At 43.9% G+C, this 111,368-nt stretch overlaps 1 protein-coding gene across 3 annotated transcripts; it reads right to left on the bottom strand.

Moving 5' to 3' along the window:
* Window positions 1-17,605: 17,605 nt before the first annotated feature.
* Window positions 17,606-89,994, bottom strand: SERBP1 (SERPINE1 mRNA binding protein 1). Of its 3 annotated transcripts, none has more exons than XM_033915292.1 (8): window positions 89,612-89,993; window positions 82,914-83,136; window positions 52,935-53,075; window positions 52,715-52,786; window positions 38,064-38,138; window positions 26,597-26,774; window positions 20,498-20,671; window positions 17,606-18,076 (listed from the first exon to the last, which is right to left on the bottom strand). In XM_033915292.1, exons 1-8 carry the CDS (start codon window positions 89,868-89,870, stop codon window positions 18,020-18,022), a joined length of 1,179 nt encoding a protein of 392 aa, XP_033771183.1. In that variant the 5' UTR covers window positions 89,871-89,993; the 3' UTR covers window positions 17,606-18,019. The 3 variants fall into 3 exon arrangements, with proteins under 3 accessions (XP_033771183.1, XP_033771181.1, XP_033771184.1); XM_033915290.1 differs by having other exon boundaries at window positions 52,715-52,801; window positions 89,612-89,992; XM_033915293.1 differs by lacking the exon at window positions 52,715-52,786 and having other exon boundaries at window positions 89,612-89,994.
* Between the last annotated feature and the right edge of the window lie 21,374 nt (window positions 89,995-111,368).

Here is a 111,368-nt window from a genome sequence, read left to right as displayed (position 1 = left end):
AATTAAAACTCTCTCTCTCCTCACCCCCCCCCCCCCCCAAATGAACACAATATGACCATGGTGCCTGTCCCCTCACCTCCACCACAAGCACTGCCTTCTACCACTCAAAAGTCCTCCCCAGGCCTAACTTTAGAAGGCCCAATAGTCTAGTGGCCTCTTCAGGTCAGGATTGATCCCCAGTCTACCCATGCTTGTTGCAATCTCAAAATGGCTGCTACAATCTCTTTCAGAAGTCTTGTGGGCCTTCCACAGGACGTCATGGCAGTCATTTTGACTGTGAAAGCTTGCATGAACAGGAGCAACTTGGGATCACTCCTACCCAGCAGAGGCCACAGGCATCTATCTATAGATAGGCCTACAGAATACAGAGGAGGGCAATGTTTTTGGTTTCAGCCAAAAAAGCGAGTAGCAAATTTCAGCTGCTGATTTGGTTTCAGCTGAAATTAAGAACCCTGATTTCGATCGCTCTCTAAACCCCCATTACTAGTAAGCAGGGCTAGCTGCAAAAAAGGACCTGCACTAAAATAGCATGAGTTTAGTGGTACAATAACATATCTTCACAGTAACCTACATTTACACTTCATCTCTGTCAGCAAAACAAACACATTATTTTCTGTATCTTCCAGAAATAAGTTTTTCCCTAATATTTACCAGACTGTCTGAAGAACTGGTAATGAACTGCTGTAAGGTTTTGCTGCTTCCTCAAAAAAACAACAAAACTGTATGACACAATGCTCTTTTACAAAAGTGTAGCACAGCTCAAATTAGTTGGTAAACCTCATTTGGTTGAGTGGTAAAATTGAAACAGTTTTGACTAACGCCGTTAACGTAGAAAGCAAAAGAAATAGGACCTCCAAAACCTCAACACTCCTTTCCCATCAACCAGTGTACCTGGCTTTGGTACAAGGTGCTGTTTGGTCTTACAGCAAATTACTTAAGGTCCCAACGCTTTCTATCTTATTTCACGTTCCCCTCTGTAAAGGAATGTCGATACAAATTTTTTTTAAAAAATAGATTACTTTCATATCAGGCTGCGATCAGTCAAGGAATTTAGTTGGCTAATAGCTAACGCTATATCATACTTACATTTCAGGAAATTCTTGAAAACCTACTTATTTGATAAATTTCTGTACACATAATTATAACATATTAATTTGCTTTTTGTAGTTCCTGAGATTGTCTCAGAATCTTAATGTTGTGAACTGCATTGAACTATATTAGGTTATGCGGTATATAAATGATATTGTAAATGTCGCCACAATTCAGAGTAGACAGGGAATGAAATCTTTGACTATACTACAATTGTTATACTTTTGTTAGAAAGTTGAAGCATGAAAAAGTTATATTTATTTATAGTATCATCTGCATGATCAAGATAAGTTAATTAAAAAGTATGAGGTTTATGAGAGCTTTTATTAAAGCTGGGGGGGGGGTTTCTTCCAAATTTTGTATTTGTGCATTTAAATAATACATCATTTACAGACAATGTAGCCCTGGTTTTTGCATATTTGTTTGAGTGATATAAGGAAAAATTAAGATAAAAAGATAAATTCAAAATTATACTAAGAAAAATCAATTGAACACAAAAAAGGCAAAATAGAATATTGCATTTTAGACCACAATTATTTGAGGAGCCAGTGAAAACAAAAATGCCTAAGGAAATGATCCAATCTACTGGTGGACAAATTAAAGTGAACCTAGGCAATGGACCTTAACACTATTTCCTAACTCAGAGAAACTAAGTTCTGGGGTAAGACAGCCTTTTTTTTTAAATACTAAAGAAGTTAAATTCTGTTCAGAGTCAAAAAACCAAGTGCATGCTACCCTCTAAAATAATTGAACATACCCAAAGAAGCTTTATGAAAGGCTGCCACTGTGTGAATTGACTTCAGCCTTTAAGGATAAAAAGTCCTGGCGTCTCTTCTGTGCAGCACAAGATAGATCAAGGAACATACATATCATGGCTCCTAAAAACTGTTCATTCAAATGGCTGATAATAATTCCAGTCTTGCCTCTGTATTCAGATAGCCAGCACCAGAATTATCCAGGAGGGTGATATTTAAATACCACGGATGGACATTAAAAAAAAAAAAAGAATCATTAACCATAGTGTTTAAATGTTAACCTAATTATCTTTTCAAGACGTTAATATAAAACCTGCACTACCAAAAGTACACAAAATAGCATCAAATGTTAATTGCAAAAAAAGTAGTGAAGCATATCAGCCTCAAGTTCAACTGACTAAAATGGCTTATGTTTTAGTGTGACCATATGGCTCCAGAAAAAAGGGGACGGATTGAGACATCCGGGTTTTACTTCCATTGAAAGCAACCAAGATGTCTCAATCTGTTCTCCTTACTTCCATTGCTTTCAATGGAAGTAAAACCCGGATGTCTCAATCCGTCCCCTTTTTTCTGGAGCCATATGGTCACGCTGTTTATGGTACCAGTGGATATCCGAGTGTTTCGCTTAAACAAGAGTCTGTCTCCTCAAGACCCGGAGATTCAACTGTTTGTTTCGTTGGTGGCCATGTAGATGTGTCTATCCTCTTATTGGAAGGTTGCGGAAGTGCCCAGTAAAGAAAGTTTTCTATTGAAGCGGGACAATGTCTGCAGAATGGCTAAAATAACCGCTCTCTGGAAAAAGGCTAAGGGACTTTATCGAAGGACGTGGTGAGCGTCCTCGATGTGGAGAGGCTGCTCCTTATAAACATTTATGGGGAAGTGTGGGTTGTCTGTCACTCCCCTAGGAGGCTGGATATATGTTATGGCAGAAGGGGGCGGGGGTTTTCTACCTATTGATGTTCCATGACTGCAGTTTCCTCTCTTGGACTTAGTCATTGGGGATGTTGAAGAGCTTGTCTCATCCTTGTGGTTATTGTACAGGGTGCCCACAAAAACACTCCTTGATTTTAAATGGTTACAAAATCAAAACTTATTGGAATATGTTTATAAATAAGATGACAGCAAATAGAAGTCACAAAAAGCACAGTTAGCAAAATCTTACACAATTGCTTGCAATGTCACCCTTATAAGCTGCAATTGGTGCAGAAGTAACAACCTTCAGACAGTGCAACGTGACAAAATGATCAGGTGTTCCTCAAGTGGCCCCCGAGATCAGAAGACATTACTGTTTGTGACTTTTTCCTTTGGGGATACGTACCGCCACTGCCCGCAACTATGGATGATCTGCAGGAACGCATCACCGAAGCTATAAATGCGATCACGCCAGATATGCTTCGGAGAGTCTGGTCCGAGCTCGATTATCACATCGATGTTTGCCGAGTAACAAGTGGAGCCCACATCGAGTGTATGTAATCATCAGCTCATATGAAACTGTATGAGTTGATGAAACTAGCCTCACAGGTGAAAGAATATTCCAATAAATTTTGGTTTGGTAACCATTTAAAATCAAGGAGTGTTTTTGTGGGCACCCTGTATTATTGAACCTATCAATAAAGTTTAAAACAAAATGGCTTATGTTCACATAGCTTAGGACCACTTTAACATAAAACTGCTTAATGTAAGGCCATAAAACTTTGTGCCTGTTAATTTAAGGAGAGTCTTTTTACTAAGCTGCTGTATGCACTGCTGCAGTGGTCTCAAACTCGTGCCCTGGGGGCCACATGCAGCCCGCCAGGTACTATTTTGAGGCCCTCGGTATGTTACCATTGTTCTGGAATGTTGCCCGCCTCACTTCTGTAACCTCATGCAAGCGCTTTCCTGCAAGTTGCACTGCTTTCAGCTGTGTATAGCTGAAATTATCAGACTCAATTAAGGAAAGATTTATAAACTATAACGAGTATTCCCTCGTGCAAAATTGTCATTTCTTTAATAAGACATTAACTATTTTTTCTGCGGCCCTCCAAGTACCTACAATCCAAAATGTGGCCCCGCAAAGGGTTTGAGTTTGAGCCTGCTGCACTAGTGTGCAGTTAGCTCAGGTTAAAATGGCTCGACACAAGTCATGCTCAAGCATCCTATTGTAGGTTTTGGAGCTACGTGTGCAAACCACATGCTAAAAAATGTTTCTCTGTCAGGTGGTATGACTGGGAACAGGAGTGGACAGTTCTGTGCTAAATAGTGCATCTACATTATCACACACTAGCTGGTTAGTGCATGAACCTGTGGGGCCTACAAAATACAGGTCGGTAAGTGTTCAAGCACTAACATATTTTTTTTTTTAATGACACATAGCTATTAATTTATTTTTTTTTAAAAAGGGGAAAATTGGCCATTTTCTGGCTATGGTAAAAATTGTCTTAGTGCAGGGAACAGACCAGTATAAGCACATGCTAAGGCTACTTTTTTTTTTAACCACAGCTTAGTAAAAGAACCCTTAAGTCGCTTAAGATGTATTACGAAATAGGCTTTTTTTCATGCAGACAATTTTTCCATTAGTGTGCAAGATATGCAATAATATTAATGTGAGAGCACTTACTGCCTATTTAGGAAGCAGCAGGTGCTCCCGGTGTTAAGTCTGCATTATCCCATTAATGCACACCCCTCCCCCCAAAATAGCACACTATTAGCATATACACAGACAAGAAAATTAGCACAAAATGCACTAAAGCGTTTTGCAATAAATCTTTTCTCACACATTAAGCCCACATTAGAAGCTTAAGTGCACTTTAGTAAAAGGACCCCTTAAAGTTCTTCAATTTACCTTGACTAGGTATCTTAATATCACAGCTTAAGAAGTAACTTAGGGCTAGATTCACTAACCTGAGATCCATGTCCAATCTGTGCCCGATTGTAGGCAGGCTGACGAATTCACTGCGTGCAAATGGGGGCAATTGTTGACACGCCTACCGACTGCACAGATCGCTGGAGAGCGATCCTTGAGCATGCGCAGACCATCTTCGTGCCCGTCAAAGGTTTCTTTTTCTTTTTTGTACTTACTTTACTGTTTACTTTACTTTTTTTTTTTTACTTCGTGAGCCCATGGTTTTAACCCACTTTAAACCCATGGGTTAAAACCACTGGCTCGCACTGCGGGGAAGGGCAGGTGATTCAGGGCTGGAGAGTCGGTTCAGAGAGCTGAGCGGCCAGAGCAGGCGAATCGGGGCAGAGAGCAGGATTTTAGCACAAGCGACTGGTCCTCACCAGTCGCTAGTTTTTTGGTCAGCCAGCCAGTCAGTGTGCCAGAAGAAAGTTTAGTAAATCGTGTCCTTCCTGCTTTGCATGCAGATTCCTCTCATTTGCATGCACGGATTGGATTTGTACACAGGTTAGTGAATCGGGTTGGAGGGAAATCGAGTTGCAAAGGGCTCGCAAACCAATTGGTACACGATCGGTTTGCTTAGTGAATCTAGGCCTTAATGGTTAGCGCAGCCTGAGAATCTGGGGTTTATTCCCACTGCAGCTCCCTGTAATGCTAGGCAAGTCATTTAACCTTCCATTGCTCCAGCTACAAAATAAGTATCTGTATATACATTACACTGCTTTGCTTGCATCCACAGAGAGGCAGTATATCAAGTGCTGTCCCTAGTTCCTTATGACTTCTTAACTGAAATCCATGTCATTTAATGTCAGATCAGCAAATCTTTGCACATATTTTTGTGGGGTTTTAGATTGCCTCCCCCCCCTTTCCTGGTTTTGTTTGCTACATTGACTTTGGGGTCACCATGTCATTTGGTCCTTGGGACAATGTACTCAGTTATACAGAGGAACATCTACAGAGACTCCTACAAGATATTGACTGACAGCTTCTGCATACCCAGCTGCTTGTGGATTATACACCAACATGTTCCCTGGAAATCTGTAGTATCTCAGCAATTGTTGTAGCCGATATTCACCAATCTGCCAAAATCAGGTCATGGTCAACAATTTCAGGAGTTGACACCATGTTGAGGCCTCCCAGACCTTACTGCATCTTTGGTCTTAAAATTATTGAAACGTGATGGCAGATAAAGGCCAAATGGCCCATCTAGTCTGCCCATCCACAGTAACCATTATCTCTTTCTCTGAGAGATCCCATGCCTTCTTGAATTCAGACACAGTCTCTATCTCCACCACTTCTTCCAGGAGACTGGTATTTCCTTTGATTATTCCTGAGCCTATCACCTTTTCATTTTATGCCCTCTCATTCCAGATCTCACCCCCACAATAATAGTACTAATTGTAATGCAATGTCTTCCATCCATTTTCCATATACACACAATATAATCTTAGTAATACATAATAGAAACCACAAAATTAAGAACATAAGAATAGCCTTACTGGGTCAGACCAATGGTCCATCAAGCCCGGTAGCCCGTTCTTACAGTAGCCAATCCAGGTCACTAGTACCTGGCCAAAAACCCAAGTAGCAATATTCCATGCTACCAATATAGGGCAAGCAGTGGCTCCCCCATGTCTCTCTCAATAACAGACCATGGACTTTTCCTCCAGGATCTTGTCCAAACATTTCTTAAAACCAGCTACGCTATCCGCTCTTACCACATCCTCTGGCAACGCGTTCCAGAGCTTAACTATTCTCTGAGTGAAAAAAATTTTCCTCCTATTAGTTTTAAAAGTATTTTCGTGTAACTTCATTGTGTCCCCTAGTCTTTGCAATTTTTGACAGATTAAAAAATTGATTCATTTGTACCCGTTCTACTCCACTCAGAATTTTGTAGACTTCAATCATATCTCCCCTCAGCCGTCTCTTTTCCAAGCTGAAGAGCCATTTTAGTCTTTCCTCATATGAGAGGAGTTCCATTCCCTTTACCACCTTGGTCGCTCTTCTTCAAACCTTTTCTAGCGCCACTATATCTTTCTTGAGATAAGGAGACCAGAATTGAACGCAATACTCCAAATGAGGTCGCACCATGGAACAATACAGGGGCATTATGGCATTCTTAGTCTTGATCCCTTTTTTAATAATTCCCAGCATCGTGTTTGTTTTTTTGGCCGCCGCCACACATTGGGCGAAAGATTTCATCGCATTGTCTACAATGATACCCAGATCACAATGCACACGGTAGGCAGAGAATATCTTAATTATCATTTATATTTTTTTTTCAAAGAGGTCAAGGCAGATGACTTTAAAATATGTAATGTCACCTCAGTAACAACTATAGAAAAATAAACAAATATAGTGCAAAATATAGACAGCAGATATAAATTCTCAAAAAGAACACATTTCGATCACTAAATTGAAAATAAAATAATTTTTCCTACCTTTGTTGTCTAGTTACACTTTCTGCTGATTGTGCATCCAATATTTATTTATTTCTGCCTCCTGCATGCTTCATCTCCCCTGGACCTCATTCTCTTCCCCAACCAACATCTCTCTCTGTCCCTCCATGAGTAATTTTCTTCCTGTCTCCTCCACCCCTATTGGAAACATATCTCCCTCTCTCATTGTCCATCTGTCTTGAGAAATCCAGGCATCTCTCCCACATCCAACATGTCTCCCTCTCTCATCCCCTGGATCATGTGCATTTTCACCACTGCCCACCCATGCCCATTGTGCCTTCTATCACCCCTCTCCAGCACCATGCCACATCTCTCCCTCTATCACTTTGTCCAACATAAGAATAGCCTTACTGGGTAAGACCAATGGTCCATCAAGTCCAGGAGCCCGTTCTCACAGTGCCTAGGCAGAACGCTACAGAAAGAACACTTCCAAGGCAGGCAGATGGCGGGAGGCTGGCTTCGTTGTGCCCCCAGCTGCCCAAATATTTTAAAATACAGCAGTGGGGAGTTGGTAGGTGAGGGAATTGGAAACAAAGCCTGCCTCACGCTGTCTGGCTGGCTGTCCCGGAAGTGTTCTTTCTGCAGTGTTCTGCATAGGCTGCAGAAATAAGACTTCCAGGGCAGGCAGGCTTCATTGCATCACTAACTGCCCAAAGTTTTTAAAATATAGCAGCGGGGAGCTGGTAGGTATGGGGGAATCGGGGAACTATAATATTGCTTTCTTTAATTTATTTTAAATATTATTGTGAAGTGCTCAGACCAAGTAACCCAAAATATAGTGAAGTCACTACAATGAGGTTAACAAGGGGACCATCATCGCCTTCACCTGTCCCCTGCCCTCCCTACGTGACCACGAACTAATACAGATCAACTAGATGTACTTATCTGAATAGGAGGGTAGTTGGTTTCGTTAATTCTCATTGGTGACTGTATATCAATAAAATTTATGTGCTCCGTTAAAATCCTAGAACTGTTCGTTCATTCTTCCAATCCCGTCCCCCCGACTCGAGTTTCACCTCTTCATCAGGGAGGGACACTGCGGAAAAATCAAACCACGATCAAAAATCACAACTCAAACCTTTTAAAACATAGTGTGAAAAAATTAAATTAGATTATACTTATAAGTGCTGAGTACTATCAGGGAAATCCCAGTGTATTAACTTAATCTTGATTTTAAAGCTCTTAAAATTCCTATATTACCTGGTGAAGGCTCACTGAGATCAGGCTCACTCAAAGCAAACGGGCCAACTGAATCTATCTGCTCAGCTTGTGAATTTTATAAGGGGGAGTAACCGGAAGATCCAGCCCAACCAACGACCGGAAATAAACACCGAATTCAATTGAATTCACTAAACGAAAGTTAATACTTTTAAACGGCTAGCCAATCTATGTCTAAATTTAAACCCTTTGGCGCCAGGGTCTGCAAATTATATATGAAGCGTTGCTCTTTTTGTATTAGTGCTTTGGATATGTCGCCCTCGGTATTGTGTGTTTGGATCAATACCGTGTTCTTCAGATCTTCTAATGAGTGTGACTGCTCCAGCCAATGGGAAACCAGAGGGGCGGAGATTCGTTTTGTCCTGATGTTACTTAAGTGTTCTATGATCCGAGTTTTGATCATTCGGATCGTTTGCCCTATGTATATTTTTCTGCATGGGCACTGTATATAATAAATCACCCCTCTGGAATCGCAATTGGTCCCTGTATTCAAAATGAAATGACGTCCCCCAGTGCACGGTATTTCCACAAAAGTAGCCTCCAATATATAACGGCAGACCCTGCATTTGCCGCAGGGCTTATGGGAAGGCTTAGACACCGATCTTTGGTTATGCAAATTATGTTTTAACTGTTCGCCCAAATTCTTTGCTCTTGAAAAGGCAAATTTGGGAAACTTTTGTAATATTGGATAATACTGTAGTATTGCCCAGTGCTTCAAAATAATATGTTTTATGGCGTTACTATGATTGGTGTACGGCATAACGCAAACAATATCTTGGTCTCGTTGTTTGTTTTGATCTTTTAACATTAACCAGGGGCGGTGGCAGTTTTTAGCTCTTTTCCATGCCCTTCTAACGATTTTCCCAGGATACCCTCTTTGTGTGAATCTAGTATACATTTCATTAGCCTCTTTATCGAAATCCGATTCCTCCGAGCAAATTCTCCGAATACGGAGAAATTGCCCGGTAGGAATACTATTTCTCAATGTACGTGGATGGAAACTCTGGTATTGCAATAAAGTGTTTCGATCGGACATTTTTTTGTGGAGGGTGGTGGAGATGTGTTGATTTTGTTTGAATATTTTGATATCTAGAAAAGATATTTGATCTTTATGTGATTTATATGTGAATGCTATATTAGCATCCTTTTGATTGAGATCCTCCAGAAAACTTACCCACGAACAGAGGAGAATTATAAAAGTCTGACATTGGAGGGTGCTCAAGCTGAAGAACTATCAGACAAAAAGCAAGTCAGTTGGCTGGTGAGGTGGCTCTTGGGGCTATCTGGGAGCTTCTCACTAAGTTGGATCTTCCAATAATGCCAATTTAAAACAGTCTTATGGAATACTGGCTCAAAAGTTTTGAGACCTTTTAAATCATCGTATAAAGCTTGAAAATATGGAAAAATCTTTGAAAGGAAATACTAAAGTAATAAAATCATTGGTTAAGAATAAAATACCTTGAAAATTGGAGCAACTTGAGAATCAATTTAGACATTAAAATCTGTGATTATTTTAAGTAATCCTGCTTTTAAATTGGAGTGTAAAAATGTTTTGGGGAGGTTTGTTTTTAAAAAAAATTTTATGCATTGCTCCACAAGGACTGGAGAACTTATTTCTGAAACATTTAATGCAAGAGGAAGTACAATATGATTCTCTCTGAAATTTTATAGTACAAATAGCATTTTGTACTGTTTATTGTACACCACTATGACCCTGGGTTGAGAACAGTAGTAGTTCCCAGTGTTTTGGGTGGCACAACTTGATTAAAGGGAACATTCAAGCACAACTTGATGCATCTTATGGACTCCAGAAGGATATTCTCTTTGGGATAATGTAAAGCATTACAGTACATTTAAAACAAATTGCACTACTCAAAGCCTGCTTTTGTAGTAAGGTTTATTATGATCACAGTAAGCATAAAACGTTTGGAGACATTGCTCTCCAGACTGATCACTAAGTTTTTTTTTTCCCTGTTTATCTGCTAGCAGGGGGACAAAACTTGCTCACAAGGGACTAGTCTAGCATAGACAATAAGGAAGTGCAAGATATTTGCATACAACTGAAGAACATACAATTTTTACCTCATTCACAGCATTGTGAATGTCCTGAAAAAAAGATTTTTGCCGTTCTTGAGAATGGACTTTTCCATTCCTATTTAAAGAAAAAGGGCCAAGAAGCAAAATGGCAAATCTCAGAAATGAGGCAAAAAATAGAGAAATATGAAGGACAAAAACAATGGGAAGAGAACAGAACAAAAAATTTGAGAGTGAGAGACAGAAGACATTTTTTGGAAGAGGTTGAATGAAAAACAAGAGGCAGGAAGGATAGAATTTGTAAGGAGGTGGAGAGGTACAATCCTTTCTGAAAATACCGCAGGTTTTTAATAGTTGATAAAGGTATTAATGGAATTTAACTTAAAATCATTTGCATAAATTGGCAGACAATGATCAGTTGGCTCATCTGCCCTTCCCAGCTACATGTAAGCTATCACTCCTTTATTGAAGTCTGTTTTTGTGGTCTTCCTCTTTGGCACACCATTGCTCTGCATGTCTAAGTGTATACTGTACATTCTAAAGTTTATTTCAAAATATGATTAATAGGCGTTCAATAATGAATAGCATGTTTGGGGATGTCATTAATTTGCCACATAGACTTTACAGCCACATTTTATTTTAACTAAACAGTTTAAATAATTTACATACATAATTTTGTAAAAACATAATAAAATAGGCACACAATCATCAGAAATCATATCTACAAACTAATACCATAGCTTATATAATAAAAAGTCATGAATAATTCATCAACTGTGCAGAGAAGAAAATTATTGGCTAAAAAAGGCATCTACAAATAATTGCGTCTTGAGCAATTTTCAAAACATGCCCTTTTCGCTAGTTTCGTATTTGGCCTACAAGGGAGTTCCATATTTTAACTCCTGCACAGCATAAAGTCATTTTGTCAGTCTCAACAAATGCAAATAATTTTAAGAGCCACAGCCTACAAAGGAGCTGGGAAGGGCAGATGAGCCAACTGATCATTATCTGCCATTATCTATTACATACACACACTTGCTTGTGAATGTTAATACTTTCAGATAATGAACACTATTGAAACCACTTAATAGTCTGCAAGAAAACATCTCAGTATTAAACTTTCAACATCGTCAGCTTTTATCTGCTGCTTCTTGTGTGAACATCTGTGTCTCCAAGTCAGCTTATAGAATCTATTTTTTATGGCTGACTAGAACAGGCAAGAAACTCATTAAGCCTACTTAATTTAAAAAAAAAAACCCAAAACAAAAAACAAACCCAATCTTTTTTTACTGGTATAATAAAACAGCTTTCAGTATTTTCATAACTTCAATGTCAAATTCTTTTTATATATTTAGGAAGCATACAAGTTTTGTTTATAGTACTTACATAATTTTATATAAATGTGAAAACACAGGTTTATGAGACTCCTACAACCCTTCACATACAATTTTTTTAATTTTTAAATCATGATTATTTACACATCAAATCTTAAAGTCTGATGATCTAGATTGATACTAGAATACATAATATGCAATTATTTTATAGGTGACCATCACAAACATCTTTTTCTTACCACAGAAGCAGCATATATTAAACTCCATCCATGCAAAGTACATCGGGCACAATCCAGTTTATCTGCTCTAGCAAAGGCCGTACAAGTTGATCCAATCAGATGGTCCAATTTACCTATGACCTGGCTTTAAGTACCGACCGACAAGTCAAAATTAAGCTATGAGTAGGTTTTATGGGTGCCGCAGCAAAATGTCTGGACTTGGGGTTATTTTTTGCTTTTGTTGTTGCTTGCAAGGTCATTCTAACCCTCACCACTTCATTGCAGTGCTGATGCCTCTTTCCGATTCCTCCAGTTCACAGCAACAGGTCCCTTATCTGCAGTGCCAAGCAGGATGAGCTCTGCTGGGCTGCTCTGCTGGCAGTTAGCCGTTTTCAGTGCTTTCTTCACCAGTGATTTGTTTGACCACTGGAGCCTGGGAAATCCTGCCAGCATTGTTGCTGCTTCCACCTATGGTTCCTCTTTAGTTGGCTTAGGGACTTTACCCGTATAGATGCTCTGGCTGCTACCAGCTCATCAACAGCACATGCTTTAACTCTGGAGCAAGAACTAGATTCTTAGTACATTTATATACATTTGAATAATTTTGCATATTATACATAACTCTGCTGGTATAATAAAAATATAGTACTTTCAAACTGACCTATGCCATTGAAACTCTTATCCTGGGCAAGTAATTTAATCCCCCCTCCCCCCCACCCAATCACCTTATACAAAAGACTATGTCCCCTGGGGATAAGAAAATACTTACTGCACCAGAATGTATCTCATCTACAACTACTTCTGAAAAGGCATGAGCTAAACCCCAAACCCCTTGCTGTTTTGGGAGTGTTATTAATGGCAGATTTCAAGTGTCAATATGGGGGAGGAAAAGAAGAGATCAAATTGTGAAAGGGTGCATAAAGAGCAACAGGAAGACAAGGGGGAAGGGGGTATCACCCAAAAAAAAAAAAGGAAGAGATTCTGGGATCTTAAAAAGAGGGCTTGGGGGTTTTGACTCTCCTCCACCTCCAGCCTACTCCTTAAAGCACCCTTCAGTCCACTCTCATATCAAGTACTAACATAGCACTATTAATACTGAAGGACTCGGCCAGCAGTCTTTTCACCCCAATCCCTTTGTTATTCATAGGCTATTTAGCCCACCAAACCACCAACTCTCAAGCACTGATTGACCAAATTACTTGTGAGTGGCAGCACTTCAAGCCACATTCTCTACCATGTCGTCCTATTCCTCTGCTGGATTGCTGCTCTTCAGATCATGGCCAACAGAAAAGCATGTGAACTGAGGTTCTACTACTCACTGAAACATGAGAGGGTGCTGTGGCCCAGACTCCTGCGGTGACTAGCTAGCTCTGCATTATTTCCACTGGAACAGCAGATCAGAAAACCTGCTTCTATTAAATGCAAATTTTAACTTTTAGAAATAAGAGGGCAAGAAAGTAAAAAGTCTTAACCCTTGTTCAGCTTTCAGGCACATTATGACTGGGACAACCCAGCTTGCTCAGTTACCCATGTACTGAATAGCTGGGCTCTAAAATTGTGAGAGGTTATTTAGATCTGTTTAGTCACTGTAGAGAAAGAATGACTCTGTCCTGCCACCTCTTATTACTCTCTCCTATTTCAGCTTTGAAAGGCACAATTCGGAGTATGATCTTGTATACACAGTATGAACCTGTTGACAAAAAAATTACACAACAAAAATGCATTCACACACGTTAGAAAACTAAAGAGCTTGCAAATTTCCTCCACTAATGCCCATGAGTAGGCAGACAGATGCATTCTGAAAGAATTTTTGGCTCTCTTTAGTTTAAACCAAGAGTCACAATTATTGAGAACTAACCCCCCCTCCCCCACTTTATCAAACTGTGCTAGAAGTTTTTAACGCAGGCCAACAAGATAAGTGCTCCAACTCTCAGCGTTGGAGCATTAATGTGCTAAAAACCTCTAGCACAGCTTGATAAAAGGGGCCCTAAAGCCTTTAAAATGGCCCAGCATATTTTTTTCATCTTTCCCTTCCTTTCGCCTTGATCTCTCAACTGCTGGTCACATACAAGGCAGCTTGTGATCAGTAGAGATTCTGACCAAAAGCTGCCTTTTCTGAATTCACAAGTCTAAAGATTCTTCTGTGTAATTTCTTAATATTTTTTTCCTTCCTCAAAATAAAAACCTGTTTCAAGCAGTGGCCTCTCTTTCAGTCCAAGCAGCAGTTTCAGGTCAATAAAGTACCATAAGTTGTTCTCCCCCCAACCCCCAGCCTCCAACTGTCCTCCAGCAACTATTCTGGTTTCGTGAGGATCACCCACTTTCTTCCAGGGATCCCAAATGTCAAGACTACTCAGCAGAGATTCCTAAATGTTAATTTATAGTCTGTCTGTAAAATCAGTTTAGAAGCAATTCCACTGCCTGTCGTAACTACTAATCAATCTATATAGGACTTCATAATCATAATTCCTCAGGAAAAAAATATACAATACAAACTTTACTTACATTGGTCCAATTTCAACCATGAAATTGTAACCAGCATGTATTGTGACAAAGTAAAATAACTGATTTATACATCCTTAAAAGCTTCAGCTTTAGGTCTATGACCCCCATTTATAAATGAACAGTGATGGGTATATGCCAATCTCAATAAGCACGAGCTATTTAAAATGTAAAACTCATATAAAGCTACAGCTATACATATTCTTCACACATCTGTTTCTTTTTTTTTTCAGAAATGGTTCTCAGAAGGGTTTTGATCCTTTTCCAAGAAACCAATTTTAGCATTTATCAACCTTATTTTAATATCTCCAAGAACAGGGGTGTTCTCTTTCAAAGATGAACTTTCATGCTCCAATCTTTAATCAAGCTCATTCTGACTGCTTCTAAGTAGCAATTGTGTTGGTTTTTTTTTTTTTTTTTTTTGGGGGGGGGGTTTGCTGTGCACTCTGCAATTCCACTGGTTAGAACAGGATCTTTCTTATATTACCTCCCCCTCAGGAGACTATCTGCTAAGGCAAACACTTAAAAAAAAAAAAAATCATACAGCAGAATGTTCTAAAATTTACACATAAAACAGGAGATTCTTGGGAGGAAAATTTACATTTAAAATGTTCCTGTACTATGTAAAGAGAATGAAAAATTTTAATTCAACAAACATCCACCAACATTAGAGACAGATGTGTTCACAGTTTTAGTTCACATATAGAATAGACTAAATAGGCAAATTTACAACCATCAGAGAAAAGAACATAAACCAACCCTATAGTACAAGCTGGGTTAAAGTGATATACATCTGACATGATACTCAAAATATTGCTCTACTTTCCAGTGTACTAATAGGAAGAGAAAATGTACCCGAGGCAGCATCAAATTCTTGGGTTTAAAAGGAAAAAAAAAGAATTCTAGATAACTGTGGAAGAATTAGCGAGTGGTAGAAAAGCTATTGTGAACCCAGATATGGAGAGGTAAAGTACAAAGTCCCTTAAGGTTTTCAAGCATTAAACACAGCAGGACTGGTCTCTAAAATAATTTCCAAAACAGTATTAACACTGCAGTGCCTCCTGCTTTTAAGTTCAAATTTGCTGGAGGCGTATGACTTAACAGAACCTGGAAAGATTGAGCAGAATGCCAGTTAGAGAAAAGAGCTGGTCTCTGAGAAACCGCTGGGCAACACGTCACATCCCAATCCTCCTGTGCTGTGTCTTGGTCTCCAACAAGAAATCCCAGAAGAGTAGTACGAGACCAGGCAGACAAACAGGGATGTGCTGTTCAGCATTTTCTAAGAACTCTGGTTCTAACTATTCTAGTCTGTGTGCACTTAGTTTAAAGACGAAATACTTCTGTTTCCTAGACCCACACCTTCTCAGTCTTTTGGACATAAATCACTAGCTTGCCATGTTTTCATAATAAAATTCCTGGAAAGAGTAGCATGATCTACCTACTTCTTTCCTTCAGTGTTTAAAATGTGTTTAATATTGACATACACAGAGATTTGCATTTTATCTTTACTGGTAGAAAGCCATCCTGCATGAACAATAATTAGCAAATCGAGGAGCAGAAAAGAGGTAAACAAGGCAGGAGGTTAACATAAAAATTCCCAACCTAGTGTTAATTGGTGATTTTATCTCAAACATTTCAAGTGCAAGGCCTAAAACAGGATATCCGAGAAGCTATTTTTCAGTGCACATTTAGGAGAACCCAAAGCAAGCATTAAATCTGGACAAACTATAGGAGTGAGAACAATCCCCAAGACCCCAGGGTGCTGGGGCCTGGGATGTGACATAAGACACTGCGCTACACTTCACAAATGATCCCAGTATCAGAAGATCCAGACCACAGCCCCCCCCTCCCCCAATTATGGAGACTGACTGATAGATGACTGCACCAAGTGAATTCAATCCCAAATACTAATCAGGCTTGATTACAGAGAAATACTTTCCATAAGGCAAGCTAGCTGAATAACAATTGTAGAAGTTTGCTATTTTGGTAGTCAAAGATCACTAATACTTTGTTTTCTGTTCTGTACAGCTTATTAAAAAAAAAAAAAAAATAGCCAGTACCATTTATCCACTAACTTACATAGTTCTGAAGCTATAAATATGTTATAATCTGCTAAAAAGTGTAAAAATATTAAATAAAATCAGAATCTACTCTAGCACACCGAAGACAAAACAAAACCTAATAAATTGCATTAGTCATTCTATGTTCTGAAAGTGGTAATGTTTATAGGGATAAATTACGGTTAAGTTTAAACATTCTCTGTTGGGAATTGTTTTTACACTCATGCTCACATAAAACAAACAAAACTCCCTCAGCACACATTCATCTGTCAGCCAGTGATAAAAAAAAAAAATAAAATAAAGATTAAACCTCAACACATTAGAGAGAGTTCTGATCCTGAAAAAGCCATTTTGGTTTATATGTCATGCAGACTGTAGTTACCCCTTCTGGAGCAGACTCTTCCTAGCACACTTAGGGATTAAAAAATTGTCAAATATCTCACCCTTTGTATCTTCCTCCAGAAGGGCTGAAGCCAATGCAACAACAAATCTCTCAAGTATTATTCCTAATTTGGTAAGAGGTGCTGCACAAAGGATTTTAATGATGCCATAATGCATCACGATGGCATTCTTCCCAACCCATACACCACCTTTAGATTTTAAAATGCTACCCCATATCTCTAGTGGATATTATCTATAAATAACTTGCAGTAGTTCATACTGCCTTAACAAAAGCAGTGCTGGTTCCAGAGGGAAACCAAAGAGTTCAAGACGAGTAAAAAGGAGAATGCTGTACACAAACCCAGTGAGCACTTTAGACCAAGGAACTGGTCAGTACGTGCAAACAGCTGACTGGATCCAAATGTGCTTTCCATTTCTTTAAAGTACTGAATTTTGGATAAAAATTAGGCACAAAAATAAACTACCTTAAAAAAAAAAATAGTGCAGAAATTTCCAGACTGCAATTACGCATCCAAATTTAAAAAGTGTCTGATGTTGGCATCACACACACAATGCTAACAACTCGCTCAATGAAGTTTAGGCTTCCCAAATCACCATGGTGGTGGTGTTGGTACTGACCTAGCCAGAAAACAAGCAATTCCTTTTGCGCTTGAAGAGAAAGCTTCTAAAATCCTTTATGGCAGAAAAAAATAAACTCACAAATGAAGTGAAATCTTGAATTGGTACACACTGTTCACACCTATATTTCAAGTTTGGAAACGCATATTTTCAAGCAGCAATACAAAAAAGTATCCATGAAGAATGCATAATCTCTGAAAAAATTATGAAAACATCCCTGCTACCATTACATTTCTAAATACAAAACTGACTACCATATCGTTGCTTCTGTGTAGCGAGAGAAGTCCATTTTTAAAACGGATAAAATTCAGTCTTTAGGTGTGAATGGTATGAATGACAGTCTTTTTTTTTTTTTTTTAAATTTGTTACAGTTGTTTAAGATCCTTAAGCATGCAAGCCTCGTAGAAGGGGGGACCCCATCAGGGCGTCAGGGTCAGCTTTCAACAACCACTTCAAGAAAGAGCTGGGAAAGCCTCGGGATCATCTACATCAGGAGCAGAAGCGCTGGACTGAAAGAGAAATAAAGCTGTTAACAGCCTACCAACTAATGGAGCAATGAGCCAAAAACATCCCTTACAAAGACAGAGCACTTTATAAAAAAAAAATCCACAAAATTTAAACAGAAGAACATTTACACAAAAAGCTAGACACAGGAAACAGAGGCTTTCAAGCCAGCTGTTCCCATGTGGTTATATTATGCAAACTGCTATTTAGAACTACACACTGTTACATGCATTCTTTGCACTTTGGACAGAAGTGCACCACCATGCACACAGACATAGTGTTATCACAAACTATTTCCAGCCGTGGCACACTAAACAGGTGGCCGCGGCTCGAGGGCACCCGGACATGCGCATGATGTCATCACGTTGATATTTGCACGAACACCCTGCAGACGAGGTCTTCAATCAGCAGGGGGGGGAGAGAGGAGTCAACAGGAGAGGCATGGAGAGCAGTCGAGGGGCCGGAGTGGAAGAAAGGCGCCGGCTATCTACAGGACATGCCTCTCTCCACAAAAGGCACATCCTGTAAGCTGTCAGCCAGTGCCTCTCCTCCTTGCCAGCGTCTCGCAGCACACTTCAAATCTCGCCGTGGCACACAATTTGTGATTCACTGTGCTAATACAACTAAACACCAAGCTTCTGTCAAAATACCCAAGGTCATGATAAATACTATGAAGAGAAAGGTATCACAGGACTCCTGAGCACAGGAATGGAGCTTTCAGCAAGACACAACATGCATTTTTGTTTATTATTCCAATAGATTCCCAAGATTACAAGTCATTTTTCAATTATTTCCTAAGGACCTCAGGGCTTAAATTTACTGTAATTTCTATAAAAGAACTCATTTTCTATTTAAGTGTTCCCTTAAGTGTAGAATTTGGCCAGGGAACTATCTGGCTAACGTGTACCAAGTTTCAATTGTTGCAGTTGACTGGGTCTCACCACACCTGGGTAGGTAGAACTGACATTTCATCCATCATGCTGTGATTTTCTTCACCCTGTTCTACCTACCCAGACGTGGCGAGACCTGGACACTGCAACAATCATGATGCCAGACACAGAAGCTTAAGAGAACACGTACCATGTTTTGCCTATTGGCTTTCAAGGAACATGCCCATTAATTACCAAACTTGCCTCTATACCCCAGGTCTTTCCAGGAGAAAGATGCATATTTTTTAGGAATGGAAATGCACCAGCTGCAACTAATTTTATATGATAAAAAAGGAAGTTAACAGTTTTTTATTTTTCTGTACATCACAACTGATGCGCACACAAGCAATTAAGGTTTGCTTTCTCAAAATTGAACAGTAGCAAGGCCTAATTATCACATTTCCTACAGGATGGCTCTAAGATACATTGTCTTCTGACCATTTAACTGCTTGGCTCCCCGAGATGTCTAGGCCTATACCCTATTTCTATCTGTATACACAAAGTGTATACTTCCAGCAGACCATCTGTTGCTATCAATCTTAGTTCCAGGACAATACTTTCCAATTGATACATATCTACTCAGAGTAGATTAAATAAACTCAGTTGGCCAATGCTATTTTTTTCCTCCAGTTTAAAACATCTTTTGGTGGAGGACAGGTCTTATTAGAGTAATGAGCTTAAAAACAATAGCAGCCAGGATCCAAATCCTGCTTCTGTCACTCCTTCTGATTTTAAATCTCTCTCGCACTAGCTCAGGAACTCAGAAATCCGCATGATGGTAATAATATTTAGGTACAATACTGTCCCCAGAGAGCTTACAATCTAAGATCTATTGCCCAGAAATATCAAAGAAAAAAGACTATTTAATCTAATCATTAATTTATAATGTGTGTAACTATTGGGCAGACTGGATGGACCATTATCTGCTGTCATTTACTATGTTACTATGCAATGCTGAATGCATCGAATGACACTATAGAAATTTTTTTGTAAAATAAGCAGGATGGATACAAATTAATTATTTAAATTACATTGTTTTAAATAAATGCTTTCTTGAGGATGGTTTTCTATTTAAGACACAAAGTCTAAAAGTTATTCATCATAAAATAAGGATTAGTTTTTAATTTTGTAGCTTGAGGCTATATATTCATGTAATGTTTAAATATTTTGGTACATAAATTCCATTAATCCATACATAATGTAATGGGCAATTTTTCTATCTAGAAGATATCACAGATGCTTGATTTTACATTTCTCAAAACTGTCAAATTTGTGTCTGCAGAGATAACATGTTTCTTCACAGCAAAAATCTTTCTGTACAAAACCATGATTTAAATCAAATCCACCCTGAGATTAAGTGAAGAATATGTTTGGGCTGAGGAAATCTGATGCAAGACCAAAACACCTAACTGCAGCAGTAGCAGTGGTCTGGTTTTTAACACTCCCAGAGCCCTTCTGAAAGGGTCTAGCAAGAAGCAAGACTAAATGGTTAGTTACCCTGTCAATTCTGCTTCCACGGTTTGGCCTTCCAACACGCCCCCGGCCACCTCTGCCTCCTCTACCACCACGTCCAGGGCGGCCAAGGTCTCCAAAGTTGATCTCAAGCTGGGATGTGATGTCATTTGCAGGTTTACGGAAATGATGATCCAAATCAGTAGCTTCAGCATGAACCTAGTGCCATATCATGTGACAATTAATAAATCTTCTGCTCAGGTATAAAATAGCAAAGTCAATAAGGGTTCACTAAATGTTGTATTGTAGGTATGCATAAGACATGTAATAAAGGGCTAGTTCTATGAGAAGGGATGCTTTAATAGTTTTTAACATGGGAAAAACTTATCCCAACATGTCTCAATACATATCCTTAAAGAACATTCATACCGAGTACAATGACAATGTGAGCTTTAAAGGTTCTACATTCAAAGAGCAGTACATAGATAATTCTAACCACTCATACAAAATACTTAAGTCACAAAAGGTACAGATCTAAAAATCCTGCCAAGAGAATTCACTTCTGAACTCAATGCCCAATAGACATTAATTTATGTGGGTGTCTATTTTATTGTTTATAAATGTTCTGTATTACTAATCTGTGTTTGAAAAATAATAGTACAATAGCATATACTAAATACAAAGTGTGTATTCTGATCAGCACCCTTCTGCAGTGTCTGAAAGAAGCACTACAAATAGGCATAATTCACAAAGTGAGTGGTGAGTGATGAGCGTTTGATTGTGTAGGACAGCACAGGTATTAAGTTTCAGATTTGAATTGTTCACTAGCTCCCCCTCCCAGTCACACTCAAATCCTTTCCCTTTAATGTTTGCCCCCTCCCCCATGTTCTCCTCCTTGTCATTTTCTCCTGTATCATACTCCCTTTCCTCCTGCAGTAGAGAATGACATGTGAAACCAGAAGTTAATTCAAGGAGGGACTCGGCAGAGGGAAGGCATTGGTGCATGAACTCTCCATGGCGTGGCCAAGGACTCCCAATGGTAAAATAAGTGCAAGGCAAGAAGGGAGCCAAGGAGGAAGGTTCAGAAATGCCAACGTAGGGGTGAGGGGGGTGTTTGCCACTGGACCGTAGGATGGGGTGGGGTGGGGATGGGTGCTGGTAGGCTGGTTCCAGAGCTGAAGGGAAGGAGAAGAGAGGTGCTGGACCTAGTCTGTGGACTGGGTGGAAGTGAGATAGGGGCTGGAGGGAAGAAACAAAAAGGGTTTTGTACCTGCAGGGGGGTGACTGGAGCTGGAAGGAAGGGAGAGAGGTGCTGGATCCATGTGGGTGGTGGGGTGACTGGAGCTGGGAGAAAGATGTTGGACCAGCATGGAGGAGAAGAGAGAAAGGAAGGGAAAGCAAGAAAGTTAAATTGGAAGGAGGGACTTGGTGACAAGAAGGTCCAGTCAGAGCAGCCCTGCGTGCAGAAAACTTCTAATAGGCTGGTAGGCCCCGGCACAGGAGGCGCGAAGGAGCAGAGCCGAGAAAGTCGCAAGTTTGTTTTTGGGTTTTCTTTGCCGCTGGCAATCAGAAGGGAGGGATGGTGCGAAGGTGGGGCGCTGTTGGACTTGTGAGAGGGAGGGAGGTGAGCTGCTGGACTCACGAAGGAGGGGGGGTGTTGCTTGGACTGCTGGACCATTGGAGCTGAAGGGAAGGGAAAACAGGTGCTGGGCCCATATGGTGGGTGGAGTAGAGCTGGCGGGAGAGGTGCCAGACCCACACCTGGGTGCTGAAGAAAGGGGACAGAGGTGTTGGACCCGTGGGAAGGGGGCTAGAGGGAAGGGAGAGAGGTACAGGACTTGCAAGGAGGAAGAGAGAGAAGGACAAGGAAAGAGAAAAGCTGAACCAAGGGGATGAAGGAAGAATGAGTGAAATATTGAACATAGTGGAAGGAGGGAGGGAGGAAACAGTGTAAGACATGCATTGGTGTAAGGGAGTAAGAGGGGAGAAACTGGACACAAGGAGATATACAAAAAGAGGGGAGATGGTGGGCATGGATGGGAGCATAGGAACAGGAACAAAAAGGGGAATGCTGAATTTGCTTGGGGGTAGTACTAGACATGGGAGGGATGATGAAGGCAGGGAGATGGGCACAGGGGAAATCCTAGAAGGGGAAGTATAGGAGACAGAGAAGGGAGATGCTTGCTGAACATGGGGGAAAAATACATACACAGAGATGGAAGATGAATGGTGAGCATGGAGAGAGAAGAAATGTCAAAGGGTCAGGAGACCCTGGCAAGTGAGTTAAAGAGTAGACAAACAGAAACCAGAGCCTGAGACCAATGTGATGTGAAGATTAAAATGACCAGACAAAAGGTAGAAAAAAAAAAATTATTTTCTATTTTGTGATTAGAATATATCAGATTTGAAATATGTATCCTGCTAGAGCTGGTGTTAGACATAACTGGGGACGGCAAAGCCCAGACCATGCTTCTTTAGCTTCCAACTGGCTTAGGGCTCTCTCTGACCAGGGAGTAGTTGCACTCTCCTAACGCTATTCCTGCCATGTGTGACAACGTATTCTGTTAGCTTGATTTTTCTATGTAGCATTCTGAAGTAATTTGACTTATTATTATTATTAGGATTTTATATACCGCCTATCAAGGTTATCTAAGCGGTTTTACAATCAGGTACTCAAGCATTTTCCCTCTCTGTCCCGGTGGGCTCACAATCTATCTAACATACCTGGGGCTATGGAGGATTAAGTGACTTGCCCAGGGTCACAAGGAGCAGCGCGGGGTTTGAACCCACAACCCCAGGGTGCTGAGGCTGTAGATCCAACCACTGCGCCACAGTGGGGACAGAGGTGTTGGACCCATGGGAAGGGGGCTAGAGGGAAGGGAGAGAGGTACAGGACTTTTGTGAGTGAGGTGATTTTGTGAGTGAGGGGATAGGGGAGACTGGGGTTTTATTTATCCTAGCTCTATATTATATATGATTTATAAAATGACAATTGTACAGAATATTGTTTCTTTTTATACTTTAATAAGTTCAGTATAAAACTACTCCAGGCTTGTGTGGATGGGATCAGATGGTTTGTGGGTGAGCTCGTGGGGGACAAATTTTTTCCCCGTGTCATTCTCTAATAGTTGGGGATCACAAAGCCCACTACCAGGCTGTGCCTTCTTCAGATTCCACCAGGCTTAGGGTTCTCTATTCCTACCATATGTGACCAAGGTATAATGTTAGCATGATTTTTCTATATAGCATTTTGTAGTAATTTGGCTTATTCAGTTTTCTCAATAGTGGAGGGGATATTTGTGAGGGGGATGAAAGACGGGGGTTTTGTTGATCCTATTCTGTATAACAGTGTCTTTTTTTATACTTTAATAAAGTTATTTCAATATAAAATCATAACTATTTGAGGTTTGTACAGATGGGATCAGAGAGTTTGCGGGGATGGGGCAGACACAGCTCGCGGTGATGGGACACGGACGGAGCTTGCAGGGACAAGGACAAAGTTTGTCCCCTCTGGGTCATTCTACTCATACCCCTTTGCATCAATTTGTTCAGACAATCCACTCATCATTGTTTTTGGCAGACTTTACCCCTAAAAACACTAGGTCATAGCAAAGAAGTTAGTGCTGCAGGGATTCCAAGTCCTACCAGCACAAAAGCTGAAAATAATTTTTGGTAGCAACAGTGCATGGGTAATCCCTGCCAGCTGAAGACAGTTTATTTGTGGTGAAGCTCTTGGGAATGGACCAGTGGAAAGAAGTAATGCTAGCGGAAGTTATTTTCAGCTTTTATGCTGGTCTATGACCTAGCATAGGCTTGTCCAACCCAGGGCCCACAACCCCACTGTTTTGCCCCCGAAAGCTCCAGAAGTCATCTGACTAAACCTCTGCTTCCCCGCTGCAACTAACTGTACCACACCAGAAGTTGATGCTGTTCCCATGATTTTAAGTCTCACAACTTATACTTACAACAGGGACGATTTAAGAATTTTATGGATGTTTGGGAGCCATTGGCTAAATATTGTAAAAGAGGAATAATTTTTCATTTTGTGGACATGTAAACATACACATCCTGGGGGGGGTGGGGGAATGGAAATGGTATTGATATAGGAATTTATGAATAGTTTCATGAAGATTTCAATATATTTGTATTGGGTGGGAGGGGATAAAAATAATAGAGCATTATGTTACATATTTGTGATTCATTTGTTGCACAATTGTAGCTTGAAAAATCAATAAAGATTTATTAAAAAAAAAAAAAAAAGGTCTCACAAGATTTGATACCGCTAGACCAGCCAACTTCTGGTGCAGCATGGCTCAGCCTCATGTTTAAGACCAATCGTGGTGGCAAAGCAGGGATCACATAGCTTTTGCAGCAGGAAAACAACCCGATAGAAGACTTTTTCAAGCAGTAAAGCATCCCGATAGACTATTTGCAACAGAAAAAGCGTTGCATCTTCATAGAACTTTTGTAGCATGGAATGTTTGCAGCAGGAAAGCAGAGATCGCAGTATAAGACTTTTTTGCAGCAGAGAAGCAGGAATCTCATCAAAACAGCTGAAGCCAGGTGAGAGGCATATACATGAAATTTTCTTTTTTGCTTAGGACTGACCTTGATGAAAATAAGGTACGGAAATTGTATTTGCCCCATCTGCCAGCATGGTAGATTGGGAGAGGAAAGGGATGAGAGAGGTGTGGGAGAGACAAGCAATGCTGAACGGGCTGGAAGAGTGGCATAGCCTTGGCTGGGCCAGGGCCTACCCAGTGGTGACACACAGTGTGGCTGGCGGAGATCCCAGGACCCTGCCAGTTGGAAGAGTTCTCTTTGGGGGTCCCCTGAGTAGTCTCATCACCTCAGCAGTCAGAGGGGTTCCAGCTGCTGATACCGATACCCCCCTCCCATGCATGCTTAGTCTAATTAGCACCCCTGCGCCATGTGTGCATAGGGATTGAACTGAGCTTGCATGGGAGGTGCAGTACAGGTACTGGTGACTAAAAACATGCTGTTGACTGCTGTGGGAATGAAACTACTTGTGGGGGACTCCTCAGCTGACAGAATCCAGGGATCCTCACCCACCAAGGTATTAATTTTTACAGCTTCGGGGGAAGTAAGGATAGCAGGCAGTGCAAAAATTAGTGGATTGTGCCCACCAGGCTACCCAAAAATTGAGGTCTGGTTACCTACTGGGCTGAAAAGACAGAAGAGAGGGGAAATACAACATAGGAGGAGGGAGATAGAGAGGCAATGCTGTATGAGGGAAGAGATATTTGCAGGGAGAATGCTGAATGATGCAGTGGGGACAGGGCCGTACTGCATGTTGGTGAGGGAAGACAAGACAGGCAATGCTGGATGATGGGGACAGAGAAGATGATGGATGGGGAGAGACAGAGATAGGCAGTACTGCATGGGGGGAGAGAATGAGACAGGGGCAATGCTGGATGTGGTGAAAGAGAGAAAGACTGGGTAATGGTGAATGGTGCAGTGGGAGAGGAGGGAAAGAGAGAGAGGTGCAAGCAGGGTCAAAACAATTAGAAAAAAATTAAAATGGCCTGTCAGTAAATGAAGAAAAAAATAATTTTATTTAGGATGAAGTAATGTGGAAGCTGTGTTAATTCACTTTAAAAGTTAAAAAATGGTAAAGTGACACCTTTTTATGCACCAAATATATTTTTTGACTAACTTTCGGTGGCTAAAACCTTCTTCTTCAGGTCCTGACATATGTTAAAGTATACTTATCCTGATTTAAGAAAGGAGGTTTTGGTATCTAAAAACTAGTTAAAAATGTAATAAAAAGCTATCATCTCAGAGATTGCGTGATCCCCAGAATGAGAGCACAAGTGCATGTGCGCATGTATGTTATGGCCCTCCAAATGTTACAAAATACAAATGTGGCCCCTGATAGAAAAAGGTTGGACAAGCCCGACCTAGCATAATCTTTTGAGAGGCAAGAGTTTGACCTCCTGCCTACCACAATGCTCCCTGTTCCATGAGTTTGTCTGCACATATGCAAATGCACGTGTATTAATGAAAGAAAAGACCAAACCTCCCCAAAAGATACATTAAGTTTTGATGTTTTACAGGAAAAAAAAAAAGAAATTTACACTCATTTTGAAAATATAGCTGAACTCTACTAAGCCATTTCCTTACCTCTTCACTCTTGGACTTGTGAAGCACAAAGCCTTTCTTCCACTGTCCATCAGCACCCTCATTAGGTTTACGAATGTTAAACTCAACTTTTGCACGGTCCTTATCTTGAATAGCTTTCCACTCATCCAAAGTCATTTCCTTGGGGCCTTCTTCCTTTACTTCTTCTACTTCATTTTCTCTGTAAGCAGAATAATATGCTGTATTACTAGCTAACACTCTTTTACTTACTATGGTAAGATGGTTGCAGCTGAAGAATGCACAAAAACCTAAGCCAGGGTCTGGAAATTTGATCTCCAATACGGTGTGCTACCATTCTACAAAGTGACATTACATTGCAATTTATATGCCAGTTGGACTCAAGCGTGAGTCACAACCTAGCTCCTGTCCAATTGTCACCCTCTGGTACCTGAGGATGGCAGGCAGTTACCAAATTCTCCTATTTGTATTTACCAAATGCAAGAGGTATTGCTGGCATATATTTAAAACAAAGTTATTCAGGAAATCTGTCAAGTCAAACTAACCTTCTCAAAATATTCCTGGACCCTAATGCTTCTAATTATCTATCTTGTAATCTCACTGGGTATGTCCAGACCAATTCTTTGTAATCCGCCTAGAACCGAAAGGTATTGGCGGAATAGAAGACACTAGTGTAATGTAATATATCTTAGTCACCAGCACAATAATCACCCAGGAGTTCCAAAAAACTCCCAAACCCCTCATTTTTAATAAATAGCTTTCTTTTGGGAACACTTAACACATGCAAGAATTTGCTCTTATCCCATTCTTTACTCCCAAGGTAGACAAAGATATGATACTTAAGATTATAGTCCCTGCGCTCAAGCTCCTGAAAATCAGGGGCTGAGTTAGCTCCGAAGAGAACAGTCCCTAAGCTCCTTAAATATTAAGTAGGCTGGATAGACAGGTACCACTGAGGGATCGGCCCGACAACTGCAGATCCCAAGTCTACCTCTTTCCCCAAATAAGAGTTGTCCCAGAAATACTGGGAACTCCAGAGCACCAAAAACATCCAAATTTTGATTACAAACCAGAAACTTAACAACACTTTAAACACAGCAGATCAGACACACACCTTACTGCAAGCATGCAGAAGGAAAAACTGAAAGGGGCAGAACACTCCACCGGGGAAGGAGGAGGAATTGAAAACTGTGATTGATACCTTCTGCACAGCATGTGGGTTTGGATTCACTACCTATTTGTCCAGGATGACACCCAATTGCACTAGAAAAAGTTATTAAAGTAACAGATCCAAAATGTAAGGATAGCTGATTTTCATGCCATGGGTCTATAAAGCGGTCTAAAAAGGTTACATGTTTTGAACTTCTGTAACTTATTCTTTCACAAAAGGATAAGGTTCGCTCTAACAGAATTCATTTAGAACTCATTTATCTGTTTCTGGTGATTTTAATTACTTTTTCTCCCCCAGAGATGGTCACAAATAGTCCTGCTTTGCCACCCAATTTAGGTGGAACTTATGACAACTAAAGTCCAATACCCATTATCTGTTGAAGAAATGCTTTCCTCAAGTTCTCTTCTAATCATCATCAATCATCAAGGAAGAAATGTGTTTCATGATTTGACCTTTTCAGAATTTGACGAACTGATTTACAATCTGATTTACGAACTGATTCATAATCTTTAGATTTCTGCTGTTTACAGATGAAAGTTGGTTGAGGAGATACAGTAGGCTTGGAACTGGATCCTAGGTTCTGGTTTCTAGTTTTTAACTTGTTCCCTCATTCCTTTATGTGGATTATTCCTAAATTAATGAATGGGCACTTTTCCTGTATCTTTTTATGTGGGTTTTTGTTTTGTTTAAAAATGCTCTGTATTACTGATCTGTGATTGAAAAAAATAAATAAAATAGCATACACCAAACAGAGAGAAATCTAATCAGCATCCTTCTGTGTGCCCCTGTGGGTATCAACTGGAAGGTGTGACATCTAAGAACAGATAAAGGCCAAGTGGCTCATCCAGTCTGTTCAGTTGTTTTGATCACTTGAAGTATATCCAAATTAAAAAAACTGCATGGGAAAGAGAAATTAGGTCTTACTTACTAATTTTCTTTCTTTTAGTACCTCCAGACCAGCACAGAAAACTGATAGGTTACGCCCCTCTGCCAGCAGGTGGAGACCAAGACACTAGTTTCAAGTTTCTTTATTTTTGATATACCGTCTATCAAAACAAATGTCTAGACGGTGTACAATATAAAAAGATTATAAGGGACAGTTAAAATAAGTAAATAAAAGCAATATTTTATCATATATTAAAAAAGAAAATACTAGACGGATTTGGATTAGCATACATGAGACGGAAGGAGAGTAGGGGAGGGCAAGGATATTTAAAATACATCGAAGTAAAATTAATAAAAAAGGACGGGAAATGGGAAGTGGAAAACACATTGGTAGGGGAATCATTTCAAAAGAAGTATTAGATGTTTCATAGCTTCACTTTCTGCCTACAGTACAAGTGGGCTGTGCCGTCCCTATTACACTGAATCATTATGAATAGCCAAGCAGAATTCCACTAGGCTGAACAATCAAGAACTCCATACTCACGTGGGGAAGACAACAGAATAATCCAACATCATACCAGGAAAACTGTTGAGATACCGATTAGAACTAGAACCTTTAAAACACCCCACAGTTCACCAGCTAAACCAGCCGAACCAAATGCTGCTGCTCTCCAAACTCCCCTAGCAACTAAACACAATTAAAAAACCTGCAGAAAAAAAACAATCTTCATGAAAACACTCAAAAAAATGACAGGGCGGGGTCTGTGCAGGTCAGGAGGGACTAAAAGAAAGAAAATTAGCAGGTACGGACCTAATTTCTCCTTCTGTAGCGTTCCTCAAGACCGGCACAGAAAACTGATGGAACGTACCAAAGCAGTACCCATGAAGGGTGGGACCCCCGAAAGGGCTACCACAAGAACACTCTCTCAGAACACCATGTCCTGAAGCGCCTAAATGTCCACAGTAGTGTCAAACAAAGGAATGACGAGAAGACCAAACCGCAGCTTTACAGATATCCACCAGAGGAACAAGAGAAGATTCATCCCAAGAAGCTTCTTGACCCTGAGTGGAATGAGTTTTGAGAAATTCCAGAACAGGCTTCTGTTGGAGAAGGTATGCCAGAGCGATAGCCTCCTTGATCCAGCGCATAATGGTAGCTTTGGAAGCACCGTTCCCCCTTACGAGAACCCCTTAAGATGGCAAAAAGATGATCCGACTTATGGAACTCCTGGGTCTGCTGAACATAACAGCAAAGGACCTTACGGACATCCAACTTGCGCAACTGTATCTACCGGTACTCCAAGGAGACCTCCCAATTATCCAAGATCGGGAGCACCATGAACTGGGTGACATGAAACAGTGAGACCACCTTCGGAAGAAAGGAGGCAACCACCCGCAGCACGACCCTCTCCCTAGAGAACTCCAAAAAGGGAGGCCTACACGAAAAAGCCTGCCGTTCTGAAACGCGTCTTGCAGAATTAATGGCTACCAAGAATACTGTCATAAGAGTAAGGTCTTTCAATGCACATCTGTCGAGAGGCTCAAATGGAGGATGCACAAGCATGCAGAGAACCAGATTGAGAGCCCAGGCAGGCACCGACGGCTGAACTAGTGGTCGGAGCAATTTCGCAGCTCTCAAGAACCAAATCACATCCAGAGAAGAGGCCACGCAAGAGACCATGAAAGGAAGACAAAGTGGCAATCTGCAACAGAAGGGAAGACCAAGCAAGGCCTCGCTCCAGGCCATCCTGCAGAAACTCCAGAATGTGAAGCAAAGCAGCTTGAAAGGGAACCACACCAAGCACCATAAAAGGTAACACAACTCTTCAAAAAGATGTCAAATATGGACATAAGCCCGACAGGTGGAAATTCTCCGAGACCCTAAGAGAGTGGAGATTACCTTATCCGAATATCCCTTCTTCCTTAGGCGAGCACTTTCAAGAGCCAAGCCGTAAGACAAAAGGGACCCGAATCAAACATTGGAATGGGACCCCATTCAGAAGATCGGGTGAGAGGGGCAGCGGGAGAGGATCTGCCACTTGCTGACAAACCAGATCCGTGTACCACGGGCGCCTGGGCTAGTCCAGAGCCACAAGAATCACACAGCTTGTGTGCCGGGCATTCCAAAGAACTCTGTCCACCAGAGACCACAGAGGAAAGACATACAGTAGGCCGTCCGTTGGCCAAGCCTGCACCAGAGCATTCAGCCCCGAGACCTGGAAATCCCTGCAGCGACTGAAGAACCCCAACACTTTGGTGTTGACACTCGTGACCATAAGATCCATGATCGGCCGATCGCAGGACTGAACAATCAACTAGAAGGCTTCCAGCCCGAGACACCACTCACTGGAAACCAGAGCATGACGACTGAGAAAATCCGCCTGGACACATTGTCCACACCGGCAATGTGGGCAACCGAGATGTCCTGAAGATGAGCCTCTGCCCAGTCCATGAGCAGAAGTCTCCAGCGCCACCAGATGACTCTTAGTGCCCCCGTGATTGACATAGGCCACTGCTGTGGTATTGTCTGATAGAACTCAAACTGATTTGCCCTCCAGCAAGGACTGGAATTCCACCAATGCTAGCCAAATGGCTCTGGTCTCCAGAACATTGATCAACTAGGATGCCTCCACCGGTGACCAGCAGCCCTGAGCTGAGCAACTGAGACATTGAATTCCCCAACCGAGGAGACTGGCATATGTGAGAAGCACTGTCCACTGGGGCTGATCGAGACTCACTCCCTGAACCAGATTGGAAGACTGGACCCATCAGCGTAGGCTGCGCCGAACTAACCCCCGAAGCGGGACCTGCAAGTCCAGATCACGGATCTGTGGCGACCACCGCTGAAGCAGCGATTACTGAAGAGGATGCAACAAGGCCGCCATGGACTCCAAGACCTGCAGAAAGTCTTTCGCCAGCAAACATCAGAAATCCATCAGAGAGCGAATCTGCATCTGAAGTTTGCACACTCTGGACTCCAGAATGAATACTCTCCCCAAGATGGTGTCAAAAAGAAAGCCGAGATACTCCAAGTGCTTAAACGGAGTCAACTGGCTTTTGGACAGGTTGATCACCCAGCCCAGGGCCTGGAGAAACTTCACAACCCGAGCCGTGACCCGGGAACTCTTGCAATGACCGCTCAAATCAACCAATCTTTCAGTTAGGGGTGCATTAGAATGCCCCCCTTGAGCAAGGCAGCTGCCACCACAACCATTATCTTGGTAAAGATGTGCAGTGCTGTAGTAAGACCAAAGAGAAGCACACAAAACTGATAATGCTATCCCAGAATCGCAAAGCATAGGAAATGATGAGAGGCCCTAATGGAAACATGCAGATAGGCCTCTGTCAGGTCGAGAGAAAAATTCCCTAGGCTGGACGGCCAGAATTACCAATTTCAGGGTTTCCATGCGAAAAGACAGAACCTGGAGAGATCTGCTGACACCTTTGAGATCCAAAATGGGCCAAAAGGACCCCTCTTTCTTAGGCATCACAAAATAAATGGAGTACCTGCCGGTGCAAATCTTCTGAGGAGGCACAGGAACTATCGCTTTGAGGTCCAGCAACCTGAGCAGTGTTTACCAAAAAGCTCGTCTCTTCCAAGTTGCTCGACAAGGAGAGGAGAGGAAACGATCTGTCAAAGGATGTGAAAATTCCAGAGCATAACCATCAGGAATCACCTCCAGGACCCACTGATCCATTGTGATCTCGGCCCATCCCTGGTAAAACTACTGGACCCGGGCACTGACTGGAATCGGGGGAAGGACCCGCAACGAGTCATTGGGTCAGTTGAGCAACGGAGGAGTCACGACCCATTGCAGGCAGGCTCCCTGAAAGGATTGCATGCATTGGAAGAAACGTCCTCTGAAAGGAAAAGTTTAAGTTTAATTAAATTTTAATATACAGACCATCGATGTGCACCTGGCAGCCCGGCCGGTACCTGCGAAACTCATTCAAATGTCCCCGGGCAGACCAAGGTCGGTCCTCCGGCAACTGAGGCACCTTAGAGTCAGTCAAGGCCTGAACCAGCTTATCCAATTCCTCCCCAAAGAGAAAAGGAGCCCTGAAAGGGAAACTTACTGAGCTTAGTCTTAGATGCCACATTCGCCAACCAACCCTGAAGCCACAGAGTACAACGGGCAGCTACACCCAGAGCCATGGACTTGGCTGAGGCATGCAAAAGATCATACATGGCATCAGAGAGATAAGAAGCTCCCAGCTCAATCTTAGCTACTTCCTGATTCACAAAGGCCCAATCAGCTGACTCGGTCAAGAATTTTCAGACTATCGGAAACAAGCCCTGGCTACCAGACCGCCACATCAAAACTGCATTTTAAGTACAGCCTCCATCTTACGGTCCTGAAGGCCAATAGCCACTGCATACACCACAGAAGACTTAAAAACTTCTCTATCACCATCAGAAATGGGGTAGAGTCTGGCCATGGACTGCGCCAAACGACAAAGCATGGCTGGAACTTTCCACTGAGCATGCACTACATCCGGAATATCCTGATGCATAGAGAAAGAGCAGAATGCTAACCGGATCCCTCTAAGCCAGGGGTGTCAAAGTCCCTCCTCAAGGACCGCAATCCAGTCGGGTTTTCAGGATTTTACCAATGAATATGCATGAGATCTATTTGCAAACAGTGCTTTCATTGTATGCTAATAGATCTCATGCATATTCATTGGGGAAATCCTGAAAATCCGACTGTATTGCGGCCCTCGAGAAGGGACTGACACCCCTATTCTAAGCAGAGGGTCCACCACACGAGGGGTGTCCTTCAAAGTGCAAAACTGAAGACATTAAGTATGAGCTCCTGCAACTCTTCCCGGGAAGCAGCCTCCTGTCACTGCTGTTAGGGCTTCTTTTTTGTTTTTAATGGCAGAGGGGCCTTAGGCTCCTCCCGATGCATCACATGGTGCACTGGAGAGGGGAAGGCCCGTCATTTTCGATGGACAGGACTCAGAACTGAAGGGACCGTGCATCCCTTCAGCTTCCAATGTTTAACAAAGGTATGAGGAGGGGGGTTCAGGAAGAGGGATTCGGGGGAGCATTTGCCTTTATTTCCCCCCCCTTGTGAAGAAGCGGGAGGGTAGGGATTGTTTGAGGAGGGGCCTCTGTTGACAGGAAAGAATAAGCATCCCTCCTACCAATTTTCTCTCCGGGGAGGGGGGGAGGCGATTCATGGTTTGTCAGGGAGGGCCATCCTCAGTGAGGGGGGACTTTTTTCTTTTTAATGGGACAATTATTTTGCATATGTATTCAAATAGTAGATGAAATTTAATGTGGACAATTGCAAAGTGATGCATACTAGGAATAACAACCCAAATCATAGTTACCAGATGCTAGGGTCCACCTTAGGGATGGTAGAGACAAAGACTGTCTGAATTCAAGAAAGTGTAGGACAGGCACATGGGATCTCTCAGGGAGAGTAGGGGATAATGAATGCTTGGATTTGGCCTTTATCTGCCATCATGTTTCTATGTTTGTAGGTGTCATTGTAGACAATACGCCGACATCTTCTGCCCAACGTGCAGCGGCAGTGGCCAAAAAGCAAAGACGCTAGGAACTGTTAGAAAAGAGATGGCAAATAAGACTAAGAATGTTATAATGCCTCTAAAATCACTCCATGATGCGACTCACCTTAAGTATTGTATTCTATTCTGGTCGTTGTTATCTCAAAAAAGATTTAGCGGAATTAGAAAAGGTTCAAAGAAGAGCATCCAAGATAAGTAAAAGGAACTTCTTGTATATGAGGAAAGACTAAAGAGGTTAGGGCTCTTCAGCTTGGAAAAAAGATGGCTAAGGGGAGATATAATTGAAGTCTATTAAATCCTGAGTGGTGTAGAATGATTTGGACAAGTTCCTGGAGGAAAAGTCCATAGTCTGCTATTAAGACAGACTTAGAAGAAGCCACTTCTTGGTAGCTTCCACTATTTGGTTTTCTCTCAGGTACTTGTGGTCTGGATTGGCCACTGTGGAAACAGAATACTGAACTAGACGGACTATTGGATCTGACCCAGTATGGCTATTCTTATGTTCTTATGCTATAAGAGCTTGGACTATTAACAAAAGTACTCTACGGGTAATTAAATCAGCAACTATCTCTAGGGAGTTTCCATGTACTACACTTCATTTCATCTGCAAATTAATAACTACAATCAACAGCTGAAAAGTATCAGTATCAGATGCTATCATTTTTTATACTATTATGACTACAGCAAGAACCGTCCTATCAGTCTTTAAATACTTGCAAGTCAAATAAATCCTTCTGATAAGAGTTGAACATATTCTTTAATATATAATCCTAAAAGCAAGCAAGTAATAACCTATAATGTTGAGGCATATTTCTCTCATGGATATTCATTGTTATCATCCTGAAAACCTAATCGGCTAGATGTGTCCTGGGTTGAGAACCCCTGATCTAGCCCAATTTACTGTTTCCAACCATGACCTAACCAGGTAACAAGTACCTGGTAGGATCCCATTCTATCTAGCCCTAGGAGATAAGCAGTGGCTATGGACTTAACCTTCAGCAATTTACCTAAATCTTTTATAAATCCAACAGTTAAATGTTTTTAGTACTTGCTCAAGTTCCAGAACTTAACTAAGTTTGGTTATGAAAGATGAAATTTAGTCATACATGTAAATTTATTTTCTTTCAGATCTGCTGCACCATCCTGATGATTGGATTTGTTTTCCCCCTCCTACCAGCAGATGGAGGTAGTAACACAGACATCACCAGGTTAAGGGGCTGGTACTCTGTGAAAAAGGCAAGTAATACAAATGCAGTGGCAGGGGTTTAGAAATTCACCCAATTCTGAAACACTTACACTGGTTACCAGTAAAATGAAGAGTGCAGTATAAGGTGTCGTTGGGTTTTGTATGGGCAAGCACCAATGTACTTAAACCAAGCACTGTCAGTATATATGCCTAGCAGGAATTTAAAATCAATAAACAGGTTGAGAATGTACATTATTTAACTACAGGCCAGTCAGCATTTTCAGTAGATGCAGTAAAATTGTGGAATCAGATGCCAGGCATTTTATGTTTGTGTAAAAGTACTGATCAATTTCATAAAATGCTTAAAACATATTTGTATAGGCTTACTTTGTTTAATAACTGAAGACATTTTTATAAAGTATTACCTGAATTTTACTGTTTGAGATTTATTTAACTGTGTAGGTTAATTTTAATTACAGATTATAAATGAGTATTTGTTATTTATGTTATGTGTTGCAAGTGATTTTTATGCAAGCGATTTGTAACTCACCAAATCGAGGGGTTTTGAGGCAGATGGAAGCTTTAGGAAAAAAAGATTGTTTAAAAATAAAGATGGCCGCCACCAGTGACCCTGCACCAAAAATGGCACATGGGGGCTCCCCTGAAGTTTAAAAAAGTCAGTGAAAGGGGTTTTGGAGGAGGGGGACACTAATTCTCCAGAAACCCTTAAAATTAACTTTTCCTGATTTTCCCCATAGGGAATAATAGGCTGTACTCGCTGTGCTTTGCTGGTGCCTGCCTGTGTCAGCTTTGCTGCAGCCTGACTGAATGGGGAGGACTTTCTGCTTCAAATCCTCAAAAGAAACAGTCCACAACTTTGGGCTGCCAGTCAAACAGATGCTGACTGAGGACTCCACTACCATAGATCCTCGCAGTGCAACAGGGGAGGAGACCAAAACAAAGCTGGTTTCTTGAAACCCAAAGGAACATGCACAAGGGCTCCACAGCCTGCACTCAAGCTTCTGATAAAATCAGAAAGCAAGCTGGTTCCCAGGGGAATGAACCCCGAGCCTCAAAGAAGCACAAAGCAAGCTGGCTCAACAGGTACATCTAGGGGCTGCCCTACAAGCTGCAGCCCATCCTTGTGAAGTGAGTATGTGTCCTCTCTCAGGTAGATGAGCCCCAAAATTGGGATCCTTTTGGCAACAAGGCCTCCACCAAATAGTAAAAATCAAATCAGAGCACAATTTCTCAGTTCACCTGCAGAAGGAAAAACTGAAGAGGGCACTATACTACACTGGTGAAGGAGCTGAACGATGTGATTGATTCCCTTCTGCAAGCAGTTCATGAGCACAGATTAAACATCTAACATACAGACTAATGCTACCCGATTCATGATTCAAATAGATTCACTGATTCAGTTTGGCTGAATTGATTCAAATAGATTTGTTTTGAAAAATACAAACTGGATTCATTAATTCAGGCCTGCTCTTGGGCTTTCCCTCTGCCAGAGTCCTTCCTTCTGATGTAACTTCCTGTTTTGCAAAACAGGAAGTTATATCAGAAGGAAGGACTCTGGCAGAGGGAAAGCCCAAGAGCAGGCGTGTGAGGATCAGTGGGGAGGGCTAAGAAGGTAGTGGGGTGGGTAGCTTCCTCTGTCATTGCTGTTGGAACCACGCCTCTGCTGCCACTGATGGACCCAGGGGAAAAGCTGGAAGGAAGGGGAGAGAGAAAATTAAAAAAAGGTGCTGGCTACATGGGGTGGAGAGAGGGTGCTGGCCACATAAGAGTGGATGGGATGAAAGGGAAAGACACTGGACAGGAGGCTGGAGCTAGAGGGGAAGGAAGAGAGGGTGCTGGACCTGCAGGGAGGAGAGAGAAGGGAAGGTGCAGAGATAAAAGATGGATGGCGAGTACGGAGAAAGAAGAAAATGTCAAATGGGCAGGCAACCCTGGTGAGTGAGCTAAAAGAAGACAATTAGAAACTACAGCCTGCAACCAACATGATTTGAATAATAAATGAAGAGACAACAAAAGGTAGAAAAAACAAATTTTCTACTTTGTGATTACGTCAGATTTGAAATGTGAATCCTGCTAGAACTGGTGTTAGACAGCGAGCACGAGCTAGGACTTAACAGTGCTCGTTTTGTTTACACTTGACAGCGCCGGCATGGGATTGGAGAGAGTAAAGGGGGGGGGATGAATGGAGAAACTGCAAAATAAACCCGCCAGCTAATTTTAAAGCTATAGCATAGAAAGTGAATAGAATCAAAAATTTTTTTACTGAATTGGACAGCTCTAGTACAGATTCTTGTTTTTATGTAACAGAATAATTGTGCATTTCTGAGACAAATAGCATTACAGGGTATAAATTTTGAAAGGTAATTTATAGCAGAAATCACTATTTAACAGGATAACCATGCGAAAAATCTATCCAAAGCAGTATCCAACTACTAGAAAATCCAAGATATATAAGTTCTTCCTTTGAGGAATTCATTTTGTTACTGTAATAAGAATAGATCATAAAACCTTTTCCCCATCATTTTACTCAAAGCACCAGAATAATCTCATGGATTCTCCTTCTACTTTCCACGCCAAGGTTAGTACTCATACTAAATTAAATTTATAGAAAACACTACACATTCTTGGTCATTCTTAATACCGATAACATATGTAGGAGCAGGAGATTAAAAAAAAAAATCAACTGCACTTACTTGTTCTCCGAGTCAGCAACAGGATGTTCTTCTCCTTCTGGTGTCTCTTCAGTCACATTCGATTGATCTAATTCACTGTAAACAGAATGAAATATTTCAACCAGACAACAAAAGTCATCAGCTGCTAACTGTCCTTTTTGAGGTAGTTCTGCAAACTAAGAAAGACTTTTTTTTTCATTAAACGATGCATCCAGAAAACACACACACATACGGGGGTTCATTTCCTATGCAGAAAATTTGATAGTTTGTATACCTGTAGTTGAATACACTTTTATTTCTCAAAACTCAAAAAGAAATACTGTTTCACATATTCCCAGGGAGTAAAATGATTTACACCTCCAGAAAATCACAAATTTAACAAAAAACACTCAAAATCCATACCAATTTTTCATGTGTCACATCCAAAAATACAGTTTCAAAGTGCTGCTATTTGAAATATATACAGTAGAGTCTCAGTTAACTGGTATTCAACTATCTGGCACTCTCACCCAACTGGCAAAAAAAATTAATAAATCGCTGGGGCAAAAAAATTCCCCCAAAGCACCAGCAGTCCTGAGCTGCAAACCCCTTCCCTCCCCGAAGCACCAGCACGGCACCAGTCCTGAACCGCAACCCCCCACCTCCAACCCCAAATATTACTGGTAGCCCCAAAGAAGCAGAAGCAGGCAGTGATCCTGAGCCATGAACTCCCTCCCCGAAGCAGCAGCTGGTTAGCAGAAGGAAGCGCTTAAAACAGGCTGCTCATGGTCAGCCCCTGCAAAGTCAGCCTCTGCCTCTTGCTGACCGGCTGCCCCTTTAGGTAAGAAAGGAAGGGAAGGGGTTCGCAGCTCAGGACCACCACCTGCTTCTGCTGCTTCAGGGCCGGAGGGAGGGGTTTGCGGCTTAGGACCGCTGCTGTGTTGGTGCTTCAGAGCAGGACTTAGAGGAAGGGTATCACTGTTCGCCGACGATGCCAAACTTTGCAACATAGTAGGCAAAAGCTTATTACCTGATAATATGACACACGACCTACTGTTGCTGGAACAATGGTCAACTACTTGGCAGCTAGGCTTCAATGCCAAAAAATGCAAGATAATGCATCTGGGTAAGAGAAACCCGCGTAGAACTTATGTACTAAATGGTGAGACCTTGGTTAGGACCACGGCGGAACGCGACCTAGGGGTGATCATTAGTGAGGACATGAAGGTTGCCAATCAAGTGGAGAAGGCTTCCTCCAGGGCAAGACAAATGATGGGGTGTATCCGCAGAGGTTTCGTCAGCAGGAGACCTGAAGTTATGATGCCGTTGTACAGAGCCATGGTGAGGCCTCACTTGGAGTACTGTGTTCAGTTTTGGAGACCACACTACCGAAAGGACGTGCTGAGGATCGAGTCGGTTCAGCGAACGGCCACCAGGATGGTCTTGGGGCTCAAGGATCTCGCGTATGAAGAAAGACTAAAAAAATTGCGGCTGTACTCACTTGAGGAAAGAAGAGAACGGGGAGATATGATTGAAACATATAAGTACATCACGGGACACATCGAGTCAGAAGATGATATCTTCTGGCTCATGGGACCCTCGACCACCAGAGGGCATCCGCTGAAAATCAGGGGAGGGAAGTTTCATGGCGACTCCAGGAAGTACTTCTTCACCGAAAGAGTAGTGGATCATTGGAACAGACTCCCACTCCAGGTGATAAAGGCCAGCAGCGTGACGGATTTTAAGAGAAAATGGGATACTCACGTGGGATCTTTAAGGGAGTAAATTCAGGGGAGGGGATACTTGGAATGGACAGACTTGGTGGGCTATAGCCCTTTTCTGCTGCTTTTTTCTATGTTTCTATGTTTCTATGAAGGAGGGGGGAAGAGATAGAGATCTGGGTTAGATAAGGCTTCTAACTAAATACAGCATTTTCAAGTAACCAGAAAAACAGTTATTTGACATCCACCAATCTCCATGGGTGCCAAATAACTGAGATTCTACTGTATATAGTCTTTTAAATCAACAGTGATCAGCTGGAACCACAATCTATTGTGCTTCAGTCATAACTACCCACTATCTGTCCTGTATCTCTATTCTGGGCCCAGTCATCACAGCAGACATTTTCAGACAGAATCACTAACCACAACTCCTAGCAACTTGTTCATGTCCACCTTTACTGTGACAATACACTAGTGGCCAAAATTGTGGAGACACCTATCATTTTAGGCATTATGCTTTTACAAATATGGCTTTTGACTAACAGAAACTCTGTAGTCACTTAACAAGACCAGCATAATATTGGCACATTTCACAAAAATAATGCTGTTCATAAGCTACCCAAGCTAATAATAATCATTTATCCCTTAGGCATGATTACTGCCTCACATCTTGGCGTTCTGTCCACAACTCTTTGGAGATCAGTAGGTGTTATTATGTAGAACCAGGAGTTGATTATCAGCCTAGTGGTAGAGCTCCTGCCTCAGCAACTTGAGGTTGTTGGATTGAATCCCAGCATTGCTCCTTGTGACCCTGGGCAAGTCATTGAATCCTCCATTGTTTCAGGTACAAAACAAGTACCTTTAGATAGGTAAACCGCTTTGAATGTGTAACAACAAAAAAGTGGTATACAAGTCCCGCACACCCATGTTTGCTGGACAGTCACTTTGCTGCTACTACTTTCTTAAATATGACCCAGAGGTTCTCAATGGGGTTGAGACCTGAGCTCTTTCCTAGCCAATCCAGCAACTCAACCTTGTTCACTTTGAACCAGGTGAGGCATTTCTTGGCTGTGTGGCATGGGGCACCATCCTGTTGAAAAGTGAATTGTCGACTGGCACTAAATGTGTATCTGACTGAGGGCAGGACCTTGGGCTGAAGGGCCTCCTTTATGTATTTGTCACTCCATCAGGCACCTGCAATTGACCCACATCATCTCTCGACATGCAGCCCCATACCATCACACTCAGAGGATGTTTCATGGTGGTGGCAGAACACTGTCAAGCAGTCCTCGCCTGGTCATCAAAGAACAAATATGGAGATTCGGGTCTCATTGTTCCACAAAACCTTCTTCCACTGCTCTGTGGTCCTCCTGTCATGCTCTTTATCCTAGTTTAAACGTTTATGATTCTATACTGAGTTGAGGAAGGGCTTTTTCCTAGGAATTCTTGCTTGCAGGTCTACTTTCACCAAACTCCAGCGAACTGTCTGGCCCAATATCACCATTTCTATTTTAGCCAGTGACTTATAGTTAATTTCCAATTCTGTAGAGCCATTCTTACTATCCTATCAGTCTGAGGTGTTGTAACCTTTTTCTGGCCTTTCCAGCCTTGGTTTTTGATGCTTCTAGTCTCTTCAAAGTGCTTGCAGAGTTACAATACCTTGGCCGGTGACACACCTTGACCAATTTTGGCTGCAATATCTCAGTAACTGTAGCATTCTTTTCTTAAGGTTATGGCTATTGCTCTCCTTTTAGGTGACCAGTCAAGTCTCTTCTGCAAAATTTAGCACGCAGCTGTAATTTTAGTGTATTTAGACAATTAATATTCATTTAATTCAATTAAATCACAAATAATAAAAAACAGCAATTCAGTTTGTCATATTGCACAACAGGCCTTTAGACAACACCCTCAAGCTGTGACAATATCAAAGCATCAAAACAAAACACAACCTACCGTACTGTATGCACTCAAAATCTAAGCAATACAATACAATACCTTTTTAATGTCAAATCACTAAAAGTCATTCCTAACCACAAAATTACTACCAGTAATATTTATAAACAATCAAAAATGTTTATAAATATCATATGTTTCAGGATTTAATAAGTAACTGGAGAAACAGTTGAGTAAAGTTTGGCAATCTCAAAAAAACGAAGTGTTTCCACAATTTTGGCCACTAGTGTATATACTGTAAGGGGATGAACATCCTTCCTTCCTCAGCTACTACCAGGAAATATGAATGCTGTCTTTACAACAGAGATTGGGTTCAATAATCACTCAGGTTTCATTTCAAATCCTAAATTTTACAAAAGCCAGTCAGCCAATATCCAACATGGTCTTGCCATAGATGAATCATCTTGAGGCCCAGCTTCTCACTACTGCTCTGAAGAAGTGAATTAGGCACCAAGAGGAAGGGGCCAGTTTTGTAACATTTTTACAGATTTGGGGAGCAACAGCAACTCAACTTTATGGAGGAGTCCAATACTTAAAATGGAATCTTTGAAACAGGTGCTCCTTTGTTAAGATCTTTAAAAAACACAATTTTATATTTATGTAGCAGCTCACACAGCAGTATATAAAAATTTCAAGGACTGAACCAACTAGATAGACATATAAGTTGAATCTTATAAACAGGGTTTACAACAGGGCTTAACCAAGTTTCTTTGGAGCCAGCAGCTGAGAGGTCCCTCAAGCTACCGTCATCTCCAGAGGATGAAGATTGGGAAAGGAAGGAGGGTATCCAATAGGGATGTTTAGATAGCTCTTTAGGTCCTGGCTCTTAAGTGTTTTGGTTTCTCCCTCCAAGGTCTCTTTCAACTCCTTTACAGCTTAATTTAATAAGGCAATTTTCCCATTCTGTATCTATGGGAGGGGAGGAAGCAGCTTATTGAAATCTTGATATGCTGAAAGAAGGGGCAGGGTATCAATCCTCCCAACCCATCCTTACATCCCCCCCAACTTGCCCATCAACAGTCATCCCCTTCTTTCTGTCCCCAGTTTCCACCAGGTTCTCCCAACACTCATCCATTCCCCCAAGCCAACTCTCCTCCATAGGAAACCATTCCTCCATCATACCCACAAGTCTCCCCTTCTCACAACCCCTATCTTCTTCCCTACTGTTACTCCAGTCTTTAAAGCTCCTCCACCCCAGCCAGCTTTACCCACCTAGCCAGTCACCCCTAGCTGATTTCAACCACCTTTTCCCTTATCTTGCTAGTGTAGCTTTCTACCAAGCTCAGCTCACTGCAGTTATTAAACTCCCCAGGCCACCACCTCCCTGGTATTCCTCCTATTCCTTGCCATCTCAGGTCACTGTCACCACAGAGTAGCTGTTTTCAGCCCAGTACTGGGGCAGGTCTTAGCACCTTTTATATCATGCAGTGCCTCCTGTGATGGTCTTGGGTCCTACATTTTGTGAGACTAGCAGAGGAATTCAAGCTTCACATGGTCAAAACTCATCTGAAATATGCTAGTGTAGAAAGGAGAAATTAGGTTCTTACCTGCTAATTTTCTTTCTTTTAGACTTTCCAGACTGGTACAGTTCATTGATGGGTAATAGCTCATCATGAACAGCAGTTGGAGACCGAGACAAAACTTTTGGCTGTAGTACTAATAGCTGTACTTCTCTCTAAATAACAAGTCTACCGAATAGCCAAGCAGAAAGCACAGTTACTTATCGTAACAGGTGTTATCCAGGGACAGCAGGCAGATATTCTCTACATGTGGGTGACGTCACCGACAGAGCCCCCTAGCGGACGTTTTTGCAAGCAGACTTGCTTGAAGACCTTCAAGCTTGCAATTGACCCGCGCATCGCGCACGCCCCTCCCGCCCAGTCTAGGGCATGCGTGTCCTCAGTTCAGATAGCTAGCAAAGAAGCCAACCATGGGGAGGTGGGTGGGTTGCGAGAATATCTGCCTGCTGTCCCTGGATAACACCTGTTACGGTAAGTAACTGTGCTTTATCCCAGGACAAAGCAGGCAGCATATTATCTACATTTGGGAGACCTCAAAGCTAACCAGAATGGAATGGAGGGAGAGTTGGCAATTTAGGAGAACAGATTTTGCAAACGGACTGGCCAAAATGGCCATCACGCCTGGAGAAAGTATCCAGACAGTAGTGCAAAGTAAACGTATGAACCGAGGACCAAGTGGCAGCCTTACAGATTTCCTCAAGTGGAGTCGAGCGGAGGAAAGCAACAGACGCCGCCATCGCTCTGACCTTGTGGCTAGTGACTCGACCCGGGAGGGAGAGACCAGCCTGAGCGCAACAAAAAGAGATACAAGCGGACAACCAGTTATAAATGGTCCACCTAGAAACAGAATGACCCAAGGGATTAGGATCGAAAGCGATGAACAGCTGGGGAGCAGTACAATGAGGAGTGGTGTGCTTCAAGTAGAAGGCCAGCGCACGCTTACAATCAAGAGAATGCAGAGCCACTTCTCCAGGGTGAGAATGGGGCTTCGGAAAAAAACAAGGGGAGAATAATGGATTGGTTAATGTGAAACTCAGAAACAACCTTAGGCAAGAACTTAGGATGGATACAGAGCACCACCTTATCATGAAGGAAGACAGTGAAAGGAGGGTCCGCTACCAAGGCTTGAAGCTCACTGACCCGACAGGCAGAAGTGAGAGCAATAAGAAACACAACCTTCCAAGTAAGATACTTCAAGTGAGCCCGCGCTAGCGGCTCGAACGGGGGTTTCATTAAGCGAGCAAGGACCACATTAAGATCCCAAACCACAGGAGGAGGTTTAAGGGGCGGATGAACTTGGAAAAGGCCTTTCATGAAGCGGTAAACCACAGGATGGACAGAGATAGGCTTCCCGTCAATCGGCTGATGAAAATCAGCAATGGCACTAAGGTGGACTCGAACCGAGGACTTGAGTCCAGCGCCAGATAAGTGTAACAGATAGTCAAGGACAGCACGTAAGGAGGCAGACAACGGCTCCTGCTGTCAAATAGCACACCAGGAAGAAAAACGGGTACATTTCTGATGGTAACATTGGCGAGTGGATTCCTTCTGAGACGCCTCCAGGACATCCAGCACAGGCTGGGAGAACTGGAACGAGGGCATCAAGTCTTGAGGAACCAAGCCGTTAAATGTAGAGACTGTAGGTTGGGATGAAGCAGAGAACCCCGACTCTGCGTAAGCAGTGAAGGAAAAACAGGCAGAATAAGAGGCTCCCTGAAACTGAGTTTTAATAGAAGGGAGAACCACGTCTGTCGGGGCCACCGAGGAGCTATCAGAATCATGGTGGCACTCGTGGACTTGAGCCTGACGAGAGTCTTCAGAATCAGAGGGAATGGAGGGAACGCATATAGAAACAGGTTCGTCAAATCCAGCAGGAAAGCATCCACCTCGAATCTGAGTGGGGTGTAGACCCTGGAGCAGAAGTAGGGTATCTTCTGATTGTGGGGGGACGCGAACAGATCGACGTCCGGAGTCCCCCAATGAGCAAATACCTGACTCAGGGTTAAGGAATGGATGGACCATTCGTGAGGCTGGAGAAGACGACTCAACTTGTCCGCCAGATAATTGTGCTGGTCCTGAATGTAGACCGCTCGAAGGAATATGATGCAGCGGATGGCCCAATCCCAGAGCCGTATCGCCTCCTGGCACAGGGACAGGGACCCCGTTCCCCTCTGTTTGTTGACATAATACATGGCGACCTGGTTGTCCGTGCAGACCAGCACCACTCAGTCGCGAAGCAGGTGACAAAAAGTCTTCAGGGCGAGGAAGATAGCTCGAAGCTCCAGCACATCAATGTGACAAAGCCAGTCGGCACTGGACCAAAGACCCTGAGTGCGAAGACCGTCCAGATGAGCCCCCCCAAGCGTAGGCCGATGAGTCCATAGTCAGGACCTTCTGCGGAGGAGGAGCATGAAACAGAAAACCTCTGGAAAGATTGGAAGAGAGCATCCACCAACGGAGAGACTGCTTCAACAAAGGAGTCACGACAATGAGTCGAGAGACAGGGTCCCGATCCTGGTTCCATTGGGACGCTAAAGTCCATTGAGGAATATGGAGGTGAAGTTTGGCAAAAGAAGTCACGTGAACCGTGGAGGCCATGTGATCTAGGAGGACCATCATGAGCCGAGCCGGGACCGAAGACAGATGGGTTACCCTCCAGCATAAGCGAACAAGGGCCTCCTGTCGAGGCCGAGGCAAGAAGGAGCGGAGACGAGCCGTGTCCAGGACCGCTCCGATAAATTCCAGAGACTGGGACGGGTAGAGCTGAGACTTGGGGAAGTTCACCTCGAAGCCGAGGCTCTGAAGGAGCAAGATGGTTTGATTCGTCGCTCACAGAACTTTGTGGTGAGAAGACACTTTGATCAACCCAGTCGTCAAGGTAGGGAAACACCTGCAGGCCGCGGAAACGCAGGGCCGCAGCAACCACCACTAGACATTTTGTGAAGACCCTCGGAGAGGCCGCTAGGCCGAAGGGAAGAATACAATACTGGAGATGGAGATCCCCCACCCGGAAGATACCGGCGAGAGGCCGGGTGTATCGGAATGTGCGTGTACGCCTCCAGTGAGCACAGCTAATCCCCCTCGTCTAAGAGCATTCTGAACCGTTCCCTGACCAGAAACTTGTTCAGAGCACGGAGGTCCAGGATAGGACGCAGATCCCCCGTCTTCTTGGGTACCAGAAAGTACCGGGAATAAAATCCAGTGTTCCATTGGTCCGGGGGAACTTCCTCGACCACCTGAAGGCGAAGGAGGGCCTGAGCTTCCTGCAGAAGGAGAGGCAGCTGAGACCGAGCAGAAGGAAACTCTCTTGGAGGCAGGTCCGGGGGTACGTGACTGAAGTGAAGGGAGTACCCTTCCTGGATGATAGAAAGAACCCAACTGTCGGTAGTAAGACTTTCCCACTGGGCAGAGAAATGATGGAGACGACCTCTGATGGGGAGGGGGGAAGGCTCCAGGAGGAAGGGAACCCAAAGGCTCGGACTGGAATTGTCAAAAGGAAGGCCCAGTCTTCGCCGGAGCCAGCGGCTGGATCTTAGGTTGACGCTGCTGCTGCGGCCGCTTCGGAGGAGGCCGAGAGAAGGCAGGCGTAGATTTCTGTGGGTACCTCCGGAGAGGAATTTTGTATTGCCGAGCCGGAGGGGCCTTCGGTTTAAGTTTCACCAGAGAGGCGAAGGACCGTTCATGGTCCGAGAGGCGCTTGGTGGCCGATTCGATGGAATCAACGAAGAGCTCATGACCCACACACGGGAGATTGGCAAGATGATCCTGTAGATTCAGATCCATATCCACAATGCGGAGCCAAGCGAGGAGACACATGGTGACCGCAAAGGCCGTGATCCTCGAGGACAACTCGAAGGCGTCGTAGGCCGCCTGAAACATATAGAGGCGGAGCTGGGAGAGGGTCTCCTCGAGGAGACGAAACTCCCGATGCCGAGAATCCGGTATGTCCTCCCGGAACGAGCGGAGGGCATCCACACAGAACCGGACGTAGTACGTGAAGATAAAGTTATAGTTAAGGACACGATTCGCCATCATTGAGTTCTGGTAAAGACGGCGACCAAACCTGTCCATCGTATGGCCCTCCTGGCCTGGAGGGACAGCAGCGTAAACCTTAGAGGGGTTGGACTTCTTCAAGGAAGGCTCAACCACCAAGGACTGATGAGAAAGCTGAGAACTTTCAAACCCCTTAACCGGAATCGTCCGGTAACAGGACTCCAACTTGGAGGGAATGGCCGTGACCGCATAGGGGGTTTCCAGGTTCGGGAGAAAGGTTTGCCGGAGAACATGGTGCAATGGCAAGCGCAACGCCTCACGGGGCGGATGATCAACACCCATCTCCTCCAGATATTCCCGGGTATAACGTGACTCAGACTGGAGGTCCAGTTTCAAGGACCTACCCATGTCAGAGATGAAACGATTAAAGGAGGAGTTTCGAGAAGAAGACTCATCCTCTTGAGGAGATCCCGAACGAGATCTGGGGGCAGCCGATAAATTTCTCTCGAATAGTAAGTCGGGGCCTCGGAGTTCCGTGAATGGGAGACTGAAGAGGCTCTACTAAAGTGTCTGGGGGATGTTGAGGAACAACCCCGTGCTAGGTGGGCCGGAGAAGACCCCGGGATCCAAGGAATTAGCTGGCGATGCCTCGGGGAAGACTGGATATAGGAAAATTCCTTCACCTGTTTTGAAGAAGACCCCTTAGAGGCTGGTAGCTGCCTCGGTGGGGGACACAACCCAGAGTCCACCTCGAGGACAAGCGTGTGTCTAGAAGGTTTCACGGTCGGAGACCTGCCCCGAAGGGGCAGAGAAGATCGGGGCTTTTTAGGAGGGGAAAACCTCGACAAAGTAGCGGGGGAAAAACGGCCCCCTGGCCTGGATCCCTGAAAAGTTACAGGTGACTTGGGGGATGAAGAATCGCTCGCGAGAACCCAGCGAGTCTTGCGGGCAGGGCCTCGAGAAACGAGGGGATGCTCAGGCTGGTCATACCAAGACTTGGTCGAGACTGAGGTCAGAGGCGTCTAAGTCGGCTCACCACCGAGGAAAGCTGCGTGGTAAGAATAGCCTTAAGCATGTCCTCGAACATAGGCACCGAGACCAAGGATGGTTGGGTCTTGGGTGCAGCAGTGCGCTCCTTTGGGGGCGACCTCGAGGAAGAGTATTCCCTATGTGAGGAGGCACTCTTAGAGTGATGTCTCGAAGATGCCGACGAGGCGGCACTGACATGAGACTCGGAGGTAGGCTTCTTTGCCGGCACACCTGAAGAGGAAAGAGGAGACTTACCCGAGGCCAGAATAACAAGAGGGGCCAAGGCCGGAGCTTTCGAGGGTGCTGAGGCCGAGCTGGAGGCCTGTCCCGCAGGATCCATGGGGCCAAAGAGTTGGAGAATCTTGGCCACCCTCCTACGAAGAGCCCGCGGTTCGAAAGTCGCACAACAGGGGCACGACTCAGCACGGTGCTCTGCACCCAGGCACTCCACACACCAACGATGAGGGTCGGTGATGGAGATAACCCGGCTGCACTTAGTACAGTTTTTAAACCCGGAACGAGGCCGGGACATAAGAAAAAAGACAGCCGCAGCCCTGCAAGGCCAGGCGGCCAGAGTAAGACCAGGAACCTGGTCAAAAAGATACGAACTAAAAAACAAACAAAAAGAAAGAAAAAAACACAGACGCGAGCACAGCGACTCAAAATAAACTAACTAAACAAGCCGCGGTGCAAGAGGGACAACGATATCGCGTGAAGCAAGGGAGAAGTGCTTCTGGCTCCGTGGGGAACTGAGGACACGTTGAGGAGACGAATGCCCTAGACCGGGCGGGAGAGGCACGTGTGCATGCGCAGGCCAATTGCAAGCTTGAAGGTCTTCAAGCAAGTCTGCTTGTGAAAACGTCCACTAGGGGGCTCCCACATGTAGAGAATATGTCTGCATGTCACCCACATGTAGAGAATATGCTGCCTGCTTGTCCTGGGATAACTAAAAAGTACTAATTATAACAGTAACAACACTCCAAACAGGAGTAATAACTAACAGAGCAATACTGTTGGAAAGTGCATAGAGAAAACCCCTAAAGCAAAAGTCTCCACAGCTCGCCAGCTGAGCCAAAGCTGCTGTTCTTTTCAATTTCCCCAACCCTAGAAAAATACTAGAACCCGAAGAAAAATCCTACTCTTCACGCAAATCCCAAAAGAGCAACAGATAGAAAGACAAGGTGGGGACTGTACCAGTCTGGAGAGTCTAAAAGAAAGAAAATTAGCAGGTAAAAACCTAATTTCTCCTTCTTTAGCGTCTTTCCAGACCGGTACAGTTCACTGATGGGATATACCAAGGCAATACCCATCATGGGTGAGACCCCCGGAGGGTCGTCACCAGAACACGCTCACCGAACACTGCATCCCAATGTGCCTGAATGTCCACACGGTAGTGTCGCACAAAATAATGCAGAGAAGATCAAACCGCAGCTTTACAGATATCCACTGGAGGCACAAGAGAAGACTCAGCCCAAGAAGCTGCCAGACCATGAGTGGAAAGAACCTTGAAAAATTATAGAACAGACTTCTTCTGAAGAAGGTAAGCAAAAGCAGTAGTCTTCTTAATCCAGCGTGCAATAGAAGCCTTGGAAGTGACATCCCCCTTACGAGGAGAAAAAGATGATCCAACTTCCAGAACTCCTGGGTACGCTGTACATAAGAGCGAAGGACCAGCCAGACATCCAACTTGCGCAACTGCTTCTGTTCTGAAGAGCCCTCCCGGCTTCCCAAGAGCAAGATGACCACAGACTGATTGACATGAAAAAGCAAGACCACCTTCAGCAGAAAGGACGGAACAGGCCACAGCACAACCTGCTCCCTAGAAAACTCCAGGAAGGGAGGCCTACAAGAGAAAGCCTGCAGCTCAGAAACACGTCTTGCAGAAGTAAGGGCCACCAGAAAACCCATTTTGAGAGTAAGGTCCTTCAACGAGCAGGAACCCAGGGATTCAAAGGAAGGTCACTCGCTCGCTTAGCCTTTGATGCCGCATCCGCCGACCAAGCCCGAAGCCACAAGGTACGACAAGCAGCCACCCCGAGCGCTATGGACTTGGCAGATGCCCGCAAAAGGTCATACATGGCATCAGAGAGATAAGAAGCACCAGAAAGTATTTCTTCACAGAGAGAGTGGTTGATCATTGGAACAAGCTTCCAGTGCAGGTGATCGAGGCAAACAGCGTGCCAGACTTTAAGAATAAATGGGATACCTATGTGGGATCCGTACGAGGGTCGAGTTAAGGAAATTGGGTCATTAGGGCATAGACAGGGGGTGGGTCAGTAGAGTGGGCAGACTTGATGGGCTATAGCCCTTTTCTGCCGTCATCTTCTATGTTTCTATCTCAATTTTGGCTACATCCTGATCTACCAAAGACCTGTCATCAGACTCAAGGTCAAAAGCCCAAGCCACCGGACCGCCATACATCACCAACTGGACCGCAAGTACAGTGACAAAAAAATTCTGCTTAAGGAGGAACTTCAACCTACGCTCCTCAGAGTCCCTAAGGGCTGAGCCATCCTCAACGGGCACCGTATTCCAGTTCACAATGGCCAAGACCACTGCGTCCACCACTGGCGACTTCAAAGTATCCCTATCCCCCTTAGGTCTGGGATAGAGGTGAGCCATAGAGCATGCAAAACAAAAGGGCACCTCCGGCACTTTCCAGTGTGCAAGCACAATATCTCGAATATCCTGATGCATAGAAAAAGAGCAGGAAGTTAAAAGGATCTCCCGAAGCAGAGGGTCCACCATATGCGGGGGGCTCCTTCGTGTCTTCCTCGAAACACAACATCAAGGAGATCTGAAGAATAAGCTCCTGGAGCTCTTCCTGCAGAAAGATGCTTACCACCGACGCATACTCGTCAGCTGATGGAACCGAAAGACCGCCAACGGTATCTGCCCCCTCCCCCGAGACGATCCTGGAGGTCTCCCAAACAGATCAGATCCTCATCGAAAGAAAACTGCTCCTCATACTATAAATCATTGTTCCAAAAGACCTGCAGCCGCTTGGACGACAGGAAGAGGAGACGGGGATGAAACAGGCATTGTAGGGGGTTGAACCGGAGTGGATGCGGGGGGAACCCCCCCCCACACACACCTCGAAACCCCAGGGGCAGATCCCCCGGTTGCCTGAAGATAAGCCTTACACAAGGCAAAAACAAAATCAGGGGAAAACACCCTGGCAGCCCAATGGGACTCACTGCTAAAGCAGAGAACCTAGCAGAAACCTGTCCCTGTCTCTCCAATACAGGGGGAAGGTCACCTGAGGCTGCAGACAAAATGGAGGGGTTTTCCACCAAAATCGGAGCAACGCCTGCAGAAAAACATGCCCCCGAGGCCTGTAGTGGCTGAGAAGCCTGAACCTTCCCAGCCGCTAAATCATGCATGCCAGCAGCAGTGGTAAGGGAGTCCCCCAACTGCTTCGGCAGCAAGAGAAACCTTATTTTCCTGTCAGTGGCTGAGGTAACCCCTACATGGGCAATGGGGGAAGCCCAGGCTTCCTGGCTGCTAGCGCGCGAGGTACTTGAAGGGGAACCCTACTTGCCAGCACCTGAAGCCGACGAGGATTCCCCTTCACGGTGGCCTGCACATCGCGAGCACAGGCTAGTCGAAGCTACCTCGTGTCTGGAGCACTTTTTCCTTTTATAAGTGCTCATTGCACAATACATGACCTAGCTAAAAGAAAAGGTGCCAGTTAGCAATAGAAATACAAGTATACCAGCACTGCCTCAGGATTTTTTTTTCCCAGAACAGTTTCTACTGGCTCTCTAAGCCATATATGCTTTGCCGGTATCGGTGGCAAGGCTTACAGCTGAGGCACCTCTAGAAAAATTTAGGGGAAATGGAGGAAAGGGGGGAAGGGACAACTCGTGACCTGTCGAGTGTGACACCCCCAAGGTCGGATGGATCTCCGAAAGGGTCCCCCCAAGCTCAGTCCAGCACCAGACGGGGACAAGGAGCACTACACAAATTCCAACAACCCTACACTAACTAAGAAAAGACTGGCACAGCTTACCGACCACCTGCTGGAGACTGAGCACAGACTGGTTATTTAGAGGGAAGCACAGCTATTAGTATTACAGCCAAAAGTTTTGTCTCAGTCTCCATCTGCTGGTCATAATGAGCTATTACCCATCAGTGAACTGTACCAGTCTGGAGAGATACTAAAGAAACAGCTGTTTGGCAGAGGTAAATCCCTGGCAGCATGGCAAAGGTCCTAGGCTCTATGGTGAGCTTGGACTTATTAGCCCTGGTTTACAAATGTGTTTTGATTTAGGACTTCACATTGCTATGATTACAATTACAATTCCAAAACACTATTCTTAAAATAGATAATATAAAAAGTGACCATACTGCAAAAACATATTTAAAGAGCAGATTAAAAATGTATGAATTGTAGACACCACAGTAGCAGAAATCATCAAAAAGAGCAGCAAACTAATTCTCTAATGATGCACTTAAACTTCTAACCATTACCAACCTTAATTCATCTTTCACGGTTCCCCAGTTGTGAGATCCACTACCACCACGTTTGTCCTCATGCTTAGGGCCACTGAAATGTGAAGAACTAACCAAAATGAGTTACACAGTCAGTGTTTGGGTAGAGAAATCTGGGCATCACAGGTTAAGAAATACAGTGAGTTATTGTAGTACTATTTAGACAAACACACTGCAAATATTAACCATTTTAAAAAACTTACGATCTATCACTGCCACTGTGCCTGTCAAATTCCCGTTTACCACGCAAATCAAAGCCATCTCCTCTGCCCAGACCACGTCCACGACCACGACCTCTGCTACCAGGACCACCACGCCCACGCAAGGGCCTGTCAATGATGGGTCTAAGGAAGAAAAGAACATGTTAAGTCTTTCAGATTCCACAATGCTGAGAGCATGGGATCCTAGTCATTACTAAAATCCTAATCCTCAAAACTGTTTCTGAGCTAATTTGGACTTTTGATAATGAAATCTAGCTCTCTGCCAGCAGCATTTTAAGTCTGTGCCACTATTCCAATAATTACCAAGAAAACAAAACCACCATATCACATTTCAAAACTAAGCTTCTTTTTATTGGAACAATTATTGCGAGTGCTGCACTTTGGGCTACTGTCTACCCCTGTCAAAGTCTCATACAGCCCTAGTCCAGGACATCAGTTTTCAATAGCTTACTGTGGTGTGCAAATGTCAGGAACCACTTGTGAATTTTGCATTCTTTCAAATTTCACCTAATTTCTTTGTTGATTCAGTAGATTTATCAGTGTACCACATTATAAGGGATATGCAGTATTTGGCTAGCAGAATCAACATTTTAAGATCACTTGTTTCTAATTTTAGAAATTTTGTTAATACTGGAACAGCTACTACCGTGTTTCCCTGAAAATAAGACAGTTTCTTATGGTAAAATTATGTTCTTACCTGTTAATTTTCTTTCCTTTAGACACAGCAGATGAATCCAGAGACCAATGAGATAGCACACAACTACCAGCAGGCGGAGATAGAGAAACTGATTAACAGGTGGTCCTATTGGCTGGCATTCCTCCTGTATCTCCAGTATAGCTACTTGCCCAAACATCAGTAACCATCAATAGGCATAGCATGTAAAAAACTTATCTTAAGTCAGTCTTGTCTCGTACTATCATCGGGAAGGGACCTGTCATTCCAACATGTATAATGCTTATCTCAATAAGCATTATACAGATCTGGATGGTGCGAACAAGTTTGAAAAGGGGGGACTTTTCTTGAAACAGCCAGAAGGCGAAACATGTCGGAATGACAGGTCCCTTCCCGATGATAGTACGAGACAAGACTGACTTAAGATAAGTCAATTAAGTTATAATAATTTTAAGAATTAAGTTATATGAGACACTAAAGAAAAATAGCACTGAGCACTTTAAATAAGAAAAATGTGAAAAAAATATATAATGGGGCTAATGAGGATGCCATTGCCATAAGTTTGTTTGGTGACCATAGAAATGCATGGCCCCTAATGGCTAGTCTGAGGCCTAAAAAAAGTAAAAAAAAGTTTAAAAGAAAATTAAAGGAACATCAAGGACACTGAGATGGTTTTGGATAAAAGAAAGGATGACACCTCCTTAGAAAGAAATTGTGGTACCGCCTGAACTGACACCCCAGATTTTGTAAATCAGAAATAGGTATCCCCGCCAAACAAGGCCTGCAACTCAGAAAACCGCCGAGCTGAAGCCATGGCCACAAGAAGCCCCGTGTTCAACGGCACAGCCCTTTAGAGTCTCAAAAGACAAGGATGAAATGAAGCTTCGGTAAACTGCGAAGAAGTACCTTACGACTGTACTCCGGACAGGGCTTTCTAAGAGGTGTACGAATATACCGTACTCCGTTTAGGAACTGAACTACATGAAGCTGAGAAGTAAGCGAAGAGCAATATACCTAGCCCTTGTAACAAGGTAAGAATGGCACTTGAAGCTGAAGGGAATTGAACACTAAGCCCTTGGCAATAAACTTGTGCCAAAAAAGAACTCTGGAAGGGTGCAAATGTTGAGAAGTACCCAAGAAAGGAAAAACCTCAAAAAGGAAGCAGAAGCCACAGGTGAAAACGTATGTATCGCCTGGATAAGAGAAGAAACAACCTGCTTCGCATAACCCTTACACCTCAGCCATGACTTTTCAAAAGCTAGGTCGTAATACCAAAGTAGTACGAATATCCATGTGGATCAGACCCTAGGTGAGCAAATCCGGAGATACCAGGAAAAACTCAACAGTCCGGCTGTCGAAAGACTCATCAGAGCCGCATATCAAGGATGGCGCAGCCAATCCAGAGATTCTACAAATACTGTGCCCTGAAAGCGAGCTTGAGATGGCAAATCCAAGCCATCATCAGCCAGGGGAAAGCTCTGAAAAAGGAGAAACCAGAGGTGATAAAGAAGCCATGCTGCTACCCCCCTCTGACTCCCACTCCCTGTGCCCGCCGAAGAAGCTAGGAAGCTTAGAATTTCGAGACGAGGCCATGAGGTCTAGTTCCAGGAGATCTCACGTCCATAAAAAGAACCGGAACACCCGAGACAAAATTCTCAATATCCAGGATGTAGAAGATTTCACTATTACTAATATTTACACTTTCTTGAGCGTACACAGCGCTGTACACTGTAACATACAATAAATGGGCCATGCTCAAATTTCGCAGAGAGAAAGTCTATCCAACTCTTTTCATGACCCATAAAATGATCTGCCAACAGAAGAAGAAGATGAGGGTCCATCCACTGAAGTAGAACCACAACTTTACCCAACTAAGTATATCACCTACTGCCCAGGCTGTAGAGAAATACCCCCATCATAATACTGACTGAAGAGACCTTCAGCGTCATTCTGGAAGAATGGTCTGAAGCTCCAGAAACGGTAGCCTGACCATGCTCCCGAGTAGAAGAATGAACAAGTACTGAGTCGCCTCTTAAGACCAGACTCCTGGAGCTGAGGATGGAAGACACCGAGCCCCCCAACCTGACAGCCCGGGATGTTTGGTGACCATCAGCTAGTCCATCAAAGACCGAGGCATGCCTTTGAAAAGAGAAATCTCGCTGAGCCACCAAATCATTGCTTGAGGAGCCTACTAAATAATTGGAGCCCTGAGATACCGGAACAAAAGCAACTGCTGTAGCATTATAATGGGAAAGCAAGCTGAAGTTCCCAGTAGAGTCAGCAGCAAGGATCCTAAAACCTGTACAGAATCCCATACTCTTGGTCATGGTAACCGAAGAAGAATGCAAACCTGAGACTGTGACCCATCACCCTAGTCTCTGTGAAGAAACCCATTTCTCTCCCATATGAATAAAAACATCTCCCCGATATACCTATAAATAGTACAGGAGAAAAGAGCGCTGTGCAAATTCGAAGATTCACGTCCAAAGAACTGAGGAAAAGAAACCACCCTTTTCGTGTCAGTCAAATGGCCCGACTGGAAGACGTCCAACTCAAGCAGTCAGTCAAGAAGAAAGTAGGTGAATCACCTGGCCATGCCAAAATGGTACCACTGCCCACATTTTCTAAAATGTTTGTGAAGCCTTGGATAGGTGAAATGGCATATGCCAAAACAGAAAGCGCTGCTCCAAGAGAGGCAAGCAAACCTAGTGCCGATTCAGAGTCCATAGTGAAAATGTAAATATTCTCCCAGTTTTTTTGCAGAAATGTGTAACCCTGAGAAACTAATTCAGCAGAATGGGATACAGCCTGCCCAATGCCCCCGTCTTGGGCATCATGCAGTAAATGTAACAACGTCCCTTAGTTCCTAAAGAACTACAAGAACTGCCCTGAGGACCAGTAACACTTAAAAAGGAAACCTGAGGAGGATGCAAAGTTGCAAGCATCCTGAAAAAATCTTCACAGCCCCCTGACATGACATTATAGCATCTTCCCCTCATGAGAAAGCCTGAAGAGCCATTGGAAGAAGTCAAGAACCCCTCAGAATGAAGTGGAGAAGGTCAGGGAACGGCAGGATGAGAACTGTAGGATCTGTAAGAAGAAAGAAATTCTCCTAGGAAAAATCAAATTTTGCAATGTAAAGAGAAGTATACTGGAACCATGAAAACAATACTAACTCCATGCAACATGAGCGAAATACGTATGTCCTTTAAAGTAAATACATGTTAGACGCAATCAAGATACCCCGTGGAAAACAACAGCATCCTAACAAGTATCAGACAAAGCTCACACCGTTAATGAGAGCTTCAGGGATGAGGCTAACAGCCACATAGCGCGTGCTCCCCCGCGGGTTTGATAGAATAGGTAACTGGCTCCTGGTTAGAAGGAGCTGTACAGCCCTTCCTGTCTGGTCGGGGGGTCCGTCTAGCATGTGCCATGAGAAAATGGCGACAGGAGAAACCAGCGTGATAAACATGGAAATCTGAAATTCAGGTCCCCTCAGAAATAGAGAAAGAGAATCCTGGCCGCAGGAAGATGCAAAGTGTCATGCCCATAGAGACAGCCCCAACTTGGAAACTGTTTATACTACCTTTAGGCATATATATCCTATGCCACTACTAGACACACGCAGCACAGAGGCCCAAATAAGAAGGACAGTTACCAACAGACAAAGGCTCAATCTGCAGGGACCCCAAGAGAGACAATGAGATACCCGTGTGAAATACAGGGCACTATCTTACTGCTGATCTCACTGTGCCATGATTTGCCGTATGTCAACCCAGTCCGGAGACAAACCGAGACTGAGTGACCTAGTGCTAACCCCAGAGTCCGATTAAACTAGCAGCTTCCTTCAAGTGAATACAGCAGGAACACAGACATAGACATATAAATCTGCCCAAGCTTGTCCCAAAGCTGGTGAAACATGAACAACTTGTCTGAACCGGAAAGGAGAGAAGCCGCAGCATACTCTGACCAAAGTCAGCTGGAAATAAACTGCCAGAACGCTGCAGCTCTCCCGCCATCGCCAGAGACCCAAGCGTGCGCCTGATTCTCGCCAACACGTGGCCGCTGCATTAATGCTCCTAGAAACATAGTCAGATTCAAGCCCCGCAAAATTTACCCTGCTGCAGCCTGCATAGAAAGAAAATCAGACTCAAGGAATAACTAGAAGAACGGTGTGGTGTTTCCCACAGCGCCGGAAAAAAACATATCCCATCTCATGCGCGCTGCTATAAATCGGCACCTGCACAATCAGCTGCACATGGCCGCGACAAACACAGACGAAAGAGAGCCTCAGAATAAACAGGACTACTACTGCTGCACTAAAACCCTACGAGGAGAACAAGTGCGAGCATAAAATCGCACCGCCACTGCCGCGCTGTAACCAACAAGGAAACCAAGTGCGTGTATGCCAATGGCGGGAATGTCCCGGCTCCCTCAACGGATTTCTAGTCATAAAACTTAGCCTCAATAAAATATCCATTCCTTAAACGTACGTTGACCGAACCCACAGTACTGACTCCCAAACAGAACCTGAAGTTCAAACAGTAAAAAAACACATACATACTCACAAGCTTGTTAAGGCCGGTTGAAGCCAATAAGAGCTGGTTGTGCAGCACTAACAGGGCAGAATGTAGCAACTGTGGTCTCCCTTTTTTTTTAACAGAGAAGGGAAAGAAGAAAAAATTGAGACCCAGTCAGACCCTCTAGCAATGGAGGGAGGGTGAGGCAGGGACCTGGGGGGGCCCAGGAGTAACCCCTAAAGCCGGCACCATTCAGCCAGACACCCCTGTCTCACTGAAGAGAAACCTCAACAGAAGAAAATAATTTTCCAGTCACAGCCAGAATCTAGGAGCTAGTTGAATAGCGACCATCACTTGCTGGGAGATAAGAGTATACTGAAGATACAGGAGGAGTGCCAGCCAATAGGACCACCTGTTAATCAGTTTCTCTATCTCTGCCTGCTGGTAGATGTGTGCTATCCCATTGGTCTCTGGATTCATCTGCTGCTGTTGCTAAGGAAATTAATTTTAGGCCCAAAAAAATGCACTAGGTCTTATTTTTGGGGTATGAACATGATCATCTCTCCCTTCCTCTCCTTCACCCCAATTCTTCCTCTTTCCTTTTTCTCCACCACATGTGCAGCATCTTTCCTCCCCTCCCTCATGCAGCAGGACTCTTGCTCAGCTTTTATCCTTCCTTCCCTCCCTCCCATCCCTCGTGCAGCAGAACCCTTACCCAGCTTCTATCTTTCCCTCCCCTCTATTCCCTTGTGCAGCAGGACCCTTGTTCAGCTTCCCTTCCCTCCCATCCCATGTGCAGCAGAACCTTTGAGCGAGCACCCCGCCCCAAACCACCATCTTTCCCTCCCTCCCATCTGAACCCCACCGACCACGAGCGAGCACGCCCATGAATTCACTCTGTCGCGTTACTGATGATGTCATCAGTAATGCGGCAGAGTGAATTCACGGGCAGATAAGGCTGAAGCAGCCTGTTTAGAGTGCTGCTGGCCTAATGCTGCTTAGGGAGGTATATACTAGGGCTCACTCGCTGTTGGCGAGGTTTGGATGGGAGGGAGGGAAGAATAAGGGTTCAGCTGCGCGACAGGTGCTCAGGGGGCGGTGCTCACTCAAGGGTTCTGCTGCACAAGGAACGGGAGGGAGGGAAGGGGAACTGCTGGCAAATCCCGGAACTAGGCTTATTTTCGGGAAAACATAGTATAAACTTTTACAGATCATGCTTCAAAACTGGATCAAGACTATCCAATCAGCATGCGTCATTTCTAACCAATCAGGAGGCTGCTTTCGTCAACCAATCATAGTCCAGATGTCTAGGTAACAGGGCAACTATAAAAAGTGTGGGCTTTTTGTGTTTCATATACACTCTGCATCAACCATGAACAAGACTTGGAACCCGACCCTGGAACCCAACCCATATGTTGGTGATGAGCGAGGAAGGATTTTCTTGCTGACAGATCACCAGCAAAGTCGGCTACATCATAGCACAGTAGTAAAGATTAGTGCTGCCTAATTCGAATTGATTCACCAATTCACTTTGGCTGAATCAATTCTTTTTACAAAAAACCGAACTCACCGATTCAAGTCAGCCCCCTTGCTAGAGGCGCTTTCCCTCAGCCGCCAGAGTCTGTCCATCTAATGCAGGGGTGTCAAAGTCCCTCTTCGAGGGCCGCAATCCAGTCGGGTTTTCAGGATTTCCCCAATGAATATGCATGAGATCTATTGGCATGCACTGCTTTCAGTGCATATTCATTGGGGAAATCCTAAAAATCCAACTGGCTTGCAGCCCTCGAGGAGGGACTTTGACATCCCTGATCTAATGTAACTTCCAGTTTTGCGAAAACAGAAGTTACATCAGAAGCAAGGACTTCAGCAAAGGGAGCGCTAAAAAGTAGTAGTAAGGTTTTTTTTAATAATAATGAAAGGTCCCATCCTTAATGCACGCTAGCGAGAGAAAGCGCTGACTGTTTCCCCTGCCTGGCTCTGACCTGCACTACACTTCATTTGCAAATTAATAACTATAATCAACAGCTGAAAAGTATGAAAGGTGTGTTTGCTATCAGTTGCTATCATTTTTTATACTGCAGCTGCCAGTTTTCTCGCAGCACAGGCCGACCGCATGGTTTTCAACCAGACGCAGCACTGATTTGGTGCCAGTAAAACGGAGGCCATCTAGGCTGCCGATGCTGCTTTTCAGTGCGCTTCGCTCTTGTCTCTCTTCCTGTTGGCTACAACATGCAGGAGCTGCTCCTCCCTCCAGCTCAAGTCAGGCCTAAGCAAAGGGCTTGGGGTCCTGGGGGTTGGGAGTCTTCAGTTGAACCATCCTCACCACCCTTCCAGATTTTGATAATTAAAGTAAAAAAACAAAACTGCATGAGGCTGCCAGAAATCCCAGATTGGTCTGAAGGATCCACCCTGGAACTGGATAACTTGATAGGTCTCATGCTGTTTCTTCACTAGATTGGAGAGGGGAAGATGGATGGTGGAGGGGGGGAAGGACTTGGGGGGAGATTATGGAGAGGAGAGATGGGGGAGGGATGGAAGAAATAATGGATCTAAAAACAGGAGAGGGAGAGTGATGGTGGACAATGGGATTTAGGGAGGGAAGGAACAGAAAGGGAGAGAAGTTAGACACAAGGGATGGTGTAGAGGGGGGAATAGAGATACTGGATAGGAGGATAGTTGGGAAGAGAATGGTAGAGATGGTAAACCCTGGGGTGGTGGGGAAGGAGGGAGAGATGCAGGATGAAAAGGTAGTTAAGAAAAGGATATGGTGGATCTGGGGATGGTGGGGACCATCCCTGCAGCTGTGAGGATGGAGACAAAAAAAAAAAAAAAGGAAAGATGCCAAACCTCCAGAGGAGGGAAGGAAAACGAAAGGGGAGGACAGAGATGGAAGATGGATGGTTAGCACAGAGAAAGGAAACCCTGGCAAGTGCGTTATCAGAAGACAATCAGAGCGTGGGACCAACATGATTTAAATAATGACCAGACAACAAAAGGTAAAAAAAATAATTTTCTGTTTTGAGATTACAATATGTCAGATTTGAAATATGTTTCCTGCCAGAGGTGGTGTTAAATCTTAGCTCATGTTCGAGGTCTAACAGAGAGAGGAAAAGTCTTTTTTATTTTGTTTACACCACAGCGCCAGTGTGGGTAGGAGAGGGCAAAGGGGGTGAAGAGGCTATAAAATAAACCCATCAGGATGTCTGGAAAAAAAAAAAAAAGCCCCACCCAATTGGGCAGTAAAATCGAATCAAAAAGTCAATTCAATAGGCTGAATCAAAATATTTTTCCTGAATCGGGCAGCACTAGTAAAGACTGTACAAAAGAAGAAAGTGACAAATTTCAGTGATAGTTTCAGTTCAATTGTCCACAAGCATCAACATCACTCTAAGATTGTGCATCTCGATGCATTTCATGGACTAATCACAAGTTGACCTCACCTCAGCTTCTACTATTACTATTAATTAGAGCTACCAGACGCACACAGCACTGCACAGTCACAAAGAGTAAGAAAACAGTCCCTGCTCGAAAGAGCTTACAATCTAAACAGGATGTCATGGATACAGTTAAGGGGAACGGCTACTGCGTGAATGGTCAGAAAATAACATAAGAATAGCCTTAATGGATTAGACCAATGGTCCATCTAGCCTAGTATCCCATCTTCATAGAAACCAATCCACAAGTACCTGGCAAAAATCCAAATAGTAGCATTCCATGCCACCGATCCAAGGCAAGCAGTGGCTTCTCCCATGTCTGTCTCAACAGCAGTTTATGGACTTTTCCTCCAGGAACCTGTCCAAATCTTTTTTTTAAACCAGCTACATTAACCACTCTTCCCACATCCTCTAGCAACGCATTCCAGAGCTTAACTATTCTCTCAGTGAATAAATATTTCCTCCTATTCTCATGTCAACATCAGTTCATTAACAGTTCAGTCTGTGAGGCTGCAAAGAATGCAGAAAGGTCACCGATGACCGAAGTCCAAAGGTGCAACCGGATCAAGTGGGCACGGAAGCACTCAAGCTGGATATGTGAAATGTGGGATAAGGTGCTTTCCAGCAATGAAATCACCTTTTGCTTGTTTGATAACCAAGCCCACACCTATGTGAGGAGGTTTCCTGAAGAGAAGTTCAAGCCCAAGTAACTCAGCCTCATGGTGAAGGTCATACTCTGGGACTAAATGGCTGCCAGTGGCGCCAGACTTCTGTACATCGTCAATAGGACCAAGTACATCATAATACTGCAAAAGTGCATGGTGCCATCAGCTCAGCAGCTGTTTCCAGGCCAGTTCCTATTCCAAGATGACAATGCACTTTACTATCGCTCCAAACAGGTGATCAACTAGAAGCGTCAGAACAACACTGAGTCAATTGACTGACTTGCCCAATCTCCGGATCTGAATCTGGTGACCTGGGATATATCAAAGAGAGATCCAACATCAAAACACAACTTGATTGAGTCACTCATTGCAGCCTGGAACCACGTTGTCACTCATGACCACCTCATCAAACTGGTTCACTCAATGCCAACACAGTGCAAACAGGTGATCAAGGACAGAGGGTGGCCCATCAAATAGAGCCATCACTGACACACAAAACAGCCTTTTTCAAGGTCACCTACACAATATATAAAGGATAGATGATGCTCATATGTACTTTTTTTGGTCAGTGAAGTGCATTACTTAATTCACACAGAAAAATGATTAATGTGGCAACTTTAACAAACTCTAATTTAAGGCCAAGCTAGAATAAAAAGCTAATTCTAATAACCAAGTGTATCCCTTATAATGTGGTACACAGAAATCTATTGTGTTAACAAAAACATATTAAAATAAAAGATTCCAGAATTTTGTACACCACTGTAAATTGGGAAGAACATCTGATAAAACATCAGATATGGAGAAAATTTTACTTGTCAGTGGAAAGGTTGATTTTTGTTTTCTAAGAGTGGAAAGAAGCATTTTGACTAAATTTACTTCTGAATAAGGTTGAAATGAGGCTTAAAAGGTGATCATGTAGGGTAAAGTATCTAATTTATTGTTTGGCAGGGAATTTTTGACCCAATTAGTTACTTCCTGCTTCTTTGGGGTTTTCAGCTCAGTCAGAACCAGGGCTTGGATCTGGTGCCGTGAGGCTTCCTTAGTTGCTATTACAGGATTCTCTACCCCTCCTAGGTTTTATACTCCCCACCTTACTTTACCACAACAGCAAGAGGTCTCAGATAGAGGCCACATTCATCAAAGCTTCTTTCAAAATTCTGCAATTGTGGGCCCTAAAGCCAAACATCAGGTGTTACCACTGCATAACAGCTAGGGGTTTGTGCACATTGTTCACATTAAAATCTTCACTCTCTTCAAGTGCTCCCAAATTGGAAGACCATAATAAACTGTGAAAGCAGCAGTAGCACTTCCTGTGTCAGCTTATTTTATCTCTCCAGTATTTTTTTTTTTATCATCAAATTTCAAGTTCATCTTTTTCTTCGATTCTATAGTTGTATAAAATTTGTAGTAAGACTGCACGTTTTATTAAAGTCATACCTTCAACTCAAAAACCTTGCCATGAGATTCACCTCAGCAGCATGCTAACTGGCCTGAACTGGCACCTGCTACAGACATGGCCTTTCAAAAAGCACAGGTTTTCTGTATTCCATGTCTTCATTTTTTCCGGTTTTAAATTTTAGAGAACTATTCTTCCCCCGGCCAGGCCAGTTAGGTAAGGGGTCCCCTAGCTTGTTTCTACTCGCAATACCAGGGTCTCTCATTTCTCCTTGCTCTTCAGTTAATAGCAACCCAATCCCATAATCTACACCAAGAAGCATGGCTTTACATCAACCAACCTCTGACAAATAGTCATGGCCAAATTTAAACTGAATTTGTATAAATCTGCTTGCTTATTATGTCTGTAGAGGTTACTTAGATTTTGGCACTTTGTACAAAATGGATGAAAAACAGGAATTCAGTCAGAATAATCGTCTATATTTTTTCACTGAAAACATACTTTTATTTATTTATTTATAGTCTTTTACAAGTTGAATAAACAATACTTGAAAGGAAATACATCAATTTAAGAAGAAAACAAAAAATAAAATTATAAAATAATTCCACACTAGTAACCATGATTAAAGTCCACATTAAGGAGAGAGAGAACCAAGCAAATTCCAAGGGAAGTTGGACTTCAAGAAATAATTAAATTACAGAGTACAGCTGGAGTCTATTATTAGCCTGGTTAGGAGATTCCATGGAAGTCTCTGGGCCTCTTGTAGTTGTTTTACCCTCAAGAAAGAACTGTAATTGATCAGGCTCATAAAAGATATCTATTATTCTGATATGTAATGCAACATTTACATGGGAAACGTAACTGAAAGGTTGCTCCCAAATTCAAAGTTAACTGACGATAAGCCAGAAATTTCTTACGTCTGGCTTGCGTCCATTTCGATACATCAGGAAATATTGAAATCTTGAATCCATGAAATCTCACATTATCAGTCCTATAAAATAGACGAAGAATTGCTTCCTTATCTTGAAGAAAAACAAAAGTTACCAGTAAAGTGGCTCTAACTGAAATTTCCTCTTGGGATGTCTCTAACATACCAGTGAGATCCAATTCTCCTGATGATGTTCCTCCTTTTTCTTCATGCACTTTTGGAAGATTAAGGTAATATAACCTTTGTAACGGTGGCATGTTATTTTCTGGAAATTTCAAAACTGATTTCAAAAAGAAATAAAATAAATCTCTAGGTGATTGAAACTTGGAGACAGGAAAATTTAAGAGTCTCAAATTCAGATTCCTATTTGCATTCTCCAAATTCTCTATTTTCCTAGTAAGTAAAACTTTTTCCTTCAGGTGTAAATTAGTAGATACTTTAACTTCTGCCACAGTTTTTTCTAATTTGTCCATTCTAATAGACTGGCATTGGAATTTCTCATCAAGGGTTTTAAATTGAGTATTAAAATTTTGAACTGAGGAAACAAACTAGGAGCATACCTTATGCAAAGATTCCAAGGCACTCCAGATCGCTTCCATGTCAATCACTGATGGTCTGATCAGAGGAGCTGGGAGAGATATTCCTGGAGGCTCCACAAAAGAATCCGCCTCTCCAGTCCCTGCTTCACTCCAAATTTCACGTCCTCCAGGTTCAGATGCTGGTTGTAGGAAAGTCAGCAAGCTATGATCCTCATCCGGGGTCAAAGGCGAAACCTGCAGCACCGACTGAGACATCCTAGGCTGCTGTAGGCGTCCCCTACATCATCCTGGGGCGCGGAGGAACTCCAGGTCCCAGCGGGCTGAGCGAGGCTTCACCCTCCAAGACCGAGGTCTGCCCACCTCGGTCAGCGGAAACACCCTGTCCGGCTGAAACAGCAAAAGCTGTTATTGCTGTTTGCCGTGTCAAAAAGGTGGAAGAGGAGGCAGGAAGAACACTCCTCTGCTTACCCCTGCGTTTGGGCATGTTACAAGTTCCCAACAGAAATTGAAAAAGTTGCCAATAAAGTAAAGTGCAGGAGCTATCCGACAGCGTGACTCACTCCATCGCCATCTTGATTCCTTCCGAAAACCTACTTATTTTGCAGCACTAAGAATTTTTTTGGCTAGCGATACTGTCTTTCTTGGTGTATGTTTGTGTATTTCTTTTCATGTTGTAATTTCTAGAATCATTGAACTTTTTATATTTTAGTTAGCCCCATTTCTGAGAATTATTTTATAAGAATTTGCAGCTTCATTTTGGTACAATTTCAGTTAAGACACAGTTCTTTCAAATCCACATTTATCTGAGAATTAGTACAGAAATACATTAAAAAGAAGGAGAAATTAGGTTCTTACCTGCTAATTTACTTTCTTTTAGCTTCTCCAGACCAGTAGAGGTTAACTTTACGAATGGGTATATATCTAATCATGACCAGCAGGTGGAGACTGAAAACAAAACTTTGGGACAGTATATACTATCCTCCCTTCTCTATTTCCCTCAGTCTGCCGAATAGCCAAGCAGAACCAAGAACTGGAAAACAGGAAGAAAACAATACTCCGAACAGGAGTAACAAATAACATACCCAAATGCTGTTGGAAAATGCAGAGGAGAAATACCCGAAGGAAAATGTCCCCACAGCTCGCCAGCTAAGCCAGCCGAGCCACAGCCGCTGTTCTTTAATTCTCCCCGGCCCTAGAAAAATACTAGAACCCGCAGCAAAAAACAAAAACTGCCCGCGAAAACAGCCCCAACAACAACAACAACAACAGACAGGGTGGGGACCTCTACTGGTCTGGAGAAGCTAAAAGAAAGTAAATTAGCAGGTAAGAACCTAATTTCTCCTTCTTTAGCACTCTCCAGACCAGTAGAGGTTAACTTTACGAATGGGACGTACCAAAGCAGTCCCTCTCACGGGCGGGACCCCCGAAGGGCCGATACCAGAACACGCTCACCGAACACCGCGTCCCGACGCGCCTGAACATCTACCCGATAATGTCTAACAAAAGAATACAAGGAGGACCAAACCGCAGCCTTACAAATATCCACCGGAGGCACGAGCGACGACTCAGCCCAAGAAGCCGCCTGACCCCGAGTGGAATGAGCCTTGAGAAACTCCGGAACAGGCTGCTGTTTCAGAAGATAAGCGGAAGCAATCGTCTCCTTGATCCAGCGCGCAATAGTAGCCTTAGAAGCGCCAGCTCCCCGACGAGGACCAGCCAGGAGGACAAAGAGATGATCGGACTTCCGGAATTCCTGGGTCCGCTGCACATCAGAGCGAAGGACCCGACCGACATCCAACTTGCGCAGCTGCCGTTGCTCAGAAGAGCCCTCCCGACCACCCAAGACCGGGAGAACCACCGATTGATTGACATGAAAAGGAGAAACAACCTTCGGCAGAAAGGAAGGAACAGGCCGCAAGACGACCCGCTCCCTAGACAACTCCAAGAAGGGAGCCCTACAAGAGAAAGCCTGCAGCTCAGAAATACTCCTAGCAGAAGTAATGGCCACCAAAAAGACCGCCTTCAAAGTAAGGTCCTTCAAAGAACAGTCGTCCAAGGGCTCGAAAGGCGGGCGCACCAAAACAGAGAGAACCAGATTAAGATCCCAAGAGGGAACCGAGGGCCGTAGGGGAGGCCTAAGCAACTTGGCCGCCCGCAGAAACCGAATCACATCAGGAAGAGCCGATAAACGCTGACCTGACACCAACCCTCGAAAGGTCGACAGGGCCGCAAGATGAACCCGGAGAGAAGACCAAGCCAGGCCTCTATCCAGGCCATCCTGCAAGAACTCTAGAATGTTAGGCAGAGAAGCGCGAAAAGAGGTCACTCCCCGCGCCCGACACCATTCCTCAAAGAGACGCCAAACCCGCACATAAGCCCGAGAGGTAGAAAGCCTCCGGGACCCCAACAGTGTAGCGATCACCTTGTCTGAATATCCCTTCTTGCTAAGGCGACCCCTTTCAAGAGCCACGCCGTAAGACAGAAGAGAGACGGGTCGAACAAGGGAATGGGACCCTGCATCAGAAGGTCGTCCGAGAGAGGCAGAGGAAGAGGAACCGCCACCAGGTGTCTCACCAGATCCGCATACCACGGACGTCGAGGCCAATCCGGAGCCACCAGCACCACCAAACCCGGATGGTGAACAATGCGAAGAAGCACTCTGCCCACCAGCGGCTAAGGAGGGAACACATACAACAGCCCCTCCGTTGGCCACGGCTGGACCAGAGCATCCAGACCCTCGGCCAGCCCTTCCCTGCGACGACTGAAGAAGCGGGGCACTTTGGCGTTGCCACTCGTGGCCATCAGGTCCATCAGGGGCTGCCCCCAATCTTGCACTATCAACCGAAACGCTCCGGCGCCGAGAAACCACTCTCCTGGATCCAGGAAGTGACGACTGAGGAAGTCTGCCTGAACATTTTCTACCCCGGCTATATGAGAAGCCGAGAGGTCCAGAAGATGGGACTCCGCCCAAACCATGAGCCGAGCCGCCTCCTGCGCCACAGGAGTGCTCTTGGTGCCCCCCTGACGATTGACATAAGCCACCGCCGTGGCATTGTCCGACAGGACTCTGACCGACTTGCCCAGCAAAAGGGAGTGGAAAGCTAACAGCGCCAGCCTGACCGCTCTGGTCTCCAACTCGTTGATCGACCAGGAGGCCTCCTCCGCGGACCAGGTGCCCCGAGCTGAGTGGCCCATAAACTGAGCCCCCCAACCGAGGAGACTCGCATCCGTAAGGAGCACCGTCCACTGCGGGAGATCCAGACCCACCCCCTGAACCAGGTGAGGGGTCCGGAGCCACCAGCGCAGACTGCAGCGCGCCAAGCCTCGCAGGGGAACCGGAACATCCAAATCTTGCCTCCGGGGAGACCACCTCCGGAGCAGAGCATACTGAAGAGGACGCATGTGGGCCCGCGCCCACCTCACCACGTCCAGGGACGCCGCCATTGACCCCAGGACTTGGAGGAAATCTCGCGCCCGAGGACCCCGGGACGCCAAAAGCAGGCGAATCTGATATTGCAATTTGCTCACCCGGGCCTCTGGAAGGAAGACCTTCCCCAAGGAGATGTCGAACATAACCCCAAGGCACTCCAGACGCTGAGCCGGGACCAACCGACTCTTGGAAAGGTTGACCACCCAGCCCAGCGACCGGAGAAACTCCACCACCCGAGCCGTAACCCGGGAGCTCTCCTGCAACGACTTTGCCCGAATCAACCAGTCGTCCAGGTAGGGGTGAACCAGGATGCCCACCGACCGCAAGGCTGCCGCGACGACCACCATTACCGTGGTGAACGTCCGAGGAGCCGTGGCCAGACCAAAGGGAAGCGCACAGAACTGAAAGTGCCGCCCCAAGATCGCAAAGCGAAGGAAGTGCTGATGAGAGGCCCGAATTGGAACCTGCAAGTAGGCCTCCGTCAGATCGAGAGACATCCAGGATGGGCCGAAAGGTCCCCTCCTTTATGGCCACCACAAAGTAAATGGAGTACCTGCCGGTGCCCCACTCCGTAGGGGACACCGGCACCACTGCCTCGAGATCTAGCAAACGCTGAAGGGTCTGACGAAAAGCCTGCGTCTTCCATGGAGTCTGACATGGAGAAGCGAGGAAAAGGTCCGGCAGAGAGCGGGTAAACTCCAGAGCGTAACCGTCCCGCACCACCTCAAGGACCCACTGATCGGACGCGATCTCGGCCCATTTGGGGAAAAATTTGCGCAGCCGGGCCCCCACCGGAACCAAAGGGGGCGCCGGCAAGGAGTCATTGCGCAGGACGGGAAGTGGGGGAACCGGCGGAGGGATTCCCTGCCCCCCGACGGGCCCCCCGAAAGGGCTGCATGCGCTGGAAGAACCGACCCCGGGAAAAACCCTGAGCCGGGAAAGAAGCAGCCCCACGCCCCGGGCGATACTTGCGAAATTCCCGCAAACGCCCCCGGGCAGCCCCACACCTAGACGCAGGGCGGGCACGGTCCTCAGGCAGACGGGGCACCTTCGAGTCCGTCAGAGTCTGAATCAACTCATCTAATTCCTCTCCAAACAAAAAGACCCCCTAAAGGGAACTTTAGTAAACTTAGCTTTGGACGCAGAATCCGCCGCCCAAGCGCGCAGCCACAAAATACGCCGCGCGGCCATGCCATAGACTTAGCCGAAATCCGCACCAAGTCATAAAGAGCATCTGAGAGGAACGAGGCAGCCATCGCAATCTTCGCTACCTCCTGATCCACTAGAGACCAGTCATCAGACTCCCGATCCAGGACACGCTCAGCCCACCGAAACACGGCGCGAGCGACTAGCTCCCCACAAACAGCCGCCTGGACCCCAAAGGCAGAGACATCAAAATCATACTTAAGAAGAGTCTCTAACGCACGCGCCTCCGAGACCCTAAGAGCAGAACCGTCCATAACAGGCACGGTATGCCGCTTAGGAAGTGCCGAGACCACCGCGTTCCCCATTGGCGAAATTAAGGTAGCCCTACCTCCCTCCGGGACGGGATACCCAAGAGCCAAGGCGCACACCAAACGAAACTGCGCCCATAGGCCACTGCGCCAACACAAAATCCCGCAAATCCTGACGCACAGGAAAAGAGCGGGAACCAGGACAGACCCCCTGAAGCAGAGGGGCCCCCATACGCGGGGTCTCCGGCGGCGCCACTGCAAAAATGCAGCACCAAGGAGACCTGCTACACAGGTCTAAAAGCTCATCCCTCTGAATAAAAAAGCGCACCACGGACGCATCTGCTCTGGAAGACGGGAAACCCGCCGCCCCGCTGCCAACAGGCGTCCCCTCTAGAGGATCCTGGAAGCCCGCCAAAGCAGCCAGGTCCTCAACCAGGCCAACACGCTCCTCCGCCCACCAATTCGCAATCCAAGCCCCCCCGCGGGCGCTTGGATGAGGGAGGAGGAAGAGGGGACGCCAAACGAAAAGAGGGAGGCAAAGCCATAGGGGGCACGGAGGGAAACCCCCCCCGAAACCCCCCAGGCGCACGTGGGACCCCCAAAAGTCCGCACAAAGAAAGAAAATAAATTGGGGGCAAAAAACCCCTGGGGGTCCCCAGGGACTCCCTGCCCCAGCAGGGGTCCATGCTGAAACCTGCCCCTCTGTTCGCCATACAGGGGGAAGGTCACCTGAGGTTGCAGACAAAATGGAGGGGCCAGACAAAGAAAATGGCGAAGTTCCCGCCAAAAATGCTCCCTCCATGGCCTGTAGCGGCTGAGAAGACTGAACAGTCCCAGCCGCTAAGACAGGCAAGTCGGCATCAGCTGTCAAAAAATCAGCTGAGAGGGAATCCTTCGGGGAATCCCTCCGTGGGCGGTTGTGCAAGACCGGGCTTCCCCACTGCTCCAAGCCGACTCGCGAGGCACCATCGGCGGGGAGCTCTGGGCGCCTGCAGCCGCTGCCGACGGAGCTCCACCACCTCACCGACCCAAACCGCCGAGTTCAGGCCGGCCGCGAGTGCCTCGCGGCTGGACTAAAATTGTGGCCTACTCCCCCGGAGAAGGGCACAATTGCTCCAGACGCGACCTAGCTATAAAAAAGTGCTGGTTACATGAAAAAATACAGTAAAATACAGTTTTCTTAAAGGGAAACAACCCTTCAGACCAGCACTACCTCAGGATTTTTTTTTTTTTTTTTTTACAGAACAGACTCCACAGGCTCTCGAAGCAATATGCCTTGCTTGACTTAGGGGGCAAGGCTTACTGCTGAGGCTCCTCTAAAAAAATGTGGGGAGGTGGAGGAAGTGGGGGGAGGGACCCCGCTCGTGACCCGCCGGGTTTGACACCCCCGAGGTCGGACGGACCCCCAAACAGGGCCCGACCAAGCTCCGTCCGGCCAAAAACAGGGACAATAAACCCCTAAACAAATTCCAACAGCCCTACCAAGAGAGATGGGTACAGATCACTCAACACCTGCTGGAGACTGAAAGAAGACTGAGGGAAATAGAGAAGGGAGGATAGTATATACTGTCCCAAAGTTTTGTTTTCAGTCTCCACCTGCTGGTCATGATTAGATATATACCCATTCGTAAAGTTAACCTCTACTGGTCTGGAGAGTGCTAAAGAATAGCTACTAACACAATCCAAATGACCTTGCAATGTACTGTATATGTTAAATGGTACCTTGCTGATCACTCAGGTAAACCTCATGCCCCAATTTGTGTTTTTACTACTTCCCAATAAAGATTCCCAACATAATCAAACCAAGAAAGAGAACAGTATCTGACTATCCATATATGACTCATACTAACAAGTATGCTGCAAAAAGAGCGTGATTGTAAATTATTTGACCTTAGTGCTAAATGTAATTTCCTTGAATGCTGCTAGACCAGTACAGACCAATGAGTTAGGAGGATCCTCCACCAGCAGGTGGAGGCAGAGAAGCTCAATAGCCTGGAACTAGCCAGTATGTTCTACCAAAGTCAGAATACTATATTCAAAGCCCCCAAAACGCCATTCCAAACTCAACTAGTTACAGACTATACCAAACTGAGCAAATATGAATCATTACCTAATAGCAAAGAAAGAGGTAGGCAGTAACACTGCCCAGCCCCAAATTAACATTTATTAAGCTCACATTCTTCTGGAGGAGTGCCCTAGAATGATTTAAAGGGTAAGTAGCAAGTAAGATAAAAAATTAACCTTTTTTTTCATCCTGCTAGAGCAGTCCACACCAGTAGGATATACAAAAAACCTTTAAGGCCCATCCACCTCTGTGGTGCAAACATCGGGTAGTGATTCATAAAGTGATTCATACACCTTCTGGTGCATCTGACCTAGTCTCTGCCCAAGAAGTCAACTGAGGCCTCACATAATGGGTCTGAAGGCCTTCCAGATTCTTTTTTATTGCTGAGAATACACACCAACTGAATCATTGCTTTTCTCCAGCAGCCATCTTTTCCATGCATGGTCTACCACACAAGACAAAAAGCCCGTCAGACTTCCAAAACCCATTTGTCACCTCCAAATAGTGCACGAGAACCCTAATTGTAGCAAAGATATTTTATGTGTACCAGTCATATTCTCAGGTGGGTGACATCATCAACGGAATCCGATACAGACCTTGCCATGTGTATGTTACTTTAAATCTTTAGGAAGTGTCCATACCATGCGTGTGGCTGTTTCTTCCCACCCATCATCTTGCAGGCCTATCAGTTCAGTAACAAAGCAAGAAGCAAACTAGGGGAGGTGGGCATGTTGTGAGAATATGCACCTTAGGGTGGTCCATAAGACTATGGTAAAAATTCATCCTTATCAGAACATGCCTCCACAAGTCTGAGTATGTTCTACCTCATGAAGATATGGTTAACATTTGAAGTGGTTTGGGACAAATTTAGGGGTCGCTCATGATCCTACAATATGCTCATAATGCAGCTGGGTATTCATAACAATGTGGTAATGTTACATATTTAATATTAGTTGAATACTAAATAGCTATTCTTTGAAACTGTTAAGAGGACAATTTTTTGTTATTTGAATAACTTAATACCAGTACTTCTGCAGAGTAAAGTGGTGGCAAACCATCAGCTTCCACAATCCACAAGTTCAGCGAAACGTCTCGACTACCCTCCCAAGTTACACGGTTCCATCGGCCTGGCATCACGTATAGCAAAGAGAACTTATATCTTCTTTGATGTTCTTCATACAAAATGGACAATTTCTGGTTAAAGATCTTGTAAACTGGAGAGATGATGCAAATTACCAGTTTCTGAAGCAGTCAGCATCATCAATGACAGTCAACAACTCCACTGAAAGAGCAATTGCCTTAATGCAGCAGTATAATTCAAGTCTCACAAAGAATGAGAAGCAGCTAGCTACTCCTTTGCCTTGTTGCGCGCACAGAAAGACCTATCCAATTTGCCCCAAAGCCCCACTGATAAATATTGACAATGTAGGACTACCATTCAGCGTTCGCACCCAACATTTTATATTTACTGTGGAATAATGACTTTAGTAACTACTGTGTTTCCCTGAAAATAAGCCCTAGCATGATTTTCAAGGTAGGTCTTAATATAAGCCCTAGTCTCCAGAGGTCTAACCCAAATGTCCCTAGATTTGCCAGCAGCAGCGCTTCCTCTCATCCCCACCGCGCAGCTGAACCCTCGTTGACCTTGACATCTTTCCACCTCTCCTCCTGTCCAAACCCCGCCAACTGATCACGAGACCTACAAAGAGCAGCGTCGGCAGCACTCTAAACAGGCTGATTCACGGCCTTCTCCCGCCAGGGAATTCCCTCTGTGCCTCCATCAGTAACACGGCACATGGAAGGCCCTGGCAGGAGAAGGCCATAAAGCAGCCTGTTTAGAGTGCTGCCGACGCTGCTCTTTGTAGGTCTCATGGTCAGTCGGCTGCCGACGCTGCTCTTTGGAGGGAGGTATGTAGGTTTCGCAGGCAGCGGGTTTCGGATGAGAGGGTCAGCGGAGGTTCGGCTGCGCAGCAGGGGCTTCAAGGGTTCTGCTACACAGAAGGGAGGGATAGAAGCTGTGCAAGGGTTCTGCTGCATGAGGGATGGGCTGGAGGGATAGAAAGATGATGTACGGAAGGGAGGGATAGAAGCTGTGAAGGGTTTTACTGCACGAGAGATAGAAAGATGCTGTGCGCAGTGTAAGGATTCTGCTACATAGGGGATAGGAGGGAGGGATAAAAAGATGCTGCAGGGAAGGCACAAGGGGATGGGTGAGAAGGGAGGAAAGATGCTGCACATGTGGGGAAGAGAAAGGAAAGAGGAAGAATTCAGATGAAGGAGAGGAAGGGAGAAATGATCATGTACATGAAAAAAATAAGACCTCTGAAAATAAGCCCTAGTGCAATTTTTGGGCCCAAAATTAATATAACACACTGTCTTATTTTCAGGGAAACATGGTAGTCATCACTGAACAATGCATATGTAATTTATTTAAAGTTCTTTAAACTATGTATGGGTAATGGTAATGGTGATACTAAAGTAGATAGAATTGCTAATTATGCAATGGATGAGCTTATTTTTGAGTACAAATTAACTCAAAACGCGGCTCAATCTGCAGTTCTCTTTTTTTCAATTTAATTTCTGTCAGAGCGGAAAATCCAAGTTCGCAAAGATAAGAAGATCCAAATGGTAACAAAGCCTTGGTTGCTTTGTAGCTCGTTAGGATAACCACTGCACAAAAAAATAAAACTACTTGCTGTTAGTTTTAAAGGATCAATCATGTTAAAGAATGATGATCGTCTATGCAGTTGTATCCTTACACACGCAGATGCCAACGTACATGCCATCTATTCTAGTCTATACTGATGAAGGGAATTTTTAAAAATAAAGTAAAATTCTGGAGACACACTGACAGAGGAATCTGTCCTCCCCAATAAATAAGAAAGGCACAGTGTGATTGGGGGTATAGAGTCTGGATGCCAAGGTAGTACAATTTGTTCCCAGGCAAGTTGTATTACTCTGGCTACTATTAATCTGGAGCCTGCCTTTGAATCAACCAATCATCCAAACAGGAATGCATGAGAATCCCCTGAAGTAGTTGCTGGGATCAACACAAGATGGTTTAGGCCAGGGTTGTCCAAGGTCGCTCGAGGGCCGCAAACCAGTTGGGTTTTCAGGATTTCTCCAATGAATTTGCATGAGATCTACTTGCATGCACTGCTTCCACTATATGCAAACAGATCTAATGCATATTTATTTGGGAAATCCAAACTGGGGAGGGCCAAGGTTGGACACCCTTGGTTTAGGCCAAATCACCATCGAAAGCAGCCTACACTACTAGGATCAAATTGCTAAAGAACTACTTAAGGGGCAGGTTCCATTTCCTGTTGAATAGATCCTCAAGGACCCTAACATATTATCTACCATAGGAAGCTAAAAGAGCCAGTCTAGGTTCTCTCTCAGGAAGGGATATAACTGGCCAGTTAAATCTTAGGCTTCACAGAATCAAAGTTCCACCATTTCCCACTCTGCTAATACCATTGAGCTAGCACCCTTGTGTAAAACAAAGGTCTTCAAGAGATAATGCAGCTCCTCCAAAATGAGATCCCCTTTTGGGGCCAACGACAAAATATGGAGCTCAATGACCATATTGTCCACGAGGGAAGATAACTCCTACTACTGAAAAAGACATATCATCAAAAAGGAGTCCTCTTCCGAAGAGCACACTCTGGGCTCCAGAGAACCTAGTGCTCAGGGAATTGCCCTCCTTGTCCTCATTTTTATCTCGGGCATTCTCCAGAGTTGATGCAGATGGAATTAGGACCCTCTCCTCCATGGTCCTCAGTTTGGGAGCCAAATTACTTTTGCTACCTGGGGCCTGGATTGCAAGGACCTGCTAACCTTGTGGCCTTTGGACTAAAGAGCAGAGCCATCTGGATCAGGTTCTGGACTCCAAAAGTGCCCTCCCAAGGCACTCTGAGGGCAGAACAAAAATTGTAGCTCTAAATCCAGCATAGCCTACCAAAGCCTGTGGTGTTTTTATTTGTTTGTTTTTTTGGGGGGGAGTCTACTAGATTCACCTACCTCTAATCAGGGATGACTCAAGGGACTGTGGCACCCTGAACCAACTGTTACTTCCCCTCACCCATGATATAATAGCTTCCCTCCCCCTCATATCTCCCCTCCTCCCCACTCATTGCTGGTGATAAAGCATGCCAAAATCTTGAATCCCAATCTGGCATCTCTCTTCCCACTCACCGAGGATTCACAATGCCCTTAAGGGGAGAATTTCTTGGAACTATTCTTTTCTCCATCTCCTCCTGCTGGTAGATGGACATAACCCATTGGTCTGGACTGGTCTTATATGGATGAAAAGGAAGCTTCTAGTTTGTAAGGCTTCCTGCAGGTCAGTAATATCCAACTGAAAGAGGGCATCAGCACCAAAAACTAACAGCTGCATTACCGATTCTGATAAAAACACTCTATTCAGCACTTGGGGGGGGGGAATAAAAGCAGCAGCACCACAGTAATGTCTCTGAGGCTTCCTGCTGCTGAATTAGATTGGTCAAACAACTCTGCTACCTGGCCCATTTCATTAGCCCAACATAAAGGGAGAACTTGGACCACTTGGCCCCTGTAACTGCTGAACCTGTGACCGCCAAAACACAGCAGATACTGCAGCCTATAAGAAGCAGTTATATGCCTTCTCATGACAACTATCAGAAGATGCTATTAAGGTGTCATGAGCAGGGTGGATTAATCTTTCCAAAAGCAGCTTGAACAAGAGGTCATAGGCATAAGTGACCATGACAATCTGTGCAAGTCAAAAAGAAAAATTAAACTCGCCCTCCTCCTGATCTCTAATATTTGTGACTACGCATAAGTAATAGCACTGAATGAAGGGAACACAAGAAAGATACAATTCTTCATTCTGACATCAATAGTTACACTTTGGCCTTGAAAAGTGGACAAATTCACATCAATGGCACCTACATCATCACTAGCAAAAGCTTGCAAACTGGTGTTATTGCAAAAGTAAGTTTAACTAAATGTTCTAACTAGAACTATCAATCACCAAGTCTGTACTTTGTTTATTCCATTCAATCTGTAACATTTCTAATCATTGTAAACCGCATAGAACTTCTCTATTAGAAAACCATGTAGCCCTACCCTATGATACAGTTTTATTTGGTACTTCTATAAGATTGAGAAGGCAAATTTCAGCAAATAATAATAAATTGCTATTAATAATGACAGGAGTTGCCATTCAGCATATTACTAGAAACTGGAAAGATGATACCAGACTCAATTACACCTTTTGGTGGAACTCACTATGCCATATATATAAAATGGAAAGAATAATTGCTTTACAAAAGGGGAATTATAATAATTTTAAGAAGATTTGGGGGCCATTGATAGCATTTTGTAATAATTAGACACCTTCTTACATAACAGAACATAGTTAGAAGGGAGGGAGGGTATTTAGAGTTATAATTTTTCCTATTTTTGTTTATAATATATGTAATATTGAATGAATTTAATACTATTGTTGGAAGGGATGGAAGGGGAAGGTGTTTTTATTTATATATTTATGCTGATATTTGATTAGATTTTCAAGTGATTTGTATGATCTAATTGATATTTTATTGTACACTTGATGTAAGAAATGAAAATGAATAGATTAAAAAAAAAAAAAGAACTTCACGGTCCTGCGGTATATAAACTGTTATTATTATTATTAATTCACTTCAGATAGACCAAGCAATTATTAATGGAATGGCTTTTTAACTCCCTAACTGAAACTAGATTTTGACCTCAATGACCTTCATATCAGAGGATTGTATCTTCCAACTAAGCAATCAAATTCTTTCCCACCTGGATTCTTTTCTTGAAGCTGAAAAAGTTCTATGCAATCAACTGTTATTCCCAAGAAGAGGATAATTAAACACAGATGCTTATGACTAAGCATTCACAAAGGCAGAAATAAAGCCTAAACTATCCCTACTGGTGCTAGAACACATCATTATACCAAATTGCCAAGACTAGACACAGAAAACAAGTTACAACAAAGCATTCATTGGTAAATCTCAAACTATTCAAAAGCTTGCTAGATACATCCCTGAAGCGCACCAAATGTATCCACACTGCTCTTACAAAACCTGACAACTCCTGTCCAAATGTTACGAATGCCTTAACTTCATGAGCTTGATTTCTCAAGTGAGTTGAGTACCAAGGAAAAACTGAACAAAAGCATTTTATCTTTTTACCAGTCACATCATTAAAATGACTTACCTAACATTCCTTTAACATTAATTTATTTTAGATGAGAGATGTGTGGAACTGGATGGTGTAGAACAAATTGAACAGTGTCAATCCTTTGAGCTTGTAAACAAAGAGGAGATTTGTGAAATAATTGCTCATATCTCTCCAACCCATGCCGTCTTGGATCCCTGTGACTCATGCATTTTACATCAGATACCTTCTACATTAGGTTCTTTGTTGCCTCATTTGTTAACAAGTCATAGTTTGAAGGATAACTACCTATAGCATGTAAGGAATTCACAGTAACTCCGGTGTTAAAGAAAAAGGGATTGGATGTTGAGGATTTGAAAAATTTTCAACCTATTTCAGTTGTACCTTTCTTTGGGAAAATAACTGAGAAAGTAGTGTTGAATCAGCTAAACAAATTTATCTTACAAAAAAGCTGTCTGGATGAGCTTCAATTTGGATTCCGTCACGCACACAGTGTAGAACTGCTCCTGCTTTCGGTATTGGAGGTCTTGAGAGCGAATTGATAAACGGGACAAATTTCTTATGGTATCTTTAGATGTCTCTGGGGCTTTTGACAGTGCAAATCTAGACACCTTACTGAGAAAGTTGGAAATTCTGGGAGTAGCAGGGAAGGTTTTGAAATGGTTTTCATCTTATTTAAAGGAACGAGCACTGAGGGTAAGTAAGGAAACTGTGTCTCGAGTAGTTGGGATTAAAAGAAGGGTCCCTCAGGGATCAGTCCTCTCTGCAATTTTGTTTAATATATATATATATATATATATATATATATATATATATATATATATGGCCTCCCTGGGGAGAAAGTTTCAGTACAGTACAGCATATACGCTGATGATATTCTGTTATTTTTCCCAATTAATGATTTTTCCAACATATAATCGTGCCTGCAAAGATATATGGAAAAAGTTGTGGGATGGATGGATGAACATGACTTGAAGTTAAAAATTAACAAAACAGAGGTAATGGTGGTAAAAGGTCAGAGACAACTTTGAGATAGATAATGCAGTTGTGATGGGGAGAAAATGAAAGTGAAAAAGGAGATGACTACCGTATTCTCACATAGATAACGCGCACCCGTGTAAAACGCGCACACGGGTATAGCGCGCGGAAAACACAAATTTATGTACAGAAATTTTTATATACCGCGCACACCCGTATACCGCGCATGCTGGCCGACTCTCCTTTCGCCCGCCACGACTCTCCTCTGGCCACCCCGACTCTCCTTTTGCCCGCCCCGACTCTCCTCTCCCCCTTGAAGTCCTGTCCCCACCTTGAAAGCCTGATGCTCCCCCCCCCAACGTCCGATTCACCCCCGCAGGACCGCTCGCACCCCCACCCCAAAGGACAGCTCGCACGCACTCCCACCCGCACCCCCACCCTGAAGGACCGCTCGCACCCCCACAGCCTCCCGGACCCCCCACCATCATGTAGAAGCTCCTACCGGTGTCCTGCTGCTTTCTCTTGGCGGTCCCGGCCCTTCCGTGAGCCCTGCGCTGCTTCCTCTTCCAGCGGTTCGCCCTTTCTCTAACGTCAATCCCTCTTGCCCCGCCAACTCCCCGACACGATCGGGGCAAGAGGGAGCTCAAGCCCTCTTGCCCCAGCCAACCGCGGCACCCCCGACACGATCGGGGCAAGAGGAAGCTCAAGACCTCTTGCCCCAGCCAACTGCGGCACCCCCGACACGATCGGGGCAAGAGGGAGCTCAAGCCCTCTTGCCCCCCCGACACGATTGGGGCAAAAGGGAGCCCAAGCCCTCTTGCCCCGCCGACTCCCCAACTCCCCGACAATATCGGGCCAGGAGGGAGCCCAAACCCTCCTGGCCACAGCGACCCCTACCCCCACCACATTATGGCAGGAGGGATCCCAGGCCCTCCTGCCCTCGACGCAAACCCCCCTCCCCCCAACGACCGCCCCCCCCCAAATAACCTCCGACCGCCCCCCCCAGCCGACCCTCGACCCCCCCTGGCCGACACCCCCACCCCCTTCCCCGTACCTTTGTGTAGTTGGCCGGACAGACAGGAGCCAAACCCACCTGTCCGGCAGGCAGCCAACAACGGAATGAGGCCGGATTGGCCCATCCATCCCAAAGCTCCGCCTATTGGTGGGGCCTAAGGCGCCTGGGCCAATCAGAATAGGCCCGGGAGCCTTAGGTCCCTCCTGGGGGCGGGGCCTGAGGCACATGGGCCCAACCCGACCATGTGCCCAAGGCCCCGCCCCCAGGAGGGACCTAAGGCTCCCGGGCCTATTCTGATTGGCCCAGGCGCCTTAGGCTCCACCAGTAGGCGGAGCTTTGGGACGGATGGGCCAATCCGGCCTCATTCCGTTGTTGGCTGCCTGCCGGACAGGCGGGTTTGGCTCCCGTCTGTCCGGCCAACTACACAAAGATACGGGGAAGGGGGGTGGGGGTGTCATGGGGGTCGGCCAGGGGGGTTGCGGGTCGGCTGGGGGGTGCGGTCGGAGGTTCTTTGGGGGGGCGGTGGTTGGGGGGAGGGGGGTTTGCGTCGAGGGCAGGAGGGCCTGGGATCCCTCCTGCCCGTAATGTAGTGCGGGGTGGGGGTAGTGGATCGCCGTGGCCAGGAGGGTTTGGGCTCCCTCCTGGCCCGATATTGTCGGGGAGTTGGGGAGTCGGCGGGGCAAGAGGGCTTGGGCTCCCTTTTGCCCCGATCGTGTCGGGGGGCAAGAGGGCTTGAGCTCCCACTTGCCCCGATCGTGTCGGGGGTGCCGCGGTTGACTGGGGCAAGAGAGCTTGAGCTCCCTCTTGCCCCGATCGTGTCGGGGAGTCGGCGGGGCAAGAGGGCTTGACATTAGAGAAAGGGCGAACCGCCGGAAGAGGAAGCAGCAGGACACCGGTAGGAGCTTCTACATGATGGGGGGGGTCAGGAGGTTGTGGGGGTGCGAGCAGTCCTTCGGGTTGGGGGTGCGTCGGGGGGGGGGGAACTATGTAAAAAAAAATTTTATATAGCGCGCTCACGCGTATACCGCGCAAGGCTATGCACGGTTTGTAAAAACACGTATAACGCGCGTGTTATATGCGTGAAAATACGGTATCTTGGGAGTGTGCTTGGATAGCTATCTGACAATGGGAAAGCAAATTTTGAAAACGATCAGGGTAAGTTATATGTAAATGCAACCACTTTATAGACTGAAACCATTATTACCAGCATCTGATTTTTGTAGTGTGGTCCAAGCTTTAATATTGAGTAGAGTAAATTATTGTAAATCACTGTATCTAGGAATTGCTAAAGGGAAATTGAAGGCACTGCAGATGCTGATCAATTCGGCTGCTAGACTGATTCAGGGGTTCCTAGATCACGTACAGTATATCTCCTATACTGAAACAGTTACACTAGCTGCCTATTCAGCAAATAGTACATATTAAGATCATTGCAATCATCCATCAGATATTGTACCATATTGCTCCAAGGGTACTACAAGAATTGGTTGAAATTTACCAACCTAGAAGAAATCTAAAGTCTGAAAACACTATGAAATTGAGTTTAGATAGGAAGATGCCTATTATTCATGTTAGAATTGGAACATCAATAATGTAAGTGGCGGGTGTCAAACTTTGGATTGCTCTGACAGGCATACTGTGATTTTGTGTTGGAAAGATCAATTTTTTAAAAAATGTTGAAAACGCAGCTCTTTGTTAATGCTTTCCTATGAAAACGTTACTACTTCTGTTCTTCCTGTAAGATGCAGTACCAATGAATATCTGGGTTTTAACTTTTTACAGTTTTATTGCTGAACGTTTAATTGATAAGATGTCTGTCCATTGTCTGTTCATATCCATGCGACTAAAGGGCGATTAGTATATTATGTGTGTAATCAATATGTTAACCGCATAATTTTATGTGGTATAGAAATTTTGAAATAAATAAACCAACCAGTGACGTAGTTAGGGGGGCGGGGGAGACCGCCCAGGTGCCATCTTGGCTGGGACACCGGTGCCTCTCCTCCTCCCCTCGTACCTCTTGAAATGTTTGCTGGCACAAGCTGCATCATCCACCTACTGCTCACGCCAGCCTTGGCTCCCTTTTGATATCACTTCTTGGTGCGGGATCAGGACGTGACATCAGAAGGGAGCCAAGGTATGCGGGACGGGGGCCCAAGCAGCGGGCAAGAAGAGGGGGTGCATGGTGCAGTGATGCCAAGGCACCACCACCCCTGGTACCTCCCTCCCTACTGCATCTAACATTAGTATTATGCTGAAGAGGTACAAAATTATTTTCTGAAATTCAAGTTTCATGTAAAATATTGCAAGTTACAAAAAGTAAACAAACTTAAAATCTAAGACTGCAACTCAGGATTTCTTTCACCAAGATAGAGAAAAATTGGTATTAAGAAATCAGTATACAGAGCTTCAGGAAAGCTTCTATCAGGTGCCTGACACCTAAACGTCCAGGATAAGGGCTGAAAAGAACTTGAACCAAAACAGAATTTCTGTAAATTTAAGTTATGCATCATGTTTTCAGGGCATTATGCTGGAAGAACAGGTGGCTAAACACAAAAGCCTAAAAATGAGAAATGGGATCTGCAACTTCTGAGTTCAAAATATCACAGCTACTTTCAAAGTTCTGGTCAGAAAAAAGGTTAAAAAAACAAAACCAAAAAACCTCTTACTTATCCACAGAAAATTCCCCTCCTTCACCCTTTTCTTCTGCAGGTCTCTCAAAGCGGCGCTCCCGAGGTGGCCGTCTGTCTGGTCTTCTGTCATTAGGTTTGCCTTCCCCCTGAAGTGGCGGCTGCTGCTGCTGCTGCTGCGGCTGCTGTTGTTGCTGCTGCTGCTGCGGCTGCTGCTGTGTCGTCTGCTGCTGATCAGGCCTTCTGCCAACCCTTCTTATTCCTAAAACAGGAGCCAGACAATTTGCATGGGCAAGCTGCAAGTGTGACTTCAGGAGCAAAGCAGCTATGAGTTGTCAGAAATCAACAGGCTCATAGCCACTGTTAGTCTTAAGCTTCAGCACTACTGGAAAACACACTATACAAATTGCAGCTACAACAAACATTGAGCAGAAGCCAAATCTGGTAGCATATTAAACATTCACCACCACCACCATCACCACCACCCCAACCCCAAACCTAAGCGGCTTAGATGGCTGGCAGACTTTTCATATCATATTGTTTTCTGTAACAATATGTCTCCTAAAGATACAAGTATGTAACTGCACCACCAAATACTTTTCTGGCACCACCGAATCTGGTACAAATGGAGACACGCTAAAATCAGAAGCAGAACACCTTCCCACTGACTATACGCATCTTTGCATATTTTCAATCATTCCAAAAACAAACAAACTTGGATAGCTGTAATTCCTATAAGTCCACTATAGCTTCCAGTACAGCAATGGAATTCCTAGAGGAGCTAAAAAGCTCCCAATTGTGTTTGATGTTAGACTGCAGTTTTGGCACAAAAAGCTTAGCTGTTAAACATAAGCAAGACAAGGGAGGTGTGGCAGCTTAGTAGTTAGAGCAGTGAATGGAGAGCCAAAGAAGCCAACGTTTCAAATCTTGCTCATCCTCTTTGTGACCCTCGGGCAAGTCACGTCACCCTTCATTGCCTCAAACACAGAATTATGGCTACGAGCCCTCGGAGATCAAGAAAATATAAACGTTATCTGAACATAAAGTCATCTTTTTATTAGTTAGTTTAAGCTGAGAGCTAAATTTTATAATATGGTTTCCGTTATACTTCTTTAAAAGAAAAAAAAATACTCCAGAGTTTCACAAAATTGCATTACCCCACCCCTAACATGCATTTTAGAATAAATGCTGCTACTTGTGGGCGAGGTTACAGTCAAGACAACTTTCTGTAACGCCAAGCCAGATACATGTCAAACTGGCTTCCCCACCCAACCAACATTTAGCATGAGGTTCATTTGGTAAGAACAAGTTCTCTAAGCTGACCTGAGAAGCTACTTGAAGGTGTGCATAAAGCCTAATTACTGGGATGGTAAAATTCACATAGAGCCTACTTATTTTGGATCATTACAAGAAGGCACAATTCAACAAAAAAACCTAAATTAACAGGATGGAATGCACTATATTGCCCATCTAGTTTCTCCCAATGTGTAAATAATAGGAAAATTCCTAGAGCTTTCAGTTTTGTAAGGGCAGCATGTATAGGATAGAAAAACTTAAGTGTGGAAAGTATGATATTTAAGCTGAAAAGGAAATGTTTCCAAGATAATACTGTATGTAGCTCTCACCTTACATGGATTTACTATAATTCCAAGTTTTATTTTTAAAAATCCTTTACTCCAGCATGTAAAATGCCATTTATGTAAAATCTGAACACAAAGCTTGGCAAAATTGATGCCAGAATTAGTGGTCCCCAGAGTCCACCAAACCAAACCTCAGATTCATACTAAATCAATTAAAAAATTAGAAAAAAAAGGATTTGGAGGTCAGTTGGCATTTCAGTGGCAAGTGTGATGCACTGCCATAGAGAAAAACCAAGTTACAGGGTACCTTGAACTATAAAACCACTAAGATCAAAAACCTCCACAAAGGACAGCTCAGTCAGCTTTAAGAGCAAGGCAGAAAGTAGTACCGTATGTGATTTCCAAATTCTTACCTTGCTATTTTAATGGGATAAACATCAAGCAACTGATTCAGTTTCAGCATTTACTGCACTGTCCTGTCTAACTGACCTTGGCAGCCAAGTGATTCCATGACTCCTTGACTACACAGGCATATTTATTTGATGTCTATAGACATAGAAAGCTAAGGACTTTCTGTAAATATTTCATCATTATAATTAGACACTACACAGAAGTGGGGGCCTCTTTGGAAATTTGACCAGCAGCCGAAATTTTTAAGAATCAAGGAGGGAGAAAAATAAAGTATTTTTGATTTAGTATTTTGTATGTTCACTTTGACTCTCTCTTATCCACATTCTTTTCCCTCACAGATTTTTCTTCTCAAAATTCATACACAAAAACAAGACGGGAATAATTTGGCTATCATGATGAAGATCCAACTTTGTACTAAGAAGAATATGCATACAATTTGTACTGTTTCAGTTGGCTGCACTCACACTGGATTAATCTGGGAGGAAAAAAGAATCATTTTATAAATTCTCAAAATTACTATATTCCTCACAAAAAACAAGACTCTAGTTTTTCATTCTAACTGCACTTTTATTCTTAAGGATATTCAGATGTATAACACTTTAAGCTGTGCCTATTTAGCTCTACTTCATGGTATGAATCCAGAAAAGTATCTTTAGTCTGGAAAGGTAAAGACAAGGATCATTCTGGAGGATGGCTATTTCTGAAAAATGGGAGTTCTCTCAATGATGAGTTTTCTAGATAATTGAACAATGCCCATGATGTTTCAGATAATGAAGCTTGGGATGAAGATGTAGTGACCCTTAACAGAACCCCAAGACGCATCCGTAAATGAAGAGCATATTCAGGAACAGAAGGATATTAATAAAGGATGCACAAAGCATTAAGAAATCAAAATATATTTTAAACATTGGGACAAAAAGAGAAAGACGAGATCTAAATATCCAAGAAATACACTGAATGGTAGTCCTCTCTCTACTGCACACCCAACCTTGCTATAATGCATGCCTAGACTTGCACTTAGGCATATTACTCCACCATGGTGCACAATTGCATGTAATAGTGCGAGTATGCATACATTAGCACACACAACTATGAATATTAAGTAGATACAGGTCAGGCTTAGGAGAACAGGCCATCCAGGATTTATTTATTTATTATTGTAAAGCAACTGTGTCCTTTGAGCTATGCAGTATATCAACGTTTTAATAAACTATAAGCTAATACTTTGGTTTTCAAACATGTGCTGGTGGGCATGACCACCAAGTCAGATTTTCAGAATATCCCTAATGAATATGCACGAGATCCGCGTGCCTCTTACTATTATATGCAAATCTCTCTCATGTATACTTCATTTACCTATCATATTTCAACTTTGCTTATACCTTATGCTGCTTATTAAAATGTTTTATTGTGTTGACACTGGAATATAGCATACTATGCCATATTATGTATTGTCATTTGATTTTTTTAATTATTGTTGACTTATTATTGCTGTACACTGCCTTCAATGGACTTTCAAAAAAAAGGCAGCAAGTAATATAAATAGCTTGCAACCCCAACTGGCTAGTGGTCCCCCAGGACAGGTCTGAGAGCCACTGAGCATATATACACTCACAGCCAGTCAAAGCCCAACACCTTTGGGACATCCAGTTCAAAGGATTGATACAAAAGGAAGAAGGTCTGTCCATGAAAGGAGGACAGGTTCTGGTGAGGGGAGGAAGTTGATCATATCTGAAATCTTTTGATGGCTGAGCAGGTCAGTAAAGCAGCCACAAAAGCCAAAATGCTTGGGTGCACAGGGAGAACTGTCAGCAGCATAAAGCAGATGATAGTGCCTTTATAGAAGTCTCTGGTGACTACTGTGTGCAGTTCTGGAGACCATACCTTCAAAAGAACTCTGAAGGAGTCAGTCAGAAGGTGCCTACTAAAATGATTAATGGTCTTCACAACAAAGCTCAATGGGACAAATATTTTACTACTTGTACTCTAGACCAGTGCTTCTCAACTCAGTCCTTGAAGCACACCTAGTCCCATCAGATTTCCAGGATATCCATAATTAATATGCTTGAGATATTATTACATGCACTGCCTCCTTGGTATGCAACACTCTCTCATGCATATTCAATGTGGGTATCTTGAAAACCTGATAGGACTAGGTGTGCCTCAAGGACTGGTTGAGAAGTACTGCTCTAGAAGAAAGGCAGGGACGGTATATTAGTATTAGATCCCTACAATGTGTCAAGTTAGGATAAAAACTTGTTATCATAAATTTGTACTGAAATTATGGAAAATCCAGTGCAAATAGTAACCTGGTATATTATGTATGTTTAACCTGTGTAACCCCTTCTGAACTCTTTGGGGATGGGATAGAAAATTAATTAAATAAATTACATTTAAACCTTATAAATCTACAGGAGCCAGACCTCTGTCATTTGAAAGAAAGTCCTGGGACTATAAGTTATAATATGAGAATGAAAGTGGATACACACATATTAATTTACAAAAAGGATGTTGGAGGTGTGGAATCTCTAAAGAGGAGTCTTTGGAGACCATGACTATCTGATTACTCTTAAAAATCAAGGGGGATGGAAGAAGATACTATGGTAGGCTTTTGCAAAGGTGCCAAGAAGCACAATGCTGAGCCACCCATAGGAATATAATGGGTGGCTCAACATTAAGCATGAAATGCCTGATGGTGCTCCTTTGTAAAAACCAAATATGGTTGAGCAGTTGGGGCAACTAGCCAAATTTGATAGAAAAACGATGGCAAAGACCATATGACCTGTGATTTCAACTAGCATCAGCCTTAATAAAGTCTGTTGTCATGAACCCTCATTTGCAGCTGAAGATTTTTTGCACATTTGTATCCCCTTTTCCTGCTTCTGTCTAGCCAATACACTGCAGTAACAGTCCAAGGCAAGAGACACATACCATAAATCCCTCTAGAAGCAGTACTGATTGTGCATGTCCAGCCACTGCTTGTTACTATATAGTATGATGGATGAGCCTCCCTTCCCAAGGGTTGTGAATGCTGCCTCTCCAACCCCCAACCCCCCAGCAAGCCTAAAGCCAGTCTCTAGAATAAAAGCCAGGTCTCTCACATGACAGCAAGCAATACTGCCCTACCACTAGACCATCAGATTGTTTCACAAAATATAGTAAAAGTAAACAAATCTCTAGTTAACCAATATAATGCTAAATTTTCAATAGTTAAATTAAAAAATTTTTGCTTTATTTTGTAGCCACTGTTGTCTGTTTACATTCCATTTACATTCAACTAAAAAGAAAAACCCTGGCTGACCAAAATTCAGTATTTGTCACAAATGCATAAGCCAAAAGCAAAAGGAGCACTTATCACATTTTTAAATATGAGCATAAGACAGGCCACTTCAGCTTAGACCAATATGTACAGAGTCCATCTTGTCTGATAACCACCAATATAGATCACTTGGAACTATCAGCCAATTCTAACTACTGTACTACTATTATTTCTATAGTGCTACCAGAAGTCTCTGTTGTTTGCTCTCAGAAGTTAAGATAAGTTGAACCCCCAAGTCTATCAAGCTAATAAGTCTAGTAAGTAGGAAACTTATGTCCAGAAATTTGCCCACAGAATTTTTACATCTATAGTACTTACACTTGAACAAATCCTTCAGCAACAAATTCTGTAAAACTTTCTGCCTCAATATAAGTGATAACAAAAACACAAATGATTAAAAAGTTAGTAAAATATCAAAAACTTAACAGAAGGGAAAGATGACCTTGTGCCATGAAAAGTTAAAGAAAAAGCCCGTTATTAACTGCAGTCCATGATACTGCATCATCCAATATTTGGGGTAGAATTCTTTTCTGCCACCATAATTATATACACCTGTATTTAAATGAAGGGGGGGGGGAAGAGTACTCACAATGAGTTTGCAGCAACTAATTACTCTATCAAACACTTTATTTATGCATACCGCTTACTACTTTAAAGTTTTCCAGAAAAAAGTTTTTTTTATCGCCATTAGAAAATAAAGCACGCACTTAACTCCATTCTTTCATAAGGCAATTATCCTACACTATGTAACCTTAGGAGCCAATTCAACCATTTTTGTTATACACCATGTCATTTACTTCTATGCTGGCCCTGAAACGGAAAGCAACACAAACCATAAAGGTGGCAAACTGGAACCAGAAATAGAGCTACGCCTTTATCCCACGGTGGAACCAACTAATATACTCCATACAACACAAAACAGCAGATCAAGGCGTCACAAGAAGTGTAAAATGACTTCTTTGATAAACCTATGCAATCTATATTTTGACCCTGAAAATTAAAAAATATGTATCAAACTTTTTTTTTTTTTTTTTTTACTTCTTTCTGTACTACCAGGTTACTTGTTGCTACACACTGCCTCAGATTATTTTTCCCAAAAGCGGCAAATCAATCCTAAAACTCTGGCATCAACAATGACCAACGCCTGGTGCACCACGCTTTACCCACACCAGGAGCAGCCACCAGCCTCAGGCCTGCAAAGATTGGGGGGGGGGGGGGGGGGGGGGAAAGCGGCCACCACCGCTAGCACCTGCAGCCACGTGCTCCCCAGCTGTGTTGTGACAGCCCCGACCCTCTCCGCATCACGCGGCGTGAGCTCGAGCGCTCGCCGGAGGAGAGGAGAGGGGAGGGGAGTGCCCGGCTCAGAGCCCGCCATGAGCTCACGAGGAGGAGGTGGCCGTGCACAGCCCCGTCCCGCGCTCCTTCACCTTCTTTCTTCAGGGGGACGGGCGCTTGGTTCTCCTCCTTCTTGTCGGGCAGCGGGTTTTTCCGGTCCTTCTGAGACTCTTTCCTCGGCTGCTTGGCGGCCTGCGCGGCGGTCTTGGCGGCCCCTTGACTCCCAGCGCTCTCCTTCTTCTTGTTTTCGGCGGCCTTTAATACCTCGAACGGGTCGGACTCGTCGTCAAATAGCTGGTCGAACCGATTGGTCACGACGCAGCCGAAGCCTTCCTGCAGATGTCCGGGCATGATGGCCCTTTTCCAGAGGGATGCGCCTCCGATTCTACGAGGGTTGCAGCGAAAAGCTCGCCGTGAATAGCCACAAGATGGCTGGGGAAAAGGCCGTCTTCTCTTCCGGCGGGATACACATCCGGGACTTGCAACCGCGAAGCGTCATGGGAGATGTAGGCCGGTGACGACATTGCGCAACGTCGGGAGAAAAGAAGGGCGCCAGCTAAAGAGACTACAAGTCCCGGCGTGCACTTGTCCTTGCATTGTGTGCGGGCTTACGGAGTTATTTCTGTGCGTTTGGTGGAGTGGTGTGGACAGGTGAGGCTGTGGGAGGCCGGCTGTCTCGATGCAGCTCGTTTGTACGGTGTCTTTTTGCCCATTCTGTTCTTGTTATTCCTACAAAGCTAATCTAACAATGCTGTAGTTAATCAAATAAAAAAGGTATCACCTGAATTCTTTTTGTTTTGTTTTCTATATACTACAAATAGTATGAAATAGGTTTACATAGCGCAGTAAGAGCACATATGAATAACAGTCATTCTTTCAATGGAGCTTACAAGTCACAACAAAAAAGTGCATTGAATATTTGGTTTGAAGTGGGCTTCCATTATGTTGCTTTGCTGATGTAAAAAGCTCTGGGTTAAATGCTGTGCTAAGGTTCCATGTGATGGATCACATACCATTTTCAGATGCACATTTTTGCAAAATCCATATCCCTTTTACTCCCACTTGCAAATTATTATGCTATATGAAAAGAATACAGTGACAAAAACCAAACCAACCAACCCCCAAACAGTGCACATTACTGCAGTAATATGCAGTTTTTGCTTCATCAATAGTAAAATCTTTCCTTTCCTGTCACTGCATAAGAGACTTGTCAGGGCAGGATGCACAAAGCTCCAACACATTAATAAATACTGTGTTGGGAACCATTTTAATTTACCGGGTGATACTCAGCATAGTAGCATGCAAATTATATGTATGTTATTTGTGCAGGTTACTCCAGTAAAAGGGGGAGAAACTGTATCTGGTGCCTTCTCACAAGAGCAAATCAGTAGCACAGCAAGAAGATTGCAGGGAAGACTCACAGGATCATAGGCAACATAGAAATCCCAACAGATCGAAAGGGACGGAAGCGAGGGAGACAGAAGGAGGAAGAAAGTGCAAGAAAGTAACAAGCTGCAAAAAGTGTATATACCCAAACACAAGGATCCTACGGAATAAAATGGGGGAATTGGAAGCTATAGCACAGAAAGATAACCTAGACATCATCGGCATCACAGAAACATGGTGGAATGAGGACAATGTCAGGGACACTGTACTACCGGGATGCAAGCTATACCGCAGAGACAGAATAGGACAAAAAGGTGGGGGTATTGCCCTTTACATAAAAGAGGGAATTGAGTCTACCAGAGAGAACACACCGGAAATGAACAATAAGGTAGAGTGTCTATGGGCCAAAATACCGGGAACAAATGGAACGGATACAAAGATTGGCATCTACTTCTTACCCCCAGGGCAGTCCGAAGAGACTGATGAAGAAATGACAGACGAGATTAAACATGAATGCAAGGGAGGCAACGCAGTTATCATGGGCAACTTCAATTAAATGGGGATAGATTGGAACTTAGGCAACTCCAGCTGCAGAGACTAAGTTCCTGGATGCTGTAGGCGATTGCTTCCTGGAACAACTTGTCATGGAAAATACAAGAGGAAATGCAATTCTAGACTTAATTCTAAATGGACTACGAGGACCGGCACAAGGTATAGAAGTAGAAGGGACGCTGGGAAACAGTGATCACAATGTGATCCACTTCAACCTTGACACAGGAACAAAAAATCAATCCAGAATGATGGCCAAGGCACTGAACTTCCGAAAAGGGAACTACGAAGGGATGAGGAAGAAGATTAGGATGAGGATAAGCACTGTAAATACACTAGAGCAAGCATGGACCCTTTTAAAGACACTTTCACAGAGGCGCAAAATTTATATATACCGCTTATCAACAAGGGTTCCAAGAGGAAGAAGAACAAGGAACCATCATGCCTCACTGTAGCAATGAAGGAAGCAATCAGAGACAAGAAGACTTCGTTTAAAAAATGGAAAAGGACAAAAACGGAAGAAAACTGGAAAAAGCACAAAGCTACATCAAAGCAAGTACTATAAGGTGGTAAGAGAGGCCAAAAGAGACTACAGAGAAAAAATAGCCAAGGAGGCCAAAAACTTTAAGCCATTCTTTCGCTATATTAAGGGGAAACAACTCGCAAAGGAAGCGGTGGGGCCGTTAGATGACCAGGGAATAAAGGGAGTACGAAAGGAGGAGAAAGCATCACCGACAAACTGAACACATTTTTTGCATCTGTATTTACCGAAGAGGATATATCCAGTATACAGGAAACCGACAGGCTATACACAGGAAATGAAGACAGGAAACTGAAAGGGACGGTGGTCAATCTAGAAGAGGTATGCAGACAGATTGATAGGCTTAAAAATGATAAATCCCCAGGACTGGACGGCATTCACCCAAGGGTAATCAAGGAACTGAAAGGGGTTATAGCTGAACTGCTCCAACTAATAACCAATCTGTCGATCAAATCAGGAAAGATTCCGGAAGACTGGAAAGTGGCAAATGTTACGCCGATCTTCAAGAAAGGATCGAAGGGAGATCTGGGAAACTACAGACCAGTGAGTCTGACTTTGGTACCGGGAAAGATGGTAGAGGCGAAGAGGGACACAAACTGATGAGGACTAGCCAGCACGGCTTCAAAAAGGAAGATCTTGCTTTACAAACTTATTGCACTTCTTCGAAGGAGTAAATAGGCAGATAGACAAGGGTGACCCAGTCGACATCGTATATCTAGATTTTCAGAAGGTGTTTGACAAGGTTCCACATGAACATCTACTTTGAATAATTGCAAGCCATGGAATCGAGGGTGATATACTCACGTGGATTAAAAACTGGTTGGCGGATAGGAAACAGAGAGTGGGGGGTGAATGTACAATACTCAGACTGGAAAAGTATCACAAGTGGATTGCCACAGGGTGTGGCGCTCAGGCCTGTGCACTTCAACATATTTATAAACGACCTAGAAATTGTCACAATGAGTGAGGTGATTAAATTTGCGGACGATACAAAGTTATTCAGAGTAGTGAGGACACAGAAAGATTGCAGAGACCTACAAAGAGACATAAATAAGCTCGAGGAATGGGCCGCAAAATGGCAAATGAGGTTCAACGTAGATAAGTGCAAGGTGATGCATGTCAGTACTAAAAATATGCACGAATACAGGATGTCCGGTGCTATACTTGGAGAGAGCCCCCGGGAAAGAGACTTGGGAGTACTTGTAGACAAGTCAATGAAGCCATCCGCGCAATGCATGGCGTCAGCGAAAAGGGCAAACAGTGCTAGGAATAATCAAGAAGGGGATCATAAACAGAACTGAAAAGGTTATCATGTCATTATACCGGACCATGGTATGCCCCCACCTGGAATACTGCGTCCAACACTGGTCACTGTACATGAAAAAGGACATAGTACTACTCAAAAGGGTCCAGAGAAGAGCGACAAAAATGATTAAGGGACTGGGTGAGTTGCCATACAACGAGAGGCTAGAGAAACTGGGCCTCTTCTCCCTGAGAGGGGACATGATCGAAACATTCAAGATATTGAAGGGCATTGACTTAGTAGAGAAAGAGAGATTGTTCACCCTCTCCAAGGTGAAGAGAACATAAGAACATAAGAAATGCCTTCACCGGATCAGACCCTAGATCCGGCGACCCGCACACACGGAGGCCAATCCAGGTGTTCCCTGCTGAAGACCTTATTTACCCGTATCCCTCAATGTGTTTTGCAAGAAAGTGTGCTTCCAACTTGCCCTTGAATCCCGGAATGGTGGTCTCCGACACAACCTCCTCCGGGAGAGCATTCCAAGCGTCCACCACTCGCTGTGTGAAACAAAACTTCCTGATATTTGTCCTGGACCTGTTGCCCCTCAGTTTCAGTCCATGACCCCGAGTCCGAGGGCACTCACTAAAGTTAGAAGGGAAAAGATTCCATACAAGCGTAAGAAAGTTCTTTTTCACCCAGAGAGTGGTAGAAATCTGGAACACTCTTCCGGAGGCTGTTATAGGGGAAAGCACCCTTCAGGGATTCAAGACAAGGTTGGATAAGTTCCTACTGGAATAGAACATACGCAAGTAAGGCTAGACTCAAATAGGGCACTGGTCTTTGACATAAGGACTGCCATGTGAGCGAACTGCTGACCCAGCAGTGGCAAATCTTATGTTATTATGTTCTAGGCCTGAGTCTGGAGTTTCTGTCTGCACTTAGAGTGTCAGATTATTCAGATTACTGTGAATTGGGGACAGCCTTTATAAAGCTTTTGGATTGTTAAAGAAAAGTTTTGCTTTTATTTTACTTGTGCAAGTATATGTCATCCTTTTTTCTGTAATGTGTGGTTCTAGTTTGTAATACATAAACTGGACTATGTTTGGCTTGCTTGTGTATTTTTCACACATGATATTTTCTCTCTTTGTATGTATGTGAGATATGTGCTTCTGGAAATAAAATATTTTCGGAGAGAAAAGGTATTGGGTAATTCCTGAGCTCAGATGTGCGTTAGGCGTGTCTGGCATGTGTGAATGATATCTTGGGTACTGTGTGAGTGTAATGGTTGTAATGGGGCAAGGGGTTTTGGGTGTGGCTCCTGTGGCCCTTTACAATTTGCATATGGGTCTCTGGTGGCTGCTACGAGAATCAGCAACAGCTCACGCGAACCCTTTTGAGCACTGGAGCCAGAGCTGTCATGCCAAGTAAGACTGGTTTAACAAGTCTTACCAGGGGCCTGAGTCACATACTGAGAGAAAGGAAGAGCTACAAAAAAAAAAAAAACCCTCACACAAGCCAATCAGTCTACTGGCATGACCCCCTACTCTCTACCCTATATCCTCACCTGCAAAGATTCTTGTAGTCCCCCAGAGACTATCTGGTCTAGGGTATCTGGACCACAGACCTCAAATATAACTAGTCTCTCCTCATATAACCAGTCTCTCCTCATACGCCAGAAGACATATGAGGAGATACTGGAAGCCCTGAATATGTATACCCTAGAGGAAAAGAGAGACAGGGGAGATATGATTCAGACGTTCAAATACTTGAAGGGTATTGATGTAGAACAAAATCTTTTCCAGAGAAAGGAAAATGGTAAAACCAGAGGACATAATTTGAGGGGTGGTAGATTCAGGGGCAATGTTAGGAAATTCTACTTTACGGAGAGGGTAGTGGATGCCTGGAATGCGCTCCCGAGAGAGGTGGTGGAGAGTAAAACTGTGACTGAGTTCAAAGAAGCGTGGGATGAACACAGAGGATCTAGAATCAGAAAATAATATTAAATATTGAACTAAGGCCAGTACTGGGCAGACTTGCACGGTCTGTGTCTGTGTATGGCCGTTTGGTGGGGGATGGGCTGGGGAGGGCTTCAATGGCTGGGAGGGTGTAGATGGGCTGGAGTAAGTCTTAACAGAGATATCGGCAGTTGGAACACAAGCACAGTACCGGGTAAAGCTTTGGATTCTTGCCCATAAATAGCTAAGAATAAAAAATTAAAAAATTTAAATTGAATCAGGTTGGGCAGACTGGATGGACCATTCGGGTCTTTATCTGCCATCATCTACTATGTTAGATTCATCCTATCCTGAGCCCTGGACCAATTTATATATATTAAAACTTATTTATCACCCAGAGCAGTGTAGAGCAATAAGAAGCTGAACATAGGCAAAATACAATTACATCAGTAAACATATTCAAATAGCACTGTACATTATGGTGCAAGATGCTACTTATTATGTCAGCACAACACATATAGACCGCACAGGGTGTAAGCGGAGGTGGAACATATAAACATATGATAGAGTAACAGGAGTTAAATACAGATAAGGGTGACTAATTTAAGGATTGCACATGAAGTCAGAAAAGGTGCAGGAAAATTATTTCACCCAAAGTAGGAGTGGATAAGCAAGTCCTGCTACTACAACTTAGAGGAGATAGTTGGCTAGTCCCCAGTAGGAACATGATAGGATGAACACAATAGGGAGACCCAAAATTGTAGAGAATAATATTACAGACAGAGCACAGATAACAAGATGTATCAAGAAGTTAGTATTTCCAGTATGAAAAAAGAACACGATACAGATACTAAGCATGCAAAGAAATAGGAGTTGTTAGAACACCCTACATGATACTAATATATGTGTATATATATATATAAGTAAGGTACATTGATTATGGTATAAATAGGCACAAAGAAGTAGGATGATTGATTATGGTTTAATTACAGTAGCATCTCAGTTAACCAGCACCCATGGGAATTGATATATGCCGGATAAATGTTTCTGGTTGCTTGAGAGTTACTATTAAAAATAGGCCTTACTAATATTATACCCTATACTATGCTATAACATAAACTGTTCCAGGCAAATTACCAGACATGTAGACAAAGTGTGGGCGTACTCAGGTGTGGCATGTCAAGTTTACACTTAAATTTCCACCAGAAATTTATTTTATTTTCATTTTTATTTAAAGCTTTACAGTATTTCTTTTATTTATTTATTTCTTTTTTACTGGTTGCTTGAGTTCTGGTTAACATAGTGTCTACTGTATGTCTGTATTGAAATCCATGTCATAAAACGCTAACTCTATGTATTGTAGCATCTTTACAGAAGCTCATGTATAGTAACACCAATTCAGATCAGAAGCTCATGTAAACCGCTGTGAATTGACTTCCCAGTCGTTAGTAGCGGTAAAGAAGCTTTCAATAAACTATAGTATGTGCAGTCTTTGTGAGCCAGATTTTTTATAATGTGGCCAAAGTTGTGAATGCAGATCGATGCGCACTGCCAATCTTTGCACGCAACTTGTTTAACAAACTAATCAGCGCCAATAAATGGTAACAAACAAGTAATAATTGGTGCTAATTAGAGGTTACATGCACAACTTTCTAAGCATATTCTATAAAGTGGTGTGTGTAAATTCTAGTGTGCAGAACTCAAGAAAGGGCATCGTTAGGGGAACAGCATGTACGGACTGTGGACGAGGCCGTTCTTAATAGTCAGGCGCGCTTGTAGAATACGCCCGATCAACGTCCATGTCTGTCTCAATAGCAGGCTTTGGACTTTTCCTCCAGGAATTTGTCCAAACCTTTTTTTAAAACCAGCTACATAGAAACTAGCTAGAAGAATAGGAACATAAGAATAGCCTTACTGGATCAAACCAATGGTCCATCTAGCCCAGTATCCCATCTTCGCGGAAGCCAATCCAAGTCACAAGTACCTAAAAAAAACAAATAGTAGCAGCATTCCATGCCACCGTCCCATGTCTGTCTCAACAGCAGACTATGGACCTTTCCTCCAGGAATTTGTCCAAACCTTTTTTTAAACTAGCTACATTAACTGCTCTTACCACATCCTCTGGCAACCTGTTCCAGAGCTTAAATATTCTCTAAGAGAAAAAATATTTCCTCCTATTGATCCTACCTTCACACGGTAGAGACACAAGAAAGACAGAAAAGGTGACCTGTGATGCTCAATTTCTTTAGTGTAATCAAAACTTGACACATACATGTTTTGGCCTCTACGGTCTGCCTCAGGAGTTTACATATAAAATGAAGTTTTGATGGAAAACTGAATAAAAACAACTCACAATTCTAAAAATAACATTAAAATTGAACAAGCAATTAAAAAGTTGGATATGTATAAAAATATATGAATGAATATAGAAATTACAGTAATACTTTAAAAGCATATATTAAAAAAAATTTATTTATATATATATATATATAAAATAATCAAAATGCAACTCTGTTTTTTATACCTGCCTAAAAGAGCTCTTCTCCAATGCTCATATACCATACATATAAGAAAACACACAATCATAAAACAACAGGCAGTACTGTATTAAAAAAATGTCTTCAAATACAACTGGACATCAATCGTATATGAAATCATATCGAATTTGTAAAAAATTTAAAATATACCTGAGTATTAAGAAATGTATATCACATATACTTTCAGCCTTCAAAAGAATATATGCAAAAACCAATTGAGATGAGGCAACCTAATATTGTCGAGAGAGGAAACGAAGAAGATAAAATGTTGTTTAGACATGTGTTATATGTGATAATCGTAGGGATTTATGTATGTGATATGGAAACACAAAAAACAGGGAGGAATGGAGGGAAGTATAGTACAAAGATTCAAAATATCACTCCAAAACAAAAGCACCATACAAGCCAAGAAAAGCCTCAGACAAACGGAGAGGTGTACCCACACTTTTCCACCCAAGCATCATAGGCAAAAAAACTTTCACACAAGTTTAAAGTTAGCAGGTGGGAGCAAAATTAGCTGAGAATGATTAATGGTAAAAACCACTGAACACAAACAGGCCAGGCCGGTTTCGTGGCCGGTAACCAAAGTGCTTTGAAAGTTGTGTTTGAAAGCAGCAGTTAGAATCTGTGTACTGATAGCCTGGATTTGGCGCTAAGGCCCTGAAGCAGTGGTTACCGGCCACGAAACGATCATCGGCCTGGCCTGTTTGTGTTCAGTGGTTTTTACCATTAATCATTCTCGGCTATTTTTTGCTCCCACCTGCTAACTTTAAACTTGTGCAAAAGTTTTTTTGCTTATGATGCTTGGGTGGAAGAGTGTGGGTACACCTCTCCATTTGTCTGAGGCTTTTCTTTCGCTTAAGTAATAAGCTAGCTTTCTTGGCTTGTGTGGTGCTTTTATTTTGGAGTGATATTTTGAATCTTTGTGATATGGAAACCGCATAGCTGTATGTGGCATATAAATTTTTTAATAATAAATAAATAAAAGAGGAGAAATAAAGAAATAGAGGGAAAGAAAAGGAGAAAGAAGAAAGGGAGGGAAAAAAAAGGGGGGGGAGAAAGGATGTGAAGGGAATTTTTTATGTGCCATATACTATATACTGTAGAATTAATTTTCTTTTTTCTTAGAAGGGTAAATAGCCTGTTGGTTTGGGGTTTTTTTCCATTAAAGATCAGAGAAAAGAAGAGCCAAGTTTTTGCCTGTTCCCCAAAGTAAAGACAGTCTTGCGTTAAGCGAGACCTTTCAGGGAGTGCATTCCAGAGTGTGAGGGCTACTCTGGAGAAGGTTTGTTGCTGGGTGTCACATTGTGTGATTTCCTTTGGAGAGGATATGAATAGGAATGTTCCTTGGGGAGGACCTTAGTGACCTTTGAGGTCTGCAGCAGGACATTCTGACTGATTTCCTTTAAGGGCCTTTAAGATCAGACATAGAGTTTTCAATTTAACTTTATATTGTTCTGGCGGCCAATGAAGTTTTTGCAGGAATGGTGTGATGTGATCATGTGGCTTACAACCTTCTATCAGTCATGTTGTAGCTTTCTCAATCAATTGGAGCTGGGACAAACTCTTTGTGGTCACGCCAATGTAGTGCGTACTCCAGCACTCCAGCCTTGATGTTATCATGGCGTGAACCGCTGTGGCAAGATTTGCCTTCTCCGTGTAAGGAAAGAGGCAGCATAGTTCTTGTAGATTTCAGAGGCAGCTCCTGAAGGTCACTGGATTTGGGAGATCAGCTTAAGTGTTAAGTCTAACTGTACCCTAAAGTTCCTATCTGTCAATTTAAGGGGGATTTTGAAGTCAGGTATGTAACTGCTTGTGTTAGGGACCCACAGGAGCTTAGTTGTACTTGGTTTCTGGCAAAGGTTTTTACTTTTACTTGGTCTGGGGAGGCCTCCAGCTGCATCTTATCTTGTAAATTGCTGGTGGTACCTGACCTCTACAGGTATATCACACCACTAGGTGTCAGTCTTCTACATAAGGCAATGCCAGTTAATCAGGAATTGCCTTATATGGTAGAATGACCCCCCCCCCCCCCCATCCCCAGACAGTGAGTCCCAACACATCGCTAGGGGTTAGGTGCTGGCATTTTACAATATGGTGGTAATGAGAAAGGGACACCACTGGACACCTCCCTGCTAAGTAGTCTTGGGGGAACAGGGTCTACCTGTATCAGAGGCTCTCTGATACAGGGGGTCTCCTTGTGCCCTGGAAAAGTTAGTGTCTGGGTAGGAATGGCAACTGGGCCCACTTGGACCACAAGTCCTCTGAGGTGAAGTAACATAGCAGCATAGTCAATGAAAGCAGAGAAAGAGCAATATGGCGGGCCTGCTGTGATTTGGTCTGGCATCGTATCTGCCACACCGTATAGATTACAGCCCTTTGCTTAGAGCTGTAACTGCCACTTCATGCAGGTTACACCCCTCTGTGCCCTTGTTTGGGCTTGTATCTATCTCTTTGTGCAAGTTACACTCTATGCTCTTCTGGGGCTGTATCTGATGCTCTGTGCAGGTTACACTCCTCTGTGCCCTTTTCTGAGGTTGTACTTGCCACACCGTTCAGGTGACACCCATCTGGGATTATACCTGATGTTTGGCGTGTGAAGTTAATTTAAGTTTTGCTTACATCCTTTTCCTCGTATAAGGATTCTGCCAAGAGTAGTTTCTCCAAGTAAGTTAGTTTTGCACATACCGTGACACGAATTAACCTCACTCTTAAGCCAGGGCAAGTGGAGTATGATCTTAGTCTCTCAAATTTACTGCTAATGCTCACTGCAGTGCTTGTTTATTCGTGTCTTTTTGAATTGTGATTGTTTTTGTCCCTACAACATTCTAGCTTTAGTATTTGTATTTATTCAATTTTCTATACTGTTCTCCCTGTCTGTCCTGGTGGGCTCACAAACTATCTGAAGCACCGGGGGCAATGGGGGGATTAAGTGGCTTGCCCAGGGTCACGAGGAGCAGTGTGGCTGAGGCTGTAGCTTTAACCACTGCACCACTCTAGAAATCAAAATGTAGTAAAAGTGAGTCAAATATAGGACAATCAAGCCATTGTGACATCACTGATGAGATTGGCTGTTAGGCATTTGTAGAATGAGCCATTATGGAGGGTGAAAGTTTTCACACTATTTCTTTATTAAATTTTCTATACTGCTCTCCCAGAGGGGCTCAGAACAGTTTATATGAATTTATTCAGGTACTCAAGCATTTCCCTGTCTGTCCCAGTGGGCTCACAATCTATCTAATGTACCTGGGGCAATGGGGGATTAAGTGACTTGCCCAAGGTCACAGGGAGCAATAGGGGTTTGAACCCACACCCTCGGAGTGCTGAGGCTATAGCTTTAACCACTGTGCCTCATACACCCTTTCTGTGTAAAAATATTTCCTGATGTTACTCTTAAATTCACCTTTGGTGACTGTTGCTCCCACATAGGATTTTTTTTCTTCAACCCCAAGCTGAATGTGCTAAAGGGAATCTAAATAACCATGCCAAAATTCAGTGGATTTGAATGCCACAGTGGTTTTACCACTGTGGCACAATGGTTTTACCATGGATTTTTCTGCACTAAAAGCCTTACTGCATAAGGAATAAGATTAACACAGGAAAATCAAAAGCACACCACACAGGCTAAAAAAAAACCTTCACTGGGCTTGCAATCATAGGCTATGGTTATCGAGAGATCTGTAAACAAATATACCACACACAGAAACATGTAGGAGCTATAGCAGGAGTAGGGAACTCCGGTCCTCGAGAGCCGTATTCCAGTCGGGTTTTCAGGATTTCCCCAATGAATATGCATTGAAAGCAGTGCATGTAAATAGATCTCATGCATATTCATTGGGGAAATCCTAAAACCCGACTGGAATACGGCTCTCGAGGACCGGAGTTCCCTACCCTTGAGCTATAGCATTGCATTTTTTTTTCTTCCTAAAGCTTATCAAGTTTTTATCAAGACCTACTTTATATTTGTGTACAATTGCTGGTTGCTGTATTCAGGTCATTTTGTACCCCTGACTCAGACAGTATTTTGATGAAACACAGCTGTGTTAGGCCATCGGAACTGTCACAGTTTAGATGCCTCAATAAAGTTATTGTTATTATTGGAACTTCAGTCTCCTTGATTCTCATCTTCTGGATCATACTCCCTCCTTGTGTTTGTTGTTTCTTCCTCCCTTGTGTGCTGCAGATAAATATATTCATCGCATCCTGGCATCATTAAAACACAGAGCCTGAGCAATGACTGAGACTAACAGATAAATTATTGTTAGGGGGATGTTTAACATTTCCTCCTCCCACATACAATTTACTTATTACTTAATGAATAAAAAATGACTTTATAGCATATACAACCAAACCTAAATCTGTCTCTGGCCTCAACTGGTAACCGAAGTAGTCTTTGGTAATAAGGTGCAACATGATCTGAATTTTTCAGATTGAAAATGAAATGGACTGCCGTGTTTTGTAAGATGCGGAGTCTATGAAAATTTTTTTTGATAACCCGCTAAGTAAACTATATTACAGTAATCCAAAATACTTAGAATGAATGACTGAACGAACAGTCTAAAAGAAGAAACATCTTCTTAGAAGTGAAAAAAATCCATGTGTTCACTGCTGTTTTGTGCTGAAGGGCTCCATAGTTGATTTCCAACCTCTTCTCATTTAAAAGCCATTCTATAAACTGGTGCCTAAATCCAGTGGGTGGGGGGTCTGCAGCCTTCCTAAGGGTGCAGTACCCATCCTCGCTTCCCCTGTACCTTTTTTACTTCCCCAGCGCAAGATTGCGGCCCGTGGCGGCGTCGGCACTTTCTCTGACATCACTTCCTGCACCTGTGCCTAGGAAATGATATCAAAGGGTGAGCCAACATGAGCGTGCTGCTCTCGTCGGAGAAGTTAAAAAGATATGGGGAAAGGGAAGGGGACGCACGCGGCGGGGGAGCGGCGCTGCTCACCCTTACAACGCCACTGCCTAACTCTAGGTGCCAATAGTACACCTAATTTCTAGAATGAAAGCCCCTGTGCATGTGATTGTTGCAAATAATTGGCAGTTATGTGCATAAGTGCTAAATCAGCCTAAATCACTCACCCCTGTATTTTATATATGGCGCTCATAATTGCATGCACAAATGTGGGTGGGTGTTCAATTCGCACATGGAATTTAATTGAGCAATGAGCCCATTAGCCCTAATAATTAGGAGCTAACCATTGGTGTTATGTTTATATATATTCATTAAAGTTTTCAAGAAAAAAGAGCAAGTAAAGAATCATAACAGTGAAATCCAGAGACTCTTACATGTGCACTACTCAAACCCCACCATCCCTCCGCCCACACCCTCCTCCAGGGCCGCCATCAAGGCAGTACCACCAGTCCTGCATTCAGGGGCCCGGAGCTGACAGGGGGCCCGGGCTCCCCCAGGGTCTTAGGCCACAGTCTAGGGGGAGGGGCGGTCCGCCCCACGTGGACAGGCGAGAGCTGGACGGGGGACCCGCGGAGTTCAATACATCTCGAGCCGCGAGGCTCGTCTTCTGTTCCTGCCTGCCCTGCCGCTCACATATAGCCGATCGCAAGTGTTCCCCGATGTAAGCGCTGACGTCGGAGAATACTTCCGGTCGGCTATTTGTGCGTGGCAGGGCAGGCAGGAACAGAAGATGAGCCTCGCGGTTCGAGATGTATTGAACTCCGCGGGTCCCCCGTCCAGCTCTCTCCTGTCCACGTGGGGCGGACCGCCCCTCCCCCTAGACTGTGGCCTAAGACCCTGGGGGAGACCGGGCCCCCTGTCAGCTCCGGGCAGGAAACAGAAGACAAGCCTCGCGGCTTGAGCTTCGTTTTGCTGAGAAAGTTGCAAAGATGGGCTGGGAGGCAAACGCGGAACACAAAAGGGGGGAGGGAGTGCGTTTTGGACACAAGGCATGAACTTGGGAGAGAGGAAGGGAGGGAAAGAGATATTGAGGTGGGGGAGGGAATGAGTTTTTGGACACAGAAGGCAGGACTTGGGAGAGAGGAAGGGAGGGAAAGAGATGGTTGTGTACACGGGGAATAGAAGAAAGGAGAATTTTTGGTCATAGGGAGGGAGTGAGGTACAGAAAGTGGCATACCAGGGTGGGGGGGGGGGCGGTCCGCCCCGCCCCGGGTTTACGTCCCAAGGGGGTGCACAGCTGGACACCCTCTAGTGTTCTCCCTAGGCCGGCAAACTGCGGCTCTTTAGTCACTTGAGTGCCACCGCCGCCATCGGGAACAGGCCGGCGCCAAGTTCTCCCTGCTTTTCCCTGTGGGGCCGGGCCAACTCTCGCCACTCGCGTCAATTCTGACGTCGGAGAGGACGTTCTGGGCCAGCTAATCGCTGCCTGGCTGGCCTAGAACGTCCTCTCCGACGTTAGACGTCGGGTGGCGAGAGTTGGTTGGCTCCGCGGGGAAGAGAAGCAGGGCGAACTCGGCGCTGGCCTGTTCCCGATGGCGGCAGTGGCAGCCTATTCCCCAGTGGCGGTGGCAGCATTTTCCCAATGGTGGTGGCATAGGGGAGGGCAGGGAGAAAGAAGGAAAGGGGGGACAGGAAGCCAGAAAGAAAGAAAGGGGGCAGGGTGAAACAAAGAAAAATGGGGCATGGAAAGAGAGAGAGAGAAAGAATGAAAGAGGATGTGGAGAGAGAAAGAAGGGGGCAGGGTGAGAGAGAGAAAAACAGACATACAGAAAGAAAGGGGGTATGGAGAGAGAGAAAAAGAAAGAAGGGGCAGGGTGAAATAAAGAAAAAGTTTGGGGAGGGAATGAGGTCTGGAGGAGAGGAAGCATACAGGAGGCTGAAAGAAGGGAAGAAATATTGGATGCACAGTCAGAAGAATAAAGTGCAACCAGAGACTGATGAAATTACCAAAGGTAGGAAAAATGGTTTTATTTTCAATTTAGTGATCAAAATGTGTCTGCTTTGAGAATTTATATATGCTGTCTATATTTTGCACTATGGCCCCCTTTTACTAAACCGCAATAGCGTTTTTTAGCGCAGGGAGCCTATGAGCGTTGAGAGCAGCGTGGGGCATTCAACGCAGCTCCCTGCATTAAAAACTGCTATCGCGTTTTAGTAAAAAGGGAGGGGGAATATTTGTCTATTTTTGTATAGTTGTTACTGAGGTGACATTGCATAAAGTCATCTGCCTTGACCTCTTTGAAAACCCGCAGAATATAAATGATAATTAACATTTTCTCTGCGTACAGCGTGCTTTGTGTTTTTAAAATTTTATTGTTGGTAGATCATTTTGACTTGGCCACAAAGGTAAGGGGGAGGGAGGGAGGGGAACTGCTGAAAGACATCTAGTAATCCTTGAAGGCTTGACTGCAGGGAATTTAATCATGTTTTGTTATGTGACTGGCATTATTTAGACTTTAATTTCTATGAATGAATAGAATGAAAATGATATAAATTACTTGCTTGTTTTTATGTGCGTGTGCTGAAGGAAAGTGGAGAGAGAGTGGGCTGAGGACGCTGAAGGGAAATGGGGAAGAGAGAATGGGGAGAAGACGCTGATTTATAAATTGACAATTGTACAGAATATTGTTTTTTTTTTATATTCATCCATAGCTGCATGTTAATGATGTGCTCATATGCACTTATTTATCATCATAACATATACATCATCATTAACATGCAGCTGTGGATGTGTAAGGACAGGCTGAGGAGGATGGATGGGAAGGAAGGAAGGTGCACATATTAACATATCGTAAATTTTTAACATGCATGATGCAGCTATAGGCAAGCAGAGGAGGATGGGATCATACAGATGTGTATGTTCAGATATGCGCTCAGATGTGTAGTTTTTTCTGATATATTTATTAAGCTTACAGTATTTATAAAAACACATTTAATACTTGTTACAAAAAATATTGTGCAATTGTGATCTACTTCTGGCCTACAAAGGTCAAAAGAAATCTTTAACTGAGATTTTACATTCAAAAGTGAATTATAGCTACTAGCACTATTATTTATTAGTTATTTATTATGCAGATGTTTGTTAGTTTGTTATTAGTTCAGTATTAGACATATGTTAGTTTAGAATAGATAGGTATAGATTAGTTTAGTTTAGGTTAGGTTAGGGCCCTGCTGAAAGAGTCTACCTTGACGTAGTTGCAGGCTTACAAATCTTTTGGTCAAAGAGTGCGGCAACAGAGAAAAGTATGTGTGTATTCGGCCCATGGAAGAAGGGGGGGTCGGGGGGGAAGGGGTGCGTGGGGGGCCCAATAGGATTGCTCAGTAAGGGGCCCAGAAATTTCTGATGGCGGCCCTGCCCTCCTCCCTCCCACCAACAACATTAGCATCAACAACCAACATTCTGTCAAGTGATATATGACCCCCTTCACAAGTTCAGTAGGCGTCCACGGGCCTGAGGTGTAAGGTCCATCCAAAAATGTTCCCAAATTTGACAGAAGCGGCGACCTGGGCCCAGGTCAAGGTCACCAGCCTGTCTCCGCTCCAGAGAGGCTTGCACTATCATCATAGCTCTCCACTGACTGTAAGTCTGTGGATCCTGTAATATCCAGTTTGTCAATATGGCTTTCTTTCCCAGAAGCATGGTCCGCGCTACAAAAGCTGTCATTCCTTTCAATTTCGGTGCAGTAATAGTATAATAGCCAAATAAAGCTCTGGGCATAGGAGACCAACATCTGCCCCAAAGGGATGTAATATAGTTGCCCAGATCATATCAGAACTGGAGAATCAAAGGACAAGTCCATAGCATGTGTTCCAATGAAGCATGAGCCTGTGCGCACTTGGGGCAATTATGAGTGAAAGTAATGCCCATCCGAGCTGTCCTTTCAGGGGAAATGTAAAACCACAGGACCACTTTCAATTGTAGTTCCCAGTGAGTAACATTGGCAGACACTCTCTTGATGGTTTTCAGCACCTGTTGTAACCATTGGTGTTAATGGGCAAGAGTTTGGATTTGTACCCGCATCTTGCTACACTCCATCCTATAAAGATGCGTGTGTAAATCTTTTAGCATGCAGCTAAAAAGGGGGCGGGGCTATGGAAGGGGCATGATTGGGTCAAAAGCATTCACTGAAGATGGGCATAGTATGATAGAATTCGGGGATCTGCGCCTAATTTACGTGCCAGGATGAACATCAGGTTTTAGTTGGTGTAAATGGGCATTCTAAAAGTTGGGCATTACAAGTTATTCTATAAACAGTGCTTAACTTGGAGCATCATTTATAGCAGCGTTTTTCAACTCAGTCCTAGAGTACCCCCTTGCCAGTCAGGTTTTCAGGATATCCACAATGAATATGTTTAAACTTGATTTGCAGGGTGGCAGCTGGTGAAAGGGAAGAAGGGGAGATGCTGGACACAGGGAGGGAGTAAAAAAATGGGAAGGTGCTGGACTATGGGGTTAAAAAAAAAAAGAAAGAACGTGGGGAGGTAACCAGTGCTCCCTCTAAGCGGGCGGGTGTTGTGAGCAAACTTTTTTCGCTGTGAGCTAAAAGCCAGCAAGTTATGAGCCAACTCGCCCGATTCTCCTCTCGCCGCCCTGCCATCTGCCGTACGCCGTGCGCTGTGACGAGAAACTTGTGCGCTGCGATGTAATATTTTGTGCGCCAGCGCACGCCAGCGCAGCTTAGCGGGAACACTGGAGGTAACTGTACACATCAACCTATGACAGTGTTGAGTTTCAAATCATTTATTCAATACAACACATTTATAAATATCAGTCCATATAACATATCCGGTTGTGGGTCCTTTCAGACTCTCTTGTACTCAACATGGTCCATGTTTCGGCTATAACGCTGAAGTCTGTGGCAGAAGTATAAGTAAATAATTAATTAAATGGTATTGGAACGCTTTACATCTATGGAAAAAATACTTTGAAATCACAAATCCAGTGTATCGCTCAAAGAGCAGCGTAGTTGGGCCTCTCTCTGAAAGGACTCACAACAGGATATGTTATATGGACTAATATTTATTTCCAGTTTTCTAGAGGTATCCTGGTACAGCAATTGGACTAAAAGTAAATCAGGAGTAGAGAATTGCAAATTGCATGGAGACAAAAATTTTACCCATCCCCAATGGAATCTAACAAACACCCACTAAAATCCATTCCATCCCCACTTATCCCAACAATTAGTCTACATTTCCATTCTTACCCACAGGAGTCAATGCTACTATCTACTTGTTCACAGCCCTCTGTTCCCTCCCAATCCCAACAGCCTCCTACAGTTTTTTGGATGAGTAGGTCTGTGCCTATAGCACCATTTCCAGGCCTTGGGCCTAGTGTATAAAAAAATAATTTTGCCTTCTGTCAGCATATTGGAATTTCAAGCTGCTGTCTGTTAGCCGAGGGGGCCCACTGCCTAAGGAATCTGTGATAAGAAGGATACAGCATGGACCGGTGGTCATCTGAGCCTGGCAATCTTATCTCTAGAACAATTTATGATGACATTGGACACTGGGCAGAGAATGCAGGACATTTCGGTATATGAGAAAAAATCTGCCTGATAACAAGAACTTTATTGGCCAAAGATATCCTTTGGTGGGGGTCGGAAGACAAGAATGAAGGAAAGGACATGACCAGTCTCAGGAAGTTGGTCCTGAGGCATGAAGCAGGTAACTTCAAATTTGTGCAGGGGAGAAGCCCCTCATGTGCATACTCAGGCTGCCCTGAAGCAGACTATCGGGATCCATCTCATGGCATCTCCCTGCACTAGAGAGAGACCCAGTTTGAGAATGCACCATGCTAGAGAATGACTGCATCTCTGGTCATCAAAAACTGACAGCTGTATGTGAGCTGGCGTGCATCCTGCTCAGGACTGATACCAGCAGAGGGTCATTGTCAGTCTGACAACCCCCGACAGAGAAGGCTGGCTTCCTGCCAATAGAAAGAAGCATCACGTGGTTAAATCCACTACAGTACTTATAAATGGTGAACGGCATATTCTAAAGTGCTGGGTTAGATAGACAGATTTACGGCCATTCTCCGTGCTTTGGGAAGTTCACGTGGCTTGGTGGTAGTTCAGTGGTATCTTACTAGCTGTGTTCTTGGTTCTTAGTAACCTAGTTTCTTTGCATAATCTCTCAATATTATAATCTGTGTACATTGTTCAGTGTTATGGTGTTCACCTATGACTATTTACCTATGCATGCATGTAACTAAGCTGTGCCTTTCCTGTATTCAGGCAAGTTTGTTTTCTGTTAGGATAACCACCTAATAAATACAATTGCTTTCAGAACAGTGTGGTCATTGCCTACTAACATACAGCAAAGCTAAAAGTTGTTTTCCTGGGACCATTTATGGCAGTGCAAAGAGAATAAAATAAATCCCTAGACATATGAGATTTTATTATCAGAAATTGCCTAGCACTGCCTAAATGCTCTTACAGATGGTATTCACTACTCAACCAATGAGTGTTCCAAGCCTCAGTCTGGTGTTCCAGTTGCCTCTCTCACTGCATTCTAAGCCTCATTCTGGAGACACCAGAAGATTTTGACTATGCTTCCATGGGAATCCCACAGCAACCTTTTCTATCCCACAGGAACCCCATGGTAACTTCTTCCATCCTCATGGGACTCCTGTGGGTTCTGCATGATTCCCATAATCCCCATTCTCATGCAGTTTTCTAACTGGGAGAAGATATAAAAGAAGGAAAATAAATCCTCAAGTATTTGCTCAACTAGCTCATGGTCCAAGATCCTAACCCTGGCTCTGACTGAAGATGCAGGAGAAAACTGCTGATCAGTAGAAAGAAACATGGTTCTAAGAGACTAAAAAACAATAACATCATGGACTATTATAAGTGGACTTCCAGTTGTTTGGAGCTGAGGGTCATCCCCGAGGAGAGTACATAATCAATTTATGGTGTCTGTGGCCAAATTCACTTCTCTCTCAACAAACTCACAGAACACAGACTGTACAGGATTCCCCTCATGTTAGCAAGTTCGTAGTAAACAGCAGAAAGAGGCATCGTACAACAAGAACAGGCAAAAGAGAACACTGGAGACTTTAAGATAAAAGTCCCTTTAATGGACACCCCAGTATTTAACTAGTATGCACAACACAAAAATAATAAAAAGTCAAAGGCAAATTATCTGTAGGATTAAGGTAAATTGGTTGCAGCATTGATTATAATACTTCATTAAAGAAAAGCTGAAAGGTTTGCTTGATGTACAGTAACTTCGTTCATTTCCACTTCCAACATCTTTCATACAGGTTGCAGAATGTGAAAACGGTAAACTGCAACTCCTAAGATGATGGGTCAGACTCACCATAAACTGCAGTCATGTGTTCATGGATCTTCTTTAGCTTTTTCTATTCTTCTGTTAGAAATTTTTATCCCTGGATGGTGTTCCAAATCTAGTTGCTTCATACTTGATTTGCACTGGGACTCTCCTGACATCCTGTTTCTTGGAATGTTAGACTCCCATTGAGCCACAACTGTGCATGAGTAATCTTGAGACATATCACAACATGCACAGACTTGTTTCAACACACTTGTTACTTTCTTTCATACTCAGGTAGATGAACTATTGAATACTCCTCATAGGGTTACTGTATTCTTATCCCAATGGTGTTCATAGTTGATTCTTCTCCAGATGTTATTTGTGTTCCCTAAGTGCTGAAAGCTTGGTTTGTTGACAGGGAAAAAATAAGCCTCCGGATAGGTGAATTTTCCTCTAACACTTTTAAGAAATTGGCACTGACTAGTTCCGCCGTTTTTTAACCTTTTATCCCTTCCCTGCCTGAAGTTTACAGGCATCTGCAGCTTCTAGTCCTGTTCTTCTCTATACAATGTTTAGGATCCAGCCTCTCTGTGACCACTCCTTCTGCCTTAAAGCGCTTTGTCCTTCAGAGGAACAGCTGTAGATAAAACTGGCCTCTCTGCACAGTTCAATACACTGGGAAATACTGTACTGTAGTCTGTTCTTTAAGGCTGGCAGCCTCTGTGCTGTTTCTCTCCCTTACTTCTCCCTTAGTTCCTGGAATAAAGAGCTATTGGCTCTGATGGGCTTCCCCATCTACTGCTCCTCTACACCCTTCTTAGCTGGAACCCCTTGGGAGGGAAAGAAGAACTAGCCCCTCCTTTTGAATCTGATTGGATCAGACTCTCCAAATGCATTTTCTACTGTTCCACTTTGATTGGCAGTTTGGCACCTGTTTTTCTGGAACAGGGGCCCAGAAAGTTATGTCGGCAACTGAAGTGACATAGCAAGTTGGCGGCCTGCTACACTATGATGAAGCAGAAAGGCAGTAGAAAGGAGCGAGAAAGATGATTGCTCAGATTTTGAGAAACCAAGATCAAGAGAATGGCAAGAAATCCTTAAACACAGAAAAGAGAGAGAGAGAGAGAATGAGAATCCAAAACCTGGGATGAGACAGATAGGACGAGATCAAGGGTAGACAAAAAGAGCTGGTCCTCATTAGCACAGAGATAGCACTTGAAATTCAGTAGCTGATAACGCCAGCCATGGAGTGGAGGACGGTTAGAGTACTGGGCTTAGCAGCCACGGGTGCCCAGTTAAATCCCACTGTTGCTCCTTGTAGTCTTGGGCAAATCACTTAACCCTCCAATGTGTCCCCTTTAGGCCAGGGAAATAACTTGTGTACCTAAACTCACCGTGAGCTACTTTTGAAAAGGTGTGAGCAAAATCCAAATAAATAAATTCTAAA

The sequence above is a fragment of the Geotrypetes seraphini genome, chromosome 12 (assembly GCF_902459505.1).
Source record: "Geotrypetes seraphini chromosome 12, aGeoSer1.1, whole genome shotgun sequence".
Lineage (NCBI taxonomy): Eukaryota > Metazoa > Chordata > Amphibia > Gymnophiona > Dermophiidae > Geotrypetes > Geotrypetes seraphini.
This window is presented reverse-complemented; position numbering and strand designations above follow the sequence as displayed.

Bases quoted from the DNA above. Each gene is read 5' to 3' on its own strand.
- SERBP1 (XM_033915290.1), bottom strand. From the start codon at position 89,870: ATGCCCGGACATCTGCAGGAAGGCTTCGGCTGCGTCGTGACCAATCGG. The intron at 83,137-89,611 runs GTGAAGGAGCGC...CTCCTGTTTTAG, and splicing joins CGTCCCCCTGAAGAAAGAAG to GAATAAGAAGGGTTGGCAGA. The intron at 26,775-38,063 runs GTAAGTGCAGTT...TTCTGCTTACAG, and splicing joins GTTGCTGACTCGGAGAACAA to AGAAAATGAAGTAGAAGAAG.